General features: G+C 48.5%; 2 protein-coding genes, 15 non-coding genes and 1 pseudogene across 17 annotated transcripts in view; 1 reads left to right on the top strand and 17 right to left on the bottom strand.

Annotated features, from left to right (window-relative positions):
* Positions 1-5,029, top strand: part of LOC144119242 (uncharacterized) — a 5,431-nt gene extending 402 nt beyond the window's left edge. Inside the window, exons 1-2 of the mRNA XM_077651911.1 lie at positions 1-125; positions 4,738-5,029. The exon at positions 1-125 is cut by the window's left edge and continues 402 nt beyond it. Of these exons, the coding sequence (XP_077508037.1) occupies positions 1-125; positions 4,738-5,017 (405 nt within the window). The 3' untranslated portion in view covers positions 5,018-5,029. The remainder of the gene's footprint in view (positions 126-4,737) is intronic.
* Positions 5,030-43,102: 38,073 nt separating this feature from the next.
* LOC144119241 (uncharacterized) lies at positions 43,103-79,048 on the bottom strand. Its single transcript, XM_077651910.1, has 5 exons — positions 78,935-79,048; positions 65,166-65,344; positions 51,753-51,823; positions 50,362-50,448; positions 43,103-43,307 (listed from the first exon to the last, which is right to left on the bottom strand). Exons 1-5 carry the CDS (start codon positions 79,004-79,006, stop codon positions 43,186-43,188), a joined length of 531 nt encoding a protein of 176 aa, XP_077508036.1. The 5' UTR covers positions 79,007-79,048; the 3' UTR covers positions 43,103-43,185.
* Positions 79,049-101,367: 22,319 nt separating this feature from the next.
* Positions 101,368-101,440, bottom strand: TRNAK-CUU (transfer RNA lysine (anticodon CUU)). The gene has a single exon. It is a non-coding gene; the product is annotated as a tRNA-Lys (tRNA).
* Positions 101,441-101,511: 71 nt separating this feature from the next.
* On the bottom strand, positions 101,512-101,584 carry TRNAK-CUU (transfer RNA lysine (anticodon CUU)). Its single transcript has one exon. It is a non-coding gene; the product is annotated as a tRNA-Lys (tRNA).
* A 360-nt stretch (positions 101,585-101,944) lies between these two features.
* Positions 101,945-102,017, bottom strand: TRNAK-CUU (transfer RNA lysine (anticodon CUU)). Its single transcript has one exon. It is a non-coding gene; the product is annotated as a tRNA-Lys (tRNA).
* A 795-nt stretch (positions 102,018-102,812) lies between these two features.
* Positions 102,813-102,885, bottom strand: TRNAK-CUU (transfer RNA lysine (anticodon CUU)). Its single transcript has one exon. It is a non-coding gene; the product is annotated as a tRNA-Lys (tRNA).
* A 796-nt stretch (positions 102,886-103,681) lies between these two features.
* On the bottom strand, positions 103,682-103,754 carry TRNAK-CUU (transfer RNA lysine (anticodon CUU)). Its single transcript has one exon. It is a non-coding gene; the product is annotated as a tRNA-Lys (tRNA).
* A 31,429-nt stretch (positions 103,755-135,183) lies between these two features.
* LOC144120204 (uncharacterized) lies at positions 135,184-136,369 on the bottom strand (annotated as a pseudogene).
* Positions 136,370-136,501: 132 nt separating this feature from the next.
* TRNAK-CUU (transfer RNA lysine (anticodon CUU)) lies at positions 136,502-136,574 on the bottom strand. The gene has a single exon. It is a non-coding gene; the product is annotated as a tRNA-Lys (tRNA).
* Positions 136,575-136,647: 73 nt separating this feature from the next.
* TRNAK-CUU (transfer RNA lysine (anticodon CUU)) lies at positions 136,648-136,720 on the bottom strand. Its single transcript has one exon. It is a non-coding gene; the product is annotated as a tRNA-Lys (tRNA).
* A 73-nt stretch (positions 136,721-136,793) lies between these two features.
* TRNAK-CUU (transfer RNA lysine (anticodon CUU)) lies at positions 136,794-136,866 on the bottom strand. Its single transcript has one exon. It is a non-coding gene; the product is annotated as a tRNA-Lys (tRNA).
* A 72-nt stretch (positions 136,867-136,938) lies between these two features.
* Positions 136,939-137,011, bottom strand: TRNAK-CUU (transfer RNA lysine (anticodon CUU)). Its single transcript has one exon. It is a non-coding gene; the product is annotated as a tRNA-Lys (tRNA).
* Positions 137,012-137,084: 73 nt separating this feature from the next.
* TRNAK-CUU (transfer RNA lysine (anticodon CUU)) lies at positions 137,085-137,157 on the bottom strand. Its single transcript has one exon. It is a non-coding gene; the product is annotated as a tRNA-Lys (tRNA).
* A 73-nt stretch (positions 137,158-137,230) lies between these two features.
* Positions 137,231-137,303, bottom strand: TRNAK-CUU (transfer RNA lysine (anticodon CUU)). Its single transcript has one exon. It is a non-coding gene; the product is annotated as a tRNA-Lys (tRNA).
* Positions 137,304-137,377: 74 nt separating this feature from the next.
* On the bottom strand, positions 137,378-137,450 carry TRNAK-CUU (transfer RNA lysine (anticodon CUU)). Its single transcript has one exon. It is a non-coding gene; the product is annotated as a tRNA-Lys (tRNA).
* Positions 137,451-137,524: 74 nt separating this feature from the next.
* On the bottom strand, positions 137,525-137,597 carry TRNAK-CUU (transfer RNA lysine (anticodon CUU)). The gene has a single exon. It is a non-coding gene; the product is annotated as a tRNA-Lys (tRNA).
* Positions 137,598-137,670: 73 nt separating this feature from the next.
* On the bottom strand, positions 137,671-137,743 carry TRNAK-CUU (transfer RNA lysine (anticodon CUU)). The gene has a single exon. It is a non-coding gene; the product is annotated as a tRNA-Lys (tRNA).
* A 73-nt stretch (positions 137,744-137,816) lies between these two features.
* Positions 137,817-137,889, bottom strand: TRNAK-CUU (transfer RNA lysine (anticodon CUU)). Its single transcript has one exon. It is a non-coding gene; the product is annotated as a tRNA-Lys (tRNA).
* Positions 137,890-142,864: the final 4,975 nt, after the last annotated feature.

Raw genomic sequence — 142,864 nt, 5'->3', positions numbered from 1 at the left:
CTGAGGGCACACCTTTCCAGGACAAAGGAACCGACGGGACCCGCAGGCACCATAATCACACGCTCCCCGGCAGCTTTTGAGTTCTCTCGGGAGGGCCTTGCGCAAGACCAGTGTGTCACCGAGAGGTAAGCACTGGCGCGGAACTATGCCGCCACCAACTACTACCCAATAGCGTCAAGGAATAGCAGGTGCAGGTGTGCACTGCCTAATTGTAGGTAGCACGAACACAGCTGTGGCGCTGTCGATTTAGATTAGTCTCGTCTTGCAACGGAGCAGGAGCCACCGCTGAGAACAGTATGACGCGGATATGCTCCGCACGTGTGACATTGCGTTAACTACCCGACCTAAAGTCAAGTGTATCCATTCCGCAGTTATTCTGGGTGCATTCTTTTTTCTATCATGAACTGCGTCCCAGCCCAGCATATAGTGGCTCACAGTTAGGAGCGGCTTTGTCCACTGCGAACTGCGTTCTCTTCCGACAGATAACGGCTCGCAATTAGAGGAGCTTCGAGACAAGTTTTCTAACTTGAGCAACGCCATCCTAATGACGTCGTTACAGACGATTTTTCTCTTAACGCGCTTTAAGAGCCAAGTTATAAGTAATACTCTCAGCCTTCGCAATTTCCTTTACCTCATCCTAAGCTCTCCTGCCAGAGCGATCGTGAGCGGTTACGCCATGCACGCGGTTTCTCTAACCGTATTAAAACGCTCGTAAAGGATGTTGGAAAAGAAATAGCGGAGCCTAATACACCGCTAAATTTCCGAGTGCAATGTTCCGCATTTAATAGTGCAACTTGACCGAGGTGTCCATGGCGACGTATGATTTTTCGTCAGCAAGACGGTGAGTTGAATTAGTTGGTACATACTGACTGTGAATAAGAGCGCAGAGACAAAGGGCAGAGAAAGCATACAGGATCGGCGCTGCTGCTTCTACTACGTAGCTGAAAGTGAGACGTTTGAACAGTAATTAGCTTCAGCTATTCCTCAGTGCTATTTGCAGATGCGACATCTTGCGCAACAGCTGCGTCACATCGTAAGGTGCTTTGCACCGATTGTCACTTCCTTGCATCTGTAATTGCTCCGGTTCAATAAGAAGTCTTGAGCGAAAAATCTGAGTATTAGCGTGCAAGAAGAAATTTTCCAAATCAACTCGTGTAGCAACACAGCTGGCCCTTTTTTCCAGCAGAAACATTTTCGCTAGCTGCGTGATTGAAATGCTTATTTTTCTTAATTAGTAGCTTCACGAGAATTGTACTCTCACTCTGTCTCCTCAGACCGTGTAACTAGCCTGCGAAAATGACTTTCGCTCACTGCAGATCGTTTGCTTCTAAAAACTCTTGAGACCATAATTATTAAGAGACTCTAAAGGCCACAAATAACGTTCAAAACATCTAAACAGTCAACGTAAAGCCCAGAGAAATAACAAGGAGAATACGTTTCAAGCAGGCAGCATTTGTCAGGTGCTCAGAGTTGATAAACAGCAGCTGACTACTATTCACGAAGACAGGATACAGACGTTGTCCTGTTAGATGGAGCAAAAACTTGGAGGCTAACTAACAGTCTTGAAATTAAAATGCGTACGTGAGCTATAGAAATGAAAATGATAGCGTTGGTGTTAAAGGACAGGAAGAGAGCACAGCCGGTAAGGGAAGAAATGATATCAAAGCTGATATCAAGAAGGAAGAATGACAATGGTCTAAACAGGTAACGCAGAGAGGAGAAGACACCCGGTGGTCCGCTAGTGTATCTGCATGATCACTACCTTGAGAGCCACTAAGTACAGGTGTAAAAATGCACGGGCGATCTCACAATGTGGTTCGAAAAATCGGAGTTGGCACTCATGGACGACCCTAGTCTGTTTCTTACACCCGGCCGCATTCTCGCCACGCAGTTCGCCTTCTTTTTTATCGCGAGAGTTAATTTCGCTTTTTCTATGATCGCATTACCAATGCGTTTTTGAATTCCATCTTATCGTCGCTCATTTTCTACGCTGCTGCGTGCGGTTCTGGTGAGTGTCGATGATTGGAAAATGAATGGGGGGAGGGGGGAGAACTTCTGGAAAACGGAGTAGGACTTCAGCTGGATGGAGACAATTTAAAAGCTGAGATAAATGGGTGTGGTGAGCTTTCTGTAAGGTGTATTAGATATAGATTCGTAGATTGGAGGTGCATATTTACCGCTGGGTGCACATCAGGGCACTCACCGGAGCTTCTCACAGGATGGAGCGTTAGCTCTGTCTGTTCTGTGAGAAACCTTAATGCTGTACGTTGTGTTTTCGCGCTGTAACCATGTAGGTGTTATTTACCGAGCACCAACAACTTGCAGAATCTTCGTTTCATTAGGGTAGCAGAGTGAATTCTAAAAGAGGTAAAAACGCAGCATGAGGAGTCAAGTGCGCGGATGACGTGAGGAAACGTTCAGGTGGGGAGAGTGGACACAGCTGGCGCACGACTGAGCTCGTTAGAGATAAGCAGGAGAAGACATTTTCCTGATACAGCGAACGGGGTTAGGCTGATGAAGATGGCGGACCATTCCAAGCAGAGATGTCAGAGACGCTCACTCAAGAAGTCATAATCAGCCTTATACAGGGAGAGAATGAGAACTTTATTACGTGCGCCAAGTCCGGGCTCTTCATAAGGTGGGGTATGGCTGATAGTCAGTTGCCCCTTTTGGAACTTGGAAGGCTTTCAGAGTAACCCGCGTGTGTTCATTTGCAATTCTGTATTTATATTTGATAATAATACGTTATGCCAGCAGCCACACTGCTGCAATAAAAAAAATCTACTCACGGCAATTTCGTCTTTATACAATGAGGCGTACGTAGACAGAGGCATTAGCGTCCACCACTAAATGTGCACTTCTGTTGTCATTTTTAACTTTTCGGGCTCGTTGTGTGAGTTGTTTACTGACGTAACACCGAGTGCGGCCGTATCGCCAGGGAAAAGGAATGGTCCAAGTAACCGTGCGACAGGACACTCGTTGTTGATGCTCTCTTTGTCTGTTCAAACAAGAGGAATTCTTATCGCTGTCTTAAACGTGGGAATATTCGCACAGTCTATTAGGCAGACCTATCCCTGGTGTTGTCCGCGGCAGGTTGACCGTCTCTCGCGGGCGCGGTGAGACAAGCACTTCTACATTTAACGTCTGCTACCAAATGCCGCGTGGCGCTTAGCCCCCAAAACTACCGCGGGAGTTTCGAATGTTAGGCATATCCCATCGATTTTTTTTGCCGACGGATATGAATGATATGAGCGCTGGAAGTAATTTACAGGGCAAGTTTTGCAGCGAGAAGAAAGTGTATGCTGTGGTAATCAGCATGCTAGCGCAGAATTCCTTCGGACTGTCCAGTTTTCTCAAAATTGCGTGTTTAACTTTCCCCCTTTAGTTAAGAGATGTTCGTTAATGAAGGGCAGCACATGATGTTAGCTACTGATTTCCCGAAAGGCTGGACATGATGTACTGTGACTACACAGCAGACGATAGGAGTGCGATGCACGACGGCTTTCTAGAGCTTGTTTTCAGGCAGTCAGAAGCCAAACCATATCTTCGCATCCGTCCCGGCGGCTCAGTGGTTACGACATTCGGTCGATGAGAGAGGTCGGTGATGAGCTGCTGGGGTCGCGTGGATTGGTGCCGCCATTAGTTTAAGGCGGCAGCGTTAAGGCTGCCGTTCTGTACATATTCTGGCGTCGTCGGCATTCAAATATCCTCGAAGAAGCAACCTAGGTGGGCCACGTAGGACCCGTGACAATGTGGCGCCATCAAAACCTGCCCACAGGACTGTGAGCAAGCTGGCCACCGTGGAAACTGGCAGTTCAATTGATTGGTCGCGAGAGACTGCTCTAGAGCAGCAACTAGAGTCTCATAAGCGCCGCCTGTGGCTGCACCTGCCATCGCAGGGCAGTGGCGCATCGTTTAACCGCTGCTCCACTGCGCCAAGAGTAGCTTGAGGACTCCAAGCGTTCTATGAATGTAAACTCGAGAATCCCAGATTCCGCATACGCATGCATTAACCTATAAACTCTTTCGCATCATACCCTTAAGGCCGAGCTTAAGTGTCCGCTCCAATTTTGATGGAAACCCGACCGCGGCGGCCGCGTTTTTATGGAGGCAAAACGCTAAGGTGCCTGTGTGCTGTTCGATGTCAGTGCACGTTAAAGAATCCCAGGTGGTCGAAATTATTTTGGAGCCCTCCACTGCTGCACGTCTTTCTTCCTTTCTTCTTTCACTCTCTCCTTTACCCCTTCCCTAACAGAGCGGTTCAGGTGTCCAACGATGTATGAGACAGATACTGCGCCATTTCCTTTCCCTAAAAACCAATTATTATTCGAGGTGTTGTGTTTATTTTATTTCGCATAACCATTTAACGCTATCATGGTTCAAACGCAAAGCTAAATATGTTTATTTTCCTGGGAAAGAAAGGATGTTTTCTAATAATTTTATACTTATTTGCCACTTTGCTTGCTTCAAGAACCTACAAAAACGCAGCATGAGTGCACGCGTCCACTTTCTCCTTGGAGGAAGCTAGGTTCAAACTTAGATCTCAATTCGGACCTATCCACTACATCCTGTGTCATAGCCAAGCGCGCCTGCAGCTTCGGGCATTGGAACCTACATTACACCTGGAAGCTGGCGCAGCGTGACCGTTGGTACAACCCCACAGAGTGCGTGGCCACACAGAGTTGCCTATAGTAATCACTAACTCCAGCCACTGGACCTTGTTCGACGCGCGAGCAGGGCGGCGACCGCTGGTCAACCACGACATCATGACGAGTACTGTGCAAGGACCGGGTCCCATGACGGGGGGCCCGAGTTCAGCGAACCTGCCGGCACCATGCGTCGACTGCCCAGCACACTGAGCCTTGCCGAGAGGAGGGCGCTGGAAGGTCCTGCGCTAACCCCGGCCTGTGCGCCCGTCGTCTTCCGAGTGGAGCGCAAGGAGGTATGCGTGCAGGACTGCCTTCGCGTGTTCCTCTGTGCGTGCAGCACTGCGAAACAACGACCGCGTGGCGGGTGATAGAACGTTGCCCAGGAGAACCTCATGAAAGCGACGCGCCGGTGCCAGCTCAAGCAAGGCTGGCCAGCGGCCATATGACAGTGCAGAGGCGACCACGTATATTTTGAAAACAATACAAAATAATAAAAGCAACGTTCCAGGTATTTTTGTAGAGTACGATGTCCTCGCGTTGCAGTAAGAAGTTCGTGGAGCTATTTCCCACTATCAAGCCTCATATGTACAAATAATAACGGTCAAGGAGGAGCGAGCAGGAACGGCGGTATTGCACATCATTACTGCACCCAAAATTAGCCACAGGTGGGTTCAGCCACCGCAGTTTGTGCTTGCGACCCTAGAAGTTCCACACGAGCGGATATCCTTCCAAGTAACCATTCCATCGTTCCTTGTCTCCTTGACTAACGACGGCCATGCCGAGGGCTAATAACTTGAACTTATCTTCGTCTATCTCGACCAAATGAATTGTTACTGTTATTCACTGCGCTGAATGAACGCTACAGATCTCACCACAGGTTCCTATTTCCTACGTCGTGTGTGGCTGTACACGTTTACTGTATTACTCATCTCGCGGTTATTTCAAATAGACCACCTTTCTACACGTGACAGGTTTTGCGCCTGTCTTGCTCATGGACCATGGGTAGCTTATTGATCCTAATTTGTCGCTTAACTTTATGGGTTTAACTTTTTCATTCCCTTACCCGCATTTGCATTGATTAAGTAGGGCCGCAGAACATGCGCCGGTGTGGATATTAACCAGTGAGTGCGTCGACGGAAGGAACTAACCTTGGTGCACTTATTTTGTCTACATTCCTTCCTGTTGTTCTCGTGGGCTATCACATGCGATTCAGGATGAAGAAAAGCGTGAATAGTTTGGCTCATTTTCTTATGGGTATATGAGTTCCTCAAAGTGCTGAACAAACCGCATTATTCAAGGTATTTCTAACAGAGAAGTACCAGTTGCCTAACATGTAAGAGCCTGCTGCAAGATTACTCAATGCAAAACATTACTCCCTCGGGACATTCTATGATCCGCTTGGTACTTGCGATATTTTAAACCGGTTTAGACCGAAAGTGACAGCGTTGAGAATTTCCGCTTCATTCTGTTGGAGACCATAGATGCGTTAGCTTGGGTCGTGAAGTACCTCCTGATGTACGAATGGTAGTTGTTTAACTCTGTGATGTAGGTGTTTATGGGGACTGGGAGACTGGGGGACAATGATGCTTACAATATTTTAAAACGTTTTTCCGGGGTGCGTTTGTCCTTGCTTCTGGTTGACGGCAATGTTTAGCTGGAGTTACTGCTGCCACTAGATAAACTAAGGGCAGCGGATTTCTTTGAGAGGTTCTGTTGTTGTAGGCTCGCTAGTGTTCCTTGTTCCACTGCCCCATAAGGTGCACTGGAGCTTGGAGGATGATCGCAGCGAGCATGTTGCAGTGATGGAGCCAATATGTTCTGAAGATCCTGAAAAAAAAGTATTTTGCGTCAGCAGTATACTGCGTAGGAGGTCATGGTTGCGTTTGTGTGTAAAGGTATTAACCTGGCAGCAGGTACTCCGGTAAGCGCTGCACGTGTGGCGCTTAATGAAATAGGAAAGTTTTCCCTTCCGCTGCCCCATAAGCAGTACAATGAGGGCACGGCAACTTTTCTTTAGGGCAGCGGTTTAGTCTGCAGCTAAGTAACTAATGGATATCGACGTAATACGTGTCCTGAGAGCGCGTGCTGGTGTTCCCCGGCTCTACTTACGGAGAGCATCACTCAAATCCCTAAAGCGCGACGCTAATTACTGGTCTCATTCAACGCATCGCCAACTCACCCAAGCCTTAGCATCTAACATCAAGCCGTAACATCTACACCTACCCCTACTATCATCTTCGAAGGAAACACAGAAGCGGTAGACAGTGTCAGCCGTGTGGCCTACAAGGAAGCCCTAGGGCTGCCCTCGTGTGCCAGAACAAAACGCCTCCTTCAACTTGGAGTTCACAATTACGCACACAGGATTGATCGAGGCCACAATAAATCGCATATCCAGTGCCTCACACGCGCCGTTCATGGTCGCCATATTTTCAACCAGCTAAATATCAGCCCTATGGGCGAGTTTCACTGTCTTACACTCTTCCCAAAGGTATACATGCTATTTTGACGACATGACACACGCCGGAATACTTAAAGCCCAAGCCCTAGACGCCACGTACATGCATAACCACGCAGTCTATGTGGGCACTGCCAAATTCAATACCAACACCTACATAGCATGCGCTACCATTCCCCTATTCAACGCTGCCACGACGCGGGTTTGTTCTCCCACCGCTGCCGACGAAGTTGCGATAGCGCTAGCCATCACTCACCGTGCCACTCTTAGGGCTCCAAAAACTCCATCGGCAACTACTCCAAAAACTCCGTTTGCCCTGCCGCGGCACGCACTCTCAAAGACTGCGTCCTTCGCGACATATTAGCCTAGTTTCCTCCTTATTTCGGGAACTCAGGGAACGACTGAGTCGACCATTTAGCTACTAAACTATACAGAGAACAACGCGGGATATACTCTCGCTCCCAACCCGACTTCGATAGAGCACAAGCCACTTTGCTCCGTCGATTACAAACTCATTCGCTTTTCAGTCACACCCGTTTGGCGCTTCTCACCAAAGGTGAATTCTACCCTTTTTGCCAAATTGTAACAGTCGGTCCCCAGGAACACAGGCTCACATCTTGAGGGGATGCGCCAAACAGCCCCCTCCGCACACACTCACTGAAGAGCGATGGAATGGACTGCTGACAACCACAGAGCAATCGCAACAAGTGGCTCTCACGTCGCTGCCCCAGGCACGTCGCTGCCATACACAGCACCCCGGAGCTGACTCGACGGAGGAAAGTCTGCAGTCGCCTATTTCTGTCCTCTCCACATTTCGCTTTCATAACCCATTATGTCTCCTCCTTCTTCTTCTTCCTTTTTTCCCAACGCCTAATGTTAAATTCGGGGTGAGAACTACCCTAAGTTCCACCGTATTTGGTTATTGGTTATAGCTGTGGGGTTTTGCTGGAGGGGTCAGGACTTTTGAGTTCCTGTCCCATTCCCCCATTGGGCTTCATGGTGGTCGTCTGACACTACTACCAAAGAAACTTTTCCTATAGCTTCCTTATCTTCACCAAACGATCGCCCTTTTTTATGAGGGCGGATCGAATTAACTGCTCAGTTCATCCAAAAACCTAAATTAAACGGGTTGCAGTTTTGGCCCAGTTGGTCCTGCATGTTGGAGAATAAACAGTAACGCGACTTTGGTCAGTACTTTGGCAGAGAAGTGGACAGTGCGAGCGGTAGTTAGCAACTAAAGTTTATTTGCAAGAACACTGTGTAGCAAAAGTTTACGCCTGCCCATAACGTGCCATATCCAGATAGTAGATAAGATGATCACACGTGGTAGAAGGCACGCGATGGCTGTCGAAAGTAGCAACAACAGCGGAAGGAAAAAAGCTCGTCATTAAGCCTTCTGTGGCATTTTCCTGTAAACAGAACGGGTTTTTGTTGAACTAGTGACGTGCTTTCTTCACACCACTCTGGTTATTGGTGGCAAACAGCGCAACGACGCGGACAGAGTGGAAGAAAATACAGGACAAGCGCTGACTCACAACTAAAATTTATTTAAGGAAAGCAGTACATTTTATAGAAAAAGTGGCCAACTTATCAGCTAGTACATAGACAAAACCCAAGTTTCTACGTGGCATCGAGGAATGCAACCTCACTGTCATATAATGAAATAGATGGCTTACTGACACATCGTTGCATCAATACACGTTAGAAAGAGCATGCAAATAATCTTGAAGCTAACAAATCTAATCATCTAGTTGACCATGTTCGAGACTGCCAATTTTGTTTTCCTTCATTGCCTTACTGTGATATCCTCTACAAACACCCGTCCCGATTAACACGTGAGATTATGGAAGCATATCACATGAAGAAAAAAACAAGGTTATGTGTCAGTAAGCCATCTATTTCATTATGTGACAGTGAGGTTGCATTCCTCGATGCCACGTAGAAACTTGGGTTTTGTCTATGTACTAGCTGATAAGTTGGCCACTTTTTCTATAAAATGTACTGCTTTCCTTAAATAAATTTCAGTTGTGAGTCAGCGCTTGTCCTGTATTTTCTTCCACTCTGTCCGCGTCGTTGCGCTGTTTGCCACCAATATGTACCACCATCTCGCCCGTTTGGCTATTGTGCTGAACTCTGGTTAGTTTCGACAGCCATCTCATTTGCCTGCTACCACGTGTGACCAACTTATCTATTCTCTGTAAACGGTACGCGCAGGCGCAGACTGTTGCTGCACCGTGTTCTTTTCAAATAGACTTCAGTTGCTAGTTACCGGTCGTACAGTCCACTTCTCTGCTGTAGGTTCAGTACCAAGCCACTGTTCTATTTCTTCAACGAAAGAAAGATTCCCCAGACACCAGATCATACAAAGTGAAAAAACAAAAATCCCGCCCGGCCCAATATCCCCATTCATAGTGCCAATTTGTCCTATGGATGCATTTGGCCAAGGATACAGAACAACAAAATTTGCCATCGTTGTTCACAGGTGATCAATGCTAGAATTATTACGATAGAGGGTTTTATTTTGTGCGATAATCTGTGTCTCTGAGCTGGAGAGAAAATGAGTGTTATAGATTTATGTTTTAGTTCACCATCTGTTTTTAGCAGTTTGATAATGGGATGGTTTAGGCAGCCTATATGGAACCGCCTGCTGCTACAAAGCCGCGGGGTTGGAAACTGCATTTATCTGACTGGGCACTCTCCTACTTCTTCAGAGCAGTAGGAAGTCTGGACAAAGTATTTTCAGAAACTTAGTGTCAATGAACTCAATGAAATGTTCACGACTTGGGTCGTTACTGCCGCATGCCTATATATTAGTGATGCAAAACCATGCGCAAATTACCTTTCTATAGTATCGATCGCGTTTTTGATGCCGTGGACAGTGTAAAAAGACTCTCGCGGGTGTTATGATTGTTCGTTTCCATCTGCTACAATCGGAATAATTATCAATCCGAGTTTAAATAAATATTGTGTTGAATATTCAAAACCAAGATTTCTTCCTTTCATATTGCTGAATTGGATATTTTATAGCCAAAATCAAACGGGCAGAAAGCTAAGCAGTTTTGCGGCGTGCACGCCATTTTACGTGATATGGATGCTCCCGTTGCCTCCGAAAACAAGGGGTGCACTGTTGTGCGACCATGTCCTATTAGATACATGACGAAAGCCAACATTCTCCGCAACCATAGAGCATAGGGGATATTTTTTTCTCGTCCCCTTGCATGTTCAATTAGGTACGGTTCAAGCAACCGGTGCCGCGCAACAACGGGCAGTTTTATTTCTTGCTGTAAAGGTTAAATACCTGCTTCTAAGCGACAAACATGATGAAAAGGTTCTGCAATTATGCACAACACTTAAGGACACGCGTTATGCCATTGCCGTTCATGCGCTGAATCCTAGATATGCCAACTCATTTGCCGTTAACGAAATTGAGGAATTACTATTGCAAGATTAATCACGCTTTCTGATCTTTACAGCTTCAAGTGTTTTCTTGTTAACCTTAGTCGCTGTGGGACGTTAAACCCCATAAAGCATAAAGCGTATTTCTCTTGTTATTTGGTTTCCGGCTCTCGTCAGTGCACAGGCCTGGTTTGCTCGGGTCTTCCTGAATTCAGGTTGTCATCCGTGTTTTCTGTAGTGAATGCTTATGTGACCCGAATGCTCATTGTCCTTTATATATTGATGCTCGTATAATCAGTCATTTACAAATCTTCCAGTCTCTGAAACGTATGTAGAACCACACTTGAGCTGAATAGGGTACACCACCTTCTTATCGCAACCGACGTTCTTTTGTCCATGTTTCTTTCCACAGGTCAGCTTAAGACGTTCCTAGTTTACCTTGGCGCACGTCACTGCGAGACATTTTGCAGCAGGAAAAAAAACACCAACCCCCTCTCTCACCTTTTTCAGATTGTGGGATTGAGCATGAATACACCTCGTTCTAGGTGTGCTTGTTTGAAGTCGATGTAGGCTTTCTTAGTTCCTTAAGCTTTTTGAGCATTTTTTCTATGACAGATGAGATAACGTGGTGAGGATAACGCGCCTTTCTGAGGTGACAGATCTGGCAAAGGAAACTGCGTTGCAATACATCCTTGCATGGCTTATTAAGTGAATTGATTAGACAGGATTGAACAATGGATCTTTTTCTTACTGAACAAGATAGGTTTGCGCGGTCTTGAACAAACCAAACCGAAAGACCCATTCTAAGAGGTCATGCGTCCAGATTAATAGAGACAAGACCTTTTTAAACCCAGACAGGACTGATGAATCTTGGTTAGACAATTCTTGTTCGTCACAATATAAAAGCACTAATAAATCAGTGGATCTGAAGGACGGTATTACATTTGTTTGTTATAAGCTCTACTTTAGCAGCCTCATGTTGGGGGGGGGGGGGCATTACATGAGCCTATATATAACCCTCTTTTTCTAGAAAAAGGTCTTCATTCCATTCCGCATGCTTTGAATTCAAGTAGGCAGAAAACGGCTCACTCCAGGACCGATGCATCAGCTCCGCCACAAGCATTCTGGAAGGCCACGGCTCCAAGATTATATGCGGTGTAACTCTATGAAGTTTATCAGCACTAATTTATCAACACTGTAATAAAACGTATGATGTGAATCGTCCCGAACCCTTCATGTAAACAGTGAAGGTCTGATGACCTTGTTCTGTTCGCTCGAACGTTCGAGGAGCACCTTCGGCACCTCGAAGTTGTGCTGCAAGCCATAAAGTCTTCTGGGCTAACGTTAAAAAAAATGAGAAATGCCACTTTGCTTCCACCGAGCTAGAGTTCTTGGGTCACGTCGTCAGTTACGAGGGAGTTCGACCGGACCCAAAGCTATTGCCAATTTCCCTCCACCGCACAACCAAAATGCAGTCCGCCGCTTTCTGCGATTATGTGCCTACTACCATCGCTTTGTGAAAGATTTCGCTTGAATCGCCGGGCCCCTGACGCGTTTGCGAGAACAGACACGCCTTTCACGTGAGTCGCCCTTCAAGCACAAGCATTTGAAACTCTTCAACGCCACCTGCAAGCACATCCTCTTCTGGCTCACTTCGACGAAAACACAGATATGGATCGTCATACTAACGCAAGCAACGTCGGCCTGGGTGCCGTTCTGGTTGAAATCCACAGCAGTCGCGAACGAGTCATCGCTTATGCCAGCCGCTCTGTCTCACGCTGAAGTTAACTACTCAGCAACTAAGAAAGAGTGTCTATCGATAGTGTGGGCGACATCGAAATTTTGACCCTACCGTAATGGAAAACTCTTTACTGTAGTTACGGACCATCATGCCTTGTGTTGGCTCGCGAGCCTCAAAGATCCGTCAGCGCACCTTGTGAGATGGAGTCTGCGCCTCCAAGAATACGACATGACAGTGGCGTACAAGTCCGGCCGGAAGCACTCGGACGCCGATTGCCTCTCGCGCACCCTGGTCAAATCCCCAACGGAGGACGGTAACTACGACAACGACATCACCTTATATGCGATCAGTGCAACGAGTCTCGCTGAAAAACAATACGCCGACCCGGAACTTCGGCACCTCATTGAGTTTCTTAACGGTACCCACCCGACTGTCCCGAAGGCTTTCAAGCGCTCGGTAGCGTCACTCTGCGTTCGCCATGGTGTCCTCGTGAAGAAAAATTGTGCCGCAAACAATCAGCAATACCTTATTGTCATACGGACCAGCCTACGTGACGAAATACTTAAGCTTCACACGATGAACCGACTTCTTGACATTTGTGTGGAGCCCGCACGCTTGCAAGGAACAAATAGAAGTATTACTGGCCCCGCCTTCAGTCGGACGTTGCACGCTACGTCAGAACGTGCCGAGGCTGTCAGCGTCGCAAAGTGCCCTCAACAAAACCAGCTGGATTCTTGAAGCCTATAGCACCACCATCGCGGCCTTTCCAGCAGGTCGGGGTGGACATGGTGGGCCCATTCCCTCTTTCTGATTCGGGAAACAAGTGGATCATCGTGGCAACTGACTACCTGACACGATACGCGGAAACATCGGCTCTGCCAAGCGCCACAGCCCTTGACGTGGCAAAATTTTCCATCGGTCAGATCGTTTTGCGTCACGGTGCACCGGAGATCCTAATCACCGACAGGGGTATAGCATTCATGGCTGACCTCCTGCCGACGGTCATACAAACCACCGAAAGACGACATCCTATCACCCTCAGACGAACGGTTTAACGGAACGATTAAACAAAGCCCTAGGTGACGTGCTCTCAATGTATGTCGACGTTCAGCACAAAACTTGGGACGAAGTGCTTCCACACGCCACCTTCGCTTACGATACGGCCGTACAGGAAACGATAAACATGCCACCGTTCCGTCTCGTTTAAGGCCGCGACGTGACCATGATGCTGGACGCCATGTTATCGCGTGTGGACGACATCGACCCGAATGCGGATCTTCACACCTTCCTGCACCTCGCTGAAGAGGCTCGTCAGCTGACCAGAGTGCGGATTCTCGACCAACAATGCCGAGATGCCCAACACTATAACCTCCGACGCCGTGATGCTCGGTACGCATCAGGAGATCGGGTATAGGTCTGGTTACCCATTCACCGACGCTGACTTAGCGAAAAGCTCCTCTGCCGGCATTTTGGACCCTACAAAGTGATCAAGCCAATTGGAGACCTCAACTATGAGGTCGTTCCTGACGGCTTTCAGAAGTCTCGGTGGTTCCTACGCCCTGAGGTCGTGCACGTTGTCTTTCTCAATACTTACTACGACCGGTAGCGGTAGAGCTGCACTTTCACGCGCACGTCATGCTTCCCCTAGTGAACTTTTTTTAAAACAGACAGGCTCCGCATCGGGACGATGCTCTTTCTTTCAGGGGGGGGGGGGGCTGTGACACGGGGCATTCCGCATGTTAGCATGGTGCCACCTCAAGAAGAAGAAGAAGTGATCTGGAGCTGTGGTCAAGACGTTCGTCGAAGTCCGCCGCTGTCTCTTGTGATCAGTGATCTCCCGTATTCACGCGTGACAATATGCGCTTGTTTACATTATGGGTGTGTAGTCTATCGCTCACCGAGGTCATCCAAACTAAAGCGATCAGTTTCACTACATTTTCCCTACGGGAGCCCCAGTTCGTTGAAATTTCCGGAGCTCTTCGCAACGGCGTCCCTCATAGCCTGAGTCACTTTAGGACGCCCTTAAACCAAACTCAACTTTTCTTGTGCCGCGTAGAAAGCACCCCCTCTCGCCATCCTTTATGTGGCAGCGAATGAGCCTTCTCCACAAGATAGAAGAGCCCAGTCGAAAAACAACAGCAAATTTTCTGTCGTCACAGTATTTTTGCCGAAAAATTTGTCTGTAGCATCAATTTTTTTCTAGCGACAGAATTATGTGTATTTACTAAACAAAAGTTCTACGGAACTAAATACCCCAAAAAAGTACTACAAAAAACTACAGGCCAACAGAAAAATATTACAAAACACAAAAATATGTCTTTACGAGAGAATAACACATTCTGAAGCATTTTTTACATGATTCTATCGCTTTTTTATCAAAAAAGCACACTTCACGCGAATACGTAGCAGTAAGATAGCGAACCGAACACATTTTCTATCCAATAGTCACAAGCTGCCCTTCCAGAATATTATTCATCAACGAACCCCTAGATGCTAAAGCTTTTGCTGCTTTATGAGATGTGCCCCTGGCGCTAATTTTGGATCTAATAAGTTTGGTTTGGTTTATGGGGGTTTAACGTCCCAAGGGGACTCAGGCTATGAGGGACGCCCTAGTGAAGGGATGCGGAAATTTCGACCACCTGGTGCTCTTTAATGCGCACTGACACCGCACAGTACAGGGGCTTCTAGAATTTCGCCTCCATCGAAACTCGACCGCCGCAGTCGGGATCGAACCCGCGTCTTTCGGGCCAGCAGCCGAGCGCCATAACCACTCACCACCGCGGCGGGTTGGGATCCAATAAGGACGCAAATCTATGATATCGTGGGGCGAAGGAATCAGCGCTTTATCTAGTCGCTTATGAGTGCATTGTAATCGCGGCGTATTCGGGCGCACGGAGCCCATTGTCAAGAGGTATTCTTTTTTTCGGAATTCAGCACGCTTCTATTTCGCGATAAAGAAAACAAGGGCTACGAAAAGGCTACTTCGTCTGGGGCAGCTGGCTCAGACCATTCGCATGGCGTTCGACAGCTCTCAATTTCTGAGCGTAGCGTTTGGAAATAAATTCGGAAAGTTCATATATATGCAGTGAGTACTAAAATAGGCGAACGAGAAAAATACTGGCAGCTATTTTACATATCTTCGAATAACATTCACTTTAATTTTCATGAACACTATTTCTTTATTTACATTGTGATCCATTTTAGCTTGGACAACCTGTCCCGAGGGTCTCCAATCTTGCATATTTCCTTACAACAACAGCGTGTGAACAGTCTCAACAAGACAGATCCCGTGCAGTCGCAATAAATTTGAAAGGGTACGCGGGCGCGTGGCATTCCATGGCGGCCGCGGAATCCCGTAGCTGTTACATCTGCAAAGGCCGGATCGCCGATCTGAGCCTACAGAAGGTCGACAAACGCGGTTTCTGCGTTTACCTTTGCCCTTGTCACATTACGCCGTAGGCGCACCGCTCATCGGCGGTCGTTGGATGTCGGCTGCCCTTCCGCTCAGAGCGCAGAAACGCCTCCTCCTGGGTTCAGCAGCGCTGGCGTAACCGGCAGAGCGACCGAGAGGTGACGCGGCCCATGAATGTAGGGAGGTAGGGAAGAAAGCGCGAGCAGAAAGTAAAGGAGGAAAGTACGGCGGGAGGGAACAGAGCAGAGGAGAGAAGGAGACAGTGCGGCGAAAATATTGTGGTGGCCCAATCGTGCCGCCGCGGCTCTGGCGAAACACGCCGCCGAAGCAGACGCCAAGCGCCGGCGCACTGCGGAACTGCGTGTTCTGTGTGCGATCGCCTGCTTCTGATACCCAACAGCTGCGCTCAATGTTCACGCTACTGACTATCATAATCGTCGAGTGATTTTTTTTTCGCACTTCAGATGAAGCCTCACTTTCAAAACCGACCAATAGCCACCTAGCCACCATTGTCTTCTCCCCGCTTAGGCTTCACCTCTACCGCGTGCCTGGCTTCCGGCACCTTCCGAATGCGCTATTCCAGTGGACGTGATTTGGCGCCTAGTTAACTTACACGGATAAGGCGCCAGCGAGTTGACCCCATGGTAACGCGACCATCGGCGCAAGTTCTCAGTCGTCCAAAATCGCGCTTCCCTTGCGCAGTGACGCATTGATTATGTAGCCCGCAATTCATTTTTCTCTCTCCTCACACAGGAAGCGGCAGAGGCGAAGCTCCCCTCAACACTTCTGTGGGTGCCTTCGCTCATCGCTACCGCCGTAGTCGTTCTGGGCGCGTTGCTGTGGCTGCGCTTCATTGACAAAAGACCAGAGACCGCGTACAACGTGTGCACGAGCGCCGCTTGCAAGGTGTACTCCAGGTGGCTCCTCGACTCCATGAACGACTCCATCGACCCATGCCAGGACTTCGCGGGTCACGTGTGCCACGGGTGGAATAAGAAGCGCACGCTGTCCGTGCGAGAGGAGGCGTTCACGGCATCCTTCGACCGAATGTCCCGCCTGGTGAGGTCCATCCACATCCCGGACGTCGGCCAGAACAGTCTCCAGCGGGCGGCCCGCTTCTACCGCAGCTGCGACCAAGTCCTAAAGGGCGAACGAGACGAGCTGCCAGAGGTCAAGATGGCGCTACGGAAGGCCGGTATCGTCTGGCCAGCCGTGGCGAAGACACGCGACACACTGCATTTGCTCCTGTACCTGGCACTGCGGCTCCACTGGTCCGTTATGCTTCCTATGGGAGTAACCCCTCTCAAGGACGGCATCGACATCGTGTTCCACTACCCAACAGACTTAATTCTTATGGTGAAGAAGTACCTGGAGATAAAGTTCAGTGATGACGGGGGAATTTCCTACGTGCACTATTTACGAAATGCATTTGGAAACAAAGATAACGGCTCCACCGAAAGGCTAGCGGATATGACGGAGTGTTTGAGAGATGAAGAGTACGCTTTAAAACGGTTGAACGAAGGCTACGCTACCAGCAGTCAGCCGCAGCCTGTAAACGATTCATTGCTTTACAGTGCCGTGCCCGGACTCACAGAGGCACGCTGGAAATCAGTGCTAGGTTTGTTTTCAATCAATGTTACAGCGTCTATGAATTTTCAAACTGAGCTGACATCGTATGTTCCAGCGTTTTTCCAGCTATGGGCGGAGATCGGCGACAGGTCAATGCATCTCCTCTTATCCTGGATGACTGTTCAACTGGCTGCGCTTTATGCAAACCGCCAACTGATCATGAATTTCTTCGGTGCCAAGGAATCGGAGCTTCGTTACGGGGCATTTTGCTATAGCAGAGCTTATATCTTGTCGGGAAACGCCGTGTTTTCGGCTTACATTCGAAACATTCTTGCCGGAGACGCCCGAGACCAAGCCGAAGACATGGTGCAGGCCGTTCGCCAATCTTTCTACGAACGACTGCGGAAATGGTCGGCGTTTAGCGCCAACTATTCTTTCATCGCAGACTGGAACTCTACGTGGAATGTCTTTCGAATCTTTAACGATGCCTTGGAGAGCGACAGCTATCCTACAGCTACGACAGCCGACATGACGGACTCCCTCGTCCAGAACTGGATCAACGGCGCGGGCCCTCTCAGCTCGACCTCATCCACCGTGTCTTATGCTGCCATCGAGAACTTACGGTTCTATATGTGGATGAACGACACCGTGCTACTGCCGTACGTATTCGCCTTCCCGCTTTTCGATAAAGACGCAATCTTGGAGATTAACTTCGCCGGAGTCGGAGCGGAGCTCGCCCGAGCAACCAGCGACTACTTTGTGCGCGCCTACAAGGACGACCACACCGTTGAAGATGTCAAGCAATTCATGGAATGTGTGGCTAACGCTTCGGCAAGAAGGGGAGGAGGAAGAGGGGTGTCTGACACGGCCGCAGTGAACGCGATCGCCGCCGGGCCATTGCTGGACGCCTACCTCAGTCTTTCGCAAGCCACGCATCGCCGTCTTCCCGGGCTGGAGCGCTACGTCGGAGCGAAGCTGTTCTTCCTCGCGTACTGCTACACAAAGTGTCTCGGAACATTGGCGCGCTTCGTGGACGAAGCAGACTGCAACGAGATCCTTCGCCACGTGCCGGAATTCGCTCGCGTGTTTGCTTGCGCTACCGGTGCGCCAATGAACCCGACGGTGGAACGGTGCAGACTGTTCTGATCAGGTGACTGTGTGTGCGTGTAGGAAAGAACGCAATAGTTATCAGCTGAGGTAGAGCCGTAAACTGGTTTCCTCAATCATGTGTACAGGGATGTAGTACATACACAGCCCGCGGACTGTTATTCACTGCCAGTTTGTTGCGGAATGATGAATTTTTGTCCAGGCCTAATCTGATCGCCGACCACACTTGCAAGCGCTTCGAACATGATGAACGTATTCTGAAATCAACCAGCGGAATCTAGATACGTATTAAAGATCCGTCGTGTCTCTTCTCCGTTCATGCTGTTCGACTAGTGCTCTCATATGTACAAATCACGAGCACTGACCATAGCGCAATGTTTCTTAGGGCGGTTCGACTTTTCTTTGTGACTGTGCAAGCAGTGGTGGCCTTTTCATCGACAGACCGGACACGCGTATTAAAGCTGAAGCACGCGTCTTCGTCTCTCTGTATTTCAAGTTTAAACGTTTCCATGTTCCTTGGTCTGAACTTTTAGGTGGTTGCATAACCCACGTCCACAGTCGGTGCACGGTCGACGCTTCTGTTCGTGGGCTAGCACAATCAGAAATGTGAAGTACTAGGTAATTAATGGCGACAAAAGCAAGTTTACAAAGTCTGATAATGCCGAATAAACACCGATTTTCAAGTCTATATCCCAGAAAATTTATCTCAACTGATAGCTTCTAGAAAACTCTTGACCGGGCACACGTGCCAAACGGGGAATTCAGTGATGTTTGACGCGAAGGGTCTGAATTTCCTGTCGTTAGGCGTGATTGACGCTCATCTTGTGCAAGGCTCTGCATGCTCATGAACGATCTTATCTCTGCGCAGAATGAGTGCCGTAGTTTCCCTCGCACAGAGGAGTGAAATCGCACGCACTGAAATGAAAAGCAAGATAGGTTTGACTGCGCTTCTGCCTGCCAGGCTATGCTCCCTCAGCAGAGTCTTAAGCCACGCACCCGGAACCCCAAAAAAGGCGCATTTGGTACACGCTCCATGAACCGAAGGCTGCGCATCCATGTCTTCCCCAGCCTTCCTTGCATCTATCCAAAGGAGAGCTTGCACTATTTGGGCCTTGTAGATCCGATGCCTTTGACAGCGTAGCAATGTTTTGACTTTAGGCGTCTCATGTGTCCGCAGGATTACGAGATATTTCCGCGAAATTGTGCAAGCAGCGCACGGCCTAGCCAATTTTTCAGGAAGGGGGGGGGGGAATTTTCTGTAACAATTCATTGTGAATTTAATTTGGTCGTAGCGCCAATTTGGCGAAAGCAACAGCAGGTAGGAAATTGAACTGCTGATCAGATACAACTGGTCTTGTCGCGGGGGCGTCACATTCAGTTTGGCACTCGCACGGTCCACGCAGCGTCAATCCTTCGGACAAGCGATGCCCCGCTTTCTCGCCAAGACTGTCATAGCGGCGATAAAGCTCGTCAGGCCTGTCAAACGCATCGTCGGGCTCTTGACACCCGTGGACGTCATCGCCATTCTGTCAGTGAGACATCGGCGCGAGCGGTGCTAACGCAAACAGTTGCCGTCAAGAGTACGTTTGTCATGATCAGTGTCAAGTCTGCTCCAAATCCCTACAATAATCGCGAAAGCGGCCAATGAGAGCAGACCACACTGAACGAAAAGGAAATGGATCTTTTCATGATACGGCCCCAATCAATATCACGAAAGATTGCTGTCGTTTGAAGCGGTGTCTCGGATTGTCGTAGGCGCGCACAGTTGTGTACGAAAGCCAACTCGCAGCCTTTTGTGAGAGCGGACTGAATCTAGCAGCGATTTTCATTTCATGTGAATTTTACTTCTTTCACGTCGCAAATAAGCTGTTGTTTTATGCCAGACAGAGGACCCAATTAATATATCGCAAAATATTGAGAGGTTGCACGTCGTCCGCCATTTTTGTGCAAATATTTTGCCACCGGCAGTAACTTCGTTTTTTTTGGCCATTCAAGAGTAATGTGCACCTTTAAAACAGTAATTATTTGCACGGTGCTTCAGGTGTTTACTTACTAATTCGTGGAATTTAAGTGTTGCTATTTTTATCAGCTGTGGCAGAATATAGAAAATTTTGCACATCACTGCAAAAAACTCAACCGCTAGTATTCGGCGTTGCAAAACTAACAAATTGTCATTCTTAAGGCCTGAATGTATCCTTTAGGTGGTAAAATGTTTCTCTGGAAAAGGAATAACAGTTTACTTGTCATAGCTTTGAACCGAGCATGCCCGAAAGCAATTACCAATTTGACCTTCCACCACTACCCAGCGCATGCCGTTATCGCCGCCTTCGAGATCACTTTTTGTATTTCCTCCTTCAGGGCCGGTTTCTCTTCCTTTAGTTGCCTTGCTGTCTTTTCAGCACATAGCATTTTGACTTCGGAAACAAACCATTAAGGTGCGCCTCACCAGGTCAGAAAAGCTAATATGCGAGGTGTCGTCTCGATATTTTTCCCGAGGGATGCACTTGCATACTATTTGCATAAGTGAACTTGCATACTTTTTTCACTATTTTCATAAGTGCCGAAGGAAGATTGCCCGACTGTTCTGCGAAACGGTTTCGTAGAAGTTTATGGTTTATGGGGGTTTAACGTCCCAAAGCGACTCAGGCTATGAGAGACGCCGTAGTGAAGGGCTCCGGGAATTTCGACCACCTGGGGTTCTTTAACGTGCACTGACATCGCACAGTACACGGGCCTCTAGAATTTAGCCTCCATCGAAATTCGACCACCGCGGCCGGGATCGAACCCGCGTCTTTCGGGCCAGCAGCCGAGCGCCATGACCACTAAGCCACCGCGGCGGCGGTTTCGTAAAAGTGTGCACTTTGACTGCAAAACACATCCAACTTTTTTCACTCACCCTTTTTTACAGACCCGCACAAAACGGTAAAATTCGAAATACTTTTACTACGTGCTTATTGTAAAAATAAACAACCTTTTTTCTTACTATAGGTGCGGATTAATATGCACCTTAACCATGATCTGACTTTAGTGCGGAATAATACAGACTCGAAAGATATTGCCGGTCACTTCAAATTTTTAATCGTGGGCCGAGACTAGCCCTGCAGTTTTCGTTTCTATGAATTAAAATAATATCGTGGCCTTCACGGGTCACGATCGACCAAGAAGCTTTTTGAGTCGTGTTTCAGGCTTTTCCGATATGTAAAGAGCGGCATCACAACTTCAGTCATTGCGTCCACAGTGAAAAACGTCAAGTCGACATCTTGCACTGAAGAGGTTTGGCCACTCAGTCGCGTTTCTGTGGCTGGATCACAAGAAGAATATTTATGTCTCTGCGTAGGAAGACAGCTAGGCAAATCGGGAAAGATAAACCGGCCCGCTGAAGAAGAGACAAAGGACGTCTGCAGGGATTCTTCGAGTGCATAAGGTGGCTCACAGACTCGTTAACGTAAACTTAAGGCACTCGTCCCTGGGCCCGAAAGTTCCTCTAACCATTTCCGCTGCGAGCCCTCCTGCGCCGATTTCCCCACCTCCTGTGCGAACATCAAACTTCTCCTTTCCGCATGTCCCACAGCCATCGCCCTTCCTCATTGGCGGGCTTGGCTGGCCTACGCGGCCCACACCTACCGCTTCGCTCTTGCCGGCTTTGCGGAAGAGCACACACAGTCCAGATTTGGCCTTTAAAAAAGTATGTCTCTGACGCGGGGAAAAATGTGTTGTTAGGGGTCTCGTTTTTAGCTGAGCAAGCTGCATCCTCTGGCTAAGAAGCAAGCGCAAATAGAGGCTGGAAAAGACAACCTCGCACAGACCTTCGGTTTCATGCAAAGCTACAGGTTGTGTAGCGAACAAAACTTTCGTGCAGTTCCGTGTAAGTGCGGAAAACTGGGCACTGCGCAAGCATACGGTCCAGACTTCATAGTGCTTAGTTCAAGACGGCTTCCACTTTTACACTGGCCCTGCATCGCCGGGCTTGTCGTCGTGGACCTGTGATCGAGGAAACAACTATAGCCTTCTAGTGCAGAGGTGAATACGGTTGGCTAAGTTGTAGAAACTTCCTACATTCGATTAGAAGCGAACTGCATCAATTAAGCGTCGCTTACGCTGTATGGTCGACAATTATATTTCGTCGCGTCTGTGCTTCACTCGCTGCATACCGGCTTTTGTCTGTTGGAATGTATCTCCGGGCAAGCACTTTTATTATTGTTGTTGGGCTTCGTCGCTGTATTATCTTTATATGCAAGCCCTTTCTTGTAACGGCCCTTTAGGAGGGCCAACAGCATCAACAATCAAACGAATACACTGGGAAGAACGAAATAGTGTTTCATCTCGTTCCAGTTGGTTTAATGTTAGAAATGTTGGTCTGCTAAACACGTGCTCCGCGTTATAAGGAACAAATGACAGGAGGAATTTTTAGTGCCTCAACGTCATGAAACAAGGAGGGTGAAACGGTCTGTCAATTATTTTCCAATATAACCAGCCGCGAGTTGTAAACCATTTCGGAGCATTCTCCTCTGGTGCCTCGTCGTTTCGAGTGGCGAGGGCAGATAGTGAAGATGCGGTCATCACGAGCTGGAGACTTTCTCAGAAGCACACAGATAAGCCGTATGTGTAAGGATATAAGAGATCAACAAGAAAAGTTTCCGTTTTACGGATGCTGTTAAGGTGCGCTTCATGACCTCACAGTTCCTGCAAAATGCAACCTACTAGACTCTTCTTCAATATATTGATTTCAACATATAACTGATTCTAAACGAACGCAAAAATGAACGACAGAGTCGCAAAGAGAGATAACAGGACGAAGCGTCATTTTCAACAAGTTTAGTTTACCCACTACACGTTGTCACATATATTAAGGAGCCTAAATTAAATTTTAAAGGAAAATGGTGTGAAGAAGACGACGTGAATTAACCGAAGAATAAAGAAGAGGAAGAAGCATTCGGTGAGGTGGAGAGAGGTGATTGGTGGAGAAGCATTCGGCGAGGTGGAGAAAGATGATTGGTGGAGAAGGGAAGAAGACGACGACAAGGCTTACGTGGACTAAAACCGAGGCTATAAAAGGGCGAGTAAGAGCGAGGCACGGGGGGAACAGCAGAGAAGCGGAGGCTCCGGCGGGTCAGGGACACATCGGCTGGAAGAGAGCGACGCCGGCTACTGCTCCGGTGAGCTCGCGTTCTACGACATCGCATCGTGGACTGCCTGCCGTGCCTGAGCCCGTTCCTGGGAGTCAACAGAGGACGCCACCACCTGCTACGGCCAGGGGTGTCTCCAGCGCTGTTGCCACCCATCCGGGTGGTGTCCCCCACGCCAACAATACCGGCATCATCTCCACGGGCGCTTGGACCTGGAGCTTGTACGACGCAGCCTGCGACGTCAGCCCAAGCACGGCGAACGCCACCTCGACGTCGCCTACTGGATCCATACAACGCCGCAGCCACACCGAACCAGCCGTGAGCACGAACGCCGACCGCTAATAGTAGAACACTAGTAGTAGACGCTAGTAGCAGTGTGCCCGGGTCGTGTGTTTTGATAGTATTTGTGTTTTGTGTTAGTTTTGTTAGTTTTGTGTTCTAGTGTGTGTGCCACGTAGGGTGTATTAAATGTGCGTTTGTGTGGGTACACCCGTCGCCTAGTCTATTCTTTGAGTCCGAGTGTTCTCCGGAGAGATCCGTGACAAAGATAAGTGGCGAGCCTGTGCCAGGATACATTTCCTTTTTCTTTTTGCTTTGTCTCGAATCTTTCCGATCACTCGACGGCAGAAAGGATGGATTTGGCAAGAACGTTAGAACTGGCATCAAGATAGGGTTAAGCAAGGAAGAGGCGATGCATCTCTATGAGGAGGAGGGAAGGAGGCAGAGAGAGGAAAGGGCGCAAGCACGCGCATACGCTCGTGAAGCAGAAGAGCGCGAGGCGAAAAGAGCTCGCGAGGCAGAGAGAAGAGCTCGCGAGGCGGAAGAGCGAGAAGAAAAAAGAGCTCGCGAGGCAGGAGAACAGGAAAAAAGAAGGATAGAACGGAAGAAGGAGTTTATTTTGTGGAAACAGGCGCATGTTGCGGGAGGATATGAGGAGATCACGGACAATGATCAGCGTTCCTTAGCGGGTACAGAATCTCCTAGACCGGCCAGAGTTTGCCCAAGGAAGCTGATGGCTTCTTTTCATGACAAGAGAGATGATTTGGATGCATATCTGCAACGATTCGAGCGCATAGCTTTGGGGCAAGGCTGAGAGCGCAGTGAATGGGCCATGGCATTAAGCATGTGTTTAGTCGGAGAGGCACTGAATGTGTTTGGAAGGATGTCTGCTGCTGATTCCATGGACTACGAGAAACTCAAAAAGGCACTCCTCCAAAGATTCAGGCTTACGGCAGAGGGTTTTCGTGAGAGATTTCGCACCGCGAAACCTGAGGATTCGGAAACCGCTAAGCAGTTTTGCTACAGGCTGACCAACTATTTTGATAGGTGGCTTGATATGTCAAACACAGAAAAGACGTTTGAAGGTGTGCGTGACAAGCTGGTCACAGAGCAAGTTTTAGCGTGTTGCAGCTCAAAGCTGGCGCTATTCCTGAAGGAAAGAAAGGTGTGTTCGTTGGAAGAGTTCGCCGACACTGCTGACCAATTCCTCGAGGCTGAAGGGTTAAAAAACTTGAGTAAGGCAAAGGAGGAAACCCAAGCGACCTTAGAGACAGATGCGGCAAAACCAAGAGCATATGGCAGTACATCTAAGGCGCCAGTAAGGTGTTTTCTCAGCGGCAAGGTGGGAAACCGTGCAGCTGACTGTCGAACTAGTAGTGCTGCCCAAAAAACACAGATTGTGTGTCAAGGTCGTAAGAGGAGGGGTCATACTCTGGATGAGTGCCGATACAGAGCGCAGGACCGAGCTGCATGTATTGTCGACTCAAGGTTAGAACTTGTCACGCCATCCGAAGTTCCACAGCTGAAAGGAGAGCAAACGCCGCTGGAAAATGAAGCAGGGAGTGGAACACCCAAGTCGAACGCAGCAATGCTAGTGGTGGTTGGGCAAATGGAGACCGTCCTATATTGGTGCTTAGCGACAGCGGAGCTAACACAGTCATGGTTCGTAAAGCCTGGTAAAGGGCGAGGATCTTACAGGGGAAGCGTCGGCCGTCACTCTTGTAGATAGCACAGTGAGGTACCTTCCTAAAGCCAGGATCCTAGTGTCCACGCCATATTATACTGGGCAGGTAGTGGCAAAATGCGTAAACCAACCCATCTACGATCTCATCCTGGGAAATATTACGGGTGCAAGGAGTGTCGAAGACCCCGATCCCGAGTGGGGGATGCTCGACGTTGAAGGAAATCCAAAGGAGGAAAGGCCTGCGACAGCTCAGACGGGTGCAGTCAGCTTCTCGTCGGCAGTAGAGACAAGAGCTCAAGCGACAACCCGAGCAACGCAGCGTCCGCTCTCTGCTCCTGTTACGATGTGCCTGAGCGTAACACCGGGCGAAATTGGAATTAGGCAAAAGGAAGACCCGAGCCTAAAGACCTGCTTCGAAAGAGTCGGGGAAAAAGTGAAAAGAAAGGAGAGTCGCCCGTCCTTCGAATACCAATTGGTAAATGGTCTTCTGCACAGGGAGTGCATATTTAGTTCAGGAAGGCGGGTCCAACAGCTGGTGTTACCGAGAGATATGCGAGAGGCCGTGCTGCGCTTAGGACATGACGCCATTATGGCCGGACACCAGGGTGTTCAAGAAACGGTGTCTAGGATCACCAAGGAGTTCTTTTGGCCGGGTGTTCAGAGTGACGTTAAGCGCTTTGTTCGCTCATGTGACGTGTGCCAGCGCACAGTTCTGAAGGGAAGAGTTGGTCCCGTACCTCTGGGAAAGATGCCAGCCATCGACCTAACGTTTCAGCGAGTGGCTATTGACATTTTGGGGCCAATCTCTCCAGTATCCGCCAAAGGCAATAGATATGTGCTTACGCTAGTTGACGTGGCCACTCGTTATCCTGACGTTATTCCACTGAGAACTATTGACAGTATCCAAGTGGCGGGGGGTCTTGTGGAAATGTTTTCGCGTTATGGGTTCCCGAGGGAAATTTTGACTGACCGGGGCTCGAACTTCACATCGGAGCTAATGAAGGAGGTTAACCGCCTTTTGTCAGTAAGACAGTTACTGACGACGCCTTACCATCCCATGTGTAATGGGCTTGTAGAACGTTTCAACGACACCCTCAAAAGTATGATCAAGAAAATGTGCCAGGAGAGACCTACTGATTGGGATAGATATCTCCCAGCTCTTTTGTTCGCTTACCGCGAAGTACCGCAAACGAGTCTTGGTTTCTCGCCCTTCGAGATGTTGTTTGGGAGAGCCGTTAGAGGTCCACTTACAATACTCAAGGAGCTGTGGGCTAATAATGAGATTGCATCAGATCTCAAGACAACTTACACATACGTTCTTGAGTTGCAGGACAAGTTGGAAGAAACATGCAGGCTTGCCCATCAAGGCCTGGAAAGGGCGCGCGAACGCTATAAGGGCTACTATGACAAGAAAGCCACTCATAGGAATCTGAATCCGGGCGACAAGGTTCTCATCTTGCTACCCACGGATCATAATAAGTTACTAATGCAGTGGAAGGGCCCTTACCTTGTGACGCAGAAGAAAAACGACATGGATTATGAGTTACTGATAAATAACACCAAGAAGGTGTTCCATGCAAACATGTTGAAAAAGTACGAAGAAAGAGTTCCCGTTCAGCGCGCCCCCAAGGTAGCATGCTCGGTAGTAGCCGAGGAGACAGATGATGTTGTCGAGATGCCCACATGCAGTGGGAAGAAAACTGTAGGTTGGGATAAGGTGTTAGTTAACCCCAATTTGAATGAAGACCGAAGTTCAGAGATAAAGGCCCTACTCCAAAGCAAAGAGGTTGTGTTTTCAGATGTGCCGGGCAAAACGGATGTCATATGTTGCAGACTTGATCTCCCTACAGATAGACCAATCAGCGTGAAGCAATACCCACTACCTTTAGCAGTTAAAGAATCAATAGAAAAGGAGGTGCGGGATATGTTGGAGCTTGGTGTGATTGAGAGGTCGTGGTCAGCACACAATGCGCCTCTTGGAGTTGTCAAAAAACCCGATGGTACTAACCGACTGTGTGTAGATTTTCGGCGGCTAAATGACATCATAGTACCCGATGCAGAACCCACACCAAGAGCCGACGTGGTGCTCGCCAAGGTGGCTCACAAAAGGTTTTTTTCTAAATTTGTATTGGCCAATACCAATGGAAGATTCTTCTAAAGACAAGACTGCCTATTCGTGCTCGGCGGGTTTATTCCAATTTAAATTCATGCCTTTTGGTTTGAGACAGCATCAGCAATATTTACGAAACTGATGAGGAAGGTTTTGGATGGGCTCCAATATGTAGAACACTATATTGATGACATCCTGGTGGCGACAGATACGTGGGAAGAGCATGTAATTACATTGGAAAAACTATTTGATTGAATTCAGCTAGCCAGGTTGACCATAAAACCGGCGAAACGTGAGGTGGGCTTTGAAGCCATTCCTTTTCTCGGTCACAAGCTGGGGATGGGCCGCATCGCGACGAAGGACGACATCTTGGACAAAATACAGCAGGCCCAGACACCGACGAACAAGAAGGAGGTACAGTCGTTCCTGGGGTTAACGGGATACTACAGGGACTTTATTCCCGATTATGCCCACATAGCCGACCCGCTTGTCGAACTCACTAAGAAGTGGGAAAGCAATAAGCTGACTTGGACTGCTGAACATGAAAATGCATTCGTGATGTTAAAAGGGTGTATGGCAAAACCGCCCGTTCTGCTTGCTCCGAATATGAATAAAGAGTTTGTGCTTCGCACTGATGCATCAGGCCGAGCTTTAGGAGCCGTACTCTTGCAAGAAGAGAATTGCGTGCTACATCCGGTATTTTTTGCAAGCAAGAGATTATCGGCTAGTGAACGCAACTACTCCACCGTTGAAAAGGAATGTTTGGCGGTGGTGTGGGCGGTAAAGAAATTCCACATTTATCTGTATGGAAGACATTTCAGGATTCAGTCAGATCATCAGCCGCTTGAATACTTAACCAAGGCCAAAATGAACAATACTAAAGTTATGAGATGGAGTTTGGCCTTGCAAGAATACTCATTTCAGGTGGAATATATTAAAGGCAGAGATAACGTTGGAGCGGACTTCATGAGTAGAGCCCACTGAACAGCTCTAGGTATCTCTGGTATGTATCTGGTTGTTGTTGTTGTGTTAATGTATCTCTGGGATTTATCTTGTTGTTGTTGTTGCTGTTGTTGGTGTTATGTGATTATACAAGGGAGTGTGTTGTCGACACGAACATGTTTATTAAGGACTCTGTACAGACAGCTGCAGTGGTGTGTTAGTGTTCTGAACACGCAGTTTGGTGTGCTGTGTTCGTGGTATGCGTTTAGTGTGTGCTGGACCTCGGCGGTGTGTTGTGTGCTGAGTCCAGAATCACCACAGAAGATAGTCGGCTGGCTGAATGGCTTGAAGATGAGGATGACGTGAGCAGTTTTTCATGGAAAAACTCTTGAGAGAGGGTGCCCTTGTCACATATATTAAGGAGCCTAAAAGAAATTTTAACGGAAAAAGGTGTGAAGAAGACGACGCAAATTAACCGAGGAATAAAGAAGAGGAAGAAGAAGCATTCTTTGAGGTGGAGAGATGATTGGTGGAGAAGAGAAGACGACGACGATAAGGCTGACGTGGACTAACACCGAGGCTATAAAAGGGCGAGTGAGAGCGAGGCACTGTGGGGAACAGCAGAGAAGCGGAGGCTCCGGCGGGTCAGGGACACATCGGCGGGAAGAGAGCGACGCCGGCTACTGCTCCGGTGAGCTCGCGTTCTACGACATCGCATCGTGGACACCTGCCGTGCCGGAGCCCGTTACGGGGAGTCAACAGAGGACGCCACCACCTGCTACGGCCAGGGGTGTCTCCAGCGCTGTTGCCACCCATCCGGGTGGTGCCCCCAACGCCAACAATACCGGCATCATCTCCACGGGCGCTTGAACCTGGAGCTTGTACGACGCAGCCAGCGACGCCAGCCCGAGCACGTCGAACACCGCCAGCGACGCCAGCCCAAGCAATGCGAACGCCGCCTCGACGCCGCCTACTGGATCCATACAACGCCGCAGCCACACCGAACCAACCGTGAGCTCGAACGCCGACCGCTAATAGTAGAACACTAGTAGTAGACGCTAGTAGCAGTGTGCCCGGGTCGTGTGTATTGATAGTCTTTGTGTTTTGTGTTAGTTTTGTTAGTTTTGTGTTCTAGTGTGTGTGCCACGTAGGGTGTATTAAATGTGCGTTTGTGTGGGTACACCCGTCGCCTAGTCCATTCTTTCGGTCCGAGTGTTCTCCGGAGAGATCCGTGACACACGTGCAGCCGTGGCCATAATATTACGGAGCACCGTTCGACAATAAAACTTTTCTCATGCCTTAGCTAGCCAAAATTGGGAAACACTTCGCTTTGAACATTCTGAAGAACATTGAGAATCCCCGAGACATTTACGTCTTCTGTACCAAGTAGCACGAGTCCGCGTTGAGCAAAAAATAGTCTGGCATACTACAGCACCTGAGACTGAACCGGACAGCCTACGCACCGCCTCCCGTTTGGCCTAGCAAGGAAGAAGGAGTCATCAACAAACCCTTTCATCAGCGCCATCACATTCATCAGGATGTCCCGCACTTGCTACGAAGTCAACTGCGAGCACTGCAAAGTGCCCAACACTCTGCGCCTTACGGCGCTGGAGTGCGACGGCACTGGAGTACCGCACACGCAACAGCCTTCTGAAGAGCAGTGGGAGGACGGGCTATCTAGCCTCGACGCTGACGTCCAGCTCATGCTAGTAGACAGGGCGCGGCAAACAGCCAGGGTCCACGACCTCCTGAAATAAGGATGCCAGCTGCTCAGGGCGAAGGCTCTTCAAGATCATTTGGGCCATAAAGTTTATTACTTTTACTTCATTCATTTGTTAGCAAAAGCCACTCGCGCGCTAGTGTATAAACTAGAGAAAACAGCATATCGTCTCTCCAGAATGCGTCAAAAAATTTCAAACGCCGAAGTGAGCTTTGTAATGTCTTGTCTGCACCTCTACATGTACAACTTCTATCGTCACATGCGCAGACATGTCACCTATGGATAGAGATTGGCTCAATGAAGCAAGTTGAAGGAATTTTTTCTAGGCCATATACCATGAAAGCGCAATTCAGCTTTCAAGCACAAGCTGCCTTTCTATCTCATAAAACATACTTCTATCAGCTTCCTGGCTTTTGTGTCCTTCTAAGAGGTTGCGTATGCCTGTGAAGCAAGTCTGATAAATACGAGACGGATATGCTTTACGTGCTTCAGTTAATGTATACCTTATTTCGTTAATCCTGGATCTCGTTCATTGACACGCAGGCAATGTGTCCTATATACGAGTGGCCGCATGATAGCGGGATTTCGTAAAACACCCCGTCTGCTTCGTTCCATAGCCTCACCCCTAGTCTTTTTATTTTCCGGTGCGAGGGGAAGGTCTCCGAACAGGTGTGTCAATGAGCTAACAAAGCAACTTGAGAAAAATGTAGATCAAACGAAGGACGGTGCACATTACCGAGGCACATTAAAGCGTTCCCGTGCCTTACCTGTAAGCCATGCATCACTGACATCATGCATTCTCCTTAGAAGAAAAGAGACAAAAACCAAGGCGCTATAGGAGCATTTTTTATCAAAAAGAAAGGCAGCTCGGGAATGCGCGAATTTTCTATTCTCTTGCATGCGGCCGACCAAAAACTTTTTAATTGTGATTTACCATGTCGCTGATGATCCATAGGTGACTTCTCTGCGCCTGTGAATTAGTACCTATATAAGAACAGACCCGGCCGCAACACTACGAAGCAGGCTTCGTCGATCAACCTCGCGTCACGCCTTGCCTACCGAAAGTTCGGAATTACTTTATACATATGTTAGCTCAAGCCTCTTGTGTGCTCGCGTATGAACCCAAGAAGCCATCTCTTTGTGGTAAGCGTGAGAACATTGCAGGGGCCGAAGCCGAATCGCTACGCCTGTACATGTCGTGGGTACAATAAACTGGTTTAAAGTGGCGCTTCACCCTGTCGCCTCCTTTCATGTTCTATTTCGTTTTTTTTTGGCACCTTTAAAATGAATTTTGAAGCAAAACTATCTAGTTTTACAGTAAACTTTCTTATTCATTCTATTCATCCCGGTCAGCATTGATTACCTGACCTAAGTCCAGTGGCATGCACCTTTACCGCCATCGTCATCACCATCGTCTGCCTGACTATATCCTGTGCAGGGCGAAATCTAGTACCATATCTCTGCAATTAACCCTGCCCTGTGCCAACTGTGGCTGCCACCCTATCCCCGCAAACTTCAATATCTCATCTGCCCACCTAGCTTTCTTCCGCCTCCTCGCAGGATCGCCTTCCCTTGGAATCCAGACCGTCACCCTTAAGGACCATCGGTTATTATGTCTTGGCATTACATGCCCTGCCAAAGCCTATTTCTTCCTCTTGATTTTGGTTAGGATGTCGTTAACCCCCGTTTGTTCCCACACCCACGCAGCCCTCTTCCTGTCTATTAACGTTGCACCTATCATTTTCTAACATAGCTTGCTGCATTGTCCTTAACTTCAGCTTAACCCATTTCGTTAGCCTCCCCGTTTCTGCCCGATAGGTGAGTTTTCGTTACACAGCGCTGTAATATACTTTTCAGGGATACTGGTAAACTGCCATTCATGATCTGTGAGAGCCTGCCATATGCGCTGCACCTCAGTCATATTTTTCTAGTTACTTTCCTCTCATTATATGGATAAGCGGTCACTACATGCCCTAAGTACACGTATTCTTTTACCAGTTCCAGCACCTCGCTAACTCTTTTAAACTGCTGTTCCCTTCCAAGCTTGTTGAACATTACTTTGGTTTTCTGCATATTAATTTTTGATACACCGTTCTCCTCTGCCTGTCTAGGTCCTTTGTCATGATGCATGGTTTATCTCTGAGTAACTTAACAAAACAATGTCATCGGCGAATTGCAGAGGAGATGCCAAGAACCTAAATTTATAGACCGATCAGCTTATTGTCCGTTGCCTACAAGGTATTTACTAAGATAGTGGCTAATCGAGTTAGGGCAGCCTTAGACTTCAATGAACCGAATGATCAGGCAGTCTTTCGTAAAGGATATTCCACAATAAGTCATATTCACACTATGAATCAGGTGATAGAGAAATGCGCAGAATATATCTAACACCTATATATAGCCTACATTAATGACGAGAAAGCATTTGACTCAGTGCGTCAGCACCGAGTTAATGCCTCAGCAATGCCGCAAAGCCTCAGCAGTCATGCAGGCATTGCGGAATCATTGTGTAGAAGAGCCTTAGGAGAAATTACTGGAATATATCTATAGCACCGCAGAGATACCATAGCCGTGCATAATGTCAGCAATAAAGCTCCAATAAGGAAGGGAGTCAAGCAGGGAGACAGTATATCGCCAATGGTATTCCATGCCTGTTTACAGGAGCTTTTCCGAGGCCTGAATAGGGAACAGCTGGGGATTAGAGTTAACGGAGAACACCTAAATAATATGCGATTCGCTGATGATATTGCCTTGCTGAGTCACTCAGGAGGTGAATTGCAAAGCATGGTCAATGAGTTTAACAGGCACAGTGGCACGGTGGGTCTAAAAGTTAAAAAACAGAAAAACCAAATAATGTGCAACTGTATATCAAGGTAACAGTACTTCACAATTGGTAGCGAGTGCTGGAAGTGGTAAGGAAATACGTCTACAAGGGTTAGGTAGTGACCGCTGATCTGGATCATGAGAGGGAAATAACTAGAAGAATAAGATTGGGGTGTAGCACATATGGCAGTTTCTCTCAGATCATGAACGACAATTTTCCAATATCCCTCAAGAGAAAAATATACAATATTTGTATCTAACCGGTGCCCACCTACGGTGCATAAACATGGAGGCTAATGAAAACGGTTCAGCTTAAGTTAAGGACAGCGCAGCCAGCCATGGAAATAAAAGTGATATGTGTAACTTTAAGAAACCGGAAGCGGCCGGAGTACGGGAAGGAACAAATGCGGGTTAATGACATCCTAGTCGAAAGGAAGTGGAAGAAATGGGCTTGGGCAGGGCATGTAATGCGAAGGCAAGTTAACCGCTGGTCTTTAAGGGTAACGGAGTGGATTCCAAGAGAAAGTAAGCGTAGCAGGGGGCGGCAGAAGGTTAGGTGGGCGGATGAGATTAAGAAGTTTGCAGGCAAATGGTGGATGCAGCTGCCAAAGGATAGGGTTAATTGGAGAGACATGGGAGAGGCCTTTGCCCTGCAGTGGGTGTAGTAAGGCTGATGATGATGATGATGATGATGATGATGATGAAGGTATTCTTTATTTACTTTTATCCCCATCTCTTCCCAATCCATGCCTCTGAATACATGAAAACAGGTGGTGAATTGCATGGGCCAGGTCGTGTCTACCTGCCTGCCTGACATCGTTCCTTTTTTGCAATTTTATTGCTGAATTTTTGGAGCCAATGGTGGCTGTGCAGCCGTTATAGACTTATCTTCCTTCATTTTTACATAACGCGCATCTGCGCCGTGATTCCGCAATACCTGCGTGACTTCTGAGGTTTCGACTGAACAAACGCTTTCTCGTAAACTATTGGGGCTGTACCGGGTGTTTTAGCCAACACTTTCAAAAATTTTCAAAAATAGCCTTTTTGTGGTAAAAATGTGTCTTTTGCAAAGAATTATTACCTGTCCAGTCGGACTTAACCAATTTTTAATGACGAACTTTTTAACTAGTACAGTTAGGTGGCCAGTTGCACTTAGAGATTTGTAGCGGACCGTTAGTAGCAGCGATATCAGTTTTTCGAATTTCGAAAATGCCGTTACCCTTGGTGCTGCTTCTCGACAATATTTGTCTTTTTCGACTACTTAGTGCACTAGAGGGGATGCATTGCCTGCATGCTTTCGAAAGCTCATGTATTTTGGCATGATGGAGCCAAATTTTCTCGAGCCACAGCCGTACACAGCGTGGCTACTTCTTTCTGCAGAATCTCCTCACCATCTTTAAACAAATCTGCCATTACCTGATCCTCACCCCGTCCTTTACTCCTTTATATTGCTGCTAAAGCTTCCGTTACAAAATTTTTTTACTGCCTGGATGTCCCATTGCTGTGCGTTACTGCCTGAGTCATTTACGTCCTGATGACATTGGCTACTCTATACATTTCGTAGAACTCTTCGGCTACGTCAACGAACTTATCCATATTGCTAACGACATTGCGCTCTTTGTGTCTTAAATCATACATCGGGTTTTTGCCTATGCATAGTTTCCTCTTCACCGTTTTTATGCTACCCCCGCTGTTTAGAGCATGCTGAATTTTATCCAAATAAACGTCCTTATGTCGGCTACCTTGCGCTAAACTATTGACTTCGATAGCTCCTCCAGTTCTATCTTCTCCATCGGGTTTGTTGATTTCATAGTTTGGCATTCCTTAATCAGATCTTTCGTCTCCTGAGATAGCTTGTCCGTATCCTCTCGAACCATCGCAATGCGTGCTTCTATGTCGGACTCCGTAATGGTGGCAGAGAGATTAACCTTCAATTATTGAGCATTAAGGTCGTCGTTTTCGGTTAAAGCTCATTATCTCTTCTGCACCGATATCCGGAATTCATATTTTTCCCTCTTACCACAAACTCCTTAACTATACTGCCGATTCACTAGAATCTCCTGTTTCCTTTTCAAGTCTTGTCCAAATTGGGAGCTTACCATCCTGTGGTCACTACAACGCAGCTTTCTGAGGACCTGCACATCCTACACGATGCCAGGGTGAGCGCATAGTATGAAGTCTATTTCATTTTTAGTCTCACTACCGGTGCTCTTCCACGTCCACTTCCTATCCTCTTTTTTGCGGAAAAAGGTATTCATAGTTATTTTTCTCTGCGAACCCAACTAATTACTCCCCATTGCTTTTCCTAGACCGTATTCCATAGCCGCCTAATGCCTGGTCTCCAGCCTGCTTCGTACCTATCTGGACACGGAAGTCGCCCATCAGTAGAGTGCACTGTGTTTTTACTTTGCTCATTGCCTATTCCACGTCTTCGTAGAAGCTTTCAACTATTCGTTCTTCATGGCTGCATGCAGGTGCTTAGGCCTGTACCATCGTTAGTTTGTAACTCTTATTAAGCCTATTTGCGTTAGCTGCGCCCTAACATTAATACCGTAGAATTCTCCATGTTGCCGAGAAGGCGGTGAAGTGGCTCTTGACAAGAACGCCGTCCCTTCGCCTCTTCAGTTTTTTTTCCTGATTCACGACATTATAATGAAACTATTGTTTCTTTTTTGGTGACGGTGATGAAAGTTTACGCTGCTGAACTTCAGTCCGGTCGGTCAGCAGATGCCGCCCAGAGGAAACGTCTTGGCCTCCCGAATGACGCAAGTAGCCGGACCACCGTGGTGTACTCGGCCACGAGTGATGACTCTTCGACTGACGACGGCTTCATCAGAGTCGTAAGCAAGAAGGCCAAACGGAGATTGCGCAAAGGTGAAGACTCGTCGTCGTCGAGTACGTCCACGATTACTACGGAGCGAGGATCATCGGCACGTCCTGTCCTATTTGTGCCAGACTCCCACCCACAATCTCAACCACATCAATAGGCAAGCCACGTCTGCGTTCCTGGAGGCCCGCGTTTCGGGAGCAATTAAATATGTTAGGGTGAATCGTTTTAAGAATGTCGTTGCCATTGATGTCATGGACCGGAACGCGCTTGAGAGGTTGATCAACATCAGAACGCTCGGCGGCATCAGCGTTTGTTCCCATGTCCTTTTATGCAGTGGCACTACGGCAGGCGTCATTTACGACGTCGACGTAGCCATCCGCGACTCTCATCTGCCAATTTTGATCCAACCAGCTACCGACGGTGTAGCCATACTGCAAGTTCAGCGTCTTGGAAGGACAAAGTGTTTCAAGTTGACCTTCCAAGAGGACTGCATTCCAACGTACGTGAAGGTTGGGCGCCTTCGGCATGCAGTTAGGCCTTTCGTCCCGAAGCCTCTCCAGTGCTGGAAATGCAGGAAGATAGGGCACCTGCGTAGTGTGTGCAATTTACCTATCGTGTGCCCAAGGTGTACTCAGCCACACAGCGGCGATTCTTGCCGGGCAACAGTCCTTACGTGTTCCAATTGCCGCGGCTGTCATGACGCTGTCTCAAAAGATTGTCCTCGCCTAAAAAGGGAAAGGGCGATACTCAAATAAATGACAAGAGACAATTCCACACACCGAGGAGCTGCCGCTAAGGTGCGACGACATCGTCGCCCTCTTCACAGACCTTCTAAAAGTGTAGCGAGCATCGGAAAGGATCGTCCAAGAATTTCTGCGACTTGTCCTCCGCATACTATTTTGAGGATTGAAGAAATATGACTGGCGAGGTACAGACGGTTGTCGCAGACGGGCCTTGGTCATCACTGCGTGAGCTACACACACCCGCAGTGACCAAAAAGGTATTTAATACTCAGAGTCCTGAGCCCATTGCTAATCAAGTGCAAGTCAACTCCAGTCCATGACCGGGACCGGCAAGTGACTTGGCCATCACTCCCGAAGCACTCAGAATGCAGCCCAGCACCACGCACCCAGTTTGTTGAGCCTACTGCTGGTCAGGTAGTAGGTCAGAAACTAGACCAGGTCGCAGGCGAGCAAGTGATTAGAATGTTAAAGCCAATCGTAAATGTCATGTGTGTGCTGCTTTCTAGCATGCACATGCCAGGTGCACAGAATGCACTGCAGATGCTGGATTTGCTGAATCCAGTGCTTGCAGCTGTCCAATAGAGGGCACAATGCATTCTCCAGCCTCAACCTTCCGTGAAGACATCCGATGCTTACGTTGTTATCAACATTATCAGCCGCAACGGCAAGCAGCCTTTCTTGACACTGAAACGTCTGCGCTGCCTTGTGATGGAGGGCCCTTGATCTGTTCCACTCAGGTCGCAGCAGTCGGTAGCCTTCAAGGTGTGCAGGCTACAGTTGCGGTGGCCTGTGACTTACAGTGCTTGTGTCATTGCCTGTCGTGCTTGCTACGAATTGCATTTCTCTACTACTTCTTATTCTTTTACGCCCCCCTCATCCCTCTCGCCCAGTGCAGGGTAGCCAACCGGAACATTTTACTGGTTAACTTCCTTGCCTTTCCTCTACCACTTCTCTCTCTCTCTCTCTCTGTATATCCCGATTGGTGAGGAATCCCACACCTTGTTCTCCTCTGTCCGCTAATCCACGATAACATAGTACGTGGTCGCTCTTCAAAACTATATACGCCTCATCTGTCCTCCTAACCTCAGAAATCTCTATGACATTCCATTTAATACGGGCTAGTTCCTCGAACAGCACTGCTAGGCTAGCCTCACTAGATAAGGTTCTGGCGGTAAACGTTGCCCTGTCCAGTTTACAATGGCAACCTATCCAGAGCCAGAGATTTTTAGCACCCTCCGCTGCGCCGCAGGTCCAACTGCCGCCGTGGTAAGTTGCTTCACAGCCACTGAGTGCGAGAGTTAATACGTGTAGTCATATAGGAGGTTGTGGCCAAGTACAACATCACTGCGTTGTCGATTCAGGGCACCGAGATAAGGGCGCACCCTAGGCTTGTTTACGCAATATCGTCGACGCAAGGGTGTTTTTTTAATCCAGTGGAGAATTGCACAGCACCGCAATCTGAACCACGGTCCTTTTGCACTCGAAGGGACACTCTATCTCTACGCCATCGCTGCATCTAAAAACAAATTACACAGTTCTAATGGGTGACTTCAATGCCAAGGTAGGCAAGAAGCAGGTTAGATACCAGGTTGTGGGCAACTGTGGCATAGGCTCTAGAAATAACAAAGTGGAGTTATTAAAAGAGTTCGCAGAGAGGAATAATTTGCGTATCATGTATACCTTCTCTCGCAAACGGGAACACAGGAAGTGGACCTGGAACACCCTCAATTGTTAGACTAAATTGAAATAGGCTTCATACTTTGCGCTCAATTTGGCATCAGGTTCTCGGAAAGGTGCGTTACAGCGACCACAAGATGGTAAGGTTTCGAATTAGCTGAGTGAAGAAGTAGAGCTGAACGGCTAGAGGCAGACGGAGAAGAGAAATTTGGCTGCCCGGCAGACGATAAGCCTGGGTAGCTTTTTCTCCTGTTAGGATCGGCACCAAACCCTGGCCAATCCTCCACCGTGGGTACTTTCCATCGCTTCTGAGGCAACAACCGCTACTGCTACGAGCTCCCAAACCTCCTACTGCTGCGTTTTTAACGGCTGACAATGTGTTAAATCTCTCTGCACATAGCCCAGACTTGAAGGAGGAAGGGAAGAAACTACTGAGGCGGATACCCATGAACGAGTTAGCGGTGAGAGAGAAGGTAGCGGAATTCAGAATCTCGCTGCACAACAGATATTTGGCTTGAACTGAAGAAGACTACCTTAATGTTCAAGCGATGAACGATAATCTAAGTAAAGGAAATAAAGGAAGCCTTAGCGGCAATGCCAAAAAGGAAGGCCGCTGGTGAGGATCAGGTAATAGCAGATCTGTTGAAGGATGGTGAGTAGATTGTGCTAGATGAACTAGCCACGCTGTATACGCAATATCGTATGATCTTGAACGCACCAGAAGCTTGGAACAGTGCTAACATCATCTTAATCTGTAAAACGTCGACGTCAAGGACTTAAAATTTACCGTCCCATCAGTTTGCGGTTCGTTGCCTATATTATATTTACTAAGGTAATTGCTAATACATTCACGGTAGCCCTAAGCTCAACCTCAAACCTCGGTAAACTAAATGTTAAGGCAGGGTTTTGTAAAGAATACTCGACAATAGGTCATATTCACACTGTTAATCAGGTAATAGAGAAATGAACTGAATATAACCAGCGCCTACATATAGCCCCTATAGATTATGAGAAAGCTTTTGACTATCAATCGGTTGCGCCTTCTCCCGCTTTCCCCATACACTCGTCATTCAACAGTAACCATCCGCCGTTTGAGGATTCCTCCGCTCTCCCGATACCCTCCAGTAAATTTCTAAAGATGTCGGCCCGTTGCCTTCTTTCTTCGGAGGGGCACCGGCTTCTCCAAACGTGGTTATTCAGCGGTGATGAAGGAGCAGATTAGCAGATTATCAATGATGCAGCTGGTGATTAAATGAGGATATATATATATATGTGAAGGGAGCAAACAGTCACCGAAACCAAGGTGCATAGGGGAACGTTAATTTTTTTTTATTAATGTGTTAAGCTTATCAGTGGGATAATAATACTTAGATTAATAAATCGCCTAAAGAAAATTACTTATAAAGCAGAAGAAAAAACAACCATGCCGCCGGTGGGATCCGAACCCACGACCTCCGAATATCGCGTCCGGTGCTCTTACCAGCTGAGCTACGGCGACGGCTGTCCAATCTGCTGCTCTCGTGGGTATTTATGTTTACGGGTGTAAGCGAGCCTTGAGAGTGTTCACCAGCGCCACCCTCGACCATAGCGGCGGACGTAGCACGTCCTGTAACACCGCGAGCGTGACGTAGAACGTCATCTAACGGTGAGGGCGGAAACTGGCTCCCTTCATAAATTTGTCAAACGGGCCCCTCATTTCCTTTAACTTGTCTGCTAATAGCTTAACGAGGGTCTCGGTTCTGGCAGTCTTGATGCCACAGGTAGCATAAGAGGGCTCTCGCACAGTTTCCGCGCAGTTCTCGCACAGTTTCTTGTATATTCATATACATGAATATACAAGAGCAAAACTACACGTTTAAGCAACGAAGTTACACAGAAAAATCCAATAACTCTAACTTAAAAAGAACTCAACTCACGCAGGAAACACTCTACATGACCTAACTTCTCCACCAAAGGTTAAAGCCTAGGTACTTGTAAGAGTACGTGCCAAGCAAAGAGCTTCTAGCTAGACTATGGAAGACTGGTGTCTAATGGCTATTCTTCCGTTTTTTTATGTTTCGCACATGAACAAGTTAGGGCGGTCTTGTTTCAGAGCACGCCCTAGTCTTCGCTAACCAATGAAACTCTAATACAAGTTAGCCACAGCCCCTGAAGGTTGGGCACAACCTCGAGCCCAGGGTTAAGCTAAGAAGAAAAGAAACTCAAAGAAAACAATCCGGACACCCTCTCCACGTGGGACACCTCGCCCTCTTTGCCTGATTTTCTCACCCTTTCCCCTCTGCACCCGCGTCTTCGCGTTGGGCTTGTCGCGGTGCCACCTGCGTGCCACTTCTCCAGGGATAACGTGTTCTCGCTAACTCACAGTCGGATGGCGGATGCAGGAAACGAGCCCCACGACGCTTTTAATGGGCCCCCTCTCAAAACTATATGCAGGTTCGCATGTTTCCGCGAAAGTGGCACGCGGATCCGAGGCGTGCTTGTTGGTGGCCCGGCGGGTTCCTGCGGTCCACAATGCAAGGAGTCCTCGGCCGTCGTCGCGATGCTGCGAAACTGACTCTTGCACCTTTGTGCGTGTTTGCGGGGTCGCGCGAGTGTGGAGTTCCGAGAACTCTCCGCGTAAAATGGAGATGTTCAGAGAACCCAAGTTAAAGTAATTAAAAATAAACTAAAGAGGCCATAATGAAGCGCGGCCATACAACCTCCTCCTTCCACGGTAACCACCGTCCGGTTGGTTCTTGTGGTCACGCCCAACCGGTAGCGCCTTTCTCCGCTCAAGTCATACCCCCCTCTTAGCACGGTAAGCACCGTCCGAGTGGCTCCCATGGCAACGCACCCACCGGCTACACCGACGAATACGACATACTAATACTACTACGATGCGAAACCCAGAAACTGGCTCATAACCTCAACACCTTAACTTCGTCATGAGGGAAGGGAGGAAGTGTGAGTGAAAGAACAGAGAAATAAATCCGGTAGTGGAGGACTCCGCAATAATTTCGACCACTTGGGGATCATTAACGTGCACTGACATCACACAGGTGTTTATTTTGAGAACAAAGTTCTCAATTTTTTTCATGTAATAACATTTCTTCCGGATAATTCACAGGTTTCCTTCGATAATATAATGCATCGTTTTTATGCAGTCAAAGTCACGCAAGTATATCTTGGCTATTTTGTTTGCAGCAGCAGTGGATTTAGCATCAACGAACTGTTCCTAAAGCAGTACTTCTTGAAGAAAATAGCATTGACATGTCAAAAAACCAGTGTAAGATAAATGATGAAACCGTAAGACAAACCAGGACAGAAATTTATTTTCGAAAACTTGGTTGCCATGTTATCGTTGGGCAGTTTATCTGGGTTGAGCAGAGAGCAAGGCATCATAAGGTCGGTTTGCTGACGGCAGTGATAGAACTGCCACTGATCTGTTGCGGTTGACACAAAATGACCCCCGCACGTCTTCAAAAAGCGCGTTTCTTTACCGTCAGCATCAACAAAAACAAGCCTTTATTACCTCTCTTCTGGCAAGAACCTGCCTAACCAGCTGATGAGAGTAAACAGTGCTAGGCTAGAAGACGAAGTTTGGGAATGAGTCCAGCCTCCCGGTCAGCAGTGGCTTATAAATAAAGGAAAAATGCCAGAAAATGCACACCTGAGGTATTTAACGCAACAGCGACACCGTCTAAAACACACCCTTGACATCCAAACTGTGGCAACAACTCGTTTCTTTTCCTCTCTAAATTGAGCCTCAACACAAAAAACAATTCCGAATACAAAATTTATTTAGATCCATGTGCAACTCCGGTACAAATTCTCAGTCAAAATGCGGCCTGTCGAACCGGTAGCCGTGTCGGTTCTCCCTTATTGTCTCACTGCTGCTACTGCATCTCCAAGAAGCCTTATCTTACTTGCCGCCGTGGTGGCTCAGTAGCTATGGTGCTTGGCTGCTGACCCGAACGACGCGGGTTCGATCCCGGCCGCGACGGTCGCATTTCTACGCAGACGAAATGCTAGAGGCCTGCGTATTGTCCGTTGTCAGTGCACGTTAAAGAAACCCAGGTGATCTAAAGTATCCGGAGCCCTCCACAACAGCGTCCCTCGGAGCCTGAGTCGCCTTGGGACGTTAAACCCTCATAAACAATAAACCTTCTCTTTCCCTCGGGGTGCTCCTCGCCCAGCAGTTTTGTCATCGTCGCCGCTCCTGCAGAAGGCAGGAAGCGCCCTTCAATTTCTTGGACAGCCGCAGCCTTTGAGCAGACTTTTTAACTTCGCCAACACGCTAGCCCCATTGGGGATTCAGGTGTCCCTTTCAGCATCAGGTGTCACTTTCAAAGGTGGCGCTTTCCCGCAGATAGCGTCTCTCTTCTGGTGCTAGCCGTCCATCCAGCGCCCGTGATGACACAGCGCAGCGACATATGGTCCACAAGCACACACAGGCGTGCACACAGCCTTAATCCAGCTCGTTCTCAAAGGCGTCGATACCGCGCGCCCGATACATACCTTGATATTTTCTGCTTTGATTGAGTGTAACTCCTACTATATACTAGCCTTGTTTTAGTTAAAACCACATATTTAAAATTCAGTGCAATGTATCATTCTCGTCTTTTTTAGCTTAAACCGAAAAGTCCAACCTCTAGGTATAATATAGATAATTAGAAAAAATAACATTGAAAAGTGAAATAACAGTATGAAGTACAGCGGGAGGAGTTTGAGCCATCTACAACTGTCAATCACAGTCGTACTTACACAAGTAAATGTAAACTGCGCTGTTATAAGTGTCCATTCGGGGTTACCTGCAAGTGGAAAGAAGGGAGCAGGGTGAACGAAACGAGCCCTGACTTTTAGAACTAAATTTTATTATGCGCACGAATGAGAAGAAATGAATCTTAGCTGTCAGCAGAACCGCATAAGCATTTCAAGCCGATTTAAGAGCATTGCTGTTGGTCGTAGAGGGCGTAGCTCTCCGGGCCGCACTGCTTATCGAACTCAGTCACACACTCTTCGGGTACAGAATCCTTGAAGGCGGTCTTCACCCATAGAAGACAATCTGAAGGAGGAAGAACGTGACATTTTGATACACATTTGGCTACCTTATTGTCGGCAGGACTGACAAAATTGAAGAAACAGTGGCTGATAGCGGATTCCGGTGATAAATCTCGCCTTTTTCTTTTGGAGAGGACACTGATGAGAGGATCTGTAGTCAAAACACTTCCGTCCTTAAAGAACTGGCACACATTTACTCAAGGATGAATCAAGTCATTACAAGTAGTTTGCAAGTGCGGGCAGCAGCCCTTTTTAGAAACTTAAGACAGGCTAGGCTTAGGGCGTTTCCCTGCCCTTGCTTCTGTAAAGAAAACTTCCTGGCGGATGGAACGCGTGGCAGCTATCTTTCATGTCGCTTTCAAAGTGCGCCAGTAAGTCGCTAAATGTTTTTATCAGGAGCACAGGACCCACTCTTACGCTTCGAGCTCGAACGATTAAGGCCCAAGCAGTGCACAACGCTCAAATCGTGAGCGGGATCTTCGCCCCACTTAACAGGCTAACAGATAAATCAATCCCTGTGGACCTTACCAGTGCACCGAATTGATTCAAGCAACGGATGTTTGGCTTCAGAAATAATTCGGAAAATATTGTCTAAATAATTGCAGTGTTTCATCTGCACTAGAGATACAACCTGGACATTCGCCTCGTGTAGAATGAACGCCAGCTATAAGCGCTGGTATGGCGGTATGGCGGTGAGTTTGTTGAACGCTTCGGCTTCTCCCCTCTGCTTCGTGGCCACCACAAAGGCAAAGTAGAAAGTGAGTACATTCTTGAGCGATTAGCTAAGTTCCAACTGTGTCTTACACCCACTGCTTCGTTTTGACACACATTCATCAAACGTACTTGAAATAAGCAAAACAGAGAGAACAGGGCCATGCGAAAGGAATAAAAGAAAAATCGATGAACGGTCAGCGACGCAAGCAGCCTGTCGTACTCTGCAGGTTCCATGAATTCCAACTCCTCGCTATCCGTGATCCCAATTGGTTCACTGACACGCACCACTCCAGTCATCGGATGTACATGTCATAAATCTTAGGCTCTCATTAGTATTCCCTTAGCAAGATATCATATGAATGATTTCAAATCCAGCGTCGCAATAATTGCTGTGCCAACGTGAAGCTAGATTAATGCACTTCGTATTATGTAGCTCCCTGTCTCCCCACAATGTAAAAATTTTGAAAAGACATCAGTTTGTTTCATGAATTTCCTTTCACACCCAACAAAGCGCTTTATAAGTTCCATCCCACCTACGTCATATCACTTCGGCCATATGATGCCAGGCTGGAAATGCCACGGAAGGTGCACAGGCGTCGTTGTCACCAACTAGCGCTGTATGGCATTTTTTTATGACTAAACCTGCTACTCTTTTCAAGGACTGCGTTGCGTTTTAGACCTCTGAAAAATGTTGAGTTTGACACCCATCACCGAGGCATCTCGGTAGCTCGTGACAGAGCGCAAGGGCTGAAGCGCAGCGCGTCTTCATCGCAGCTTCTCACGCTCTTGGCAGGGCATTGGATGCGAACCTGGAGAAGGTCTCCAGCACGCTGGCGACGGTGTTACTTCGCGAATTTGCATATACGTTCGCTCTGGCACATCTGCCACGTTGCCGCCGAAGCCTAATTATCAGCCTGACTGCGGCCAATACCGGTTAAAGACTTCATATCTCTCCAATTAGCCGGATCCTGTATAAGCTGCGGCCACCTTATTCCCCCAAATTTCCTATATCATCCGCCCACCTAACTTTCTGTCGTCCTCTGCTACGCTTGCCTTCTCAAGGAATCCAGTATGTTACTCTTATGTGCCATCGGTAATCTTGCCTTCGGATAACATGCCCTGCCCGTCCTCATTTCGCAATTTTTCTTAACACGCTCCGCTCTCTGACTGTCCCTAAAAGGGGCTCTAAAACAACTTCCGAGGAGAGGGCATCAACTTGCTCAATCAGTGCATTGTGTTGTCATGAACACCTGAGCCAAATAATGCACTTCTACAAGCAGCAGAGGACCCACAATTACGCGCGAAAATTGGCTAGCCCTTCCCGGCGACTTTTTCATTCTCGCACCCTCCTCCGTCGCTCACATCTACGTGTACATGTTGAGAGATTGCTATTGGTTATATTCTTTCAGGCGTCAGGCAGCTACCATGGCCGCGGCCAATAAGCCGCGTAGCTCCGGCGGGTGAGTAAGCTCTCTCCAGGAGGTGGGGCCGGCGGAGGAGCGCCGACATTCCAGTGTGAGAAATATAACCAGAGGAGACGTAAAAACGCGAAGAAGCTGAAGTTCAAATTTTGACTACATATAACTCTATTTATACAAAGCGCATTAAAAATCCTTCCTGGACAATATTCGTGAAGCGACGTGCTTTATCATCCCAGGCATACCGCAACTTTATTAGACCCCTTTCAGAGCTTCTTTAATGTTACACCTATCGTTTTCCTTTCCATGACTCGCTATATATGTTGTCCTCAATTTAAATTGAAGCCTTTTTGTTAGCCTCCTCGTTTCTGGCCCATAGGTAAGTACCGGTGAGATACAGCTGTTATATATTGATACTTGTAAACTGCCATTTATCACAGGTTCTGCTAAATGCGCTCCGCCCCAATCAAATTCTTCTAGTTATTTCACTCTAGTGGTTCTCAAAACAGTGACTACCTGCTCTGTCTTTGAAGAAGTACAGTTCTACAGGTATTGCTCATGTGTCCACCCGTTGTGGAAAGAAACCCATTGATTGAGTTGCACCCAGTCCTCAACGATGTCAAGGGCATCGCCGTGCAACAGGCAACGGTTGTAGATGTGGTGGGCACCTATTTGTCCCCAAGCGCAGTCGTTTTGTGCACCCGTTCCAACCGGGAAGCCATAGTGACGTTCGCGCCTCAATACCCGCGGTCCCCCCGATAGAGGTCCAAATTTTGCCGCTAGTGGCACGGCTTGACGTGAAAAATGTGGTAGGAACTGCATACACTCTATAAGGTTTGTCGTCATTTTGGACAAAAATTCGTTCTTTCGGGCACGAGCTGCGTAGTCACTACCAGCAGTCTTTCCCGTAAATAAATGTTGAGAGTCGGAACTTTTGTCTTGCACGAGTCATCGATTAGGCTGAACTATTCGTCCGACGAGCGCACCGTGCGGGTGCCACCGTTCATACCAAAAACGCAACCCCTGAAAAAAGAAAAAATCTCTTTCTCGCGGTTGGAATCGAAGCACTGTCTCGTCTTTACATGGACGATTTAAAAACGTTTGCTTTGGTTTGGTTTATGTGGCTTAACGTCCATAAGCGACTGAGGCTATGATGGACGCCGTAGTCAACGACTCCGCAAATTAAGACCACCTGGGGTTCTTAATCGCACAGTACAAGGGCCTCTAGCATTCAGTCTCCATCAAAATGCGACCGCCGCGGAAGGGATCATACCGGCGCCTTTTGAGTCCGCAGCCAAGCACCATAACCACTGAGCCACTGCGGCGGCCTGTTGGATAGGATTGTCTGAAATGACGGTGCTCGGCTTGCTGTGTGCGTCCTATGGCCGCTTGATGACGTCAAATTGTTTTTCTTCCCATCACTGGGATTTTCTGTACAATCTGCGAGTAAACACGCGTACACACACGGCGCCACCTTTCTCTTAATGGGACTAGTAAAGCTTTCGCATTAATATTTTGGCTCCGGGGTATCTGGCTTTTCCTGCAGCCGTCATTGCTGCTTCGGCAAAGGCGCCTGTAGAACGCATTATTCCTTGTTTCTTTCACTACTTCACTCTCTCAGTTCTCTTCAGATCCCACCTCAGATTGATAGTATCCTTGGTGATAGAGATAGTGCCCGTGCACTACTTTTTATTCCTACAACGACCTACACACGACCGCACCGGCGGTGCTTCACTGCAAATCCGTGCTAGCAACACTCGTGTGCTTGTACAAGTGGTGCGCTTGACCAAGGCAGGTTTTTCTTTGGAAACTGTGACTGCTGGTGCGGAATGCCTGGTAAAAAAAGATTATACAGGTGGGCGCTCAGTCATGAGAGTCGAAAGTTGGGGTAAAAGGTTGGGGCGTACAGCCATGTCTTGCATGCATTGGCTATCACACCGACTGGAGCAAGGCAGAGGAAAGTGCGGAGTAGACGTTTACTTCACCTCCACCGGCAAGCTTGTACGCATGTGCAAAGCAGTAAACGAAGAAATGAAGCCAGCCTGTTCTATTAGTCAGGAATGCAAGTCTGTGGCTTGCATAACTAACATTACATACCGCATTCCACTGTCCTGCGGGAAGTGCTACGTCGGGCAGTCGGGACGATGCCTCAACAACCGATTGAGGGAGCATTGCGCATCGGTTGATTCGTTAGCGGTGGAAGGCTTTCTTGTCAAACATTTCAAACGTTGTGGGTGCAAGCCAGCTGCTGATGCCACGTGTGAGCTAGGCAGGCGAGGCACGAGGCTACAACATGAGATATGCGAGGCCTTGCACATTCCAAAGGAAGGAGTAAAGTGTGTCACCAAACCCTCTCTGGCGTTGTCGCAAAAAGATGTTTTATATCTTGATAACAGTCTCCCACGTCCGTTATAATGATGTCCTTGTTTTTGAGCTTTTTCCGCAGTTGTGCGCGCATCTCGAACGCCATATGTGGTTCATTCCTCCTGATTCTTTTCTATGCCCACATCTTAAGCGCTAGTCTTACTTTTATAATGACTGTTTTCAGTGCACGCTAAAGAACGAGCCTTCACTACGGCGCATTTTTCTCTCATCGAAAACTTTTCTCGTTCTTTGTTCACTTAATGATGCATGCGCCGATGTAATTGACGCAACGTAAACATTGTTGCTTCTTTTAATGCGCAAACACTAGAAACGTCATGCGAATGAAAACCTCGCATGTATCTGTCAGTGTACAGCCACCGAGAAATCACGATAAACTTACAATACCTATGGCCTCGAACGCGATTCAATCCCGTGGCAGCACGAAGAGATCAGATGCGCTGCTATTGATTTACACCACTCGGCCATCGTCGCAGCCTTTCTCCCTAATGGCTAAACTGCCAACCTCTCGCGCTGTGCTTCGGAAATCGTCGTGTCCTACTATAATCGGAGCGCGAAACAGTCCAGACGCAAGAACACACGGGCATTTGAACGTGTCAGCCTACGTCCGAAAGCGTGGCCAGTTTTGGGCGCCTGCTTACAACCGCGTCAGCACGCGGGCACATAGACGGACGAGCCAACGTTCGAACGCATGGCAGGTTTGAAATATAGCCTTGATTCCACTTAATCGAAAGCTTGATCAAAGTTGAGATCTCAAATGAACAAAGTGGACAATATAGCAAATGATTACAAATCATTTGATGTGTTTGCTGTAGTCATTTGCGATTGTATTGATTGAAAAACATGCAAGGCGGCCTTTCTCACCGCAAGTAAAACTGCTAGACTCTCGTGCTGTGGCACTAGTTTGCACAGAACCGCACAGAGGCCATCAGATATTCTTGGTGCATGCGTTGGTTTGCGCCACTGCTCAAAGTGGGCGCCATGAGTCAGTTCGCTCACAAAATCGGAGCTCACATGTTAACGAATTCATCTCCACAACAATCTCATTGATGGCCGAAAATTTTGTCCAAGTATTCCTCTGAGCAACTGAGATTATATGTGGCACGAAACTAATCTCTAAAATTCAATACTTCGACTGAAAAGAAGCATTTTCGTCCTTTTCTTCCTGATGTGTATAAAAATTTTAGCGCACTTATATATATTGCCGGAGTCACCACGAACCCAAAGTACCCTGGAACAGGATCTGAATCACATTCACGCTGAGCCATATGATAGAGGCCGGCGTATGCAAGAAACAAGTATCTTCGGGAAGGGAATGTCATGTATTGTTCGAATTCACGTGGTGGGACATGAGCGAGCCGAAAGCTGTTCGATGGAGGCAAAATTCGAGAGGCCTGCGTACTGTGCGATGTCGGTGCGCGTTAAAGAACCTCAGTGGTCGAAATTTCCGGAGCCCTTCACTACGGTGTCCTTCATAGCCTGAGTCGCTTTGGGACGTTAAACTCCCATAAACCATAAGCTAAGGAAAATAAGGAATTGTGGACCCGTCAGGCTGTCCAAGGAGAGCTTTTTTTCTACAATCCTCTATCTGTATTTGATGGGAAATTAAAAGATTTCACTTTATTCCCAGTCTGAAGAGCTCGCCACAACACACTGGCCCATAACAGGCATGCTCTAGCCGTCACTGGCCATGTAGAAACGACATATTTCTCTTAAAGCGCCATAAGCAGAGTAACATATTCTTGCTTAAATTTCAATGCGCGCAAATGTGTAAGACCATTTTACAAGCCGCAAGTTCTATTATGGATTATTCAGACGGACATTACTTGGCCGTCTTGGCTTACATTACATTACTGAGAACTTCAACACCTTTTTGTGTGCTACAACCAATTCTCTGAACATCAGCACCTTCAAGGAGGATAACGACAATATATTCGGACGTGCTGCACAAGCTCGGCAAAAAATGGCACCAAAGAACTTGGGCCGCCAAGTATTTAGCGCCATTTCATATGCACGTGCTACCCGGGCTTTACAGCATGTTATGCGGAAGCGTCAGATGGCTCACTTCAAAGTCACCTGTCCCCAAAATCTCTACACAAAATCTGTCTGCAAAATATGTCATAGGATAAACAAAATTGGGGTCAAGGTGAGAATCGAACCCGGCCGCCGGCCTGCGAAACGAAGAAGCTGCCACTCCCCCACGACATTTCAACGTTTTATGCTGAATAAAGGCGCGTCTAATGAATGCACAGTTCTTAAAACCATATCTTCATATATGTACTGAAGCCTACAACAGTAATTATGAACACCTTAATTACAGATGTCGCAATCAAACGAGTACCAAATTTCTGCCGTTTCCGGTAAATTTCTTCCATGCTTCGCGTGCAGTCGTAGCGCCATCATGCGGCACCCACTCAACACCCCCTTGCAATGTAGGTTCTAGCCCAGCAGATGGCGCCGGTTGCGGGCTGCCCACAGCTTCCGCATTTCCACACGTACGGAGTGTTAAGTGCACCTTGTAATTTTTTTAGCAATGTGACTTACAGTCGTTGCCTAGAATAGGGAATCGACCAACAAAGCAATTCTTCCCGTTGAAGTATAACCCCTGGGCAGTGGAAGAAATGGCCCCATCTGTAAAGCAAAAAGAAACACGCTGTGCTCAGTCTACTGAAGGCCAGTTATTCCAGACGTCCTGCTGCCAGTCGTATAGCGACAGCTTTTTGAAGTGCACTTGACTAAAATTCTATGGTCTGTTATTACCAGCAGCTACACACCATTTCCGGCGCACGGGCTACTAAGAAATGAGCACACACAAACATCGTGCTATAGTCGTCGTTTTCGGATGGACCATGCGCTCAGCCGCGATCACGTAACCATCCCGTGAACGCCACTCGTTCCTCGCGCAACCTTCGCCTTCTTCCAACATGACGCACGTCATAAGAGGCCATCAAATGCCTAGAAACGTCTCTCAGACGCTGCACGAAGGCGGAAGGCTAGATCAAGTAACATGCAGCTAGAAGGGCGCACTCAGGTCGTTGCCCGCGAACGCGCAGTCTAATAACATCTGCAAGTCTGTGCTCCCTCGCCTATCTCAGAGGCTCCCATACTCAGGTTCACCTCACCTTCTTGAAGGAAGAACAATGAAGCATTTGTATTTACATTATGCACAGGGGGTCGTGCACATACGCCACGCTTTCCAATTCCGGAAACATAGCAATAGTTCACTGCGATTGAAACTAGAATTTTATAGCGCCGCTTTTAATCACCCGTTCGTGAATTGAGTCATGTCGCCGCCGTCGATGTATCCGATCCAAGCGATAAATAAATAAATAATCTGATTCGAATCCGCAGCCCCCCGAATACATTCCACTTCGCTGGTCACTGCTCTTGAGTACAAGGCTGCGGCTGCAGCCGATCATGCCTCCGATTAAACTGCGACACATTATCGCGCTGTGCATTGCACATCATTGCCTTCTTAGCATAGGGGTGCGCAAACTATATGACAGGAGGAACGGCACAGGACGACGATTGCGCTTCTCGTCCCTTGCCGCCCCTCCTGTAAGATCATTTTCGCACTCCTACGCTAAGATGTATGGCCAACTAGCTCCCTTTCAAACTGCTAAGATCGTCGTCTTCATCAAATGATTCTACTATTGAACTAATATCTTCGCCAGACGTGCCGGCAACCCTGCAAAGCAAAATAATCCGACAGAGCTGCACTCAAATTTTCCATTAGAGAGAACCTTATCGTCCTTAATTTTTTTTTCTTTTTTGGTAAGCGCTTCGTATAGCATATCAGACAAAAATAAAATAAACAAGAAGGCTTGAGTAACGGAAAGAGTCGCAAGCATTCCCAGCCGTCTGAGTATAAGAACATGCCCAGAGTAGAAGTAGAAAAAAAATTAGGGTTAGAGGCGGGGCGCATATAGGCTTACCTTCACAAAGGTCGAAACCGAACGTGAAGGACTCCGTCGCAGTCATGTTAAGGCAGTAATCTACGTCAGCCCTAAGAAGAAAAATAAGCAGGACCAATTAACGACAACTTACGAAATAGCTTTTCTGTCCATACGTTCAACACTTAGAGTGGAAGGAACCACATTAAGGCTGTGTTTATTAAAGCAGGCAGCTGTGATGATCAACGTATTTGTCTCTGTTATGACCGGACCTGCACAACAGTATGAGACGCCATGCGTCGGTCGAGCCGTTCTGCACACAACAGGGCGCACCCCCGTTTACGTCGCAGCATTCGCCACTTAAGCTGCCACCTCAAACGCGCGTCAATGTGAACTGCCCATCGGAGCGAGCGATGGAAGTTTCCATCACATGTTGTGCACGTGGCCGGCCTACCACCGAAGGATCCTAGCAAATTATGACATTTGGTCGCCGATATAAAAGGCGCGCGGGTGGACCCGGGTGCTGAGCGATGTTTGGGTTCTGTGCATGTCCTTCCCTAGTGTTGTTCATACGGGCCTCGGTGCTCTCTTACGTCTGTGAATAATGGACATATTGATACGAGGTGGCAAGCCAAGGAACAGGACGACATGATGACAGATAAAATATGATTTAATGGCGATGGACCTAGCGCGAGTGCTCCGTTCCGCGCCACTGCCCTCTTCTTCGTCTTCTTGGTAACAATATGAGCGTTTGTTTGTCCCTTCCACGAGCCTTCAGGAGCGTTCGCTCCTTGTAGCGTGGGCCTCGTCTTCAGCGTCCCTGGAGGCAACTCACCTCTCTCATAAGAGGTCTTTCTATAAGTTTAGCGGAAGACCTAAACAAAGGAGTTAACTTTTGGCGCTCACATTTCCTTAGATCTGCCCACTCCAGCATATCATTCGCTTTCTCTTAGAGTGATTATCGAAGAGTTTTATATCCTGAGAGGATTCGCCTGTGTATTGACGTTCTGCCGAGTACATGGTGTCAAATGTATCCTCGAGTGAAAATAAGAGCGCACGATATGGCAATAATTGCTCATTGACATCTGTGCATGAATACTATAGAAGCCTGTAGTCTTCCTCTTTTCCCTCTGTCAATGCCTGATTGCAAAAATTCAACTCTGCCTTCTCCCTAACGAAACATGCAGATTTTGTCGAAGTGGCGGCCGCCAAATGGTTCTGGCTTTCTTCCTCTATTAGGCTCCATCACAAGAAAGGTTAAATAGAGCACCAAATTAGTGGCAGGCTTGCAGCGTGCTGCGTTGTGCCGTGTTCCAGAAGAAAACTTATCCCAGCACGCTCGGCGGGCGTGCGCAATCAGTATTCGACAGCTACGCGATCGGATCTCGGCGCTGCGCCTTCTCGGCTTGCCGGAACCTCCGCTCCTTCCGTGCTGAACGAGTCCTCCTAATAAATTTGTGAACACCAGACTCTTTCGGCTTGTGTCTGCGATGTTACCCCCACAAAATACTGACTCCGGACTTCGAGCTGCCCCACTTCCGTGCCCGGCCTGCGCCCGCATCAGCCTACGCCTACTGCTGCACCGAGCTCGAGACCCCGTCTGCTTTCGACGCCTGCCACAGATCCTGTAAGCGATGGTACCAGCCTCCTTCACTGCCTCGTCGCTTCTGTCATCCCCGCCGCCGCCCGCATGAGCCCGACGTATCCGCGCTACAGCTGCCCGAATTCTGGCCCTCGGACTCGGAACACTGGTTCCTGACCATCTAGTACTATTTCGCATAAGCAGCATCATGTCTAAGAAGGACATGCACGATCATGTCATCGGTGCTCTCCCTCTTGTCACTGCTACGGTCGTCCGAGACATTCGCGCTCACCGCCTGCTCATCGCCCTCAAGACCATCTCCGAGCGGCCCTCATGCTTCGCACTTGTGAATCCGAGCAACGTCGCCTGCAACACCTGCTTCAGGAGGAAGAACTCTGCGGCCGGAAGCGCACCGACCACCTGCGTCGTATGATGCACACGTCTGCTAACCATTCTCCGTCTGTGGATACATCGCTACAGCAAGAGATGTTCCTGCAACGCTTTCTTCGCCGTGTGTGCGCCATCCTTAGTTTGTTGACAGTAGGCATCGCCTCAGAGGCCCTAATGGCTGACCAGCTCATGGACTTCTTGCCTGCGGTTCACTGTTCCTCCGCTCCTGTCACATCTGCGTGATCAGCCACCGGCAACCGCTAAGACCGGCTACTAGCCCCCATCGCTGCGCTGAGCTGCGAGATCGCCAAACTGCCTTCCGACAGTAATGTCCTGCGGGCACATCTCGCTGGCGCCTCATCCCACTCTCGCCACTCCGAAGCATTAGGCAGGGTTGACCGTTCCCCCTGGTCTCGTCGCGCCGCTCATCCCACGCGCACTACGATTCCCGCGCTCGTCACTGTTCCCAGCACTGCAATTTCTCAAGCAACCACCGTGCTTGAGATGTGCCGCTGTCTACGGCCCTGGACGACCTCTTCATGGCCAGCACAGCGGTATACGAGAAGTCTTCCACTGCTCTGACTTCCCTGCGTTTCCGATCTCGCTGTCTGCCGCAGGTGTCTGCGCTCCTTGTGCTCACCACTCCGGCACCCGTTTAGTCACCCCTGCCGGCTGCCCTCTCACCATCGCATGCCCTGCCACCACCTGCGACGCGTTCGCACATCGACGCTCCCACTGCTGAGGAGCCGCACAACCCGCCTACTTCTGCTTCGAGCTCCTGTGCCGAACCAAGCGCACGCCTTCAGTCACGCTCAACACCCGGTGAGTGCTTTCACACAGGCCCGGAGCCGTCCTCGCATCGTGACATGTGACGGCGACAGTCCTGTCTTCTCGTCCACCTTGCGCCACCAGTACCGTATGTTCCGGCCTGCGAAGACGGTGCGGCTTAAGCAGCATCCTATGTATTTGCCGCAACGACCACGCTGCCCGCAGTCACCATTACTGGCCCCCTCCTGGTCTGTCCGACAGTATCGGAAGCGTGCACTGCAGTGCCCCCTTCCGGGCCACATCTTTCCGATCGCTGTCTTCCGGGTACCCATCACATTCCGCGGCCGGCCCACTACAGGCTACTTTCGCGGCGCGATTGTCGCACCGGCACTTCCTCTGTCTACAGCACCCTTTCTGGTGCATTTTGTCGCCGCTGTGGCTTTTCTGCCCCTTGCCACTCACACTCGGACGCCAAGAATTTAGTGTCTCCGCCTCCAACCTCATAGTCTCTTCCTCGGCCACCACGATTCAGCATTGGCCGACCGCCGTAAGCCTGAGGCCCTTACCGGAAGCTCCGTCCGGCCTCGTTTTCGCTTTGCCAACGGATTTTTTCTGACGTCCCCGTTCCACCTTGCCTACCACCTCGCTATATCACTACCATATCAATCGTCTCCCTCACGACGGCTCCAGAAGAAGACGACATGTCCCAGCACGCTGGGCGAGCGCGTTCAGATCAGTATTCGACGGCTACGCGATCGAATATCGGCACTGCGCCCTCTCCGCTTGACGGCGACTCCGCTCCCTCCTGGCTGAACGAGTCTTCAAAAATTTATAGTTACCACAAATCATCTGCTTTTGTCTGGGATGCTTCCTCTATTTCTCGTTAAATTTGGAATCATTTCGATCCTGCGAGGTTGTGGCCAGTAAGTTCGCGCAAACTCTCAGCCTTAACTCTTAGCTTTATTTCGTCTTCCCCTTTTTGTACGTGAACACTAAAGCCCATAGTCTTAATTTCACCGATGCTTGTCCACCCAGAGCCTCTAGCAGGAGGCAGCTCTCCAGCAGGCTTACTAGCATACTACGCAGAAAATTTTATGTCAAAACACACAATGGCCGCCAGTGTGTTCTGAACCCGCGGCGGCGCGAACAGATCAGCTTTGCTGGCCATGGACCATTAGACCACTACGTCATTGCCGCAGCCGAACATATTGCGCGTGCTTTTTTCTTGAAAGCGAAATTTATGGCCCCAGGGCATCAATGATGGGTGAAGGTGTGATGAATGATCTAAATGAATGGAAGAAGGTTAGCGGATTTGATGAAGTCCAGTAGAGAACGATGGTACGGTCCCTGCGTCCAGGCAATGTATGAAGAAGGGTTGCTTGGTGAAAGACCTGCTACCATCAGGTGCCGGATCCTTGTAGGCTTGAGAGCTGGGCAGTCCCACAGTAAGTGATAAATGTAGGCCTCAATGTCGTCGTGTTTACATACCGGACACCCTGGCCGAGGAAACAATTCTCGGTACTGAGGTCACTTCCGAGTGATGGCTGGTGCTAGGGCAACCCCGACCCGGATCCTCCTAAGCGCAACCTCCTCTGCACGGGTAAGACCGCGGGGGAGGGTTACAGCATACGGAGGGATGAGAGCACGTGTGCGGCGCCGGATGTGTTCCTTTCTTGATGAAAGGAGGGTAAAATTGTCCAAATGAAGGAGCCGAGGCGGTGATGAGTTTGGATTCGCAAGGCGGGTCGCTAAATCTGCCTGCCTTTGATAGGTCAGCAGATGCCGTGGGACCCACTCAATACGTACTGGCTGCGGGAGGCGTGCCGCGAGCCGGTGGATGTCCTGATATATCGTTGGACAGCGGCTAACACGCCGTAGCAACCGGACAACTTGAATGGTGTCAGTGCGGATGACAACGCGGGCAGCAGGGAGCATAGTTAAGTCGGCCACGCAGCAGAGTGCTTCTTGAACTGCAACCAGCTCAGCACAAAAGGACGAAGGGGGATCCGTAAGCTGAAGACAAGAGGTTTGATTCTGGGCAGGTCTGCGCGGGCAGTAGATAGCTGTTGTTGCTTTGCAGTCTTGTATGCTAGCGTCTACGTAGACAACAATGGATCCTTCAGGCAGGCAAGCATCTTTTTCATCAAATTTCTGGCGAAGCAATGATGCCGAATGAGCAGATGTTGGCCGGCGATTATCTGTTGGCTTGTTGTCACTGAGCTGTACAAACTTTCATGGGGAAAGAACTGGCGTTGGCGGCTGAAGAATGGAGTGTGACGTTGCATAAGTCCTCAGTGCATGCATGGATTGCGATAGACTGGCCTTAAGGCGGCGCGCTTCACGGCGCTGCTGCACCAGCTCATCAGTGGTATTGAGATGCGCATTCTCTTGTAAAGCTATGACCGGTGTGATGCGTGGAAGGCACGCAATGGCCCTCATAGCCTCTCGGTAAACGGCTTCAAGGCGATCCCATTGGGCTCTTGTAAGATGTTGAAACTGGGCCTGATACACAATACGTGGCTGCAGAACTGCCCTCACCAATTGCCGTGCAACGAACGAGCCTGCGCCACCAGATTTAGGGGCAATTCTTCTAATCAAACCAAAAGTCTGAATAGCTTGCCTTTTTGCCTGAGAAAGCCATGCAGTCGCTGATCCTGATTGGTGGATCATTAAGCCAAGGATTTTTACACTCGGACTTTCCTGTAGTGAGGTTCCTGGTAGACAAAGACGGATTAGACATGCAGCAAGTTTACGACGTCCCTAGCGGTTGGCGACAGACGTGTATGTTGTTTTATGTACGGATAGCTGAAGTCCGATGGATGATGCGTAATTACAGGTAACATCCAAGGCAGATTGAAGGGCAGCCTCCTGAGTACTGAGATCTTGGTGAGTACTCCACACCGTGATGTCGTCAGCGTACTGAAGAAATTTTACGTCACGGATGTCATGTGAGCACCAAGCCAGCGGGATGAAAGCAATATTAAATAACGTCGGCGACAATACTGATCCCTGGGGCACGCCGCACAGAGGAACAAATTATCCGACCGCTTCGCCGCTGAGGCGTATTGCAAATTTTCTGCCTTCAAAAATGATTGGACAAAACTACGCACTCTCAGAGGGAGATGAAGCATGTCAATGGAGTTCAGAATGGCTGCATGACTGATGTTATCACATTCCTTTTCAAGGTCCATTTCTAAAACAGTACGCACATTGCGGATGCGGGTATATGACAAAACTGCAGATGCTAAGACAGCCAACGCGTCCTCTGTACCAATATATGGACGAAAACCTATTTGTGCTGGGTGATAAAAACCGTGCTGCTCTAACCACCATAACAGTCGTGTGGCTAGAATTTTCTCCCCCAGCATGCACAGCGTAGGAGTTAAGGAGATAGGTCGCAAGTTGGCGAGGTCCGTCGGAGGCTTTCCTGGTTTCGGGATAGGAATCCCGACAGCGGATTTCCAGCTCTCAAGCACTACGCCAACCAACCATACTTTGTTTATGGTGCCAAGTAGTTGAGGGAGTGCAGCGCCACTCAGGTTCTTGTACACCTCGTACTGAATATTTTCTGGGCCGGGCGCTGTTTTCCGTTTCGCATCATCTATCGCAGCCAACAACTCAGGCATAGAGAATGGACACGCAATTCAATCTACGTCGACATCAGACGGCATTTGATATACATGCGCTGGGATGTCTGCCATATTTAAACTAGCGGATGAAGAAGGCACAGCATCGTATTTCGGGAAAAACTTTCGCGCTGCTTCTTTGGCGAAATCATCTGGCGACAAGTTAGCCGCGAAGCATGCGGTTGCCGCTGCGTCAGTCGTACGGTGACCGCGTTCCATTGTACGGAATGTTCGCCAGAAAGAGGCATTCGAGGATTTTGCAAAAAATTGTTCGCACCACGCATGCCACTGCCGCCGATAGAGGTCGCGTTCATAATTGCGTGCCTGGAACATAGGCCCTTATTGCTAGCATTTCTGGATATTAGGGGAGCCTATGACAACGTTACTCAGGAGCATTAGTGGGACATATTGGGCACATTGGATGTGGAAAATGGAGTAATTAATCTTTTAAAAGATATATATAGAGGTAACAGAGTGCTCATAAAATGGGAAAAAAAATGTATCAGGGCCTGTAGAGATACAGCGGGGGCTTAGACAAGGATGTCCTCTGTCCCCTTTGTTGTTCATGTTGTACCTGCAAGGTTTGGAGGCCAAGCTAGAGGGGAGTGGACTAGGTTTCAACCTATCTTTTTTCAAGCAAGGGGAATTGATTAAACAGACATTACCGGGACTAATATATGCGGACGATATAGTGATAATGGCTGACAACAAGGAAGACCTGCAGAAGTTGTTAGACATATGCAGTACAGAGGGAGATAGATTAGGCTTCAAGTATAGTAAGGAAAAATCTGCAGTCATGACATTTAATGAAGAGGGCGGCGAGCATAGAATACAGGAGTTCGTGCTAAAGGTAGTGAATGAGTACAAGTATCTTGGGGTGTGGATAAATAACAGTGTTGAGTATCTGACAGAGCATGAAAAATATGTAATGAATAAAGCTAGTAGGAATGCAGCTGTCATGAAAAATAGGGCACTGTGGAATTACAATAGGTATGAGGTGGTAAGAGGGATCTGGAAAGGGGTGATGGTCCCTAGCCTGACCTTCGGGAATGCGGTCCTGTGTATGAGGCCAGATGTTCAAGCAAGGCTGGAAATTAGGCAACGGGGAGTAGGGAGGTTAGCTTTGGGAGCACATGGCAATACACCAAATCAGGGGGTACAGGGTGATATGGGATGGGCGTCTTTCGAGAGCAGAGAGGCTAGCAGTAAGATAGCATTTGAGGAACGATTGAGAAGGATGGAGGAAAAGCGGTGGGCTAGGAAAGTTTTCAGATACCTGTATATAAAGAATGTTGACACGAAATGGAGAAAGCGAACTAGAAAATTGACAAGCAAATATCTGGACAGCAGTAAGGGGGCAAATCAGCAATTATCGGTTAAGAAAAAGGTTAAAGGAACAGAGAGAGCTTTGTGGAAAACAGGGATGCTGACGAAATCGGCACTAGAAACATACCGGACCTTTAAACAGGAAATTGTCAAAGAAAATATCTATGATAATTGTAGGGGAAGTTCTTTGTTGTTTGAGGCCAGGACTGGAGTTTTGCGGACTAAGAAGTATAGAGTCAGGTACCAGGAGATAGACACTTTGTGCATTGCGTGCGGAGAGGAGGAGGAAACGGCTGAACACTTGATACTTTTCTGTAAAGGGCTTCACCCTACAGTGGAAGGCAGCGGGGCTCACTTACCCAAGGCATTGGGGTTTAGGGATAGTGAAGGGAAAGTGGATTTTAAGAGGTTAGAAGTAACCAAGCGAAGGTTATCTGATTGGTGGCTAAAAGCAAGACAGGAGTAAAATTTCACAAGACATTGCTAGGTGGCTTGAGCCACCGCCCGATGTAAAGGGTTCAGCCGTATCCATCCATCCATCCATCCAGCCTTAGCTATAAGATAGTGCAATCGCATACGTGCCTTCGATGAAGTAGGGTCTCTCGTAGCAGCTAGCTCGGCTTGACGGCGTGCCGCCCACAAGATAAGAAGGCCGAGGTCTGGTGCCGGTCGACCAAAATCAGTCAGGTGGTAGTTGTAGCACTGTTGAGCGCTGTTCGTATGCGCTCAACAAGGATTGGCGAAGAATCTGGGGAGAGATTGTCCATACAAGAGCGGAAACTGTCCCAGTTGATCACAGAACATTTGTAGCGTGAAGGTCGGAAATTTGAGGTGTGAAGACCGATGATGATAGAGTGATGATCACTTCCCCAGCAGTCTGGCTCCATGTGCCAGGAGGGAGTACCCGGACCCGATCACCACGTCGTCTGGAGCACAGGAAGCACTGCAACTTTGACGCACTGGCCGTGTTGCTGTCCCAGGATGGTTTATCAGCACAAATTGGGCATCCGTAAAGGCGTCCCGCACACGCCTGCCACGAGGGCTTGAAGTGGGGTACCCCCAATCCTGGAGAAGGGCGTTAAAGTCGCCTCCGACTAAAATAGAACACCCGGGATACCGCCGACAGACACTTGTTAACCAGCCAAGATTAATACGGGAGGAAGCACAACCGGTTGGTCTAACGTAAAATGAAACGACCACAACGGTTCCTTTCTTAAGTTTCGCAGCCACTGCCACCTCTTGATACGACGTGCACCAGTTTTCGAGAGCAAGACGTACATGCGGAAAACGTGAGTCCACATACACCGCCGCCTTTCCCGGGGGAGCAGCAGTTTGTACACGACGGTCTATCATTGAAGGAGACATGTAGGCACTGAAGGCTGGAATCGATGGCAAGGCGTTTGTTTCCTGTAGCAGCATGGCCCATACCTGGAGCTTGTGAATATGTAGTCGGGTCTAGAGCTCTCCCACTTCGTGGAAATGCTTCTGCAGTTCCACTGCAGCACACCAGCACGACTGGAACTTGCCATTTCTAGTTACTAGCCCAAGCGCTGTAGAATCACGGACGCCAGGTTGGACAACTGGTTGTCCATAAACCGGAGCAAAGAAGTCGCAGAATTGTCCAGTGGCATGGCGGTAATCTGGGAAGAGGCGGCAGGAAATGACACTGGTGGGCGGCAGGAAGGCGATGTTGCTGCGCCATTGATAGATGCGGCGGATGATTCCGCTGCCCGTCTACGTCGAGCGAGCAGTTCACGGTGTTGCCGGAGCTTGGTGACCTCCGCTAATAGGCGTGCGATTTGTTCGTCGACTGCGGCTATATCGTCCTGTGGGAGTTCAGGCACACTGCGCTGCTTTGCTGGCTGTTTTCGGATGCGTTCTTTTCGCACAGTACCGTTAGAAATCTGCTGAGCTGAAGGATCATGCGAGGTGTGCTCAGGGAGCTCCGGCCACTCGTCGTCATCCCACTGGAGAGCTGCGAACCGATTGGATGTCTGCAATAAAGTCATACTGTCTTGTATTGGCCAATGCTTAGTCATTCGACGACGAGCCTGTTGTTTTGTCGGACAGTTTGGAGATGTTATCTCGTGGTCGTCGGATTTGCAAAGGCCGCATCGATAAACCACTTTCCCTTCCGATGTACTTTCACCGGCAGCAGTGAAGGGGCAGGATTTGCGCATATGTCCAGCACGGAAGCAGTTATAGCAATATACCGCACTCGGTTTATATGGTCGAGGCCGTAAAACACAGCCATAATAGTACAGACGGGCTGGTAGTGTCAGAGGGCCTTGCAAGGTGACTACGCAAGAGCTCCCCTTTCCCATACGTCGGGCCTGGATGACACGGTGCGTGGGACAGTACAGCTCACGCTGGAGGGCGGTTTGGTCCTCAGTGATATCGACGTTGTAGACGACGCAGCGCTGCAAGTCGGAGCATTAAACTAAATACACTTGTACTGGCACTAAGATTTCGCTTGTCAGTGAAATACTGGTGAGCGTTTGCAGCCGTTCTACGGCAGTCAGAGTCGGAAGCCACACAACAATGGTGTTGGACTTTGTCCTGGCTGTGAAGCCCCGAAAACCTTTGGTTCCGAGGCACGCGTCCAAGTTAGCTTGTAAAATCTTGTTGGGTATATCGGTGAGGCTTTTGTTGGCCAGTGATTTAATGGTCACTTTGTAAGAAGACGATCCTGGTGTAGGCTCCACCGAGTTCTCGATCGTAAGACAAGTGCGCTTACCTTGGGAGCCATCACTTGCCGAAGGTGAAATCGGTTGGCTGTAGTTTGAGGGACGCTTGCGAGTTGCGCGAGGGCACTTTTGCACGGGTAGAGGTGCCGATAAGTCCATTGGAATGACCTGTTCATCATGCCGTGCGGTTTGAGGCCCATCCGATGGCACAGAGTTGATGGCCATGTGCCCTGGTGGCAGATCACTCACGAGTAGTCCAGCATTTCGGGAAGGCAGGAGGGGTGCATCTGCCGATGAACCGGGAGCACAAAGCTGGACCTGGCGCCGCGGATCAGGTGTCGACTGCGTGGCAGGTGATGCCACGAGAGACGCCGGCATAGCTACCTCCGTCAGCGTGGCAGCGGCACTAAGCCTAGCGTCAGTGCCCAGCTCAGCCGCACTCATGCATGGTTCCCAGGAGGTCTCGGACGGTGGGAAAACGTCCGGAGCTTCTTCGGAAGATGAGGATGCAGTTCTCTTCAAACAGGGCACGTATTTACGTGGATGGCAAGGTTTTTCTGAAGAGCGCTGTGCACCCACTTTAGCAGGGACACACTTCTTGTTCCTTGCGTGAGCTTCACTGCCTGTCTCTTGCGCTGTGCTTTTGATATCGTCGTCTCCATCAACTTCCACCCGTGCGCAATGGATCCACAACACACCGCTAGCGCATTACCCTCTTAAACCGAAATGGAAATGAAATTCGAAGTACGACCGCACCTAATTCGCATCAGGTTTATCCAAGCTAAATCCTCCGTCATTTGTTCACTCTGCGTTTCTTCAAGGGGGTGGGGGTGGTATCTGGGTGCTTTAAATAAAGTTTATTTCGGTAGCTGTTCTATGTGTGGTAGCGCTAAGGGTCCGCTTAGCGAAGACGCGGGCGTCGAGATATCGAGAGAAGCTTCTCACCCCAGGTTGCCCACCTACCACAGCTCGCAGGTGGAAACTTGGCCACCAGGATATGAGCAACTTGGCCTCCGTGGCAGATGGCATTGAAATTAATTCAAATCAATGCAATAGCCTCCTGTAGACCATGCCACTGAGCATTAGCATTGCGAAAACGCATCAAAAGCAGCCTGCATCTCACAAGCCGCACCAGTGGCTGTGTTTGAAAGAGCCACTAGCCGGAGAGGTGAGGCGTTGCTTAACCGCTGCTACACTACGCCAATATAAGTACTTGCCACAATCTATGAATGTAAAGTATACAAGATGACCGTGTCTGTAAAGTGGCACACAAAGAATACCAAAGGCCGCTGAAGGGGTGTTTTTACACATGACTGTCTTGATAGCACCAGGGTAGCGGATGGCGATAGAGCGCCGCCCAATGTTCGCCAATGATCTTAAAGGCTGGATTATAGTATTAAACAACGGGAAGTTCTACGCCTGTTTCTTTGCCGTTTTTTTATCGCCTGTGCAATGACAAAACAAATCTATTTACAACCTCTACAGAACTGCGCCAATATGAGCATCCAACTTCCAATTTGTACGCTCTGCAGCAGTGTTTTTTTTATTTACTCTGCATAAAACTGTGCTCTCTTCCTGTTCCCTTAACTGAAATGGAGGGAGCAATAGCCTCAATCTATAAAACTTCATTAGGACAAAAAACGCGTACAACACTAAACGCTACAGGAATGTTTCCAGCTTAAAGGAATCATATTCTTAGCGGTAAGAAACAGACACAACACCAAGCTACACACACACAGGACACCCGCGGTGTCCTGTGTGTGTGTAGCTTGGTGTTGTGTCTGTTTCTTACCGCTAAGAATATGATTCCTCCAGCTTAAGGGAATCATATTCTTAGCGGTAAGAAACAGACACAACACCAAGCTACACACACACAGGACACCGCGGGTGTCCTGTGTGTGTGTAGCTTGGTGTTGTGTCTGTTTCTTACCGCTAAGAATATGATTCCTTTAAGCCGTTACCAACTAGCCCAACTTAATGTTTTAACGGATGTTTCCAGTGCTCGCTGGTTGTTGGATTACGACTTGGCCTGTTTGTACGCTCTGAAAGTGCCGCAAAATTGTGGGGCCCACGGCCCTCATATGGTTTGGCTCATAAGGCTGTGAGGGCCGAGCACACGTCATCCTGCGCCATTCGGGAGCATTCGAGTGCAACGCCAACACGCATATCCGGCAAGTTCTTCCCTGGCAGTACGGATAGCATGCGCGTGATTTGGCAAGCGGCTAGACAGCGGCCCAGCCAGCGGCGCATGGAGGCAGACTAGCGCGGGTGTGCTGCCCGAGCACTTCGTGGTTCCTGCGGCGTGTACCAGCCGTCGGCTAAACGTTCATGGTTGCTTTTACATGGGAGTGGCCTCCTTTGCGAATCCGGCACGGCAGTCTAATGGCAGCATAATAGCGGTGCCCGGTTTGAGTGGCTGCGACGCCAGCAGCCCCTTCATTCGTTAGCATTGAGTTTCGAGTATTGTAGCGTAGTTTGTCGGAACGGATAGCATCTTGCTCTTTTATCTGTGCGTGCTAGAACTGTGTTGTTTTCTTGGCCGAGCAGCCGAGTAGTCTTTGATTGTTGTAGCGCGCGTCCGGAGCTGGCTGTGTCGTCAGCAGTGTCTCGTGCAGCGGGGCAAGCAGACCGTCGTAGTTTTGAGGAGCCCGGACGCTACTCTGCTGTGACATAAGACTGAGCGCTGTACCTTGCTTGGACGGCGGTGCAACTGCGCCTTTTGCATGTTTTAGTGCTGATTTTTACGTAGTTAACGGTATTGCCTGCTTCTTGTGGTGTGTTACTCGTCGGGCAATACCATGACTTGCAAACCGCCCTAAAGAGGGAGGTTCCCTAAAAATCTTGCTTCGTTACGAATTTCATTCAACAGCTGGGGTTACTACCGCTGTTCCTAGGTTAAGTCAGAGGACGCCAGTTGTCACAGGCGCGAAGCAGGCGTGTCACTATTACTACAGGTCTCCTGTGACGCGGAGGAAAGCATAAGAGAATATACATTTCTACAAGAGAAATGCTACAACGCTAATTCACTAGACCGTCTATAGCAGGTAACAAAGCATTTGAGGTGTTGTTTACGAACCCAGGTTCTCCATTCTGGCCCTGGTAGTGATAACGGTAGACGGCGAAGTGATTCTCAGGCTCGTATACTGGCACCCAGGATGTCAGGCACTTAAGCCTGGGATCATCGACCGAGGACAAGTAGGCGACGGTGGCATTCTGCACTTTCACCGCTTCGATCAACAGTTTGGTGTTCTCCTCCTGTCAATGGAACAATTAGAGTATACACAGCTTATTAATGCGAGAGCGTTGTGTGTCTCATCGGCACCAAAACCGTGTTCGGCGTTGACCAGCGGCAGTGGCCACAAAAATCCAAGATGTCGTCACCGGGGTATCAAAGAAAAATAAAATGTATTTCTTTCGACGGTGCAGGGAACTGAGCTTCATTCATTCATTGATTAATGCATTCATCTTTATTCGACATCATTAAAGAGGTTTAGAGCATAAAAAAAACCTGAACAAAGCTTGACGGGGTCTGTGCCCCTTAACAATTCATGTACGTACGGGGATGTATAAATGAGAGGTTTCATCGTCAGTTGCAAATTTGTAATTCAGAACATAAAGTGTCATGACTCAAAACTAAATGAACAATTCTCTTATTAATAACTGTGGACAAACATTTCCCTATATACTAGTAAAAACATTCTCTGCAATGGTACAGGTTGGATAAAAGGATCATAGCTGAGCAAAACAAACAAACGACGTCAGCAAGGAAGCACGTCTGAATAAAGGTTAACAAAGCCAACAATAGAACGCTAGGAAAAAGAAGAAAAAGTGACACGTCGATGAAAGTTGTAATACCTGTAGGAAAAGTCGTAGTCTTTCTTCTATGTTTTCTTTTACCTTAATGGATTTTTTTTCCTGGAATAATATTTCGTAGTGAAGCTAATTTCACGCGTAATGACTGAGCGCCGTAATTGATCAGCACTGATGGATTGTGTCATATTTCATGATGACTTGTTTCATAAACATTGTTATTTCTCATCAGGTTCATTAATATTGAAATGAAATTATTTTCCTGGTTCCTTGTTTTAAAGTATCGCTTGAGTAATATGTCATTATATAAAAAGTGAACTGGACGGATTTTTAGATTATCAAAGAAGGTTTCTGTGCGAGCATCATATGAGGAGTCGTAAATGACGCGAACTGGCTTTTTTAGTAGTAAGAACAGCTTGTTCATGTTAGAGGCAGTGGTAGCCCCCAAAGCAGGAAGACAACAGCAAATGTACGAAATAATGAGTGAGTTATAAATAACTAATTTTATTCTGGTCGGTAAAAACGAACATGATTTGGTTATTACTGCAACTACTTTGGCAATTTTGTTAGCCACCATGTCAACATGTGAATTCTAAGACAAATGTTCCTCGAATATGACCCCAAGACTTTTGTAGGAATGGACGATGTCAATGACTGATGTTTCGATCATTAAATGTTCCGACCATTAATTTACCAGTAACGGACACGTCCTGAATGTTTGCCCTGAAGAGAATGGCTTTAGTTTTATTAGTGTTGATTGTTAATGAATTTAGAGCTCCATTTGTGCAATTTTGACAATGTAAAATTTGCCCGGTCCAATAAGCCCACCGGTGTAGGTGAAGTAAAAAATATGGCAGTATGGCAGTATCATCGGCGTAAATAGCAAGTGTAGCTGAATCAATATATGTTATGTTGTTAATGTGTATATTAAACCACAATAGCCCGAGGACACTCCATTGAGTCACCCCTCGATTAATTTGCCTAATTTCAGACATGTGAGTATTAATGTGTGCACTTGGTTGGCTATACTGAAGATAACTTTTCACTAAACTTAGGAATGCCCCTCGAAATCCTCGAAATGATTTTCGGATGTCGAGACGAGCACGCAACCCATAGACCAGAAAAACACGTTGTTTCCTGGCGAACAGAGGTGAGCCTATTGTATGAGTTGCCTTACGGCTGTAGGCGAATGAGTAGGTGTCTCATTTTAAAAGATGGGGGGAAATTTTAATATAAAAAACGGCAAAAACAATGCATTCTCTCAAAGAAGGCAAGTAGCTATAAGTACCCTGCGTAATTTTTTGTTTTCGCTTCTTCCCTCAATGCTTGCATTTCTCGCAAGTCTGGCAAAAGCATGATTTTAATCAGTCTTAGATTGTCTCATATCCTATTGGCAACAAATATCTAGGGGAAGCAAGCTGTCAGAAAAAAAACATATGTTCTAGCGACTTGTACAAGCATTCTTCCTGAGCCGCTTCATCTACATCCTATGCTACCTCTACCTTACTCTTGCCGAGAAACTTAATGTAGCGGTCTCATCCCTCAAGCACACAAGGAGGCTCTGCATCTCCCACAGAAAACCTTCACAGAGAGCCTCAAAGCTTTAAGAATTCACCACATATTCCCCGAACTGTGGGAGGCCCAACTCACCTCCCGGTGCAATCGCCTCAGCCGCACTCGACCGGGTAGTTCTTCGAGTCCCCAGACCCGGACAGCTGTCAACTCCAATCACACATTCACAGCGCTTTACAAATAAGAACCCTTCTCAAGAAAATGCATCCCTCTCCCTATAATGGTCGCCCCATAGCACCCATATGTGCTCCCCACGCCAAACACGGTAATCATTCTAACTCCAACTCCGCCTACGTAGACGCAGCCGAATACGCCACCATGCAAGCACTCCATCGCTCTGGCTGCGGTAACTGGGACCGGCACCTCGCTAACCGCGGCAACCGTATATTTATGCCTCCCCTGAAAGAGCGGAGAAGGCAGAGATCGCTCTAACAATAGCAGCTCGCCGAAGGCAGCAGCAAAGAGCGCGAGTCTGGTGTTCACGCCACCGGTGCGTGCGACTGCGTGGAGCTCGCTTTGCTTGGCGGTCTGTCGGTTCCGATTTCACCAAGGCACTTTATGGTAAACAAGCCGCGAGCGATGAGAAACGCGTTTCAGAAGCCTAAAAACTGATAAGGCTGCAAATTCCGAGCACCTTCAATCTACTTTTGTTATAAGATGCTAAAGTTCGTAGGTTAGAAAGTCTACTATTAGACTTCGGTTAAACAGCGTAATTCCTTAACCCGGTTGAATACGGGCCCGCTCTTGCTGGCGCAACCTCGAAAACGGCGCCTGCAGGGTTACTTCTAAACTGCGCTTTAGATAATGCTGAAAATCAGTGTTCACCGAGTGTTAAAGCACCATCCGACGTCACGCCAAGCGCGGCTTCTAGCACTCTTCAACGCATTTCAGCGATTCTTGTGTGTGTAGTCTATTCCTATGATCAGGTTTGCCGAGTCATGAGCATGTCAAGCTTCCCTTATACGCCGGGCATAATTATCATGTGTTAAAATACCAACTATTTCTCGCAAATCGACGTAAGAGCAGGTTGTGAATCAGCTGCGGATAGCGTTTACGAAAAGCTGATCGGTAAAGTTCGGTTTGGTTTATAAGGGTGCAGCGTAACAAAGCGACTCCGGCTTTGAGGTACGCCGTAGTGAAGGGGTTTGGGAATTTCGATCACCTGTGGTTCCTTAACGTGCACTGACATAGCACAGTACACAGGCCTCTGGAATTTCGCCTTCATCGAAATACGACCACCGCTGCCGGGATCGAACCTGCGCCTTTCGGGGCAGCAGCCGAGCACCATAACCACTGAGCCATCGCGGCGGCAGATCAGTAAAGTTTGCCTAGATTTTTTTCATATAAACACTTTAGGGACCACGTTTACGTCCAGGAATTTTACTGTGTCGCTACCCGCCGCGCTTGCTCAGTGGTTAGAGCGCTCGGTTACTGATCCGGAGTTCCCGGGTTCGAACCTGAAAACGGCAGCTGCGTTTTTATGGAGGCATAACACAAAGGCGCCCGTGTTCTGGCGATGTCAGTGCACGTTAAAGATCCCCAGGTGGTCGGAATTATTCCGGAGCCCTTCACTACGGCACCTCTTTCTTCCTTTCGTCTTTCACATCCTCCTTTATCTTTTCCCTTAAGGCGCGGTTCAGGTGTACAACGATATGTGAGACAGATACTACGCCATTTCTTTTCCCCCAAAACCAATTATTATTATTATTATTATTATTATTATTACTGTGTCTCTTGTGGAAACTCTACAATATTCTTTTGGCGGTCGTGGTAATAGCAGCAATAGTAGTTAGTAGCGTTAGTAATAGTATTGGCAGCAATAGTAGTAGTAGTAGAAATAATAGCACTAATAATAGCAGTTGCAGTAATATCTTCAATCGTCTAATAAAGTAAATGTGAATTAGGTAAGCTAATCCCAAATATAAAAATCGAAAGCTGTACGCCTTCATTGTGTTCATTGCGTTGGCGTTGGCAACATTCTAGACGCCGATGATTTTGAGGAAAGGAAGGGCGCATAACTGGCTCCATGGGTCAGTGGACGCCTCAATCGCGCTTTGAGGTACGTGGCGGTGGCGAGAAAGAGAGATCTGACCTGCATACATTACCGCTGGCAACGTTGTTGAAGACACGTAAAACTACGCCATTAACTGCCACCTGCCAGGGTGGCTGGGTGGGCGCGCTGCGTGTCCAGTGTGCGGACGCAAAATTATATTAATCGGTTATTCGTGAAAGTAAATGGCGCAGTATCTGTCACATCTCGGCAAACACCTCGGCCGCGCCGTAAAGGAAGGGATAAACGAAGGACTGAAAGAAGAGAGAAAGAGGTGCCGTACCCGGGTTGGAAGCCGGCCCTGGCGGCCGCGTTTTCACGGAGGCGAAACGCAAAGGCACCCGTGTGCTGTGCGACGTCAGTGCACGTTAAAGATTCCCAGGTGGTCGAAATTATTCCGGAGCCCTCCACTACGGCAGGGAGACATGTGGCTACTCGGCAGGCTGCATCTGTCTTCCTGCCGTTGTGGAGGACTCCGGAATAATTTCGGCCACCTGGGAATCTTTAACGTGCACTTACATCGCACAGCACACGGGCGCCTTTGCGTTTCGCCTCCATCGAAACGCGGCCGCCGCGGTCGGGTTTGAAGCCGGGTACTCCGACTCAGTAGACGAGCACCTTAACCACTGAGCCATCGCGTCGTGTTACAGAACGGATTCAAAACAGGTTTTTTGCAGTTGAAAAAACGCTAAGGCGCCCGTGTGCTGTGCGATGTCAGTGCACGTTAAAGATCCCCAGGTGGTCGAAATTATTCCGGAGCCCACCACTACGGCACCTCTCGTTTCTTTCTTCTCTCACTCCCTCCTTTATCCCTTCCCTTACGGCGCGGTTCAGGTGTCGACGATATATGAGACAGATACTGCGCCATTTCCTTTTCCCCCAAAACCAATTATTATTATTATTATTGTACACCAATGCCACGTACATGAAAGCGAGATTTATCTTCCACTGACCCCGGGAGCCAGTTGTGTGCCTTTCTTGTCGTGAAAATGATCGGCCTCTACAACGTTGTCAACGCCAATGAACCCAATTAACGTCGGCGGCTCACTTGTTTGGTTTTTGAGGAAAGGAAAGAGAGTGCTCAGTAACTGTTTCACATATCTTGGTCACACAGGAACCACTTCGTAAGCGAAGGGATAAAGGAGGGAGCGAAAGAAGAAAGAGGAAATTGAAAATTGAAAATTGGGATTTTGAGGAAAGGCACGGCGCAGCGCAGCGGCGGGACATCTGCGACTCGGTGCAACTAGTGGCGCATGCGCAGTAGTGACTAGGGACGCTTACCCGCAATGCTCCGCTGACTAGCCTATTGCAGCTTTCGCTACAAAAAGGCATACAATGGAAGGTGACAAAGAAATCATACATACACAGAAGCGCTGTCACGCAACTGCCCATTTTACTAACGAACACGCATATATACACGAGGTAAGTAAAAGTAGCAATCAAAGCATACCAAAAAGGGTGACCGTATATAGCACACGAAAACCCAGTGCACCTTATAGTCATACCGAGGCGAATCGCAGAAGCAATCCCTGTATGAAATTAATAATAATAATTGGTTTTTGGGGAAAGAAAATGGCGCAGTATCTGTCTCATATATCATGGACACCTGAACCGCGCCGTAAGGGAAGAGATAAAGGAGGAAGTGAAAGAAGAAAGGAAGGAAGAGGTGCGTAGTGGAGAGCTCCGGAATAATTTCGACCACCTGGGGATCTTTAACGTGCACTGACATCGCACAGAACACGGGCGCCTTAGCGTTTTTCCTCCATAAAAACGCAGCCGCCGCGGTCGAGTTCGAACCCGGAAACTCCGGAACAGTTGCCGAGCGCTCTAACCACTGAGCCACCGCGGCGGGTCCTGTATGAAATTGAAAATTTGATTTGGGGGAAAGGAAATGGCGCAGTATCCGTCTGACATATCGGCGGACCCCTGAACCACACCGTAAAGGAAGGGATAAAGGAGGGGCTAAGAGAAGAAAGGAGGAAAGAGGCGCTGTAGGGGAGGGGTCCGGAATAATTTTGACCACCTAGAGAACTTTAGCGGGCACAAACATCGCAAAGCAAACGGGCGCCTTAGCATTTCCCCTCCACCGAAACGCGGCCGCCGCGGTTGGGTTCGAACCCGGGTACACCAATCAGTAGCCGAGCTCCCTAATCACCGAGCCGCCGCGGCGGGTCCCCTGTATGCTGGAGATTCAGTATTACACAGTTTTAGCAGAGCGTATTTGCGCTTCCGCTTCGCTCAGCCGGCAAGCGGGAGCGCTACTGCGCATGCGCCAAACGCTCAGACGGGAGCGCGCGAAAGGACCAGAACTTCCGTTCGCACGCAGTGCTAGCGGAGCGCGGAACGGCGCGACGAGCTCGGCTCACGCAAAGCCTTCTCGTCTCGCGCACTTGCTAGTTCTACATGGCGGCCGGTTCAGCAGATGCTGTCGCATGTGCCGCAACCTCCGCACAAAGCACAGGCGTCTCTAGCCGCAAAGCTCGAAAGAGGTTTCGCGTAGATTTGTGCCTTTTACGCGAGTTGGTTGCGGCAAACCCATTCAACAACCCCTGCGTTTCGGGGCAAGCGCGCAGAATTAATAAAATTAACAAACGTCCTTTCAAAACAACGTGTCTTTCACTTCTCGTTTTGTAAAATGTTAACGAGCAAAAATATTTCCTTGCAGTGCGGCGGAAAATAAAGCTGTTTTTTTATTGTCTGGGTCCACTTTTTATTACCAGGGAGCTCTTCGTGCAGTTCGCGCAGCTAAAAAGTGATTTCACAACAAACGCTACGGTAAGGCTGAACAGGTACCGTGAGCGGAGCGGAGGGGCTAATACGCTCTGCTCAAAGTGTCTATTACCTAGGAAAGTGCTCTATGTTTCCGTTACCACGACCGACGCAAGGCTAATGCCCCCACTACCGCTTGTTTCAATGCAAAATGATTCGACTAACTCTCCCGTGATCTGGTCCTTATATCTAAATACAATGTCGAGTTCCTCGAACCATGGCAAACAGCGGTAACAGCACCTTTATAGTAGTAAGGTCGCACTAATAGCATACTAGTACTAGTGATGGTAGTAGTAGTGGTAGTACTGGTAAACATAGCCGCAGGAGTAGTAGCACAAGCTTTTACAGCTGATCTCCAGTGTCGCGTATGTTATATGTGGCACAAATGAAGGCATTATTATTTTTTTGGTGTGCTTTTGATAGCAGCTTATTATGTCATGACCACTTGGCTCATGGTTGTCCCAGGCTGCGGTATTGTTGTTCTTTAATTAGAAATATTTGCTCGCAGTGTCTGTGGAAAAAAACAGTCCATGCACTCGTGCACAGCATTCTTAGATATTGTGGAAACGGTAGGTGGTAGCCGCACCTCATATTACCCGGTGCAGTGATCACTTTGAGACCAGTGCGCGCCGGACCCGCCGGACTTCCCCGCACGACGACCTGGGAGGGGATTGTATGCCCTTTCCGGGAAGTGGAGTCTACTTCCCACCACACACATACTTTTTCTGGAACACAAGAACGACCGTTTATTCCAAGGAGGAAAAAAGGCGGCGGCACGCCACATTGCCGACCACGGCAAGTCAACAATACAACTCACTGTAACTCCTTAGCGCCGTCTCGCAGTCCCTCCACGACCGTTCGGGCGTTCCCTTTCTCCTTCTTCTGCGAGGGAGTAGTGATTAATAGTGGCGATTAGATCACTCCATTAATATACTAATTTATGGTACCGAAACCACGGAATGATTTTGAATTATCAGTGGACCACTAAAATCGACTCCTCTACAGACATAGTGGTCTCGAAGAAAAAGAGAAAGGCTCTGCGAACTCAAGCGACGCGTCTGGTTGGTGATACGGAAGCCTTATTAAAGTCTACCGCAACGAACGCCGAGGATCTGGAGGTTATTATCGAGTATTTACAATTGACTTAACGCCAGCTTTACGGTGTAGACGCCGCGATCGAGCCTCTGATCACCGGACAGGAAGCCAACGCAGAGTTTGTAACCATCATCGAATATGGCGAGAAGATCGTGACTTCGCTAACCAAGCTGAAGTCTATGATGCTGGGCCGATAGCACTACAAAAAATATTCGCCAGTATTACCAACTACACATATATTCTGCGAACTATGCCTCCCAGATTCTAAATTCTTGCGCATTGAAACTGTTGTCTTGAATGTTTTTTGGAATTCCGAATTTACAGACGAAACTACCGCTACGCGCCACCTTCAGCCGCTAGGTCTGGTGCGCCCAAGCGCTGTGCTTATGTTCCTCGATGATCTCAACAAGTTACCGCATGATATTTTTCCGCGGCATATAAAGAAAATCTTAATTATTGAAAAATGAAAGATGACAAATTTACAGTTTACGTTATTATATTTTTCGACGTTTTTAATGCTTTCGGTTCTTTTAATTTTGCTTTAAGTGAGTCCATCAATTTTTACCGCGTTCTTTTCCATTTCTTGTAAATTTTTTCTTTTGTCCGTATGCTCATGAATCCCTGCGCGTATCTCAATCACCATGTGTATTATGTAACGCAAGGGAAATTACGTGAAGGTTTAGCTGGTCTGTTCGTAGTACAGGTTACAATAAAAATTATAATTGCAAAAGTAGTAGCAGTTTTAGTAGTAGTAGTAGCAGTAGTATTAGCAGTTTTAGTAGTAGTAGTAGTAGTATAAGTAGTAGTAGTAGTAGTAGTAGTAGTAGAGTTGCATTAGTACTAGTTGTAACAGTAGCAGGAAGACTAAAACTGGTGACACTAGAGGCAGTAGCAGTAGCTGAAGTAGTAGCAATGGCACCAGTAGTAGTAGAGGTAGTACTAGCAATCATAGCCATAGTACTAGCAGTAGTAGCAGTAGCTGTATTTATTGCATTTGAGCAGGCCATACGTGTTTTGTTAAGAAAACAAGCAGAACGATGTGAATGCTCATTTATTAATACTATTCCGTAGCAGTATCGAGTTACTGAAAATAAAAATTTATTCGAATAGAGAAAAAAAGAACATTTTAGTATGTGTTATATATGAACTCATGATCGACTGATTGAAGTGTCGGGTTCCGCTCTGTTAAAAGCTTCGCGAGGACGGGCTCGAAGTTTGCTGTAGTGAAGGTATCATGACAAACGTTCAACTAAGTTCCTATGTGTGGCGAATTTGCGGCCACATAAATTGGTTTACGATAAATATCACACAAGTACCTCAAGGTGCAGTTCTAAACGCGAGAAGGTTTTCCGCTCGAAAAATCACAGTTCCGTTACGGCAATAGCGGAAACACCCAAAGGCAGCCGAGCACTGCAAGCAAAGTGTCTCTATCTGTGGCGCGCGTTTTCATTCTTCTTTTTCTCTCTCGATGTTTGTCTCAAGTTACTCTGTTCTTATCTTCTTCTTCCAGACGGAACCGCATTACAACGCTCGTCGAAAATATTGACTGCTGAGCCCGTGCTTCCTTTGTTTAGCCTGTACGTAAGGGTCATTCACTCATAGGGACGATGTTCGAAACAATCTGTTTGCGCTGAACTGAGCAGATGTCAGTAACGTAAAATACTTCCCTTACACATGTGCAGCAGACAGCATGAATTATGGGCTTGTTTTTTTCCCCTGCTTGCCGTATTCGTAGAATAGCGCGGGCAGCTGCAGCCCGCACTCGAGAATCCTTTCACTCGAGGTCGCCATTTTGCGCGGCTGTATTCGGGAGTAGCGGTCATGTGGTCAGGCGTGCTCAAACCTGTACTTTGTTCATGCAGTCGCTTGTCACAAGCATCTTTTTTCTTCTTCTTCTTTAACCCAGTGCAGAGTGGAAGGTAGGAGAAGTACAGCCCAGGCCAATTCCTCTACCTCTCTTTCAGAGCAGGTTTTCCCTCTCTCTCTCTCTCTCTCTCTCTCTCTCTCTCTCTCTCTCTCTCTCTCTCTCTCTCTCTCTATCGCTATAGCGGGAGCGACACGAATGACGAAAGCGATCTGTTTAAATTGCCAACGAGACGTGGTATTAAGTTTACTTGTCGGATGTAGAGGCTGTGTGTTACTGCTCCCGAGGTGATATTTAGGAAACAGGCTAAACAGTAACATCTAGAATTAAATTGTACAATAATACTCAGCTTTTCGCGGCCATCTTTTTCTGGTCCTCTGTGCTGGAGAGATTGCAAATAGGGGTGCTCTTCTCAGTGCAAGGCAAGCAACTATTTTAAAAGTTTTCTTTCTTTTTCTCTCCTGTTACTGAAGAACGCGGTTGTTGAACACACCGCGTTCATCGCAATTTTAAAAAAGAATCCTCCGTATTCTCAGTATCTTTAGGTCAACCGTGAGGCCCTCAGCACCGCAGTCTGCAGCCACAATAACGCCAAATTTAAGCATCGCCATCCTAACACTACCAGAATTCTTTCCACCTCCTAAACCTATTCCTCTTGTTTCCTGTAATGAAAGAAAATTCCAGATTTTCCTCTTAAAGGAGCAATGGCAGGGCTGTTTGATAAAGTAGGAGACGAGCTTTTTCATTAAACGAGCTCTTTGGTTTCATTGAAGAGAATTTAGTTGGCGCTGAAACAGTGGTGAGGCGCTTATCTGCGTTGTCGGGGCAATTTGGGGATAGACAAGCAGTTAGAGAAGGCAGTAGGAAAGAATAGTGTAATAGAATTAAAAAGAACAAATATACGATCATTGAATTGGGGTGAATACCTTGAAATCACGAAGAAGGCATGCAGAAAAGTTTGAAAAATAATGGAGTATTGCAATGCCGTGCAGTCGAACATAAAAAAGTTGGTTGCAAAGCGTGTTGCAGTACTGTATTATAGTAAACAGTGTATGTAAGAGCTTGTTATTTAATTTATAGGCTTTAATGCTTTTAAGCCCGGTATAATAAAAAAGCGTTCCAAATCGACATCATGAAGCTCCACCTAGTGACAACGATCGCCTTATTAAATTGATTGTGTGACGTCATAACGACACACACCCTCCTGTGTCATTTGTAAGAAGAGAATACCTCCTGTCGCTTCGCCTTCGCCATCGAAGTAACATACGTCCAACATATACGAGTGACTGATGAGCAACAACTAACTAGAGGAAATCAGAGATGAGCACGTAGGTTTTCGCCGGCAAAGTTAAAGGTTTGGTTGTAGATACTCGGAAATTGCGATAAACATGAAAATTTGTTCAGCTTAAACCTTCACACGGTTCGTAATCATCGAACCAGCGAGCGTAAGCGCTATCTTTGGGCACTACATATGTGTTAGCAAAGATCTGGGGTAAATTTACGGGCTTGTCTTGTCTTTGTCTTTGGCTTGTCTTTGTGTATCATCCTGTGGTCCTTGTCTTTTCGCGCTGTTCTTCTTGAACATGCATACCAACTCGCCCAAGCATCAGTCCTATTGAGAACGAAAACGCGAAAGTACTGACACACACAAAAAGACGTCACTAACGAGCGGTAAACAAGGTATGAGAAAAATAGTACAAAAGCTCGGGTCTTGGAGTACTTCTCAGTATGCGAACCGGTGAAATTTGTTGCATGTGCTTTTTAAGCCTTTGTTCACAAATTATCTTGTCTAATCTGACAGGTATCGTTCTTTTCTTCATGTATAAATTATGTGTGCGCCAAATAAAGCCTTAGTGGAAGTTGAGCGCTTGTGTTTGCCCCTTGTTTTGTTGCGGCGCTATGGCTCATAACGCATACCCACTAGCCCGAACAATCACCTTGTTAAGTCAGTACTTCTCTTCGGATTTCTTCCTGTTCGTCGTTCGGAATCTGAGAGTTGTGTTTTGATTTAATAAATGTGTCGCTGGAAGTGAAATACATTAGTCGCTACCTCTCTGATCAATTAGGAAACTGCCAGGCTGATTATGGGAGTAATTTGTGAGGTAGAGAACACTGTGCCACAAGCACTGTGTGCGCAATGAGATCAGGACGAGCAGCTGGCGCTCTGAATTTATGCGTTCCCGTAGGTTCAACCGACTATTAAAGTGCGCGCCCAGAATCGACACATCCGCGGCAAAAGCAAGGAAGCCTGCAAGAATCATCACTGCATCGTTACGAGCAAGTGTCGGAACATTATCGCATGTCATCTAGCGCTAATTTCCCGCATTACCAGTTGCGTAATCACCATTCATGTTTCATTTCATTAGTGCGCTACTCACGGGTACAAACCACACGTACAGACAGAGAACTTTGCTTTATTCACAATTCAGTTTTTTAATTTATATTTTAAACTACGTACTACCTATATTTATTGAGTACCAGAAGTTGTCACGAATGGCATGAACATGACACCTGAAAGTAGGGTTCATTAACATGGTTTTCCCAGCCCCCTCAGCTTGTCACTGGCATTAGCGTAAACACTCGGTTTTTGACCGCACGGTTTTCCTGGCCGAGATCCCAAATCGCAAAGGCCATAAGCAAAACTGTGACGTACAAGTTGCGTGATACGGAATTATTGAATCCGTATTCTTGTTCGAGAGTCACTACAGCCATACGCAGGGCTTACAGCGAAAAAAGTGGCATCATTAAACCCCAAGTCTCCTGTTCATTAAATTCAGCGAGGAGTCAAGTTGATTTTTAATTCTTCCTGATTTCTTGCGTCAAGCTGCTAAACGAGACCCTTGCAGGCTGCTTTGGAAGCCAGACAAACCTCTAAATTAAAGTTCGAAACTGACCAATCAGCATCCTACAGGCAAGCACGGCAACCAAGAGAGATTAGAAAATGCCGTGGTATCGTTCTGTTCATTTCCGCTTTATCCTTTTATGAGAATTTAACCTCCCAAAGCGACTCAGGCTGTAAGGGACGCCGTAGCGAAGGACTCTGGGAATTTAGGTCACCTGGACTTCTTTTACGTGCACTGACATCGCACAGTACACGGGCCTCTAGAATTTCGCCTCCACCGAAATTTGACCTCCGCGGCTGGGATAGAACCCACGTCTTTCGAGGCATAAACACTGAGCCACCGCGGCGAACGTTCTGTTAATTTAATTTCTTTTATTTGCAGTTAAAATCTCATATGACATTTTATGCGACCACATCGTGCATTAAACCGGCTGCAGTCTAGCGTAAGGAGCAAATGTTCATACCACTCAGTTTTGTCTCCTCTCTCTGCATGCATTTTATCTGCTCTTAATTGAATCTTTCGAACATATCCCCTTTTACATTTCAAGCGAATGTTCGCAAACACGCCCCTCGCCCTCTTAAGCCCTTTAGATATCTTTGTGACCAGAAAAAGTGAAAAAAAGAAGCTGGACAGAGAATGTTTACTACATTCGAATCAGTGCGAAAGCACTGTCAACAAAAATCAGAGCACTTGTTCCACTCGTTCTGTTCACTGAGCCCCTTTCCAAACGCAAGCATGTCGAACCGGAAGGGAATGCAGTCCCGATCATACCAACACATCATAAAGGGCGAGCGCGCAAGAGTGACCATATTTGCAGCTCTGCACGCTGTCCACACACTTACCGATATTTCGTCGCCCAGAGCAGCTGAAGCGGCGAAGCCAACCAGGAAAGCTGAGAGAAGCTGGAGCGCCATGGACGAGAAGCCAGAGAATGTGAGAGCACTTTGCAGTCTAGCCGTCATGCTCTTTATACTTATAGGCCTTTCGAGTTGACAGGTGACGGCCAGTTACCCGTGTCCTTCTTTTTGTTATTGTGTGGTCGGTTATACGATCGGACGCTGCCAAGCAAGGACAGCTGAAGGAAAATTGAACAAATACCCTAGGATATCGCTCTGTGTCGACGCACCGGAAAAATCTTCGTCGTGCGTTGCGCTGACGTGAGAGGTCAGTGCACTTCGCGATGAAAAGCAAAGCCAGGCGGCGCGCGTGCTTGATTTCGCGCGAAAATAAATGGTGACTGATTCCCCCTGAGGTGAAAATTTGTAATCTACTACATGAAGAAGTTTTAATGGTGCAAAAGAACAAAAACAGGAAGACAGAGAGACAGAAAGGGCGTTCGTTCTGTCTCCTATGTCTTTCTGTTTTTGTACATTTGCGCCATTCAAACTTTATTATCAAGTACCTAGCCCAACAGCAAGTACTTCTGCAATTTACTACATATTCTATAATGCCTTCTGAGTGCTTACTACGTACTGCTTCGGCTATTCAATGAAAGGAACTTAATTTTGTTTCGGTGGAAGGCGAATATTTTTGGAGGGCTAAAATATAAGTGGCCTCATGGCGGACGCAGTGTTATTATGCATGGTGCTATTGTGCAAATAGGGAACGACGTACGACATCTTGAGTTTACTGCTTCGTAGCCTCACGTGATATATGAGAGACATCGGCTATGTCTAGGCCGGGATTAATTTCGATGTCTTTTGGATGTTTATCCCGCATTGACATTACAAAGTACACAGGCGTCATCGGCACTTCTCTTCGATCGAAATGCGACCGTCGTGTTTTGGAGAAATTAACTGCGTTTTTCTGCTCGGCGGCGCAGCGGTCTTGCCATTCTGCTACCATGGCCTTAAAGGGATCTGTTAAGAGAGTCTGTGGTTAAAGTGCATACCCGCTCATATGTTGGGTTGTTGTGCGCGCGTGCGTGTGCGCATGTGCGATTTAAAAAAAAACCACTGACAGAGCGGAGAAAACGTAGTACGTTTGGCAATGCAGGCAAAGTTGCAGCTGAGACAGGTGCTCTGGCGCGCGTCTACATAAAAGAATTGTAGAGGACGCTTAAGCTCCGCATGACGTTTATGATGCAATAGCGTAATGAGTTATACTTTCCATTCTGAGCAAGTCTTACACCTTTGAACGCATTTTTTTTATTTTTGCCATTGTTTCAATCAATTATCTGATCAATTACATGCTCTAAATTTTCTTAGCATCACCAACCATTGCATCTTTCTGCTAAGCAATTGGACACCTTCGACCCCCCTTTTTTCTATTTTTTTGTTTCTATAATTAATTAAATACAATGATTTCATTAACTTGTCATCGCCTTTTGCACATCAATCAATCTTCAATCAGTAGAAGCACAAATTACCATGATATGATTTTTACGCAGTCTCCCATTATTTCCGACACACGGTGCCGACTTCGCCGACGGCTTTTCGACCGACCGAAGGAGCTGTATACTGAAGAAGTATACTGTATACTGAAGAAGAATATATTACGCTATCGCGTAATATATTCCGGGGCTGCAGGCCTACGGGGCGGGCAGTGCAAGCGACATTGCTAAAATCACATGAAAAACACAACTTTCGTGCCGAGTACATGCGCATGCGAGTTAAAATACGGCCAAGAAAAATGCTTTCGAGACACTGCCTTTACCTTGAAACAGATTGTTGCGGCTGCTAGCCATTTTTGAGTGCTTCATTCGGAAACTACCCATGACGAAATTCTGAGGAACCACTTTCAGGCTTGCCGTGGCGTCTCGGTTGTCTTCGGCTTTGTTCGGCAGCGCACGAATGCCGCCCAGTGGAAAATAAGAATAAAAAATATCCTTATTAAAGACTAATTAAAATTTTTCAGACGGAATAGTATCATTTGATTATCCTGGCCGTCCTCTTCGATGTTCCCTGTTTTGAAGCCCCTGATAGCGCCCTCTCGCAACATATAGAGCAAGTTCATTCACCCCGCCCGCTAGTGGAGTTCAGTTAGCTATCCCGAAGACATGAAAATCGCTAACAGAGCCCCTTATTGTTGATTCCAGCTCAGCAGAAAACACAAAGACAGCATACACCCGAAATGTGTCTAGAATGCACTACCGCAAGAAAAACGTCTAATAGCCTACATTAGTGTTGATTCATGCCTTATACAAAGAGCTGCCCACGACTGAACTGTGACTTTGCAACTTTTACCGCATTTTCAGTATACTACTCTGTAAAAGCTTTGATGAGTCGCTTAATCAAGGTTAAAAAATGTTCTTTTTGCAAGAACCTCAGACTCTTGAATTTTTCGAAAAAGTTAAAAGTGTCTCAACATAAGTGCTTTCAAGCGAAAGCATTACTGGCCGCGAACTTGCGATTTCGCCGTGGCGGTGTTCCGAGGACGCACATGACGTCACAACGCGCGCCTCGCCGCGGAGTCGAACCGGTCTGGCCGGGCCGGCGGCGCTGGCGCACTCGGCGCGAAATAGAGACGCGCTCGAAGTCTCCTCCAGTGCGGTCAGAGTGCGCCGAAGCCGCCGAACGCGTCGGCGGTCAAGCGCAGTTGGAGTATAGAGAGTCTCGCTTTGGCCGACGTGACGTCGCCGTGCAGCGCGCGCGCGCTCGTTACGCCGGAGTATAAACGCGCCTAACAGAGCCTGCGCTAAACCGCTAACCAACGTATTCGGTGGCGGCATATATGGGAGCCACTTAAACCCCCCACACGCTCACTGAATAAAAAAAAAACTTGTGCCGATGCTCAGAATCGAGCCAGGGTCTTTGGCGTTTGAGGCAGAGACGCTACCACTCCGCCACGACGGCTCTTTTTTTCTTCTTTCTTTACTGCATGGAAATAAGCGCGGCGACTTCTGCATCGGAAGTGTATATTCACTATACGCGCCATTATTCATGGTTAAAGCTTGAGCCGTCGTGGCGGTTAGACTTTACTCTCCGCCACGACGGCTCAAGCTTTAACCAAGAATAAAGGCGCATCTAGTGAATGCACTCTTTCGACGCAGAAGTCGCCGTGCTTTCGCTACGTATATCCTGGCCTAACAGAGCTAGGCCATTAGCAATGTATTTCTTGCTTACATCACCAAAACGTTTTACACTTTCTTGCTTTCATAAATCTGTCCTTTCTTTCCGGGAGATCCATAGAAGGCTCGAATATTTTTCAGCTGCACCCGGCCGGTCGAAGCCTGCAATCAGCACTACTTGGGAACTAAGTACCTGCGCTAATAAGATCACCTCCGAGCTTCATATTTCGAATGCCGCCTCCGCTGCGTGAAAGGGTGTAGGGCCATCTGGAGTGCTTATAAAAATTTGTTGTTCTTTTTAATTGTGTCCAATCCATTTGTACAGCTTTCCTTAGAGGCCAAGACTTACCAAAGTCGTGAGAATCGCGTGGTGAAAAACAGAGTCAAAAGGGGTCTTGATGTCAAGGAAAACAGCTATAGGGATGTACCCAGCACGAAGGAACTCTTCAAGTGGTGAGACGAGGGCAATGACATTATAAGTCGTGGACCTATTCTGACGAAACCTGTTAATTTCTTAGGGATACTCATTTCGGCTTTCGAGGAACCGAGTGATGCGTTTGCAGATCATTCGCTCCGCTCCATAAGATTACCTATGCAGCTCAGTAGGGCGATAGGCTGGAAGGATGCGTAGCTTGTTGGCTGCTTACAAAGTTTCAAAACGAGCACACTTTTCGCCAGCTTCAATTCTGTTCGGAGCTCACTGGTCATCCACGAAGAACTGCAATATTCCACAAGTCCAAAACGAGAGTTCTGGGGTAGCTTTGCGATTGCGTCATTGGTCACCTCGTCTTTGACCAGGATACACCCGTCTGTTTGATTCTGTGATAGCTGCCGATAGCTCTTCAGTTGTGAAAGGCAGGTCTAACGCTCTGGGATGCCTGATTGAGGATCTGCGGAGAGTGTCCAGAGACCCTGCCTACGCCGACGGCAGTCTGCAGTATTCTTCTGAGACTTTTTAGGGATTTTTGTTCATGCCGAAAGAGTGCAGTGCAGGGGTAGAGCCTGTCGAGTGGCGTACGCATGCCTCTAACGATCCGCCAAATTTTTTGTTACTGGCTGACGCACATTCAGCATAGAACAAAACTTACGCCATCTTTGCCGGCTGAGTTTTTCCAGATAGAGCAGAATGTGATACTGTGCCCGCCGGCAGGCACGAACGCCTTCAATGTTTTAGTGCGCAGAGCTTTCCTTTCAGCTCACCTGCGAATAGAGCACAGCCTTTGAAATACCTCATCATTTGAAGGTTGCCTATCATGTTGTAGCGAGAGCTACACTGGGCTACCGGTCGAGCATTTCACGGTACATGGGAGAGGCCAGTTGTGCGCATGCGCCGTTACCATGGCAACCGAAGAGGAGCAAAGTGCGGCGTGCGCTTCGCTGTCGCCGCGACCTCGCGCCCGCGCCATCGTCAGAGCCGAGCATGACGTCACGCGGATGAGTAGTTGTGCGCATGCGCCGATACCGTGCTAACCATAGAGACCCCACAGCTGCGCCGCATTCTTCATCGCCGCCTTGCCGCACGCCGCTCTATCACCCGCACCCCGCGTCGCATGCCAAGGACTGCGTATAAAAGGCGGAGATGTAGTGGGCGTGCGTATCACAACGTTTGACATGCGTGCAGAGAAGGAGAGTCCAGCCGCTGCTAAACGGCGGTATAGACAAGAGAAGATTAACTCTTCCGATCCTGAGGTTTTCGCCTGCAGTTGGCTTCAACCAAATAAGAACACTGGGGTCTGTGTGTACGTGAAACAAGGTATCACAGCTGTCAGACATCTCCCTTCGATCGCGGTGAATAATGGTGAGGCCTGCTGTGTTCGGCTTCTGGAAAGCGGCATTATCATCCAAGGAGTCTACGTGGCACCGGAAACATCTGTCAAGCAGACGATTGATGTGGTTGCCCCGTGTATACCAGCCCAAGGCACGATTTCACAGTTGTGTGTGGCTTTGGGTTATTTCAACAGGAAACCCGGACTCTCTTATTCAGTGTATGAGAGAAAAGGTATACTTTAATTTAGCTTCTGGCCCTCACGTCCAGACTACACAATGGGGATCTATTATAGAGCTTGTATACTGAAGAGGCACTACCAAATGAAAACACTGTATCGACGAAATTGAGACCGCTGCATGCTACTACAGAGATCATCGGGCAGCCTTCGTCTCTGTCAAGAAAAATGAGTAAAGGATGTGTATACCCAATGTCTCTCATTGCTAAACATAGACCACAAGCTAAGCCAGGGAAACGTACCTCTCGCTACGTATATCCTGGCATAGCCAAGTTATGCCACTGCCAGTTTTTTAGCTGTAATTCTTGTACTTTCTCTCAGGCAATGAGCTATTATCGATACCAATTCCTCATTCCAGGTTGCGGCAGCAATTCATCTGCTTGCAGAATCCTTGCGAAAGCCTATTTGCAATCTCCTGACATCATCTGGTTGGTTGGAATGGTGAAAATAGTATCCGTGAAGCCTAAAATTTTCTTTTATGCGCGACTCAGAGATGACTATGAAAGGGAAGAGGTACGCTCGCATGAGCTGCCGGAAATCGGAGAACATCACCCTGGCCAGCACCTTACAGTGTGCGATAAATGGGCACTGTTAGACTCACATCGGTAAGGTGCGTGTACAACCACCCACATGTTACGCCCCTAAAGCGGTATTCACACGGGGGACCTCGGCGCGGAGGGACGGGGAGACGAGGCGCGCTACGTCACCGGCCGGCCAAACCCCTCCCCCGCTCCCAAATTTAGTATTCACACGGGCAGCGGGGAGCCGCCGCGGGGGATCTAGACGCGCGAAGCGGCCGGGTGGCGTGGGAGGGGTTAAAGAAAGGGCCGGACGGCCGGTTTTGCTGTTCTTTGAAGACAGCGAAGGCTAAAAAATAATAATAAAGATTGAAGGGAGATAAGAGGGAAAAGAAACCGAAAAAGGGAAACAAACAGACAGTTCCCAGCACCGGAGCTGAATACACGTCGAACTTTCTGGCGCTAGAGGATCCAGAGCAGGAAATGGACGTCGCAAAAAGGCGCAAGTACGTGTTGTTGGCGGCTCTACTTGAAACCGAGGATGACGACGATCTTTTCAAGAAAAAGCGGCGGTGCTGGTTGAAGCCATGGATGCAAGAAAAGTCCCTTGGTGTGCAGCACAGTCTGTATAACACGCTCCGTGAAGATGACCCGGACGAATACCAGAAACTGCTTCGTGTGCCGCATGAAGTTTTCTTGTGGATGCTGGAACGCATCAGACACCGGATTATTATTATTATTTTTTTTTACAACAAAAGCCGCCATCTGGGTTTACCATGCTCAAGGAGCGGGGTTGTGCTGATCTGAGGAGGGAAAATGCCGACAGTCGAGGGGGGAAAAATTAGACGAAAAAAAAAAAAGAGATGCGTGAAAGATAGAAGAGAAGAAGCTCTGAGAAGATGCAGACAAACACAAAGACGACGTATGCCACAAAACGCATCTTGCTCTAACCAGTTCATAAATATTGGACTTCAAAAATGTTTTTATTAGTGCACGCATTCCTCTTCGTCCAACGTGCGCAAAATCCACGGCAAGAAGTAATACAGCTCCGTCGACAGCGGAGCGCCACTCACAGCGACCCCAACGCGCGCCCTGCCAAGTGCCGCCTAATCTCCCGGGGACGCGGGGACTGAACGTAGCAGCCGAGCGAACGGTCCCCTCCCCCGTCGGCGGCGGCCGCCGGACCAAAACCGGAAACTGCGTCGCCGCGAGCACACTCGAAGGCGTGACGTGTACGCAGCCGCCGTCAGTTCGGGAGGGATTCCATCCCCCGTGTGAATACCCCTTAAAGTACTGCATCAAGAATCGCACCATCAAAATTTGAAAGGCTCCGATGACTTCACTCATATACTTCTGCACGCTTCGGTGATGAAAACCAACCAAACAAACCCCAAATTCGGGCAAAATGTTTTGCAGCTGCACCTGCATCATTGTCTTCAAAGAAAAATTACTTTGGTCACACAGAAACATAAGTCTCGGGACAACTAGCCTCAAGAACAAGTGCACCGCTGTTCCAATGCGCCGCTACGCATGCAGCGAAACAAGTTTTTGTGGCTCGTGCGTTTTCAGTTTTATCCCCACAAAAACACAGCTAGAGCTCTATGAGCTCTATGCAGCTTCTGAATGCATGTTCTAGTCATATATAGAGCCTGAAACACATAACATACCTTTGTGATAAGCAATAAGATTGCCCAATGTCTCGCAAACAAAAATAGAAAAACATTTGCTGTTTGTTGTCTTCGAACGGACAAGCTCAGCTTCTTCTTGGCAATACTGCTTCGTATTGAACACCCCATAGGATATACAACCCTTTTTCCGCCTTCCAACTTTTTGCTTCTAACGTTCTTGTGTGCAGCATGAAGGAAGAAGACGGCTTCTGGAGCTACACGCGTTCTCTTCGTGTGTTTTAAGACATCACTGCTTTGATGGGCCCGGAACAGTCCACGTCACCCTTGTGTAGGGAGCTCGAGCGGTGCTACCTGGTCACAAAAAATAAAATTAGGCAGCAGCCTCTGATTTCTCGGAAAAGTGTTCGTGTCAACTATGTTTGCGGTGCGGGCATATCTTGCACTACTTCCGCGCAAGTGTTGCTATTGGAACCTAGCGGCAGCGAAAATATCTTGATTTTTTTTGCAGGGAAGTGCACCGCCCAAGCGCTCTACACAAGGGTGACACTGTGCATGGTTCGGTACAGGGACACTGCAAAACCGAGCTAGGTCTGCAAGATCCTTGTATAACTTTCTGTGTTGCGCTCTTGCTAAATATTTGCATGAGAGTCGTGCACACAGGAAGTTACAGGAAGCCACGACCTCCTTCAGGAAACCAAAAATACCTCCCTGTGTACATTCAGTAGTAGATAGAACAAAATCTGGAAAAAGTTTGATAAAGTACGAAAAAACGGGTCCTTCACATCTCGAACGGAAGAAAAACGGTTCACCACTTGCCTAATGAATAAATGCGGCAAGCCAAGGTCTTCTTCACTAACAAGCCGGAAGAAGTTGGCGCACCTTGCCCTCTCCCATGTCGACACCCACACAAAAACGGCCGATACTCTGTACACATTTAGAGCGAGAAATCCCACTTATAGCATGCAAAGCTGCAGGTCAAATGACGCTTGGATTTGACGTCTAACAGGAGGATCGCCGCAGGTGAGGCTGTGACGTCATACCACGTGACTTATTGCAGCTGTTAGCGCTCGTTCTGCCACTGCGCCGACGCCGCTCCCACCACTCGCACTCGCCAGTTGTGTCATGTGACTAACCCTGCGATTTTTTCTTGCTGAATAAAGGCCAGCGTTTTCCGCCTTAGCACCGCAGAGACATGAAGCCAGGCCCGGTCACCGTGACGAGTTGTTCGGCTGAGCATTGTAGGCGCCGGGGTGCTTCTTGTAATCTCTACAACAGAGAGCGTCCTGAAGCAGCGTTGGACAGAGATGAGTCGCGATAGCGGGCTCGTCTGTTTGATGAAACCGACGAAGAACGAGAGGTACGTAAGGAGCATGGTGTGAGAATAGTATTCTTGCACCATGGTATGGAGAAGCAGAGGTACAGGCAACAAGAGTATCTCAAGAGAAAAATGGCAGCGGACGCTGCCATCGTCTCCGCGTCGACATCGGCCGCTGGTTCGATTGCCTTTTGCTTCGTATAACCTGGCTCAACCGATTTGAGTCATAGCCATTTCTGTATGTTGGCGCGTCAGCAGTGCGCTCAGCACATACCGCAGTTAGATTGAAAACTAAACACTGACAGATTCGCCTGTCTGGTTGGGTTTGAAGACTTATAATAAACAGCACATCTCCAACCAAAAATTTTAATTTTAACCCAACGTTTCGAAGCCGACTCAGCTCCTACCTCAGGGGCTTCTCCCCTCCGTACTCAAAAGACGCTAGCTACTGCCCCCAGTCACCCCAGATGAAGGAGCCGAGTGGGCTTCGAAATGTTGGGTTAAAATTGAAATTTTTGGTTGGAGATCTGCAGCTCATTATAAAACACCACAGTTCAGCAACATTGAACGAATTGCACACAGTGCTGCGCGCCAACATGGACAAATCCCATCCGTTAACTTTCTCTGTTCTTTCACGTATTTTTGCAACTTGAGTCCGCCAGCAGCGCTCACTGCGCAGTAAAGCTCTAAGCGGACGCCCAGATACCTCGCGAGAATATTAGTTCCATTGCATGTTGGTGAAAGTGCCTGGCTTCGCCGACCAAGAACCGTGCTAGAATCCAAGCCACTTAACCCAGTTACCAGCGCTGCCACTGGCAACACAGAAACTCTTTACAATTTCCAAAGTTTTCAAGATGCCCTCATGGTCAACGCAGAACACCGCCACATCAGCCGCGTACGCAAGGAGTCTCACCTCGGCTAGCTATAATTTAAAGCCTTTGCCACAACTGCTTGTGCTTATCAGGCAAAAAGTAGGGGCGTAAAGAGGCAACTCTGGAGCACGAATCGTTCCACCTTTATGGGCGCTGCCACCGAATTCTTGATTATTGGGCGCGTCGTGCAACCACTGTAAGCCTTTTCGGCACCCTCTGTTATAACTGGTCTAACGTTAACGTGTTGCAAAGTGGCGAACAGGACTTCATTTGGCACGTAATCGAACGATTTCTTCAAATCGAGCTTTCTCCGAATCGAGCAATGCGACACTCGCAGCACTGCAGCATGCATCTCGCCTTCATATTTCTTGTGAAATTGACCGGCTCCTTAAACCGCGCGTCTGGTGTGCCCACCTATATCTTTCATAACCGCTTAAAGCATTTTAGCCAATACTTCCATACATATTTTGTAGTGAATATTCGTTACACTAATAGGACGATAGGCCTTTATTTGCCTTAATACGCCTTGATCACCTGTTTTCGGGATGAGAACTGTATGCATGGACAGAAAAGTCAGTAACCGCTTACGTCTATATTCATCTTCTAAAACACCGGCTGTCAAGAGGGCTAGTTCATGATTGAAAGGGTCGTAAGAATCAGCGCTTAATCCTGTTGATTTCCCTCGTTTTAAGTCATCTATAGTCAAGATATTTCACAGGAGCAGTATAAGGCACAGTATCGCCTCTATTCAATTGTCATCAATCCTTGTAGTTAATGTCAGGATTTTGTCTTGAAGCTGTCCAGTGCACCAGGCTACACGCAAAAAGATCTCTCGAAAATTGCGTAACGTGACCTCGATGTCGTTTTGTTCATTCAAGATATTCCCGTCTTGCTCACCTTCGGAAATCACGTTTTTGACGGCCCATTTTCTTTCCCTTGCCAGCGCTCTTTAAGATGGCGCCTCACCGCTTATTAGTTCACAGGTACTGGCTCGAACAAGTGCACCGCGGTGATGTTCGATATCAGACTGTTGTAGTTTTTCCTTGAGCGAACAAATGTCAGCCTTCAACGTGCCTCCATGGAGTTAAGTCCTTCATTTATTAGCGTTTGAAAGTTCTTCCGTAAGTTCGCCTGGTACTTATACTCCTCAGGCTGCATTACGCTGGCTTGTTTCATCACCTTCATTTTAGTTTTTTGTTTGAAAGTCTCCCAGCGTTGACATACCGCTCTGGCTGCATCATTCTCAATTTCTTCGAGCATAGTTGACACTTCTATGAAAGCGTCATCATACCATTTTTTCCCGTCAAGTTTAAATAACTTCCATGCCTACTCATTTTTTTCTTTCTGTCTTGTTCTTAATGTCAAAGCTGGTGAAACAATGGTCACTGAATGAAACAGACTGCACATGGTGCTATTAACAGAGCACTGTCAATTTGGCCGAAATATAAATCCTATATAAGCGGCCCTAACTGGCTCCTTGAAAATGCGTAAGTGGGCGATCCGGTCGCCTTCCAAGCATTCCGCCACATCCTGGAGCCCAGCCGCCGCGGTGGCTCAGCGGTTACGGCGCTCGGCTGCTGACCCGAAAGACGCGGGCTCGATCCCGGTCGCGGCGGTCAAATTTCTATTGAGGCGAAATTCTAGAGGCCCGTGTACTGTTCGATGTCAGTGCACGTTAAAGAACCCCAGGTGGTCGAAATTTCCGGAGCCCTTCACTACGGCGTCCCTTATAGCCTGAGTCGCTTTGGGACGTTAAACCCATATGAACCTAAAACCTAAACATCCTCGAGCCCAAATTAATGCATTCTTTTTCTCAGTTCTGCCAGGATGGCATCTCTGTAACGGCGTATCGCGCGCTTTATCACACGCCGCTTGTACACCTTTAAAGTCTCCCAAAAGTACATGTTTACATTCAACATGACAATAATTTGAGGCCCTCAAAGATCTGTCGTCTTTCCTCAAGTACATTAGGAGCATAGCAGCATATTACTTGCCAAAGCACTGAACAAAGAGCAAAATCGCAAAGGACAGTATGTTCCGACATGTCCGACCTCACGGCCTGCGCTTCCAGCGTTATTACGGTCCTAAGCGCTACGGAAAACATCGTTATGGGAACATTAGACCTAGGCCAAGAATATAAGGTCGAACGGAGGCTTTTCGCGACCTACGTTATTAGTTTCTTTACGGTTACACGTACCGCGAGGCTGTGATAAAACGCGATAGCATGCAAACAAAATTATTTTCCCTGGGTCCCTACTGCTGTATGCTACTGTAAGCTACTGTATGCAGCTAGCATAATATATATTTCTGGCTAAAGGGTATTACGAAGTGCACATTCATCATATGGCTCCAAAGGCAGCAAAGTACAAACTGCTGCACATGTGTGTTTGCGTTTAATTTCGAGCTGAGTGCACTACGTGCCAACCATTTTATCAGTGCTAACAGTATTCAAGCAGTGGCATGCACTTAGAGCAGCCTGCCTTTAATGGCTGTTGACATGATTTCGAGCAGGTACGAGTAGCACTTTAATGAAAGCAAGACTAGTTTAAGACAACTAGTCAGCACTGAGCGTACGGAAGATATAGTGTTTCTTTAGTTGCAATAGTTTGTGAAAAATGGGAACTGGTTTCATTGTGTCATTAAAACACTTCATTGCTGTTTAGGAGGAGGACCACCACCTGCCTTCATAGACCCCATTAGCCAGGTGGTTGGGGCCATTGTTAGCTACATGGCCACTAGAATTGTCAAAGGGGTCGACAGTAATGGGGCATATCTGCCCCCGTCGAAATTTTGAATGTCGTCGGGCTCCTGACGCCGATGATTGACGGGCCAGACGACATGGAGTTTGACTATGCAGGTAGGGTGTCATTCATGTAGACTGTGCTGGTATAATAGGCAGGAAATTTCCTTCCCTGTGCAATTTTTGTGGTGTCACAGGCAGCATACAATTTCACAATGTAACTGCATTTCCATTTCTTGTGAACACTTTCTGCTGTGAGGCAGGACATTTTTCGGCACTCTTAGGTGAATATCATGGAGTGATTCCTGTGCAGCAGCTCTCAATCCTTTCTGCCTTGGTGGACTTTAATCGCTTTCAAGAGGCTCCGAAAAACCCCAAACGTCTTGGCTTCCATCCCTTCCTGCTTCTCTAGGGTACAGAAAAGGCATGTATGTGTGAAGAGATCCTTAACTAATGCCATAACTAATGCCAAAATTCAATTATTATGACTGGCTGTGCACTGAAAGACGCTGCTAAAAGCAAGCACTGTTTGCTTAGCTCGAAAACATATTGAGTAAAAAAAAGAGTTAAAAATGCCTAATGTGGCATGCATGGATAGTGGTGCTGGAGGTACCCAGTATTTCGCAGAATCCTATGTGACGACACCTTGTACGGGTCTTCTACATCTTTTCAAAGGAGTAAAGATGCAACCTTAATTTTGCGTTTATACTTCTTTAACTACACCCACTCAAGATATTTTCATGCTTGCATGTCTTCAGTGCTGAAAGTTTTTTTCATCATGCGCCCACTAATTTCTAGCACAATTGTTAATGTTTTTGCAAAAGTTGTAAACGTGTTGGTTCTTGTACTTGTACTTAATATTGATGCTTATTTCTCGCTTTCCTCTTTTGTTCTCTGCTGTAGTACGCTGCTGTGTACTTTGCATACCTAGCATGAGCTTAAAAAAATATCTTGGGGTTTCAAAAGTAGCCCCACTCATGGCAACATTCTAGCTTAGGCAGACTGCAATAGCTTGCATGAAGACAGCATGAGCACGAAAAATGGAACAGAAGTGCTAAGAGTGAAGATCACTTCGTCAGTGCCTTTTTGAGTACATTTTGTTGCGATGAAAATATGTCAATACTCACTGGCTAGTTATACATACTTTATTTTTTTACAATTCACAACTTGACGTGAAAACAAACGTTCCTGTGCGGGCAGTTGTAGTGTTCATTACAGGAAATGCCACGTCAGTGGTGGTTGAGCGCCAGAACACTGGGATAGTTTTTTTATTGTTTTGTAGTGCAGGACAACAATGTCAAATCACAAGAAATGCCAACACTGCAAAGTATGTGCCACTAATGAGTCCATTGCATACTAGCAACTTGGATTCACCTTATTTCACATCGCCTTTTGCTTACTACAGATCACCCGTGCGAAGATGCCAGCCCCTCTGACCAATCAGCCACCACCAGCTGCTGCCAGTGAAAGTGGACAACCTGCAGGGGAAACTGCAGTAGCTCCAGAAGAAAATGAAGGCTCCACCTCCTTGCCTATTCTCCAGCCCAATACCTCCTCCACCTCCAACATAGCTCCACTTGCTTCTGGAGCTGCATCGAGGTGCACCACTGCTGCTGCGTTAGCCAGTGGTGACAGCTCCAGGGCTCCAAGGGAGCCATGGCCCTTTGGAAAAGACATTAACTGATGAGAACGAGGCGCGTGCGGGGATTCTGAGGGAGGAGCACACACTTCGCATAAAACTCTTCCAGGCAGACCTTGATAGCCTGATGCTTTAACGGGCCAGAAAGCAGAAGTTTCTTGAACAAGATCAGGAGATTGAGCTTCTGAAACTAAAAAATGAGCTTGCAAAACAAGAAAATGAATGAAAAACAAAAAGTAGAGATTAAAATTCTGCACATCGAAAAAAGTGAAAGAGCAGGAGCTCTGTAAGGTGCTATGCGACGAAACACCTCAAGCGTGAATAAACGTAAAATCAGTGTATAGCAGGCCTGCAGCCTTGTCAAGCCGTGTGCATGACTGCTTTTTCTGCAGGCCTGCAGCATCCTGTACATTCTGCTTGATACAAATAAACAGTATTTATTATTATTATTAAAAGTGACGAGTCTGAATGTGATCCTATGACCTCGCTGAATTGCATGTATGCGTGCGTGTATTGTTCCAAGTGTATGACTAGGTCGATGGAAGTATGCATTGCTGCCGTAAAAGCAACTTCTGCATCCTCAACTTGACAGGCGCACTGGCACAAAAGTTGCGAACCTTAACTGTTCAGTTGTGGCATTTGGCCCAAGTGCTAAGAATACTAGTGAGCACAACTACTTGCAGATTGCGAAGCCCTAGCCGTGAAAACAGCAGTTACGAGTTAAGAAGTGCCACAACAACCTCCGCGATTTGCTTCTTAGCACCCAGCATGACATGGTCTGGTACAATGACTTGGTCAATAAATGAAAAAGACGCTGCAACGATTGCCTCGACAACATGCAGAGTACAAATGAACCATTCACACAGCCAGTTTGAGGAACGTATCCAAACAAGCACTCCAAAAAGAAGCGACCCCTTTGAGTTCCTGCTCGGAAAAAACTGAAATGAGTAGTCTATTCCTCCCACAGCACTGCGACGAACTGCCAGACAGGCAATTTAAAACAACAAATTAGATCTAGAAATGTTCTTTTGCGCAAATAAAACGACGCACGAGAAAGGCGACACAAACACACAAGCGCAAACTGTCAACTGGCTTTATTGGCGGAAGGCCACACCTTATAAAGGCCGAAGGGTGGGGTGATATACCATGAAAAAAGAAAGAAAGAATGAGATAACAAAACAAGGTGCGAAAAAACCACTAAAGCAGAACGCATGCGCGGGCAGACATGCGTAAGACATGAAAAGAAACATTTGTGAAAATTAACAGTTAGCCGCTTTAAAAAAGGCGATCTCAGCCGCGAACAGAGATAAAGAAGGTTCGCTGATGCACTCGCCACCAAGTTTCTTTATATGATAAGCTTCTAGGCTAATCCGTGCCGTCTTATCTGTACTCTTGCCAAGAACCTTCGTCTCTTCACAGCGGGCCACACATTCTTCACAGTTACTAACGTGCGCAACCAAATGCACGTATTTGTCCTCTCGGTTTTCTAAATTTAGGGCGTGTTCCCCCAGACGGTCATTCCGACAACGTCCAGTTTGGCCGACATAAAACTTTCCACAAGACATAGGAATGGAGTAAACCACTCCAGTGGAACACCGAACGAACGGTTTCTGGTGCTTCTTGAGACACCCACGTTTTTTTGCGTCACAAATGCGTGGGCAGAGCTTTCCCAATTTGTTGGGAGCCGAGAACACGACAGCTACACCGTGTCTGCTTGCAACGTTTTTGAGGTTGTGCGAAATTTTGTGGATATACGGCACGACCTCAGGCCTAGGGGCATTTTGTTGAGTTTCAGCAATTTTTGGCCCTGCTCCACGTTTGGACTTCTGGACGTCACGCATTTGTGACGCAAAAAAACGTGGGTGTCTGAAGAAGCACCAGAAACCGTTCGTTCGGTCTTCCACTGGAGTGGTTTACTCCATTCCTATGTCTTGTGGAAAGTTTTATGTCGGCCAAACTGGACGTTGTCTGAATGACCGTCTGGGGGAACACGCCTAAAAAGCAACTCTGAATAGGTTTCATATGCCAAAGAGGTTGTGGGAATCGGTTTTCCCTCGCCAGCCAGAGCAGGCTCTTCTCTTGTGGCGGTGGAGACGCGGACCTCCTCTCCCCACCTCTTGTCTTCGGCGGCAGTGCGGGAGCTGGCGATAGGAGAGAAGATGGAACCACGGCGATGCATGCGGACGGATCTGGAGTACGCTGGGAGCCGCTGCTGTCAAGGTGACGCCACTCTGCGTTGCTCTCCTGGCTTCCGCCAGTACTGCTGCACCGAGGAGGCCGCCAGTTGGGGAGATCCCCATTAAACACCCTTGCCTGCTGGCTATTCCTCGGTGCGTTTTTATTCGTGGCCGCAGCTGAGGTCCGAGCTAGCAAAGCGGTCCTGTCTCAGACCGCACTGCAGACCCCACAAAATGGCGCCCAACGTGGGGCCCCTCTGGAGATCCAGTAGGGGAGGCTAGCTCATGGATAACAGCACGACGGCCAACCGCAGATGTGGTACTGCGAGGCCCGTGAACGAAGTCCAAGTGCAACTACCCACCGAACTACTGCACAGGGGGATCCTGGCCAGTACGCGAAGCCAGGCCAGGTGGCTTAGGCTTCCGGACCGCGTCGCTCCGATGCGTTTCCAGTGCGACCGCAGGTGTGGTACGCCGAGCGAGTTTCTCTCGAGAAGATCCCGAGCTACTCGTCTAGCCGCCACCACCAGTTGGCGACAGCCGCCGTTCCCACTTAGCTCAAGCAAGCCGGCTAGTTGGTCCAGCTAACGGAATGATGCCGCGTTCCAGCTCTTGCAACGCCCGCAGACGCAGTAAGTGCGCTTTGCCATTTGGCTTATAATAGCGCAATGTGTAGGGCGGAGGATGCAGGCTGAAATCACCGCTGAAGCGCGCTCAGTACAGGCCTATATTTCCGCGGCCCGTAAATTCTTGTCACCACTACTACTCGGGAGTTCTCGAAGCTAGTTGCAAATGTAGCGGTGTCACATCGATAATGGACGAGTTCACACGAATAGGCCGGATCTGTTCATGATGCGCGGATGCCATTCGAAAGGAGAGTTCGAATGTGTTCTCGTGGTTGCGCTGTCGTGAACATCGATTACTAATACCCTACCGATATGCAGAAGGAACTCGTAGCGAGGAACGCACCGTGTGCGAAGCACAGAGAGCACGTGCGCCTCATTGCAGCGGGGCCCAATCGCCCTCGAGGTTGCGTCGTTCAGCACACAGGTGCTTAAGACTAAGTAGGAAGACTCATTTTTGTGAGGAGCGGATAGCATGTCTTATTGAGAGGCAGACCCTCCGACAAGTAAGGCCAAGTTGCGCTGTGAAGCCACTTGTAGTGTAGGTGGTGCTAACTCAAGTGTCGCTCGTATTGCGACGAGTGAGTTCGAGGCTTCCTGCTGGTACCGTGATGGACCTTTCCTAAAACACGTGCCCGGTAAAAGAGGCATCAAATGAGCGCTTCAAAGTCGTTATTCCGCGCAAGTGACTGAGCGCCCAAATTCAGATGGAGGTATCAAACAGCTCCTGCGTTTGCGAGATCGCATAATGACTGTAATCAATAAGCGCCGGATGGCGCAAAGGCAAGCTAAATTCAGGGAAGTGCCTAAACGTAATGCTATAATACCCACGTTCAGTGAAACCGCTGAAGGATCGGAAAATGCCGCGCATGTGAGATTACGTGCGTGGCTACTCCGTGGGCATCTCTATAATGCCCGAGCCTGCCAGTGCAACTACCCACCGAACTACTGCGCTGGGGGATTCTGTCCAGTATGCAAAGCCAGGCCAGGTGGCAGAGGCTTCCGGACATCGTCGCTCCGATGCGTCTCTAGTGAGACGGCAAGTGTGGTGCGCCGAACGAGTTTCTCTCGAGGAGATAGAGAAAACCCGCCTTCGACGGGCGGCGGAAGACTGAAACCCACAAGGTGTAGGTTAGGTGAGACAGTGGAGCTCTTCAAAAAGCAGACCAGCTCCATTCTATAACCTAACACAGAGCACAGCAGCTAGTTCCAGCTATGTAATTCGATGTACAACTCTACCTCAACTAAACAATTCTCTCCAAACGACCCGCTCCACGTAATGAGTCTCTCCAACGCAGTGCCCATATGTAATAACACCGAGAGAACTAAAATATCCTGGTGGAGCAGCTGCGGCTGTCAGAGAAACAGTACAGAACAGCAGTAGAGAACAGCAGCACATTTCCGCGATGAAGCCACTGCAATGGCTGAGTAGTTATGGCGCTCGGCTGCTAACCGAAACACAAATGTTCGATCACTTTTATTTGTGCTCTAATAAAATATAGAAACAACATAGGGAGCCTAGACTAGCAACGCTTTTCTGGCCGCGGCGGTCGTGTTTTAATGGAGGTGAAATGTTAGATGCCAATGTACGGTGCTATGCCAGTGCACGTTAAAGAACCTCCGGCTGTCGCAATTATCCACAGCCCTTCACAATGGCATTCCTCATAGCCTGAGAAACTTTGGGACACTAAACCCTTTAAAGCATGAGCCTAAAATCTATTTTTACAATGTACAGACTGGCGCTACCCTCAATTCATTTCATTTTTTATTTATTTATTTACCCCCACAATATACATGGTGACAGGGGGTCCATAGTAAAAGCGGCCTCTTGGACCGCTTGATCTGGCCATGGACACCCGGCTGCGAACTTTGGAAACAAAATAGTGGCACACTTTCAAATTATAATACAATATATTTACAATACAATGTTGCAAATAATCGCGACAGGTACGTCCCGTCAGGAAAATAAAATGACAAACAAAGCAATGAACAGTACAATACAATTATTTGTTTCACGACTTCAAAGCAGTGTCTGTAAATAAAAAATATTCTAAAAGATTTCAATGTGAGGTGGTTTTCAAGTTAATGTTTTTGACACAAAGAGCATTTAGTAGACGCGGTAATATGTCTTCAAGTGTTTGGCAGCCATATGTTGTTCGGTATGTTTTAATATGCCACTGATCGACGTTTCTTGTGGTGTGTACTTTATAGCTTACTTCAATGTTGGGCAGTTCATGAAGGAAGGACGTGTGATTATTAATTTCGCGCTTCAGAGCGTGGCTTAAGCGAAATGTGTACAATTTAGTCACCGGAAGTATTTCGTATTTAGAAAAAATTTCTTGCGTGTGGAATGTTCTAAGAACATTTTCAATTATTCTCAGAAAATTTTTCTGTAATACAAGTAGCTTATTGATGTTTCCTTCCGGCGTTTTTCCCCACACTAAAGTGCTGTAATTGAGGCGTGGGCTTAAGAGTTAATAATATATGGCCAGCAGTGCCCTTGTTGGCAGTAGTTGGCGATATCTACAAATTAAACAAATAATTTGCGACATTTTGCTCGCAATAAAATAGACATGGTCATCCCAAGTCATTTTTTCATTGAATACAACGCCCACTGTTTTAAATGTAGATACTATATCTAAAAGAGCAATATTTAAGCAAATGTCTTTTACAAGTGTAACTTTCTTATTTTTTGCTCTAAAAATAACTGCTTTTGTTTTCGTGACATTTACCTGTAAACCATTTTTTTTGTGTCCATTCATGTAAATTAGAGAAGGCAGAATTAACCGTATCTACTAAAGTATCTGCTTGAGTTCCTGAAAAAAATATACTCATATCGTCAGCATATATTATGTATTTTGCAGTGGCGATGAGCACAATATCATTAATAAAAATATTAAAAAGAAAAGGGCCCAGTATGCTTCCCTGATGAACACCACGGTGAAGTGATTCTATTTACGATATATACCCATTATTACTGACCGCTTGTCAGCGATTACGCAAGTAAGACTGTACAAGAGATCCTGCGTGACCTCATAAACCGTAGTGGCCAAGTTGGCGAATTACTAATGTATGGTCCAACAAATCAAACGTTTTTGTAGTCTATGAAAATGTCGATGGCAATTTTATTTTGATCAAGGTGTTTTAATACGTATTCTTTTTGAGCTAGTAATGCGTGCTTTGTAGAACGGTGCTTATGAAATCCATACTGTGAGTCAGTTGTTATATTTTGTTTCTCCTCGAACTTTGCGAAACATTTGTGAATTAGCTTTGAAAGTGGTTTAGAAAATATTGGTTGCACAAGAGATGGGTCTTTAATTGTCGAAGTCATTTTTGTCGCCGTTTTTGTATATGACCCACACGTGCAATCTGCATTTTAGATGGCAAGATAGTATTAGCAATGAGCAAATTAAAAATATGTGTGAGGCATGGAAGCAGGACATTAAGGACGAACTCTGCGGAAACGTGTTACATTGGTCTGGTTGCTGCTCTAGCACTGGCCATTGGCGATGGGGCGCCCATACTGTAGGTGGCCCTTTTTGTGACTCAGCTCTTCTGTGGGAGCAGCATGCTTGTATTCGCCTCCTGCAAGATCAATACAGCACGATGAATGGCTTTAGAATAATGGACACTATTTTCAAAAATGCCGGAGCTCGAATAAGGAACAGCAGCTTTGTGAAGTGCAACCAGCTGGCAATTCGACAGCCTCCCAAACAGAAGAAATATGAACATTTTCTTAACCCTTGCACAAATGTAGGTGCAGTTTTCAGGCATGTACGACACAGTGTGGAGAATTTTGCATTTCTTACTCAGGTGGAGTTCTTCTGTATGAGCAGCTTCCGAGCCTGCATGCGCGATGTACTCTCAATGAGCCCATCTGCAGGTGTAAGGTGCGGTGAGCGCCTTGCCGCTGCCGTGGTGCTTATTTTGCAACTCCATGTAGAGGCAGGGGAAGCGACGCTTCCAGGTGACAAATGCCCTTTCAACACTGTTTCGTGTCCTTCTCTGGGCTTTCTGGTACCTGCGTGAGCAAAGGAATATTACACAGTGCCCTATCAGTCTTACTATAGCATGCCACATCTCAGAGGTGTGGCCAAATAGTCATGCAATGTCACTGCCAACATTTTAACTTGCCTGCCTTGTTGTGTATTTGCCGGGCCAGGGTCTGAGAGCGGTGTCATGAGGTATGGCTGGCATCCATACCCAGCATCTCCCAGCAGCACGCCAGGCACTCGTCTCTCCTCGTACAGCACCCGCAGGCGGGAATTATCAAACATTCTGCTGTCGTGCACCGAGTCTGCCCAGGTGGCAACAATATCGGAAAACAGAAGTTGTGGTCCGGTAGGAGCCTGCAATAAACCAGCGATATATTAGTCAGCAAATCTGGGGCCGCATACAGTGCTTTTTACTCCTGGGCTCGGGATAAACCGCTCATGTATGAGGGAAGCCATCTGTGGAGCTCAGTCACTGCTGATACGGCAGTGCACCGCTGAGAAAACACAGTTCTTTAACACCCGCGAAACTCGCTCTCGGAGCGTACATGCAATACACAAAACATGTATTGCAGCGCTCGAGCGGTGCTGCACATGGGAAATGCCGCTACACTCGAACAGTCGCTCCATTCAAAGGAAAAAGCTGGACCTCGAGCGCAGCAATGCGCACGTACTGAGACATATTTCGCTTTATTTCATCGGCCAGCACTGGAAACAAGCAATCTCACGTTTGTACGTTCGTATTGCCACGGGGTAAAAAAAGACAGCAAGCGCGCTGCGAGAACAAATTAGCAGTGCTGCAGTTTTCATTACCTGCACGTTGATGGAACAGAATATCTTGCGGTTACGATACACTTCAGCGTACACTTCGCCGGAGCTTTTGATTCGCACGTGCGTGCAATCTATCCAGCCTGTTACACCAGGGAAATCCGCGAGTTCGTATAAGTCCTGCATCACTCGTGCCAACTGGAACACATCGGGCTAGTGCACCAGCATCGGGCGCAGGTGCTTTGCTAAAAGCACCATCACCTTGCAAACGGCGCGGCACACCATTGACTCAGAAATCCGAACCAGGTCTCCGGTGACGGTTTGAAGGTGCTATTGTTAAAGAACTGCAATGCCATTAGGAGCTGCAGCATCGGGAGCACAGCCTATCTCCGGCTGTCTGAGCTTTCATGGAGAGGCAGCATGACGAGCAGCTTCCGCACGGCGTTCTTGGAGAAACGGTACCGAGCAAGGAACTTATCGTCGTCATAAAGTTTCATGGCGTTCCCCCGATCACGCAAGACCGATAGCGGATTCTTGATTCTTCGGCATTGAATGCGCCTCTGGAAATGCAACATCCATGGCGTAGCACCCAAATCCAAAGGACGCGATCATGCGCGCAACGTCACTCCGGCAAGCTGGCATGTTGAAAGACGCAAACAGTCAGTTACAAGCTAACCCTTACGCCGACTTGAAACTCCGCCGCCTTCAGGCAGATCAAGTCGGCTCGCAAGACTCCTTCCGAGTCGAGTAAGATTTATGGCACATGATACACTGAGGGTTCTGGGGCCCTGAGGGTTCAATAAATGAAATGAGAAATGATGAAGCGGTCTTGAGACCAGCGCTAGCCAAGTTCGAGCCAAGTTACATTTCTGCAATCAGAGGTAAGAGTCACATGCTCTACCGACTGAGCTAGCCGGGCGACAACGAGCCCCACAAGAAGTGTCCCATTTATACGTCAACTTGCTTCCGCGGCAGAAAAAAAAATCCGGCACGCCCAAAGTGGGGCTCGAAGCCACGACCCTGAGATTAAGAGACCCATGCTCTACCGACTGAGCTAGCCGGGCGACGAAGAGTGCAGCAAGAAGAGCCCCATTTATACGTGCACTTGCTTGCACGACAGAAAAAAAATCCGGCACGCCCAACGTGAGGCTCGAAGCCACGACCCTGAGATTAAGAGACCCATGCTCTGCCGACTGAGCTAGCTGGGCGACTAAGAGTGGCGCAAGAAGATTCCCATTAATACGTGCACTTGCTTGCATGGCAGAACAAAAATCCAGCACGCGCAACGTGGGGCTCGAAGCCACGACCCTGAGATTAGGAGACCCATGCTCTACTGACTGAGCTAGCCCGGCGACTAAGAGTGGCGCAAGAAGATTCCCATTTATACGTGCACTTGCTTGCATGGCAGAACAAAAATCCAGCACGCCCAACGTGGGGCTCGAAGCCGCGACCCTGAGATTAAGAGACCCATGCTCTACCGACTGAGCTAGCCCGGCGACGAAGAGTGCCGCAAGAAGAGTCCCATTTATACGTGCACTTGCTTGCACGGCGGAAAAAAAAATCCAGCACGCCAAACGTGGGGCTTGAAGCCACGACCTTGAGATTAAGAGACCCATGTTCTACCGACTGAGCTAGCCCGGCGACGAAGAGTGCCGCAAGAAGAGTCCCATTTATACGTGCACTTGCTTGCACGGCGGAAAAAAAAATCCAGCACGCCCAACGTGGGGCTCGAAGCCGCGACCCTGAGATTAAGAGACCCATGCTCTACCGACTGAGCTAGCCCGGCGACGAAGAGTGCCGCAAGAAGAGTCCCATTTATACGTGCACTTGCTTGCACGGCGGAAAAAAAAATCCAGCACGCCCAACGTGGGGCTCGAAGCCGCGACCCTGAGATTAAGAGACCCATGCTCTACCGACTGAGCTAGCCCGGCGACGAAGAGTGCCGCAAGAAGAGTCCCATTTATACGTGCACTTGCTTGCATGGCAGAACAAAAATCCAGCACGCCCAACGTGGGGCTCGAAGCCGCGACCCTGAGATTAAAAGACCCATGCTCTACCGACTGAGCTAGCCCGGCGACGAAGAGTGCCGCAAGAAGAGTCCCATTTATACGTGCACTTGCTTGCACGGCGGAAAAAAAAATCCAGCACGCCCAACGTGGGGCTCGAAGCCGCGACCCTGAGATTAAGAGACCCATGCTCTACTGACTGAGCTAGCCCGGCGACGAAGAGTGCCGCAAGAAGAGTCCCATTTATACGTGCACTTGCTTGCATGGCAGAACAAAAATCCAGCACGCCCAACGTGGGGCTCGAAGCCGCGACCCTGAGATTAAGAGACCCATGCTCTACCGACTGAGCTAGCCCGGCGACGAAGAGTGCCGCAAGAAGAGTCCCATTTATACGTGCACTTGCTTGCACGGCGGAAAAAAAAATCCAGCACGCCAAACGTGGGGCTTGAAGCCACGACCTTGAGATTAAGAGACCCATGTTCTACCGACTGAGCTAGCCCGGCGACGAAGAGTGCCGCAAGAAGAGTCCCATTTATACGTGCACTTGCTTGCACGGCGGAAAAAAAAATCCAGCACGCCCAACGTGGGGCTCGAAGCCGCGACCCTGAGATTAAGAGACCCATGCTCTACCGACTGAGCTAGCCCGGCGACGAAGAGTGCCGCAAGAAGAGTCCCATTTATACGTGCACTTGCTTGCACGGCGGAAAAAAAAATCCAGCACGCCCAACGTGGGGCTCGAAGCCGCGACCCTGAGATTAAGAGACCCATGCTCTACCGACTGAGCTAGCCCGGCGACGAAGAGTGCCGCAAGAAGAGTCCCATTTATACGTGCACTTGCTTGCACGGCGGAAAAAAAAATCCAGCAAGCCCAACGTGGGGCTCGAAGCCGCGACCCTGAGATTAAGAGACCCATGCTCTACCGACTGAGCTAGCCCGGCGACGAAGAGTGCCGCAAGAAGAGTCCCATTTATACGTGCACTTGCTTGCACGGCAGAACAAAAATCCAGCACGCCCAACGTGGGGCTCGAAGCCACGACCCTGAGATTAAGAGACCCATGTTCTACCGACTGAGCTAGCCCGGCGACGAAGAGTGCCGCAAGAAGAGTCCCATTTATACGTGCACTTGCTTGCACGGCGGAAAAAAAAATCCAGCACGCCCAACGTGGGGCTCGAAGCCGCGACCCTGAGATTAAGAGACCCATGCTCTACCGACTGAGCTAGCCCGGCGACGAAGAGTGCCGCAAGAAGAGTCCCATTTATACGTGCACTTGCTTGCACGGCGGAAAAAAAAATCCAGCACGCCAAACGTGGGGCTCGAAGCCGCGACCCTGAGATTAAGAGACCCATGCTCTACCGACTGAGCTAGCCCGGCGACGAAGAGTGCCGCAAGAAGAGTCCCATTTATACGTGCACTTGCTTGCATGGCAGAACAAAAATCCAGCACGCCCAACGTGGGGCTCGAAGCCGCGACCCTGAGATTAAGAGACCCATGCTCTACCGACCGAGCTAGCCCGGCGACGAAGAGTGCCGCAAGAAGAGTCCCATTTATATGTGCACTTGCTTGCACGGCGGAAAAAAAAATCCAGCACGCCCAACGTGGGGCTCGAAGCCGCGACCCTGAGATTAAGAGACCCATGCTCTACCGACTGAGCTAGCCCGGCGACGAAGAGTGCCGCAAGAAGAGTCCCATTTATACGTGCACTTGCTTGCACGGCGGAAAAAAAAATCCAGCACGCCCAACGTGGGGCTCGAAGCCGCGACCCTGAGATTAAGAGACCCATGCTCTACCGACTGAGCTAGCCCGGCGACGAAGAGTGCCGCAAGAAGAGTCCCATTTATACGTGCACTTGCTTGCACGGCAGAACAAAAATCCAGCACGCCCAACGTGGGGCTCGAAGCCGCGACCCTGAGATTAAGAGACCCATGCTCTACCGACTGAGCTAGCCCGGCGACGAAGAGTGCCGCAAGAAGAGTCCCATTTATACGTGCACTTGCTTGCACGGCGGAAAAAAAAATCCAGCACGCCCAACGTGGGGCTCGAAGCCGCGACCCTGAGATTAAGAGACCCATGCTCTACCGACTGAGCAAGCCCGGCGACGAAGAGTGCCGCAAGAAGAGTCCCATTTATACGTGCACTTGCTTGCACGGCGGAAAAAAAATCCAGCACGCCCAACGTGGGGCTCGAAGCCGCGACCCTGAGATTAAGAGACCCATGCTCTACCGACTGAGCTAGCCCGGCGACGAAGAGTGCCGCAAGAAGAGTCCCATTTATACGTGCACTTGCTTGCACGGCGGAAAAAAAAATCCAGCACGCCCAACGTGGGGCTCGAAGCCGCGACCCTGAGATTAAGAGACCCATGCTCTACCGACTGAGCTAGCCCGGCGACGAAGAGTGCCGCAAGAAGAGTCCCATTTATACGTGCACTTGCTTGCACGGCGGAAAAAAAAAATCCAGCACGCCCAACGTGGGGCTCGAAGCCGCGACCCTGAGATTAAGAGACCCATGCTCTACCGACTGAGCTAGCCCGGCGACGAAGAGTGCCGCAAGAAGAGTCCCATTTATACGTGCACTTGCTTGCACGGCAGAACAAAAATCCAGCACGCCCAACGTGGGGCTCGAAGCCGCGACCCTGAGATTAAGAGACCCATGCTCTACCGACTGAGCTAGCCCGGCGACGAAGAGTGCCGCAAGAAGAGTCCCATTTATACGTGCACTTGCTTGCACGGCGGAAAAAAAAATCCAGCACGCCCAACGTGGGGCTCGAAGCCGCGACCCTGAGATTAAGAGACCCATGCTCTACCGACTGAGCTAGCCCGGCGACGAAGAGTGCCGCAAGAAGAGTCCCATTTATACGTGCACTTGCTTGCACGGCGGAAAAAAAAATCCAGCACGCCCAACGTGGGGCTCGAAGCCGCGACCCTGAGATTAAGAGACCCATGCTCTACCGACTGAGCTAGCCCGGCGACGAAGAGTGCCGCAAGAAGAGTCCCATTTATACGTGCACTTGCTTGCACGGCGGAAAAAAAAATCCAGCACGCCCAACGTGGGGCTCGAAGCCGCGACCCTGAGATTAAGAGACCCATGCTCTACCGACTGAGCTAGCCCGGCGACGAAGAGTGCCGCAAGAAGAGTCCCATTTATACGTGCACTTGCTTGCACGGCGGAAAAAAAATCCAGCACGCCCAACGTGGGGCTCGAAGTCGCGACCCTGAGATTAAGAGACCCATGCTCTACCGACTGAGCTAGCCCGGCGACGAAGAGTGCCGCAAGAAGAGTCCCATTTATACGTGCACTTGCTTGCACGGCAGAACAAAAATCCAGCACGCCCAACGTGGGGCTCGAAGCCGCGACCCTGAGATTAAGAGACCCATGCTCTACCGACTGAGCTAGCCCGGCGACGAAGAGTGCCGCAAGAAGAGTCCCATTTATACGTGCACTTGCTTGCACGGCGGAAAAAAAAATCCAGCACGCCCAACGTGGGGCTCGAAGCCGCGACCCTGAGATTAAGAGACCCATGCTCTACCGACTGAGCTAGCCCGGCGACGAAGAGTGCCGCAAGAAGAGTCCCATTTATACGTGCACTTGCTTGCACGGCGGAAAAAAAAATCCAGCACGCCCAACGTGGGGCTCGAAGCCGCGACCCTGAGATTAAGAGACCCATGCTCTACCGACTGAGCTAGCCCGGCGACGAAGAGTGCCGCAAGAAGAGTCCCATTTATACGTGCACTTGCTTGCACGGCAGAACAAAAATCCAGCACGCCCAACGTGGGGCTCGAAGCCGCGACCCTGAGATTAAGAGACCCATGCTCTACCGACTGAGCTAGCCCGGCGACGAAGAGTGCCGCAAGAAGAGTCCCATTTATACGTGCACTTGCTTGCACGGCGGAAAAAAAAATCCAGCACGCCCAACGTGGGGCTCGAAGCCGCGACCCTGAGATTAAGAGACCCATGCTCTACCGACTGAGCAAGCCCGGCGACGAAGAGTGCCGCAAGAAGAGTCCCATTTATACGTGCACTTGCTTGCACGGCGGAAAAAAAATCCAGCACGCCCAACGTGGGGCTCGAAGCCGCGACCCTGAGATTAAGAGACCCATGCTCTACCGACTGAGCTAGCCCGGCGACGAAGAGTGCCGCAAGAAGAGTCCCATTTATACGTGCACTTGCTTGCACGGCGGAAAAAAAAATCCAGCACGCCCAACGTGGGGCTCGAAGCCGCGACCCTGAGATTAAGAGACCCATGCTCTACCGACTGAGCTAGCCCGGCGACGAAGAGTGCCGCAAGAAGAGTCCCATTTATACGTGCACTTGCTTGCACGGCGGAAAAAAAAAATCCAGCACGCCCAACGTGGGGCTCGAAGCCGCGACCCTGAGATTAAGAGACCCATGCTCTACCGACTGAGCTAGCCCGGCGACGAAGAGTGCCGCAAGAAGAGTCCCATTTATACGTGCACTTGCTTGCACGGCAGAACAAAAATCCAGCACGCCCAACGTGGGGCTCGAAGCCGCGACCCTGAGATTAAGAGACCCATGCTCTACCGACTGAGCTAGCCCGGCGACGAAGAGTGCCGCAAGAAGAGTCCCATTTATACGTGCACTTGCTTGCACGGCGGAAAAAAAAATCCAGCACGCCCAACGTGGGGCTCGAAGCCGCGACCCTGAGATTAAGAGACCCATGCTCTACCGACTGAGCTAGCCCGGCGACGAAGAGTGCCGCAAGAAGAGTCCCATTTATACGTGCACTTGCTTGCACGGCGGAAAAAAAAATCCAGCACGCCCAACGTGGGGCTCGAAGCCGCGACCCTGAGATTAAGAGACCCATGCTCTACCGACTGAGCTAGCCCGGCGACGAAGAGTGCCGCAAGAAGAGTCCCATTTATACGTGCACTTGCTTGCACGGCGGAAAAAAAAATCCAGCACGCCCAACGTGGGGCTCGAAGCCGCGACCCTGAGATTAAGAGACCCATGCTCTACCGACTGAGCTAGCCCGGCGACGAAGAGTGCCGCAAGAAGAGTCCCATTTATACGTGCACTTGCTTGCACGGCGGAAAAAAAATCCAGCACGCCCAACGTGGGGCTCGAAGTCGCGACCCTGAGATTAAGAGACCCATGCTCTACCGACTGAGCTAGCCCGGCGACGAAGAGTGCCGCAAGAAGAGTCCCATTTATACGTGCACTTGCTTGCACGGCAGAACAAAAATCCAGCACGCCCAACGTGGGGCTCGAAGCCGCGACCCTGAGATTAAGAGACCCATGCTCTACCGACTGAGCTAGCCCGGCGACGAAGAGTGCCGCAAGAAGAGTCCCATTTATACGTGCACTTGCTTGCACGGCGGAAAAAAAAATCCAGCACGCCCAACGTGGGGCTCGAAGCCGCGACCCTGAGATTAAGAGACCCATGCTCTACCGACTGAGCTAGCCCGGCGACGAAGAGTGCCGCAAGAAGAGTCCCATTTATACGTGCACTTGCTTGCACGGCGGAAAAAAAAATCCAGCACGCCCAACGTGGGGCTCGAAGCCGCGACCCTGAGATTAAGAGACCCATGCTCTACCGACTGAGCTAGCCCGGCGACGAAGAGTGCCGCAAGAAGAGTCCCATTTATACGTGCACTTGCTTGCACGGCGGAAAAAAAAATCCAGCACGCCCAACGTGGGGCTCGAAGCCGCGACCCTGAGATTAAGAGACCCATGCTCTACCGACTGAGCTAGCCCGGCGACGAAGAGTGCCGCAAGAAGAGTCCCATTTATACGTGCACTTGCTTGCACGGCAGAACAAAAATCCAGCACGCCCAACGTGGGGCTCGAAGCCACGACCCTGAGATTAAGAGACCCATGTTCTACCGACTGAGCTAGCCCGGCGACGGAGAGTGCCGCAAGAAGAGTCCCATTTATACGTGCACTTGCTTGCACGGCGGAAAAAAAAATCCAGCACGCCCAACGTGGGGCTCGAAGCCACGACCCTGAGATTAAGAGACCCATGTTCTACCGACTGAGCTAGCCCGGCGACGAAGAGTGCCGCAAGAAGAGTCCCATTCATACGTGCACTTGCTTGCACGGCGGAAAAAAAAATCCAGCACGCCCAACGTGGGGCTCGAAGCCACGACCCTGAGATTAAGAGACCCATGTTCTACCGACTGAGCTAGCCCGGCGACGAAGAGTGCCGCAAGAAGAGTCCCATTTATACGTGCACTTGCTTGCACGGCGGAAAAAAAAATCCAGCACGCCCAACGTGGGGCTCGAAGCCACGACCCTGAGATTAAGAGACCCATGTTCTACCGACTGAGCTAGCCCGGCGACGAAGAGTGCCGCAAGAAGAGTCCCATTTATACGTGCACTTGCTTGCACGGCGGAAAAAAAAATCCAGCACGCCAAACGTGGGGCTTGAAGCCACGACCTTGAGATTAAGAGACCCATGCTCTACTGACTGAGCTAGCCGGGCTTTTTTTCTTTATTGCCGGCTTGGCGAAAATCAAGATTACTATACATGAAATGTTAAAATACGTCCTCTCACATAGGGAGGAGCGTTCATTAAAAACGTTTAAAGTTTGCAAGTTCGTTCATTATACAAATCCATTCTGGGGGGTCATTTTGGGACTTGAGTGCGTCTCTGACATATAAAATTCTCTCAAGTACTGCCTCGCAGGGCGAATATCAATGTCTGCATTCCGTACTGCCATGCGCACTTTCCACAGACTGTGCCGGCCTAGTAGCATGACCATATCTAAAGGTATGCTACCAAGATTTTTGACAGGTCGAAAACGAATGCGACAAGGTGACAAAGGGACGTCCTTTTTTAATGTTCTTTGAAAGATATTCCACAGGAACGCGGCATCCCAGCACACGAGGAAGATATGTTCTGTGGTCTCTGGCCTTCTACACAGTAGACAGTTTGTAGACCACGGAACAAAGATTCCCTTAGCTTCAAGCCAGGGTTTTACCGGCAGTGTATTGCTGTAGAGCTGAAAGAAGAATGTTTTGGCTGAAGAACGAATTGGCATCTTTTTAACTCTTTTTAAGACATCTCATCCTGGACCTGCACAGTATATGGAACGTTACAAAGGCACGGGCATCATTAAATCAATATATCCTTGTACAATTGCTTCTTAGAGACAGTACACAAAAACTCTAAAGAAAACCGAGCTTTCAACATCTGGAAAGCAGCAACAACGTCAAATAGGAAACCGCGAACGCAAGTGCTTCTTACGTCACTCGTCGACACAACGAAATTGGGAAGGAGTTCACATAGCCTAACTTGTATAACGCTTCTTAAGAAAGGGTCACTTTGGTCCCACAGAAACATAAATCTAGAGACGACCGGTCTCAAAAACAAATGGGATAGCCCCACACCTCCCTCTCTCACCGACCGGGGCGAATTGGTCCGACTCGTTCGCTCCCATGTAGAGCCCCACACAAAAACGGCGAGAACTCTTTGCAGTTTCTGAACATTTACACGTTTAATGCACATAACTAGAAGCACATACCAAATTTTCGCCACTATAAAAGAGTTGCATACTGTTGCCCGAGCAAAAACAGACAACTCTCGCCCTCCCCAGTTTAGTGTTCTCTCGCTCGCTCTGTCAGGTTCGCGATTCCAATATTCAGTAGCGTCCTTCTAATGTGCAAGAGGCACCCCTAAATAGTCTTCTAGTGATTCAGTCCATTGCATGTTTTGGAGCGATAAAGGTTTGGTCTCCCAGCTCCTGTGCCAAAAACCCAAGCATTTACCCCAATTCGCATTGCTTGCGGACATTCTACAAAACTTGTTTGCAATGCTCCCTGTTTCGTTGGTGCTGTCCCTGTCTGAAAAAAAACTGCTATATCGTCAGCGTAAGCTAAGAGTTTAACCTCATTCGCCATTGGGCGGAAACTGCTCACTTGTTGATTTTGAATAACCTTCAAACAAAACGGTTCCATGTATATCGCAAACAACAGAGGAGATAGTGGGCATCCTTGCCTCACTGATGTCATCACTTGAAAGGGTGTTGTGACGCACTTTTTGACAATAAGGCTTGTGAAACTCTCGACATATGACATTTTAACGCCTTCCAATATCACCGAACCTACATTTACGTGTTCTAATATGCTGAGAAGAATTTCATGCACGACGCGATCAAAGGCCTTTTGCAAATCAATCTGCATCATGGCGACCCGTTCCCCCTATGCATCACAACACCCCATGATGCTTCTGGCCACATGTATGTTTGCAAAGATTGATCTTCCTTTAATCCCGCATGTCTGGTGGGGTCCAACTATTTGTTTCAAAACTCGCTAGAACCTTTTCGCCAAAGCCTTCATGAAAGTTTTATAATCCACGTTTGTCAGGCTGATGGGGCGATACGATGTTACTGAGAGCTGTTTCACGGGGTCGTCCGTTTTAGGAATAAGCAAAACGTGCGTTCTCCGAAAAGACAGGGGCAGTCACTTTTTGTCATAAGCCTGCTTCAGTACGTGATGTAGTGCAGCTGCTAGTTCGTCCTTGAATGACTTATAAAACACCCCGCCTATGCCGTCTGGTGTCCAGGCATTTTGCCAAGGCAGAGTTCACCAATTGCTGTCTTTATCTCTTAAATCGTGATTCGCTCTTCTAGCGCAGGCGTCACTCCCTGATCTAACTTCGGCATGAGGCTTAGAAATTCGTGTTCCAATCTGTCGTCTACACTTCTCTCCCGACAGAGTAAATTACTGTAGTAATTAATCTACAAAAGCTTGTCGGATAAAATCTTGGTTGCTGGTCACAGAGTCCCCTTGTCTTATCTGTTTGATTTCATTCTTTGCTTCGTATCTCTTTTCGTCTGATAGCGACCGCTTCGTTGGTGCCTCCCCTAAAAGCAGTCGCTCGGCACGTGCCCGCACAACGGCTCTCATGTACTTTTCTTGGGCGATAGCTTCTAATTTATTTTTGAGTTCCTTGATTTCTTTCGTATACCTGCCTGGATGCGCACTTTCCAAACTCAGGACAAATTTTAGGTCGCATTGCAATTCTTTTTAATATTTCCTTTTATTGTGCCGTAGGAGGCTCCTTCTTTCAATTGCTTTTATCTTTATTTGTTCTTTAAACTTTACCACCATTTCGATTGCTCTTTCTGGCTGAGCTTCCAGTAGAAGCTGAATACTTTCCTTAACTTGATTTTCTTGTAGCAGTTTAACATTCAATTTCCATAACTCCCAATTGAACAGTGACTTTGTTTGCTTGAATCCTATTGTGGCGCTTACTATACTCTGATCGCTTAAAGATACATTTTTGACTTCATAGCGCGAGCACACTGGCAAACGATCAGCGGACACATACAGTCTATCAAGTCTCGCATGGCATTTCCGCTGGAAGGGCGTGAACTCTGGTATATCACCACTCGATAAAGCATATCTAACGTCCTCCAAGTCATTTTCAAGGGTTAGTTCGCTCAAAAAATGTGCACTCTTATCTCGTACGGCTTGCCTACCAACTCTGTCTTCAGCTCTGCATACACAGTTGAAGTTTCCAAGAAAAATAACGTATCTGTCACTTTTAAGATAAGGCCCTACGTTTGCATAAAATAATCTACGCTCTTCTCTATTTGGCGCATAAACGCAGATAATACCCACGCAACATTTGACAAAAAAAATCATACAATGAATCTACCGTTTTCACACAGTCAGTTCTTCAGAAAGAGCAGCCAATTAAGGATTTGCGAACAAACAATGCACAACCTCCCGAATCCCCAACAGTATGGCACACACATACCTACGTCATATCCATCTCTAAAAGGGCGACCATGCACTTCGTCTGCTCTTCGCTTTCAACCTTCGTCTCCTGCACTGCAATTAAATCTAAGTTATTTTCTAAAAAAGCACGTCTCACTTGATACTGCTTACTCCGCGCAGACAGCCCTCGCACGTTCAAAGTGGCTATACGCAGTGCTGTGATGGAATTTGCTGCCATGTTCGCAAATAGTGAAAAGAGTCGCATGGTCTCACATTTAGCTCGTACGTGATTAAAGACGTCCCCTGTGCCAAAACATCGCTCCAAAGGTCTAGTGGTTGGCGCCTCGGCAACTGCTTTGGTGTCTCGGCCCCGTCACCGACGCCACAGGCACCTCTTAGTTCCACGCTGGTAACGAAAACACTTTTCCCTGTCATGACGGGGCGTAGTTCCCGCAGGTCTCCGTTCCGGTGGGATGGTAGGCTTTGGCTTGAAGCTTGGGCGCCGAGTCAGGACCGTCTTTGGGGGCGGTTCCTCATTCTCGGCGTTCTCTGAAGTACCTGTCAAGATGCCGTCATCTTCACGAGTACGCTTCGCCGCACCGCCGCTGCACACGTCCTCACTCGCGTCCATGGGGCCTATGTCATTCCTGGCAACGGCCCCCAAACCGTCGCCTAAGGAATTCTTTCGTTCGCTCGTTTCCCGTGCAGGAGCATGTTCATGTTGTACGGTGGGTGGTGCCTGAACAGTGTTCTCACAATTTTCAGGCACCTGCTCAGAAGAATGAGACGAGCTGGCCACCGCATCCGTTTCTGTGAGACCCCGTTAGCTTCCTGACGCCTCTTCGGCCTTTGCCTCGCCCATTAAGTGCTCCATGAAACCATCACCTTTTCCAGGCCCCGCCGCACTTGCGTACGTTTTCACACACTGCCCCTCGTTATGTCCGAAGCGACGGCACAGGTTATAGCGTGGCACCTTGCAATCCCGTCGATGGTGCCCGGTCGACTTGCACCACAGGCAAAGCGGCGCCCTTCTCGGCACAACAATAAGTGCGAGCTCACCTGAGATTCTCAGCTGGTGTGGAATACCGTCAGTCTCGACTCCGGCCCAGTTTCAAGGTGACGGTACGCGTTGTGGTACCTTTGTCCACCAAGCCTTGAGCCCGCCATCTTTCCCTCGTCACGCCGTCACCTTTCCGTACGGGGACAGGGCCTCGTGCACATAATCATCAGGGACGCTGTACTGCACCCAGTGAATCTTAAGCCGAAGGTCTTGGTTGTTCGGACCCACGAGTATACACTGGCTGTTTTTCACTTTAACATCGCTGGCAGTCAAAAGCTTCTTCGTCGCTTCGGCGCTCTTCACGGTGACAGCCCACACATGGTTCATCTGGTACGCCCCCAAAGCCAGCACTTCGGGCAGCAAACCTAGACGAACCAGCGCATCCCGGAAATCTTCGACACGGTAAGGCCTGTTCTTCGGATCAGCGTGCCTAAAGATGGCATTCAAAACAATTTTTCCTGTTGGCAGCGTTGGCAAGATGACCTGGTAATCTTCTTCGAAGCAGCAAAAAAACCTGTTTCCGCGGCCAGCAACCGCTCCGTCGGAGCACATGATAGGACGTCGGTTCGCTTCGGCGTCCGGAAGTGGAATCCCTGAGCTAGCCGGGCGACGAGGAATGCCGCGAGAAGAGCCCCATTTATACGTGCACTTGCTTGCACGGCAGAAAAACAAAAGAATGAGCGCGCCCAACGTGGGGCTCGAATTCACGACCCTGAGATTGAGTCTTTTGCTCTACCCACTGAGCTAGCCGGGCTTTTTTTCTTTATTGCATGAATATACACATCAATAAAATATTGTAGTTACCATGCCCCTTGGCAGACAACCGTGTCTAATAGACTTTCATTACAACAAGTTGGTCCATCAGACTCAATACATCATCCGCATAGTCCTGCTGCTTTAGGACTTCTCTTAACTAATATATATGTTCGACAAAATAATCACATACCGATCGTGCATCCAAGTCACAATGTCTAAAAGCCATTCTACTCCTCCAAATGCTGTGAAGGCCCAATAACATAATCTGGTCATACTGTGCAACATCACTTTCAGTGGTCAGGTACTGAATTCCGCGCGGTGTCAATCGCAAGTCTTTTTTTAGGGTTCTTTGCAAAACATCCATCCACCCTTTCGTCCTGTCCCGCATTTCTTCTGCTTTTTCATTCCAGTAATTAGCATTCTCTCCATATTTGTCCAGCGGGACTCCCAAATAATCTCCGGGACTTGTAGCCCATCGGACCCCGCAGAACAATTCTGCTCTAAGTCCCATTGGCCACGCCAGACTCCGAGGAGGAGGAGGAAAAACATTTATTCAGAGCACAAAAACTGGGTGAGTTCAGTACGAGAACCCATTGGTCGTCATCATAATCCGGCCCCTCACAACCAGCAATTTCTGGTCGAGTGGGCTGTGGCTATGAAAGGTTGCCTCCCAGCGCTCATGAGTCGGAACGGGATTGCTGTCCAAATCTGGGTTTTCTTGACATTCCCAAACCGCGTGAAAGAGAGTCAACTGCTCCACAGAAGGGGCAGGACGAATGGTAGGTTTCTGGGTACCATTTACTCATTAGGTAAGGATTGGGCAGAGTATTAGTTTGTAGTCGCCTGATTACGTGCTCTTCATATTTACTTAGGGTTTTGTGAGGAAGAGGATATTCCCTTCTTGTGAACTTATAGTACTCCGTAATTTCTGCGTAGCTTAGTAAGGGTGAGGGGTTGTCAACTATGTCAGAGAGAGGCTGCGTGCCAGATGCTCGGAGGAGGAGAGCTCGAGCAGCTGTGTTGGCCGCCTCATTGCCCGTCGTTGAGAGGTGCCCTGGCGTCCAGAAGATCTGGATGTTGGAAGGATTAGACCTTTCCAAAATTTCCCAACACGGAGCGCCAACGCGGCCTCTGAGGTAATTGCGTACCGCTGCTTGTGAGTCGGACATAACCGTTGCCTCGCTGTTCTTTGATATCGCTAGTGCGATAGCTGCTTCTTCAGCCGATGTGGTATCCACCGCTTGGTTAAGGCTGCTTGCAATGATATCCCCCCGGGGTGAAACTGCTGCAATTGGCGCGACTCCGTTAACGGGTCCAGCCGCTTCGACGTAGATCGTGTCCTTGTTTCCATCCCAGCGCTTAGAGAGGTGTCTAGCTCTGGCTAGTCTCCGTCCTCTGTTGTATTCCTCATCCATGCGTTTTGGTATGGGGTGAGTCGTAATGTGTGATCTCATCTGCATGGGCATGTCGATCTTGTGAGCGACTTCCCGGGGTGGACTGATTCTCAGCTTCTGTAATATTTTCCTGCCAGGCTTAGATGTTGAGAGCCTGACAATTTGATTTACACGGTGGGCCTCTATTAGTTCGTCGATGGTGTTATGGATCCCCAGCTGTAGTAAGCGCTTAGTGGATGTGCATAAAGGGAGTCCCAGCGCCGTCTTAACTGCCTTCCGAATAATAACATCTAGTTGGTCTTTCTCCTTTTTGCTAAGCCGTAAGTACGGGGTGGCGTATGTTAGTTTAGAGAGAATGAAAGCCTGAACTAATCTTAGGGCCTCCTTCTCTCTTAGCCCATTTCTTTTCTTGATTACCCGGCGTAGCATTCTAGAGACTTGTTCGGAATAGGCTTGGAGCTGTCTGATTGTAGTGGTGTTAGTGTTGCCGCTGGGTATGATGGCTCCCAGGATCTTGATCTCTTTCTTGATCAGAATGCTCATACCCTGGACCGTAATGGCGACAGAGGGAGTTGACGGCAAAAGCCACGTATTCTGCCTCTTGCCACGGTCGATCAGGAGTAACTCTGATTTCTCGGGAGAGCACGTTAACCCATACCTCGCCGCATGCTGGCACACGACATTCGCTGCTTCCTGAAGCCGGCCTTGAATTTCCCCTTCATTACCGCTGCAACACCAGATCGTAATGTCGTCGGCGTATATAGCGTGCTCAATGCCTTGGATGCGGTCTAGCTTCTCTGGTAGCCCACGCATGGCCAGGTTGAAGAGAAGCGAAGACAAGACCGCTCCCTGCTGGGTGCCCTTGGAACCTAGATTGAACGGAGAGGAGGTCCGATCACCAATACTTATTGACGCTTTTCTATTGGAGAGAAAGTCCCTCACGTAATTATATGTGCGGTCACCACAGTTGATGCTGTTAAGCTCATCCAGTATCCCCTGGTGGTTGACATTGTCAAATGCCCCTTTTAAATTGAGCGCAAGGATGGCCTTGACCTGACATGTGCCGGGGTTGTCCAGAATATCCTCTCTGATACGGAGGAGAATATCCTCTGTAGACAGCTTTTCTCTAAACCCGTACAGCGTGTCAGGGAGGATATCAGTCTTCCTCAGGAGTAGTTTCAGTCGGGCGTTCACGACCCTCTCGAACAGTTTACCCAGACACGACGTCAGGGAGATCGGTCGTAAATGATCAATATCGCATGGCTTATAGGGCTTGGGAATAAATCGCACTAACGCCAATTTTCAGGAGTCTGGGATCTGGCCCTTGTGCCAGCACTGCGTGTTGAAGTATTTCACTAATTTTCTTAAAGAGATGTCATCCATATTAAAGAGCATCTTGGTGTTTATCTGGTCCGGTCCAGACATTTGTCTAAATTAACAGCGCTGCCAGTTTGCCTGCAAAACCTCTCAGTTATTTGTAACGCTTCTACAACACTTTTGCGGTCTTCACAAAGAAGCGCTACGTCATCAGCGTATGCCAGTATTCTCACCTCACACGCTGCCAACCTAAAGCCTCGGATGTTCCCACTCGCAGTTATCATCCTACAAAAAGGCTTCAAATAAATTGCAAAAAGGAGAGAGGACAGTGGACATTCTTGTCGAACAGATGCCCTTACATCAATTCTTTCAGATAACAGTTTGTTTACCATAAGGCGTGTTGAGCAACATGCATAAGTCATTTTTATTCCTTTGAGAACAACTGAACCAATACCAATATGTTCCAACAAACAGTAGAGTATTTCATGAGACACGCGATCGAACGCTTCTTCGAAGTCAATTTGAACCATAGCCACTTTCTTATTTAGAGCCTCGCACCACTCGAGCACGCTGCGTGCTACATGAATATTTTTAAATATGCTTCTGGTTTTATTCCACACGTTTGGTGAGGTCCTACAATATAATTTGACTTATTGCAATCGCTTAGCTAATACTTTCATCAGAATTTTATAATCAACGTTTGTTAGCGTGATCGGTCTATATCCTGTAACCTTTACCAGATTGGCTGGGTCATCTGTCTTAAGAATTAAGACCGTATGAGCATTGTTAAACGAAGGTGACAGCCTACCGACCTTAAAACACTCCTTGAAAAGCTTATAAAGCATAGTGGCAAGGTCATATTTAAAGCTCTTATAAAAGGCCGCCCTCTAACCGTCAGGTCCCGGCGACTTTCCGGCATTCAGTTCATCAATTGCGGTCACTATATCCTCAATACTTAATTCGTTCTGTAATTCTTCGGTGATCTCATTTCCTAATATTGGCATAAGTGCTAAAAAGCTAAATTTTCACTTCGCTACAAGACATTGCACATTGGTGCTAAGCGTTACATGTACGATATCTCATCGCAGATGGTTAAAGAGATACCATAGCGGTCACCTCCCCCAAATGTAATCAATACCCGTCCCCGCACTTTACCAAGCAATCATCTTTCGTTCTCTGTAACCTACACTAATATTCGCAGTCTTATGCCGAAACGAGAACGCGTGTCTAGCTTGGTCATATCATCTAACAGCAGCATGCTGTTACTAACTGAAACCTGGCTTACTAATGATATCACTGATGCTGAAGTTATTGCCGATTTGCCGAATTTTTCTGTTTATCGGAAGGACCGCACAGATTCTCGAGGGGGTGGCGTGCTGATCGCTGCTGGACCAGAATTATCTTGTTCACCCATCCGTCTCCCATCTAACTTAGAGATACTGTGGCTTTTGTGCCGTACTTCACCGCATTCAGTCATAATCGGCGTGTGTTATAGGCCTCCGCATTCTAGCCCAAACTTTTCTCGTGAACTTAACAATATGCTAAACCAGCTCATGATATCTTATCCGAACGCGCATATTCTTCTGTTTGGTGATTTTAATTATCCAGGAATAAACTGGCTCAACCGTTCTCATTCACAGCCAATCAGTGCAGAATCAAGGGATTTTCTAGATGTTTGTTTGAACTTTAATCTTTACCAACTAGTAACCAGCCCAACACGCACCGCAGGCGTTTCGAGCAACATTTTAGACTTAATACTAAGCTCTCATCCTGACAGTGTCATCCATTACATACTTAGAGCCCATTAGCGACCATAAAGTCATTCAAGCCGATTTTTCCTTCCGCACCGAGCGCCATGAAACACAAAAGAAAACAATCACCCTGTATGACAAGGGTAACTACAATGCCATTAATCATGAACTGAGCATTTTTTTCCCACTCTTCGAAGCCGGTTATAACCAGAGATCTGTTAACGAGAATTGGCTAATATTTAAAAATAAACTTCATGAACTAACACAAAAATTTATCCCTAGAATAACTTTTCGTGAAAATCGCTCTAAACCCTGGTTTTCTAAGACACTAAAAAGACTGGAGAATAAAAAGAAGCGGCTTTTTCGCGCTGCCAAATTTAAAAGCAATTCCGAAGCGTGGGAGAAATACTTTTCAGCCGAAAAAGAATACTTGACTTCCGTCACCAACGCTAAACACGCATTTTTTAACAGCGACCTACCGCGCATGCTATGTGATAACCCCAAAAAATTTTGGCGCGTTATCAATCCCGCACCATCACACTCAGTCACTCTCACTCATGCATCCGGTATTCAAGCCTCCGACACAGAATGCGCTAACATCTTCAATACGGCGTTCTCGTCAATTTTCACCCAGGAGCGCAACCCGCCTCCAAGAATACCTCCTACTAATGCCACCTCACCGATGAACGCAATAACTTTTTCTTCAACTGGCATCTCGTCTTTAATCGAGAAAATGAAACTTTCCTCGTCAGCCGGCATCGACGAGATAAACACTAAACTACTAAAAAACACAAAATGTATCAGTGCAGTGTATCTTGAATTATTGTTTTCGCAATCACTCTCTACAGGTCTCATTCCGGAAAACTGGAAAGTTGGGAAGGTCGTTCCACTCTACAAATCAGGTGACAAAAATTCCCCTCTGAACTACCGTCCTATTTCTGTAACTAGCGTCCCCTGCAAGATCATGGAACATGTCATATACTCTCAGGTAATGGACTTCTTAGTCGCTAACAATTTCTTCCATCCATCCCAGCACGGTTTCCGCAAGGGGTATTCATGCGAAACACAACTAGCCATGTTCCTCAACGACTTACATACTAACCTGGACGCTAACCTTCAAGTTGACGCCATCTTTCTGGATTACGCTAAAGCATTTGATAAAGTTCCACATCAACGTTTAATACAAAAACTTTCTATTCTAAACATTCATCCTAACGTGCTAAACTGGATCAAGGCCTTCTTAAGAAATCGCTTTCAGTCAGTCATTGTAAATAACCAGTCTTCCAACCCTCTCCCTGTAACATCCGGCGTCCCACAAGGCTCTGTTCTTGCACCCCTATTGTTTTTAATATATATTAATGATCTCCCTCAATACGTATCCTGCCAAATTCGAATGTTCGCTGACGACTGCGTAATTTACCGCCAAGTAATAAACATAACTGATCATGAAGCCCTCCAGCAGGACCTTAACCAAATTGAACAGTGGTGCGCAGATTGGCTTATGACCCTCAACCCTAGCAAGTGCAAGCTTCTTTCCATCACCCGTCGCAAAAAGACTCATGCCTTCCAATACACAATCGCTAACGAGTCCGTAGAATCTGTATCATCTTTCAAATACTTAGGCGTCACATTATCTAATGACCTAACATGGAATGCACATGTTACTAACGTGATATCATCGGCTAACAAAACTCTGGGATTTCTTAAACGTCACCTTCGCCTCCCCTCACATCACGTGAAATTGCTCGCCTACAAGTCACTCATTAGACCTGAACTTGAATATGCATCCGCCATATGGGACCCGCATCATATTAACCTCGTAAACGATCTAGAAGCCGTTCAAAACCGCGCTACAAGGTTCATTCATTCTTCTTACTCCTACGACGTCAGTGTTTCAGCCTTAAAAACCAAATCAGCACTATCGCCTCTTTCCGTTCGTCGTCGCATAGCCACGCTATCACTGTACCACAAGTTCTTTTACTCATCACTTAACCGTGCCCCTTACATCACGCCAGCATCATACATTTCTCATCGCACTAGCCACACGCTTCAAGTTTTTCGCCCACGTGCCCGAACTGTTACTTTTTCAGCCTCCTTCTTCCCACGTGCAGCTAAAGATTGGAACGGCCTTCCCCAGCATATCGTCGACATCACCTGTCCTTCATCATTTGCAAGCAATCTAAACAACATTTTTTGTTCATGATCACTAGTGGCATTGTTTTGTGCCTTTTCTGCTAATCCCACCCCTTATGTAATACCCCGCGAGGGGTCTTTAAGGTAATAAAATGAAATGAAATGAAATGAAAAAGTTCTCCCGAAACCCCTCTTCACTTGGTGTTTTGCTTGCAAACAGGTCACGGTAATGCTCCACGAATGCACTCGAAATTCCAGTTTGATCACTCAGGATTTGCCCTTTGTATTCGATAACTGAGATCTCGTTCGATCGCCTATCGCTTTTCATCTGAGAGCGCGCGTTTTGTTGGCGTTTCGCCAGTAAGCCATTTTTCCGTGCGTGCTCTTATCACTGCCCCTCTGTACTTCTGAGCATCTAAAGCTTCTAGCCTAACTTTTACGCCCTTTATATCTTGCATGAACATGCCTGGCGTTTGTTCCTCTTCGCGCCCTAAATTTTCCAGAAGCTCTCGCAGTTGCTTTTCTTCTTTTTTTCCTCTTAATTTATTATGCTTGAACGCTCAATGGCATAAATTTTCACCTCCTGCTTAAAGCGTTCCCAAGATTCAATACATCCTGCTTCACTGTTATTAAACATATCCATGCTTTCCTTAACTTTTCATAAAAATATGTCGTCTTCTATAAGCCTAGAGTTTAGCTTCCACATATCCCAGTTCATTTTTGTTTTACGCTGCTTCCTTCCTCCCAAAGTTACCGTAACTAGGCAGTGGTCACTAAAGGACACTTGCTTCAGTTCATAAGTACTGCTCGCAGGAAGGCGACAACTCCGGCGACACGTATATTCTGTTGAGTCGTGCGTGGCTACTCCCTTGAAAATGCGTAAAATGCATATGTTTATGACTTTTCGCCAGGTCCATTACGTCCTCTAAGCTGCACTCGTTCAGGACACTCTTCAACAAATCAGCACTAAGGTCTTTTACATTCTTTCCATCTAAACGATCTTTAGGGTCCAAAACACAATTGAAATCACCCAATAATATGAACACTCGACTGCACTCGAGGAACGAACCTAACTGTTCAAAAACTCCGTGGCGTTCCTTTTGTATCGTAGGAGCATACAGGACAACAACCCTCACCGCGAGTGTTTCGTATGTGAAGTCACACACGATAAACCGCCCCCTTCCACAAGTTATTATTCGTTCCTCTACTATGCCTATGTGTTTCCTCAGGAAAAGACAGCATCCTGCCGACAAACCAGCCGCATGGCTTACACAAACATTGAATCGTGACCGAAAACCAAGCACAGTGTTATCTGTTTGCTGGTCATCCTCAACTTTTGTTTCTTGAATAGCCGCGATATCTAGATCTAACTCGCCGAAAAGTCGGTTCAACTGCACTTGCTTACGCTTCGAGGCAAGTCCTCGTACGTTCAGAGTACCAACTTTTAGAGGTTTCTTCAAGTAAGCCATAGCGTACACACAGCAAACAAACAAGAGTGCTTGTAAAGCCCACTTCTTCGGTCTCTCGTCGCAAGTGAGCGACGAGGACCGTGACAAGGCTACCTTGCATTTCTTGGCTCTCTCCCCTCTCCAATGCCTTTCTAGCCGAAGAAGCTCTCGATCCGTAGCCGGTGCCTTTTCGTAGTCACGAGGTCGCTTAATGGAAGCGTCTGTCGCATCCATCGGCTCCTCGGAGTCGTGGTCGCCTGTAGTGCCCTCCCTCGTTGGCTCTTCTGGCGGCGCAGCAGCATAAACCTTGCCAGTCGTTTCTGCAGCGGGGTCACCTTGTGACTTCTCATTGCCAGCAGGCAGCTCTGGCTGCTGGAAAGCAGGACCGTCGCTGAGTGCTGAAGGGGGCGAGGCTCCGGCGTTTTCCAGTTCCTCCTGGTCCATAAGCAGCTCGCTTCCGTCGTCTTGCGGCGGAGCAGTTACCCATGGCCACACGCGCGTACGTGCGGACGCATCCTTCCCGTTTGTGTCCGAAGGACCGACACAAGCTTCACCTCGGCGTGCGGTAGTCGCGTCGAATATGTCCCGTCCTCTTGCACCTTAGGCATATTGGTGGACGTCCAGGCACCACCACTAACACTTGCCCTCCGTAAAACTTGAACATGTGGGGTAAATCATCGATAGACAGCCCCTCCTTCAGAACCATACGCACCAGCCGTGTTGTCGACTCGGCCTCTTCGAAACCCGGGCTGTTCCACTGCTCTCGAGTGACATCTGTCACTACTCCGAACTCTTCAAAAGCCTTCTGCACAGACTCATTCGACACGTAAAAGGGCACCCAGTGCACCCTGACGGCCAACTCACGTTTGTAGGGATCAATGACTGCACAATAGAGTTTTTTCACTTCCAGTGCTCCTTCTGTCAGCACTCTTTCCTTCGCTTCCGCAATTTTCAGCTTCAAAATCCACACATGCGACATTTGAAAGAGCCCAATGCCAGCCACGAAGGGTAGAACACCGACAGTTTCCAACGGCTCGCGAAAATCCCGTATGCGATAAGGCCGCCCATTAATAATGCCATACACGGATAATACACGGATGCATCACATTCTGTAGAGAGGGGAGTTAACTGCTGTGTATAGTCCATCTCATCCGCATCTCAACTCTCGCGCGACGTATACTGCGGATACGTGCACTCCCCTGGCATTGGCACTTCAAGCCATTTATAATGCCATTGCTTCCCTTCCGCTCGTTCCAAGATTCAATACAGTTCATATTTACACCGACTCCCGCACCGTACTTAAACAGCTTAAGGCTGTTCGACGAACGTTCCAGATTTCACAGTCAATTCATGTGCTCTGCGCAAAGTATCGATGTCCTGTGCGCATACACTGGATTCGCGGCCATGCCCAGGATCCACATAACATTCAAGCGGATGCTATGACTCATCTTCATACATCAGACGATCCGCCACCTTCCCCTCTTCCCCCAGATCCGTTCCTGTCCCATGTTTCCGATTCCGAAGTTCTGCGCCAGCGAACACGCGCTCTAATTCCTCCGTGTTCGCACCCTCTCCCCCGTAGTCTTACTCGGCAGGAGGAGGTATCCATGCGTCGGATTCGGGCAGGGGCGGCTCTGACACCATCTGGCCGTCATCGGTGGCGTGCCAAAGATCTGCCAGCACCTGACAGGTGCCCCCCCTGTAGCGCTGCACCGGACATTTGCGATGTGCGGCACTTGTTGTGGTCGTGCCCAGTGACGGCTGCTATCGGAAAACGGCTCCTCAGGGAGGTGGGCCTGCGGTGGAACCGCGAAAGTGACTACGTGAATTGGACTATGGACAACCGTTTCATTAGCAAACAGTGCGACTACCTTAGCGCAACGGTTCTTCACTCCTTTTAACTTTCAATCCCGTGCATTCTCCCCCCCCCTCTTCCTTTTTCAACTTACCTATGCCTCATGGCACACTTCTCGAATAAAAAAAAAAATAAGGCCGCCCGGCAATATCGCAGTGAAGGAAAACCATAGTCTTCATTGCGTCTCCCGTAGGCAGCGTAGGTAAAACTAAGCTATAGCCCATTGGTGGGCGTCGCTCACTGAAACCTCGGCCAGGCATGACCGATAACGAAGCGGGCTCAGAGCTTCCCATCACACGTCCGTACGCTTCGGCGTCCGGAAGTGAATCCCTGAGCTAGCCGGGCGACGATGAGTGCCGCAAGAAGAGTCCCATTTATACGTGCACTTGCTTGCACGGCAGAAAAAAAAAATGAGCGCGCCCAACGTGGTGCTCGAACCCACGAACCTGAGATTAAGAGTCATGCTCTACCGGCTGATATAGCCGGGCTTTTTTTTCTTTATTACCGACTTGGCAAATACACACAATCACACAAAAAGACAGCACTGCTATATACAAAGAGATAAAAGCACTACTTTAATTCTATCTAGTGTATTGCAGTTAAAAATGCCTCATAGAGGACAGCTCGTCCAAGACCGGTAACCAATCGGGAGGTTCATTCTGTGCACTGAAAACATCACTTATGTACATCACACTCTCAGCGAAATACTGCCGAGCGGGACGTATAACAACAAGTTCATGTCTTACATCCATTCTTGTTTTCCACACGCTGTGCATACACAGCAGCATCAACATGTCACACGGCACTCTATCTGGTGAAGCACATGGCAGAAAACGCATCTCAAAAGGCGTTATCGGCAAATCTTTTTTTAATGCTCGCTGAAGAATATCCCACAGGAAAACTGCGTCGTGGCAGTCGAGAAAGATAGGTTCAATAGCTTCTGGCTTTTTTACAAATAATACAGTTAACGCTCCAAGGCACAAAGAGATCTTTGCTTTGCAGCCATGGCTTCACTATCAGAGTGCCAGTATGCAACTGAAAGAAGACTTGGCCGAAGCTCTGATTGGCATTTTTTAACCCTTTTAAGGACATCACACTCAGAAGCCAATTTATACACAGCACGATACACCGGTACTGGCAAGAACACATCAAGTAGATCCTTATATAGCATCTTCCGCGAGACTTTGGCCAAATTTTCTTCCGAAAACCTCGCCTTGAGAATACGAAAGGATGCGACAACTTCGTGCAAAAATGGACTTAACGCCGTTGTGCTTGATACAGTGGACACTATATACTCAGGCAGTGAATGGCATAATCGCACTTGTATTATTTTTCTTAGAAAATGATCCCTTCGGTCGCGCACGAAAAAAACCGAGTAACTACTTGTTTGAGAAATAAATGCGATAGCCCGAGACCCCCGTTCCGTACGGCATGGAATTGGTTGCACCGGCCTGTACGTTCCCATGAGGAGGCCCACACAAACATCGCAAATACTCGGTGCAGCTTCTGCACCGCCGTTCTAGCCATGCACAACGCTTGCAAAACAAAATATTTTAGAAACCAGAAATACATTACACACAGTGGTTCTCGAAAACATGGAAAAATTGTGCCCTCCCCATTTCGCTGTCTTAGATTTAACTCGTTGTGTTTCCTCGTCCCAATATTCTTTACTTTTCCGGTAATGCTTGAGAGGGATTCCAAGGTACTTTCCAGGGGTTATCGTCCATTGCATTTGGCAGAAAAATTCTGGAGTGTGTTCCCAGTCTCCATGCCAGAATCTTAAGCATTTTGTCCAACTTACTGCGCTACCAGTTCCCCTTGTTGTGCTCGCGCTTCCTTCCTGCTGTGGAATTTGGCGAAGTTGGGCATGGGGAGGATTCTGTGAAGACCACCGCGAGGATGGTTGAGCCCTCTGGGGGAAACGTGACTGCAGGACTGCCGGATGCAACGACAATATCGTCCCCACGTGTTCGACCAAAAATGCCGGAAGCAGCGACGACAATAGCGTCCCCACGTGTTCAACACGAATGCCAGCGACGACCATAAGCGTATTCGTTCCGGTCTTCGCCACGGCGAAGTGCGATATCAGTGTGGTCCCCTTCAGTCACGCTGGATTTGAACAATTGCCCGAGTGCCGCACCTTCGACAGAGCTTCCGCGTTCCGGTCACCAGTACAAGATCTTTCGACACCTGCTGGGAGACAGCCTGCATTCTTATGTCATGCAGGTTCCCTCCGGGTCAACATGGGCGCGGTCCGGACGCACGTGCGCGGCCACCGGGAGGCCGCAGGGACGACAACGTGACCGGGTCCTGTTCCCTTTCCCTCAACCTAGCTGCGAAGAAACAACAGGACGGCCTTCCGTGGTTGGTATCATCAGTGCCATCCTGTGATTGGACATCATTCTTCGAACTGTTTTCCCCAGCTAGGGATCTGGGGAATACTAAGAGTATTTAAGGAACTGCTTGTTTGATACCAGGAGGGAGCCCCTTTCTTGAGAGGTATCAGAGAATCCCAACTCCTAAGAAGCTCTCTTTACTGAGAAGCACTCTCAGAGTCCCGTACTTGTACATAAAGTAAATAGTTCTTGTATAAAGTTTTCCAAGTTTTCTTCTTCCGATCGTCCTCGTCTCTTCTCCGGCCCAGTCACGCTACCATGAATCCCAACAACTGGATGGCAGCTGTGGGACGTCCACGTGAAGTTACCGGCTCCAACGGACCTCGGCAGCTGCGGGACTGACAGGCGTCAGCTATACCTTGGCAGGGTGAGTGCCTAATGTTTTCCGTTCATTTCGCCAGATCGTACTAGCACAGGCAGATGCAAGGTGCGGATTCCTGTTGTCTGGGAAACTGATTTATTGAAACTGCTTTGTCCACTTCAAGCTAGGGCTAATGTTTTAGTGGGCTTGCTATTGCATGGTGGAACTCACGATGGAAAAATTAAAAGTGCAGGACCTGCTCAAAATTTTCCAGGAGCTGGGGATTTCGCTACGTTCTGCGAAAAGAAAAAAATTCTCGAGGTTATGCGGTAGGAGGAGGTGCCCAAACAGCACAGGTCATCGGCCCAATATTGCCACCGGATGGTCCCATCCTGGTCCTTTGTAGGGTCAGGTTTGCCAATACAGCTCCAAAGTTGGGCCAATTACTTGTGCTGCTAGGGTGACTACTGAGGAGGTCGACGAGGCTTTGGAAGCGATTGTTGGATGCAAGAAAGAAAAAGAAGAGGTTCGGTTGGCTCAAGAGAAACGGAAGGTCCGTGAGGCAAAGGAAAAGGCGAGAGAATATGCTCGAAAAATGAAGGAGCTCGAAATCGTGTCGAACGGAGGGAATATGGCGCGTCTTAGCCCTGTAGCTTCGGTAGAGGAGCAAGGGAGGCAGAGATTGCAGGATCTCGTCTCGCCATACTACGTGGCAGGCGATATTGCACAATTTTTGGTAAATTTCTAACGCGCATGCGGGAAGGTGCACATCGACAAGAGCGCTTGGTGTGAGAAGTACTTCCTCTCCTTCCGTGCGAGGCGGCCGAAGTGGTGGCTCGCCTCTCACGGGAAGAGTGTGATGACTACGAGAAGGTAAAGAGCGCACTGCTTAGAAAGTACCGCCTTTCTGCTGAAGCCATTAGGCAGCGATTCAGGCAGGCAAAGAAAGGCGGAGAGTCGCATACTGACTTCGCGTACCGGCTTAAAGTCAACTTAAACGAGTGCCTTAAGACTGCTGAGGTGCACGGTAGTAATGACAAGGTACTGGAGTGCATCGCACTAGAGCAGTACTATAGCGCGATTCCAAGAGATCTGAGGATATGGCTGCAAGATAGGCTAACAGATATAAACCTAGACAAAGCAGCACAGCTCGCAGACGAGTATTACGTTCGCCGAAACCTCCAAAGCAAGGCAGGGTACGATAAAAGGTTAGGAAAGAGAGAAACCTATTTAAAGAGAATCCCCGACCGAAGGGTGCCACCAGCACGCCGAGATCGCCGGAGAGAGGAAGTGGGATCAAAAGGAGGAGGTAGCGAAAACAAGATGGAATCACCCAAATCTGCCGATTCGCCGAAACAGCAGGCACCTGGAGCTCGCGCGTTTGAAGCGCGAAAGCCCATTGTCTGCTATAATTGCAACAAGGAGGGTCACATCTCAGTGAACTGCAAACAGCAAAAGATGGCGTTCGCGTGCATGTGAGAGTCGGAGGAAAACCTTAAATATCTGTAGCCATACATGCGGGACGTGGTGATAAATGGCAAGAAATTCAGGGCACTGCGGGATTCAGCGGCTACCACGGATGTTGCTCACCTGTCCTGTGTTTCCTCCACGGACTACACCGGCGAATGCGCCTGGATTAAGCAGGTCGCCGAAGAACAGAGTGCATGCTTGCCTATAGCGAAGGTGACCCTAGAGGAGACTTTTGGCAGGCCAGACACAAAAACGGCAGTTAGCGCAAACTTGCCGACACACTTGCCCTACCTGTTTTCGAACAAATCCGAGCAGCTGCTGCAAGAGAAACGTCTCTCTTTCACCTCGGGCTTGGCTTGCATGGCGCTAACACGTTCTCGAGCGCGAAAGCTCGCAAAGAAACTCGACTGCGCTCCGATAAATGAGCAGGCACCGAACCATTCTCCCGACCAGCCGGGGAATTCTTGCAGGAAAACTGATCCGTATAAACCGCATGAGCATGACCATGAAGGTGTTCCCGAACCAGCGACAGCTCATGAAATCCAAGGAACTGCCGATTCCGTAGAGAATGGGACAACAGGATCCAACGCGAAGGATTCGACATTAACACCTGCTTCGACTTGTTGGGAGGAGTTGACTAAGGTTGACAGGAAAGCACTCATTGCAGAGCAGAAAAGCGACCCATCGTTAAGAGCTCTAAGCAATAAGGTGAGCGAGGGAGTCGCCAGAAGGAAAATCAACTTTCATGAGCAATCAGGCCTTCAGTACCGGAAATACTGCGACTCAAAGGGACGCGCATATGAGCAATTCCTAGTGCCTGAGAAGTACCGGCGGCAGCTTCTAGAGCTCGCACACGGAAATGCATGGGCGAGCCAACTGGGCATAAAGAAAACAAAAGCTAGATTAGCCCTCGAATATTACTGGCCTCGCTGCTGGAAAGATGTGGAAGAGCTTGTTAGATCTTGCGATACCTGCCAGCGGGTCGGCAAGTCGACGGATAAATGGAAAGCACCCATGACACTAGTTCTCATAATTACAGAGCCCTTTCGGCGTCTTGTAATAGATACTGTCCGCCCACTGCCAGCGTCCAACTCTGGCTGTCGCTACATTCTGACCTCACTGTGCGGGGCAACCAAATTTCTCGAGGCCATTCCCTTGAAGGAGCTAAGTTCCGCATGTGTTGTAGACGCCCTTTTGTCAATTTTCTCTCGAGTGGGGATCCCTGCAGAGATACAAAGCGATAACGGGAGCGTGTACAAGCTGCTTGACAACAACGTTCTTTGAACGGTGTGGGATTCAAATAATCCGCAGTTCCATTCACCACCCTCAGTCAAATCCAGTCGAGCGTATGCACTCAGTGCTAAAGCGGATACTTAGGTCTCTTTGTTTTGAGCATAAGGGAGATTGGGAAGGCTGCATTCAAGCAGCACTCTTTGCAATGAGGTCCGTCCCCCACGAAAGCACAGGATTTAGCCCCGCTGAACTAGTCTACGGGCGTGACTTGAGGACCCCATTGTGCATGCTAAGAGAGTCATGGGAGGGCTACGGAGAGCATCCCTGTGTAGTGAAATACGTCCTGAAACTACTGGAAAGACTTGCGAAAACCAGATGCCTCGTGGAAGCAAGTGTCAGAGCAGCGCTGTCAGTGTCTAAAGTGTACTACGACAAATCGGCACGCAAGCGCACCTTTCAACCTGGTGATCAGGTGATTTTGCTGCGTCCGTCAAAAAGGAACAAGCTTGAGGTGCAATGGGAGGGGCCAGCTAAGGTGGTGTCCAAGCTTTCGGACACCTACTATGAGGTCAAATTTAAGAACAAACACAATCGAATAATCCACAGTAATTTGATGAAGCCTTATGTGCAGCGTCAGGCCATGGTTATTATGGCGCTGAACATGCCAGAGGAAGAGATCTCAGACGTACCTTATGTCATACATGAGGACGAGCAGGCAGCGAATGAGCTGCTAAATTCAATCGACAGAGAGCCACGTTGGTCGGAAAATCAACGAAGAGACATGAAAAATGTCGTCCGCGACTTTGAGGCGGTGTTTTCAAACAAGCCAGGAAAAACAACCCTCGTCGAACACGACATTCAGCTGTCCAGCGAACAGCCAATCAGGAGCAAACCGTACCGTGTCTCTCCAAGACAAAAAGAAATCATTGAGACGGAGATCCGCCGTATGTGTGAACTTGGCGTCATAGTGCCCTGTGAAAGTGACTATACGTCACCAATCATTATTGTAGAGGTTCCAGGCAAGGATCCGAGCCCTTGCGTGGACTACCGGAGACTGAATTCAATCACAGTAGACCAGACCTACCCCATTCCGAACATCGAGGAGAGGGTTGAAAGTCCCTAAATCAGAATATATATCCACACTGGATTTAGTTCGTGGGTAATTGCAGGCACCACTCACTGAGCCCGCCAGCGGGTACGCAGCAGTCGTGTCCCCCGCGGGCACGTTTCGCCCTGTAATGTTGAGCTTCGGCTTGAAAGATGCTCCCTACTATTTTTCAAAGTTAATAGACCAGGTGCTGCGGGTACTTGCAGATTTCGCTCTCCCCTACCTTGACGACGTGGCCGTTTTCTCACAAAACTGGGAGGAGCACATTGAACAACTGCGTATTGTGTTGAGCCGACTGTTTGAGGCTGGTTTAACGGTAAGGGCGGGAAAATGCCACCTGGGGTGCGCTGAAGTTAACTATCTTGAGCACGTGGTTAGACGAGGCGAACGCAGACCTGCAGAACTTAAAGTGGCTGCCGTGGTGGAGTACCGTCACCCAACCACAAAATCGGAACTCAGGGCTTTTCTTGGCCTAGCAGGCTATTATCAGCATTACGTAAAGGGCTACTCTGATTTAGCCAGCCCCCTGACCGACGCGCTGAGAAAAAGTGAGCCTGCCAATCTTTCTTGGGCAAAAAGAAAGAGAAGGCATTTAAGAGTCTGAAGACGGCCCTAAGCGAGCGCCCAATACTTGCTGCGCCAGATTTCTCGAAACCCTTTCTCATACAATGTGATGCCAGCGACCGCGGGTTAGGCGCTATTCTTTGCCAGGAAAGCACACACGGCCTGTCCTTTACTTGAGCCGCAAGCTCAGCACGCGGGAAGAGGCGTATAGCACGTCTGAAAAAGAATGCGCATGCCTCGTTTGGGCGCAAGACAAACTGGCATGCTACGTCTCCGGGTCCCTTTTCACTGTAGAAACGGACCATTGCCCTTTGACTTGGTTGCACAATATGTCGCCCAAAAATGGTCGTCTACTGAGGTGGAGCCCGGCCCTCCAGCACCACAGCTTCGAGGTTCGCTACAAGAAAGGCAAGCTCCACGCAAATGCCGACGGGCTAAGCCGAGCATTTTAGCTAGTAAAGATTTTACAAAAGGGGATGTCCCCAAAATTTGTAGTTTTGGAGGTTTATTTTATATTGTCTTCCTAATGGAGAGCGCATACCTCCAACTTTCTTCGCAGTAATGTTGTTCATAATCAGGTACCATACCTAGGAGTACGTTTCCATACTTCGGCCAATGATAAGAGCGAGTGGTGTAACGCACCGTGACACTAGGTATTGGGGCGGGCAAAATTGAACGCCACGTCGGCCAAATCAAGTCAACTATTCCCGTACCGCGAGCCCTCTAAGCACCAACTTGATTTAATTTAGCGAATTTTTTTTTCCTATCCAAGTGCGTCTCGAGCGGGAGCACACGCCTTGGACAGGTGCCCTGTAAATACTACTCGTCGGGAGGCAAAACATTTGATCTCTTCAAGTTTTAGTTGAAGTTTTTTGCTAAGTGCAGTTTTGGCCCTGAGTTTTGGTCTGGCGGGATGAGTGGGTTCTGAGGGCACGTGCTTTTGTCAGGTGTGGTTTGGCGTCTGTGATCCCTTTTGGCTAGCATTGCAGAGAATTTCCCAAAACGGCCATCTGACGAGGGGAAGCGATGCCGAGCTTCGACACTGAAGGTCATCAGAAGACTCCCAAAGAGCATCTGGTTCTTGGCACGCCTAGTCAGCCGAGCTACGTGCGAGCAGTTCATCTTCCGGGCGCAATATCTGGCGGTGGGGGTGCTGTTGTGCTCGCGCTTCCTTCCTGCTGTGGAATTCGGCGAAGCTGGGCCTGGGGAGGATTCCCTGAAGACCACCGCGAGTGTGGTTGAGCCCTCTGGGGGAGACGTGACTGCAGGACTGCCGGAGGCAATGACGACAATAGCGTCCCCACGTGTTCAAACAGGAATGCCGGAAGCAGCTTCGACAATAGCGTCCCCCCGTGTTCAACAGGAATGCCAGCGACGACCATAAGCGTATTCGTTCCGGTCCTCGCCACGACGAAGTGCGGTATCAGTGTGGTCCCCTTCAGTCACGCTGGATTTGAACAATTGCCCGAGTGCCGCACCTTCGACAGAGGTTCCGCGTTACGGTCACCAGTACAAGATCTTTCGACAGCTGCTGGGAGACAGCCTGCATTCCTGTGTCATGCAGGTGCCCTCCGGGTCAACATGGGAGCGGTCCGGACGCACGTGCGCGGGCGCCTGGAGTCCGGGGACGACAACGTGACCGGGTCCTGTTTCCTTTTCCTCGACCGAGCTACGAAGAAGCATCAGGACCGCCCTGCCGTGGGTAGTACCATGAGTGCCATCGTGTGATTGGACATCATTCTTCGAACTGTATTCCCCAGCTAGGGATCTGGGGAATACGAAGAGTATTTAAGGAGCTGCTGGTTTGATACCAGAGGAGAGCCCCCTTCTTTAGAGGTACCAGAGACTCCCGACTCCTAAAAAGCACTCTCAGTTGCCCGTACTTGTACATAATGTAAATAGTCCTTGTATAAAGTTTTCAAAGTTTTCTTCCTCCGATCGACCTCGTCTCTTCTCCGGCCCAGTCACGCTACCATGAATCCCAACAGCCTACAGAACTCCGTGGTTTCCTTAACACCTTCACGCACACTGTCCTGGTCGGCACAAAACACTGCTATGTCGTCTGCATAGGCCAAAACCCTAACTTCCGCATCAAAGAAGGTATACCCACGAAAGTTTGGTCCCGTGAGGAGTCTCAAACAGAATGGTTCCAAGTAAAGGGCGAAGAGGAGGGGCGAGATTGGGCAGCCTTGTCGGACAGAAGACAGCACTGGTATGCCTTCACTTAAATCACTGTTTATGACTAATTCGGCGAGACACTCTTTATACACCATTTTCACGCCGTCAGTGATGACACAGCCGACGTTCACATGCTCCAAAAGCGCGAACAGGATATCGTGTCCGACCCTGTTGAATGCCTTCTGCAGATCTAATTGCAGCATAGCTACGCGGTCATGCATTGCGTCGCATTCCAGGACACTTCATGCTGTGTGTATATCTGACAATTGACCTGCCTTTTATGCCGCATATTTGGTGAGGACCTACGAGTGACGTGATAACATTCTATAACCGCCTGGCAAGCACCTTCATGTATATATTATAGTCGACATTTGTTAGACTTTATAGGACGGTAGTTTCCGACGCAGAGTAACGTAACAGGGTCCTCAGTTGTGGGTATTAATAATATATGAGAAATCCTGAAAGACGGAGGGGTCATGTTGTGTTCATAGCATTCAGCTATCACGCGCTGTAGGCAAGAAGCCATTTCAGCTTTAAAATCTTGTATATGGCGGCACCAAACACGTCCGGCCCAGGCGACTTACTTGCACCTAATTCGTCAATGGCTGCTTCTATTTCTGACACACTTATAGGTCTCTCGAGAGTCTGCTTGACGTCATCATCAAGAACAGGCATGAGCGGAAGAAAGTCGGCTCTGAAGTTGTCAATAGCATTTAGTTTCTGGCTAAGTAACTCTATAATATTCGAAAAAGGCCCGCTCAACCAACGCCTTTTCACTGGTAACTTCATTGCGATAACAAATTTTGTTTATCTCTTTTTTATCGCATGCCCCTTTTCTTCGCTCAGCGCTCGTTTTGTGGGCGTTTCACCCTGCCAGAGCCTCTCGGCACGTGCCCTTATCACCGCGCCGCGCTACCTCTCTTCATCAATAACTTCTAGTTTACTTTTTATTTCTTTTATTGCTTGCGCGAACGATCCCGGCTTGAAGCTTTCTGCGCTTAACATCTTGTTTAGTTGGTTATGGAGCTCTTTTTCTGGTTGTCTTTGATTGTATCTCAGTACACACGCTCTTTCTATCGCGGCGAATTTAAGATTACATTTAAACTGTTCCAATTCATATTTGAAATTTCCCGATGTTCTCAGCGACAATTCGCTGATATTATCCCTTGTTTTCGCAACAAATATTTCGCCTTGCAATAACTTCTAATTGAATTTCCATAGCTCCCAGTTGAATTTTGCACCTTTTTCCTGTCTACCAAAGGTGGCCATTACCAAAGAGTGATCAGAAAAGGTTACATATCGGATCTGACAACTGCTACAAACTGGCACCAACTCACCAGGGACATACATGCGGTCAAGTCTTGCATGAGAAACACCTTGAAAGTGCGTGAAATTTGCTTGTTCTTCTGGTGTCAGCTCAATGCCAATGTCCTCTAGCCCATTTTCATTAACGATTTGCAGTAACAGTTCTGCACTAACGTCCCGTGAAGCTTGCTTAGTAGTTTTGTCTTCCGGTTTGCAGACAATTGAAGTCTCCAAGCAATATAACACTCCTTTCGCACGCCACGTATGATTCAATACTTTTAAAGAAAGCTTCACGTTCACGACATCTATTCGGTGCATAGACACATACAGCTCTCCATGCTATTCCAGGAAAAAGAAAATCACAGACAACAAGCCGCCCGAATCACACGTTATCCCGGATTCCACTACTGCGCTAGAATTACGGATCAAGATAACACAACCTCCCGACTTTTCCACCGCATGACAAACGCACACGTTGTACCTATTACGGAAAATTTCAATCATACGTTCAGTTTGTTCTACACTTTCAACTTTCGTTTCTTGGACAGGCAGCAGATCGGTATCGTTATCTAATAAAAGACGATTTAGCTGTTTCTGTCTTCGTCGCGTGGAAAGGCCTCTCACATTCAGTGTCGCGGACCGTAGGCTACTTTCTAGATTAGCCGCCATTGAAAGCATGTGGAAGTTGCCGATGAAGTTACTCACGTCTCAATTACAGGAAGTCGTGTTGCAAGTCCGTAATTCTCTCGCGCTGTTCAGGTGCAGGTCGCAGTAGCCGGAAGGTGACTCCAGGCAGACACTGTTCTCGGTCACCGACCGAGACACCACTGCTGTGTTTGAAGCGTCGCCCCCGCTACAGCGGAGGCGTTGCAGCCGTAGTCCTCCGGTCAGGTGGCACATTAGGCTTCGGTTTGAAAGACGGCCGCCGTACTTGAAGGGTCTTTAGCGGGGGTTCCTCGTTGCCGTCCACGTCTTTGATGGTTTCTCCGTTGCGGTCGCCGTGCGCCCGCTTTGCTGGCACGCTCGAATTCAGGGGCATGTCGACGTCCTCCGTTTCGCATGCGGTATTCTGCTGCGAATGGGAATCTGGTTCTCCATCCGAGACGTCGCGTAGCTTCCCTACGTCTGTCGTCGCAGCATCGTCGGGCGTTACGTCCACCATGCCACAGTCCGCATTCGGCGTTCCATCCGGCTTGGGGAGATCAGGGGGCGTGTCCTTCGAGGCCCCTTCAATACCACCTTCACGCGTGGCTTCCGCGGCGTCTACCTCATCCATCAGGTGCTCTGCCATCTCATCCTTCCGGGCCGGGCCTGCCACACTCGCGTATGTACGCACACACTGGGTCTCGTCGTGGCCGAAGCGACGGCAGATTCCGCAGCGCGGCACACGGCACTCTCGACCTATATGCCCAGTGCCTCGGCACCGAAGCCAGAGCGGAGCTCTACCAGGGACGTAAACAAGGGCGACATCCTCGGCGACAGGTAGCTGGTGCTGAAGGTCCTCAATAGTAAGGCCTGCGTTTAACTTGAGCGTTACGGAACGCGTTGTCGACGCTTTATCGACGCAGCCGCTCACCTTCCACTTGTCTTTAGCTATATCGGTCACTTTTCCGAAGGGCGCCAACGCCGACCGCAAGTCGTCGTCGCGCACACCGTGTAGTAGCCAATACAGCTTCAGCCGGACGCCCTGGTTGCTTGGATCTATGACCACACAGCGGTGCTCCTTGACGTCGAACGCCTCGGCCTGCAAAATCTTTTTTCCCTTCTTCGTCCTTGAATGTTACCGCCCACTCGTGATTCATTTGATAAGCACCGAGGGCAACTACTTCCGGCAGCAGTGACAAACGCGATAGAGCGTATCGGAAATTTTCAACAGGGAAAGGCCGCGCTTGAGTGTGGCCATGCAAAAAAACTGCATTTAAAACTGTCGAACCTGTAGGCAGATGTGGCAGAACCAACTGATAATCCTCGTTCTGCTTGGCTGTACACCTGATACCGCAGCCCGCCTGGGCCGCTGAAACCGCTCCTCGGGAGCCCATCGAAACACGTCCGTCACGCTCGGTGGCCGGAAGTCGAATCCCGACTGAGCTAGCCGGGCGACGAGGAGTGCCGCAAGAAGAGTGCCATTCATACGTGCACTTGCTTGAACGGCAGAAAAAAAAGAATGAGCGCGCCCAACCTGGGGCTCGAACCCACGACCCTGAGATTAAGAGTCTCATGCTCTACCGACTGAGCTAGCCGGGCGACGAGGAGTGCCGCAAGAAGAGTGCCATTCATACGTGCACTTGCTTGAACGGCAGAAAAAAAAGAATGAGCGCGCCCAACCTGGGGCTCGAACCCACGACCCTGAGATTAAGAGTCTCGTGCTCTACCGACTGAGCTAGCCGGGCGACGAGGAGTGCCGCAAGAAGAGTGCCATTCATACGTGCACTTGCTTGAACGGCAGAAAAAAAAGAATGAGCGCGCCCAACCTGGGGCTCGAACCCACGACCCTGAGATTAAGAGTCTCGTGCTCTACCGACTGAGCTAGCCGGGCGACGAGGAGTGCCGCAAGAAGAGTGCCATTCATACGTGCACTTGCTTGAACGGCAGAAAAAAAAAATGAGCGCGCCCAACCTGGGGCTCGAACCCACGACCCTGAGATTAAGAGTCTCATGCTCTACCGACTGAGCTAGCCGGGCGACGAGGAGTGCCGCAAGAAGAGTGCCATTCATACGTGCACTTGCTTGAACGGCAGAAAAAAAAGAATGAGCGCGCCCAACCTGGGGCTCGAACCCACGACCCTGAGATTAAGAGTCTCATGCTCTACCGACTGAGCTAGCCGGGCGACGAGGAGTGCCGCAAGAAGAGTGCCATTCATACGTGCACTTGCTTGAACGGCAGAAAAAAAAGAATGAGCGCGCCCAACCTGGGGCTCGAACCCACGACCCTGAGATTAAGAGTCTCATGCTCTACCGACTGAGCTTGCCGGGCGACGAGGAGTGCCGCAAGAAGAGTGCCATTCATACGTGCACTTGCTTGAACGGCAGAAAAAAAAAGAATGAGCGCGCCCAACCTGGGGCTCGAACCCACGACCCTGAGATTAAGAGTCTCATGCTCTACCGACTGAGCTAGCCGGGCGACGAGGAGTGCCGCAAGAAGAGTGCCATTCATACGTGCACTTGCTTGAACGGCAGAAAAAAAAAGAATGAGCGCGCCCAACCTGGGGCTCGAACCCACGACCCTGAGATTAAGAGTCTCATGCTCTACCGACTGAGCTAGCCGGGCGACGAGGAGTGCCGGAAGAAGAGTCCCATTCATACGTTCACTTGCTTACACGGCAGAAAAAAAAGAATGAGCGCGCCCAACTCGGGGCTCGAACCCACGACCCTGAGATTAAGAGTCTCATGCTCTACCGACTGAGCCAGCCGGGCGACGAGGAGTGCCGCAAGAAGAGTCCCATTCATAAGTGTACTTGCTTGCACGGAAGAAAAAAAAGAATGAGCGCGCCCAACGTGAGGCTCGAACCCACGACCTTGAGATTAAGAATCTCATGCTCTACCGACTGAGCTAGCCGGGTTTTTTTTTTTTCTTTATTACCGGTATGATCACATTCAATGTACAGACAAAACACACCAGCCAGTCTTCGGTTGGAGGAGTAGGGTTAAAATATCTTCAGGCACACCAAATCATCAAATACATTAATCCACTCAGGGGGGTCAGGTAACGCCTGATAGACTTCTCTCATGTAGATCATATGCTGGATGAAGTTTTCGCGTACAGAGTGAACAGTAACATCAGCATGGTGGACTGCCATTCGGGTTTGCCACAGACTGTGGAGGCCCAGTAGCATCAACATATCAAAGGGAATGCCTTCATCACATTTAACGGGGAGAAACCGGATCCCGTATGGCGTTATTGGCAGTTGTTTCTTAAGGGTTCGCTGCAGAATGTCCCAGTGGAATATAGGGTCCCAACAGTCAATAAATACGTGTTCAATATTTTCTGGTTTTTTGCAGAGTAAGCAGTTGATTGTCCAGGGTACAAATATCCCTTTCTGATCTAGCCACGCTTTTACAGGTAATGTGTTCGTGTGCAGCTTAAAGAAAAAGGATTTGACAGAAGGTCTCATCGGCATTTTTCTAACCCGTTTTAAAACGTCCTTTCCTGGGCCACCACAGTAAACAGACCTGTACAATGGTGTCGGCAGTAGATTTGCAATTAAGTCCGCGTACAGTTTCTTCTTCGTGACAGAACATAGGTATATCCATTGAAAACCTTGCATGCAACATGCGGAAAGAAACAACAACTTCATGAAAGTAACCAGTCACACGGCGACATCTTATATCACTTGTAGCCACAATAAATTCAGGGAGCGCTTTAGCAAGTCGCACTTGTATGACTGTGCGCAAAAAATTGTCGCTTTGGTCCCGCAGAAAAAAAAACGCGACACAATCTGTCTGATAAACAAATGAGAAAGACCTAGGCCTCCATCACGGACTTTGCGAAAAAGGTTGGCACGACTCACCCTCTCCCATGTTGAGCCCCATACAAACACAGCAAAAACCCGATGCATTTTCTGCACATTTGTGCGGGACATAAACAGCACTTGCAACACATACCAAACTTTAGTGATTAAAAACAAATTGCAAGCAGAGGCACGCGCAAACATTGAAAGGTCGCGACCCTGCCAGTTTCCTGTCCTCTCCTTCATTTTTTCCGTTGCGTCGCTCCAGTACCTTGCGGGTTCCTGGTAGTGCTCGAAAGGCACACCGAGGTACGTCGTAGGTGTGCCTGTCCATGTCGTACAAGCAAACCTTTCTGGCTTGATGTCCCAGTTACCGTGCCATATACCAACACTCTTTTCCCAGTTTATCTCTGAGCCCGTTAGCTTACAGAAAGCCTTAGCAAGGTTGACCACTTCTAACACTCTCGCGATCTTGACAAAATACGGCTATGTGATCAGCCTACGCCAACAGTTTTACCTCCGTAGAATGCACTTTGAAGCCTCGTATTGATGTTTGGTGAATTACGCCTAAACAAAAGGGTTCGACATATATATAGCAAACAAGAGGGGAGACAGTGGGCATCCTTGCCTTACTGAAGATTGCACTGGGACTCTTTCTGTTACTGACTTATTTATTATGAGCTGGGTACAGCAATCTCGATAGGCCATCATTACACCGTCTAAAATTGTGTTGCCTACATTTGCATGCTTCAATACGCAGAAGAGGACCTCGTGTGACACCCTGTCGAAAGCTTTCGCCAAATCTAGTTGCAACATGGCAACTTGGCCGTCCATGTCGTCGCAGCAATCTAACACATTTCTTGCTACGTGAGTGTTCGTGAAAATCGTTCGCCCTTTGATGCCACATGTTTGATGCGGCCCAACTAAGTGTTTGATCAACGTTTGCAGCCGCTTCGCGAGCACTTTCATAAACACTTTGTAATCGGTATTCGTAAAGCTGATAGGCCTGTATGAACCTACTGACAGCAGCTTGTCACAGTCATCCGTCTTAGGGATCAAAACGACATGAGCAGCTCTGAAGGACGGTGGCACTTGCCTTGTTTTATACGCCCCATTGATAACGCGGTGTAACACACATGCCAGTTGATGGGCGAAAACCTTGTAAAATGTGGCTCCCAAGCCGTCTGGTCCCGGGGACTTTCCTGCCGGCAATTCGCCGATAGCGGCCTCGATTTCGCGAACATTTATCTCTTCCTCAAGGCTGTCTCTGACATCGTGTGCTATCTTTGGCAGATAAGTCATGAATTCAATAATGAAAGTGTCACTTACACGAGTAACGTTGCTAAACAACTCGCGATAATATTCCACGAACGCCTGCTCTATCTTTTTCTGCTCGCCCGTCACCTCGTTCTTATAGCGGATCTGTTTGATTTCATTTTTTGATGCATACCTTTTCTCGTCACTAAGAGAGCGTTTATTCGGTGCTTCCCCAAGCCATAATCGTTCGCCCCGGGCACGAATCATAGCTGCCTTATATCTTTCATTGTCTATCAACTCAAGTTCACTTCTGGTTTTTTTTATTTCGTCTGCCACTTTTTTAGGCTCCAAAATCACTACGTTTAGCAAGTATTCCCGTTGGCGCTGAAGATCTTTTTCATTATTCATCTCATTTCGACGCTTGATGCTTGCTCTTTCAATCGCTGCCATTTTAACTTCATTTTTGAATTGTTCCCAGGCAGTCGAATAGTTTTCTGGCTGATCATTCACTAGCCGCCCTATTTCTGAATAACTGCCACGCGAGGCTTGCGATATTCATTCGTGAACGGGACTGTAAGACAGTCGACGAGATCACAGTAGCTGCGGATAATTTTATGGAGGCTCAGCGGCAAACTAATTTGCTCATTTTCAAGGAGAAGGTGGAACCCAACAGCCGGACGTCGAGGGACAGTACTCCGGGATCCAAGACACAGGTGCGATGCTTTCTGTGCGATAAGGCGGGACACAAAGCTTCGGACTGCAGGACGCGGCCGAAACAACCGTAATGCATGGTCTGCCGCAAGCAAGGGCACGATGCACAGTCTTGCCGGCGCAAGAACCCAGGAGACCGCGAGGTGTCAGCCTGTTGTATGCATCTTTCCAGGCCCTTGGTTGAAGTTTGGCCTGATGTCGCCAGTGTGTATGTGGGTTACCGGCCGGATGGATTCAGTGTCAGCATGCCTGTGCAGGCAGGCGAGCTGTTTGGGCAGCCGGTTTCTGTTTTGCGTGATACCGGCGCTAACAGTATCGTGTGCGGAGGGACCTGGTTCCCGAAGCAGCTCTTACGGGAGATAGAGCTACTCTACTCCTGGCGGATGGCAGTAGTTTGAAGGTCCCAGAGGCGGAGGTCCTCATCTCGTCGCCATATTTCACGGCCAAATCCATCGCTCCGTGCTTGGAGGCCCCACTGTACGACGTCATTATTGGGAACGTGCCAGGCGCTAAGGAGCCATTTTCCATCAACGGCACGGGGCCGCCAAGACATCTGACTGTCCCTGAGGGGACGGGAGAGACTGAAAACTCTGCCATGCTGGGAACGGCGAAGGTTGCTCCGGCGCACAGGGATGAATCCCTCAATGCGTGGGAGGTGTCCAGTCCCACCTTCCGAAAGAAACAAGAGGAGGACACCACACTGGATGTGTGTCGGAGCAAAATTGGCAAGACTTATCCAAGCAGGAACAACACCGCCTATACGTTTCATTTCGAGGGCGGAATTTTATTCCGTTCGTTCCAGTGTTGTCCAGGAAAAACAATACAGCAGGCTGTGGTACCACAAAATTTGCGTAATCAAGTCCTAGCACTTGCGCATGAAAGTGCTCTCTCCGGCCATCAGGGCATCCGCAAGACCACTGAAAGGGTGCTCGGTGAGTTTTATTGGCCAGGAGTGCAGGCGCATATCAAGAGGTTCGTAAGGTCTTGCGACGCATGCCAGTGGACACTACCCAAAGGGAAGGTAGGAAGAGCCCCCCTGGGTAGTCTACCGCTCATCGATACACCATTTGAGCGAGTGGCTGTACACCTGATTGGGCCGTTGCACCCCACTTCATCCAAGGGAAACCGCTATACACTGACGTTGGTGGACGTTGTAACACGATATCCCGACGCGATACCTCTACCTGCGATCGACTCGGCCACGGTGGCAGAGGGTCTTCTGGAAATATTCTCACGGATTGGTTTTCCAAGGGAGGTCCTCTGTGATCGAGCATCGAGCTTTTCGTCTTCGTTAATGAGGGAAGTTAATGGAATGCTTGCAATCGGGCATCTGTCTTCCACACCATACCACCCTATGCGTAATGGCTTGGTGGAGCGATTCAACGGGACGTTAAAGAGCATGCTCCGCAAGTTGCCTCAAGAATAGCCCAAAGCTTGGGACCGTTACCTCGCGCCTCTGCTCTTTGCGTACCGGGAGGCACCTCAGGCTAGCCTGGGCTTTTCCTCGTTTGAATTAATTTACGGCCGACAAGTTCGAGGACCTCTGACGATTCTCAAGGAGCTCTGGACCGCGGGTCAGCTAAGCGAGTCAGCGAGGACCACATATGGGTACGTGCTGGACTTGAGAGCGAGGCTAGAAGAGACGTTGCGACTCGCGCATGACAACTTGGCGAAGGCACAGAAGTCGCAAAAACTATATTATGACAGGCGCACTACCCGCTGGCACCTTTGCGTTGGAGATCGCGCGCTGGTTCTTTTGCCTACGTCGCAAAACAAATTGCTAATGCATTGGAAAGGCCCCTTTATTGTGACCGGCAGGAAGAACGACTTTGATTACTGGCTTGAGGTCGGCCACGCGAAAAAACATTCTCATATCAATATGCTAAAAAAGTATGAAGAGCGTCAGCCGGTGACGGCTCTCCAAGCGTCGTCATTCGTCGTCATGGAAGAGGTTGAGTCGGAGCAACCTATACCTACCTTCGCTGCGAAGCCGGGTGTCGGCATTGAAGCCATCAAAAGGTCTAATGCGTTAGACAGTTCCCAGGCGGCCCAGCTGGACTCGCTGCTGGCTTCGTACGGTGACATATTCTCGGAGGTTCCAGGGCGGACCAACCTTCTT

Source organism: Amblyomma americanum, chromosome 2 (genome assembly GCF_052857255.1).
Source record: "Amblyomma americanum isolate KBUSLIRL-KWMA chromosome 2, ASM5285725v1, whole genome shotgun sequence".
In the NCBI taxonomy this organism is placed as follows: Eukaryota; Metazoa; Arthropoda; class Arachnida; order Ixodida; family Ixodidae; genus Amblyomma; species Amblyomma americanum.
This window is presented reverse-complemented; position numbering and strand designations above follow the sequence as displayed.

What these genes read in the sequence shown, in the direction of transcription:
- LOC144119241 (XM_077651910.1), bottom strand. Translation starts at nt 79,006, where the DNA reads ATGGCGCTCCAGCTTCTCTCAGCTTTCCTGGTTGGCTTCGCCGCTTCA. An exon ending in GGCCAGAATGGAGAACCTGG is followed by an intron (nt 51,824 to 65,165) that starts GTTCGTAAACAA and finishes TTTTCTTCTTAG; the next exon opens with GGCTGACGTAGATTACTGCC. An exon ending in CCCTATTCTAGGCAACGACT is followed by an intron (nt 43,308 to 50,361) that starts GTAAGTCACATT and finishes TTCCTCCTTCAG; the next exon opens with ATTGTCTTCTATGGGTGAAG.